Source organism: Scomber japonicus, chromosome 13, assembly GCF_027409825.1.
Source record: "Scomber japonicus isolate fScoJap1 chromosome 13, fScoJap1.pri, whole genome shotgun sequence".
In the NCBI taxonomy this organism is placed as follows: domain Eukaryota; kingdom Metazoa; phylum Chordata; class Actinopteri; order Scombriformes; family Scombridae; genus Scomber; species Scomber japonicus.
In genome coordinates, this window is record NC_070590.1 from 27,575,308 (window position 1) to 27,707,261 (window position 131,954).

The 131,954-nt window shown below is 39.9% G+C and overlaps 3 protein-coding genes across 3 annotated transcripts in view; 1 reads left to right on the plus strand and 2 right to left on the minus strand.

The window, feature by feature from the left end:
- The window catches only part of fez1 (fasciculation and elongation protein zeta 1 (zygin I)), a 13,606-nt gene extending 13,299 nt beyond the window's left edge, over positions 1–307 (plus strand). The window contains exon 9 of the mRNA XM_053331578.1: positions 56–307. Within this exon, the coding sequence (XP_053187553.1) occupies positions 56–72 (17 nt within the window). The 3' untranslated portion in view covers positions 73–307. The remainder of the gene's footprint in view (positions 1–55) is intronic.
- A 32,943-nt stretch (positions 308–33,250) lies between these two features.
- On the minus strand, positions 33,251–92,118 carry esama (endothelial cell adhesion molecule a). The gene is made up of 7 exons (XM_053331577.1): positions 91,719–92,118; positions 38,719–38,864; positions 36,134–36,335; positions 35,873–36,028; positions 35,200–35,322; positions 34,976–35,108; positions 33,251–33,782 (listed from the first exon to the last, which is right to left on the minus strand). The coding sequence occupies exons 1-7, from the start codon at positions 91,783–91,785 to the stop codon at positions 33,251–33,253; spliced, it is 1,359 nt and encodes a 452-aa protein (XP_053187552.1). The 5' UTR covers positions 91,786–92,118.
- Positions 92,119–98,620: 6,502 nt separating this feature from the next.
- LOC128370959 (myb/SANT-like DNA-binding domain-containing protein 2) lies at positions 98,621–102,719 on the minus strand. Its single transcript, XM_053331143.1, has 4 exons — positions 102,288–102,719; positions 100,826–101,081; positions 100,673–100,736; positions 98,621–99,524 (listed from the first exon to the last, which is right to left on the minus strand). The coding sequence occupies exons 1-4, from the start codon at positions 102,717–102,719 to the stop codon at positions 98,621–98,623; spliced, it is 1,656 nt and encodes a 551-aa protein (XP_053187118.1).
- Between the last annotated feature and the right edge of the window lie 29,235 nt (positions 102,720–131,954).

The window sequence follows — 131,954 nt, forward strand, 5'->3', positions numbered from 1 at the left end:
CTATGACATCCTGTAGAAATGTAACATTATTATCCCTTATCTTTCCCTTCTCTAGTCCTGTGTCCTACCTAAAGCACCGCCAGGCCAGGGGCCACAGCGTGACGGAGACTTCTTCCTCCCCCGGGGGCTTTTTTTTCCAACCCTCCTCGCCTCTGGCCCGAGCTGCATGCCCCTCCTCTCTTTTACCATTATCAACCATGGATACTCACCATTACCATCGGCATTATCGTATTCACCTCAACTATGACAACTGCCTTCCGCTGAGCTCACCTTCTCCTCCTCCTCTCCTGCACATTAAGCTCAGGCCAGACCCCCCTCCCCTCCCCAAAATAAATGGCCACCATCTGAATACTTAAACAAGCGGGACAAGCCAAACCCGCTTTTAAAGGACTTCACTAATGGAGCATGACATGCTATTAACATTCACAACAGCACTTCAGTACAGGGATAAAATGTTATCACAGCTTTCTTTTCCTTCATTTCTTTACTGTTTTTATCCTTTTTTAAAAATGTTCTCTAAAAAAGAATTGAAATGTTGCCAAGTTCTGACTTTTCTTCCTAAACTGACATCTAATCACAGTGTTCTGTTGACTGTTCATTGGTTCATGAGGACTAGACTGTAAGCTAAATGACACACCATACTACATCCACATGTGATCATCTCCCTGTATTGTTTCAGATGAAAAAAGGAATTCATTTGAATACAAAAGCCATGCACCTTTTTTCTGCCAACTCAGTACTGTAGCTCCATGTTAATGAAGATTAAAACACACAACTATTACGGGTGCAGTGCAGTGCATTACACAGCTTTTATTTAGTTTCTTTTCTTTTTTTTCTTTTGTTCTGTTATACCTTCAGAATATCCAGTGCTCTTCTGACTTTTTTGTAATTTCTTTTCATTTGTATCTAAATATTTGATATAAAACTGTGTTGCAGATTTTTCTACTTTGATTTACTGTGTCTTCAGAATGACAAAGGCTACTGTATCACTGACTTCTTCCTTGGATATCATCCCCCTGAAGAGATGAGCTCATTTCAGTAAAGGCGTGCATATTTGCATTTTAGCATATTTATGACTTCTTTTGCGCCATGTAGGTGAATGTTACATCGCTAATCGCAAATTCTAATAAACATTCTACCCTAATGCTGTGTGTGGGTTTACTTTTCTGCCTCGTGAGCAGGTCACATGATTAGACCTGTCATGATAACTACTTTGTTTGGACAATATATTGTCTCAGAAATAATCCCAATCTATATAATATTGTCATTTGAAGATCATTTTATAGCATTGATATGATGATAATATAATAGCATAATAAAGGGAGTGGGGGGTGGGATTGGAGAGTGGGTGTTCCATAAAAACACACTTCTTTAGATAATGTATCAAAAACACTTTAAAAGTATCATTAATGGCAAATATGGGTCATTCTTTTCATTTCTTTTTAAAAGAAACAGGAAAAGATCAGAAGTACTGGATCAGGTTCAGTGAGTAAAAAATAAAAATGTACATCATATTTCATCTCCATCACTGAGCATGGTGCATATTGCCATCATATAAACCCAACTGAATATCATAGCCTTGATGGAAAATCACAGTTTGGGAAAAACATAATAAAATATGCATTTAAATATAAATCAACTATGCTTCTTTAGAGATTCATTCACATTCTTGTATTCATTTTTCCAAAATGCTAATCTATCTCATGTATTCTTTTCTGGCTCTGCCTCCTAAGAGAGAGAGAGAGAGAGAGAGAGAGAGAGAGAGAGAGAGAGAGAGAGAGAGAGAGAGAGAGACTTCCTACCAGAAAATACAGCAGTGTGTCATTTGATTAATCAGAAACATCATATCAGAATAAGTTGAAATGAAATAGCAGGGTGAGGGTCTTACTGTTGCCTCAGGGTGACAGATTGCAGTAGAGGTTATATTGGACATGAGGACTGTTTCTCTGCCATACTTTGCTGCCCTCTAGTGGTTGACTATAAATCTCAGCTGACCTCTGGGAGTGTGTGACATCATTCCATGCCATCATCTTGCTGTGCATTTCTCACTCTTGTGGTCCAGTTCTTTATCACTTCCAATTTTGCAACTTAATATTTCAGTATTCTACAACTTCTGTGGTTGTATATTTAAAAATTATAACTGCAATATATTATTTGCTTTGTTTGTTCTTAAAATGTGGAATGGAGCATGGCCTGCTGGGAAAGGGAGAAAGGGGCTCATCCAATGAATGAACAAAATTGGGTCAAGTCCACTTCACAAATGTAAACACATTTCTGGTGATTTTCAAGTCGCAGTTCAACATCTACTGCAGCGAATATGTTTTTCTGGAAGTGAGCACTTTATAACTGCGACTTAAAAACCTCCAGTAATATGCTGTGTATATTTGTGAATTTGTGACGAATCAGCTGACGCCACACCGGGGTGGGCCGGGTGAAAAAATTCCCGGTGGAATTATATACAGTCTATGGGTGGACCATACAGTCTATGGGGTGGACCATGGCAGCGGTATCTGCAAGTACGTGTCACGTGACGGTCCGTTGACTCAAGCATTATTGTCTCGGCGGCTATTTTCACTTCGCAATGAAACGAAAAAAAATCCCGAGGACAGCTACAATGGTAGCTACGGCCATGATAGTGAGCTTCAGATAAACAATTTAAATTTAAATGAATTTAACATGATTCGATCGTGTTCTATAAAGTAGAAAATAAATGTGGATAAATGTCACAAATGATTTATGAAGTCATGAATATGAATGGATTTCTTTTTAAATTAGATTTCTCCCCTTTACTGTCTCATTATGGCCAGTGGATTAAAGCTGCAGTTGGTTAGTCTTATAAACGTAACTTTTTGTCATATTTGCTAAGACTGTCACTATGTAAAGACAGCATTACATGAAACTAGTAATCTGTATAATAATAAAAAAAACAGGCTCATTTAGCCCAACCTACTGCTCCTACTGCAAATTGCCAGAATCCACAGTGACCGGAAAAAAGACCCAATCAGAGCCAGGATTGTGTCTGATGGAGTGTCTGACAGCTGTCAATCTGTCAATTATGTTGGATCAATTGATCCAATATTTGGAAACTCTTAATTTAGAGCAGCATGTTATCCAGTATATATAATATGATGTTTGTTTAATTCAGCTGAAAAGATCAAGGTGTGGTGATTTCCAAAACAAAAATAAAATCATCACATATTTTCTCCACACAGTTGTTACAATCCAACTGTATATGAAAGTTTAACATTGCACATTACTGTAGCCATCACGCCACAGTCTTCTCAGTTATCCAGTAACAATGGCATAAGACTGATAATGAGTCTGTATTTATTCTTTTTAACCTCTTAACACACGCCCCTATTTTTATGCTGTTAGCCTAAACGACATGCCCAAGTTGTGAGCAGCACAGATCCCACATAGTTTGAGACTCAGATATGTGTCTGGTATCATTGGAAAGGAAACACTCTCAGGATTCTTGTAAAAGTGTCTGTGTGATTCTGTGACTTACTGACAAAGAGTGGCAGAGGTTACAATGATGGGGTTGTTTACTCGCCCATAGGTTTGCCTTTACAATGACATGTGTACAGACATTCAGGGACCTCTCAGCAGGATATAGACACAATGAGGCTACAGCCACAGGTCTTGGCTTCATGCAGTCCAAATTTGGAGTCAAAAGACCAAAAGAGGTATGTCCATGCGTTGTCCTTAGGTCCTTTTTGGAGACTCCAAATGGACACTTGGTTACCAAAGCTGTATAACCACAATCAAACACCTATAACTTCACATCCCCTTTGCCTACAATCAAAATCTTGGTCTCTAATGAAAGCTGACACCATATTATTATTATTATTATTATATATTATATTATTATATATAACCATATTTTTTTTGTTTGGTCATATCTATCTATCTATCTATCTATCTATCTGACTGACTGACTATCTGACTAACTAAATAACTAACTAACTGTCTATCTATCTATCTATCTATCTATCTGTTTATTTTGGTATAAGTCATATGTCAAGTCGAAGAAGAACCAACCGTGTACCAAAATGCCGAGTGCGTAATGATATATGGTTCAACTCTTTTACGCACAGGGCGCACGCCGGTTACGCTTGGAGTTTGTTTATGGACAGCCAAACTTAATAGCTTAGTGTCATACACCGTTGGAAACCTCAGACTATTGGCTAAAAGCTTATCAACTTCATTTCACCGAATATTTCCATAGGCTGGAACGGCTGTCAATCAAAGCCATGTCGTCATTGTCGTCGGTCACATGTCCTCATTGGCTTTGGAGTCATGTACTGCCTAACCCTGAGCACTGATTGGCTGGTGTGTGGTGTCGTCAGAAGCAGAAGAGGCTCACGGTTGTAAACATCTACGTGTACATGTCACGTGTACTCTGAGATAGACGTGCAGGTCAGGAAATGACGTAAACGGACCGTATATGGTTTGTTATTTGTGTTATTACGTTACGTGTTGGACTAAATACATGTTGACATATTGAGGAAAATATTTCGGTTTTATGGAAACGGATTTCATATTTCATAAGAATGGATACTTGGCGAGCTGTACAGAAAGTCCTGAGTCATAAGATGATCGTTGTGGATAAAGGGAAGACTTTGAAGGTATGTAGCATTATAGCTGTTAGCTTACTTTAGCTGAGTGGCTAGCCGAGCTAACCGCTAATACTATTACGGCTGTGAGCAACCATATAAGTCGTGAGTGGTCTTGAATGAATCAGGAGAATCTAAACTTTCCAACCATGTACATGAATATATATGTTTAAGGGTTGGTGTTTAAACATTCAGAAGAACGTGTGGCTACCTCCTAACATCCGTCCCGTCCCTTAGGCGGAACAGCGTGCGTTAAGAGTTAAAGGCATCCCAGACACAGAGGTGATGTAAGCTCCACCTCCCAGCCTCTCATCCTGTAGCCCAGCTCCTCACAGCAGTTACCTGGCCCCAGCTCGTCTTCAGCCTTTTCCCCAGTTCAATATCCCATTTCTGTTCCCCTCAGTCGTGCCTCCTCTCCTCTCTGTGTCACATCCTTAGTAACTATCTTCAACTAACAACTGAGTATCGCATTATGTAAGACTTTCTACAATTTACAAATATGTTTGTGTACATTTTTCTTATTTCTACTGATATTGTGATTGTTCTGTTTCATTCTGATAATACATAGATTATATAATTGTACTCTGCAAAGATAAATTGAAAAATGTTATTACAAACACCCATGAGTTATTTTCCATATTTATTTAAAATGTTCAGCAAACAATGAGAACAAAAAAAAACAACCTACAAAGTGAATAAGAAACACTTATAAAATTAGGGAAATACAGTCTGGGTGAGAGATTTCCACACTCAGCAGCTTGGTATCACTACTCTTCTGTCTCTAAGTGCTTCATGTTGGAGGGAATCTACATCTCTGGCAGAAACACCAGGCTGGCTGACCCTGGACAGGGTGAGGTGATGCTGTAGGTCTTCAGGTGATGAGGACAGGGTGAGGTGATGCTGTAGGGTCTCCAGGTGATGAGGACAGGGTGAGATGATGCTGTAGGGTCTCCAGGTGATGAGGACAGGGTGAGGTGATGCTGTAGGGACTCCAGTTGATGAAGACAGGGTGAGATGATGCTGTAGGTCTTCAGGTGATGAAGACAGGGTGAGGTGATGCTGTAGGTCTCCAGGTGATGAAGACAGGGTGAGGTGATGCTGTAGGTCTCCAGTTGATGAAGACAGGGTGAGATGATGCTGTAGGGTCTCCAGGTGATGAGGACAGGGTGAGGTGATGCTGTAGGTCTCCAGGTGATGAAGACAGGGTGAGGTGATGCTGTAGGTCTCCAGGTGATGAGGACAGGGTAAGGTGATGCTGTAGGTCTCCAGGTGATGAAGACAGGCTGAGGTGATGCTGTAGGGTCTCCAGGTGATGAAGACAGGCTGAGGTGATGCTGTATGTCTCCAGGTGATGAAGACAGGCTGAGGTGATGCTGTATGTCTCCAGGTGATGAAGACAGGCTGAGGTGATGCTGTATGTCTCCAGGTGATGAAGACAGGGTGAGGTGATGCTGTAGGTCTTCAGGTGATGAAGACAGGCTGAGGTGATGCTATAGGTCTCCAGGTGATGAAGACAGGCTGAGGTGATGCTGTAGGGTGTCCAGGTGATGAAGACAGGCTGAGGTGATGCTGTATGTCTCCAGGTGATGAAGACAGGCTGAGGTGATGCTGTATGTCTCCAGGTGATGAAGACAGGGTGAGGTGATGCTGTATGTCTCCAGGTGATGAAGACAGGGTGAGGTGATGCTGTAGGTCGTCAGGTGATGAAGACAGGGTGAGGTGATGCTGTAGGTCTCCAGGTGATGAAGACAGGGTGAGGTGATGCTGTAGGTCTTCAGGTGATGAAGACAGGGTGAGGTGATGCTGTAGGTCTCCAGGTGATGAAGACAGGGTGAGGTGATGCTGTAGGTCTCCAGGTGATGAAGACAGGGTGAGGTGATGCTGTAGGTCTCCAGGTGATGAAGACAGGGTGAGGTGATGCTGTAGGTCTCCAGGTGATGAAGACAGGGTGAGGTGATGCTGTAGGTCCCCAGGTGATGAAGACAGGGTGAGGTGATGCTGTAGGGTGTCCAGGTGATGAAGACAGTAGGTTGAACATCATGCTTGGGTCTCTCATCAGACAGTGCAGCAGCTGATGAGACTGCTCAAGGTCCTGGTCCTGAATTATCTCCTGAAATGAGAAAATTGTTAACATTTCATTAACGTTCATAAGTCAGATTTTATTATGACCAGATGCAGTTTTCACATTATATGTAGAGCCGGTATCAGTTCAGAAGTAATACTGTTACACTGAAAAAAGCAAAACAAAATAAAATATAAAAATCAAAATGCCAAATTTTAAAGATTAAGATACAATGATACAGAAAGATCTAAAACTATAATACGTCCAGGACACTTCTTGGCTGTTGTTCAGTATTGGGAATACTCCTTGCTCTCTAGTCCTATGAAAGTGTATACGTAGTTTATTTGTTTTATTCATATGGATGTAATGTAGAGTACCAGTCAACGGTTTGGACACACTGCTCAATTCAAGACTAGTGGGCTCATGACACCTGAAAGGAAAAAGCTTACAGCACCTGGTATTCCCAGGCGGTCTCCCATCCAAGTACTAACCAGGCCCGACCCTGCTTAGCTTCTGAGATCAGACAAGATCGGGTGTTGTCTTTTATTATGAAAATATATATATATTTTTTTTTAAATATATTTTTGGTTACAAGATACATTCAAACCTAGTTATCATTCATATCAATACATCAAAAACAACCACCATACAAATTTTTTTTTGATTTTTTCAGAGAGAATAGATGGAAGCATGAAAAAATAAAAACATTTTTGCTGTAGTGTTGTCACTGTGCTCTAACAAGCCTGTGAGCATATGCAGCCAAAGATTTTTTGTCAAAGAAGGAAAACCACTCTGTGATCACAAGCGTTTTTTTACCCTTACATAGTATTCAGGTCAGATTTCACCCGTTTTGATATTAGACAGCTGTGAAAACACCCCAAATATCTTTTACCCTGAAATGTGATGACTTTTCCTAGGACATGATATTGTGTGATAGTAGCTGTTCTTCCTCCAAAAATGAGTGGTGTAAAACCCAAAAAATACACTTTTTTTCCAGCTGCTTGAGGAGAACATTATCACTTTTGTGAAGAATGAGCTAAAGGGGCTCAAGAGGGTTCTGAGTCCAGATGATCCAGAATGTTCAGAGAAGAAGAGGGAGGATGAGAATGTGATCGATGGTCAGGAGAAAGAGCACATAAGGAGCAGCAGAGAGGCTGTTCTGAAGATCTCACTGAACTTCCTGAGGAGAATGAAACAGGATCAGCTGGCTGACTCTCTGCAGAGCAGTAAGATGCTTTGTACAGTTTTTACATTTGTCCAAAGAGAAAACTGTCCATTACATTTACAAAATGACTGTAAATGTTTCTGTATAATGACATGCCATACCCAGGTAGGGTTGGGGTTAGCACTCTACTAACAAATCTGCTTATCAAACCTTTTTTTTTTATCTTCAAAGAAGAGAGAGGGCTGTATTAGGACAGGATGTTCTGCTTCGTCCATCTGAGTGTTCAAGAGTTCCTCGCTGCTCTTTATGTCCATCTGACATTCATCAACTCTGGTGTCAACCTCCTGGCAGAAGAGCAGTCAAACTTCCAGACATCTGATCTGTTGAGTAACAAATTCCAACTCTTCTATCAGAGTGCTGTGGACAAGGCTTTCCAGAGTCCACCATGACTTGTTCCTGCGATTCCTTCTGGGCCTTTCCCTTGACACCAACCAAATTCTTCTACATGGCCTCCTGACACAGACAGGAAGTAACTCACAGAGCAACCAGGAAACAGCTGAGTATGTCAAGAAGAAAATTCAGCAGCATCTGCTCCATTCTCTAGTGGAGGAGATCCAAGAGCAGCTGAATTCAGGAGGTCTCTCTACAGAAGAACTATCTCCCGCTCAGTGGTCTTTATCTTACTGTCCTCTGAGGAAGACCTGGATGTTTGACCTGAAGAAATAGTCTACTTCCAAAGAAGCTATTCTGAGATTCCTGCCAGTGGTCAAAGACTCCAAAAACTCTGTATCATGTAGACCCCTACCTTCATAAATCACTGCAGATATAATTTAAAATTCTATTTTTCAAAAGAGGTTTAGGTTTTATCATGCTGTCTTAAAGGTAGAATATGTAGAATGAGCAGAACAACGCCATCTAATGTCTCGAGATCGTAGTCGCAACAACCAAAAAGTAAATCTAGCAGTCGGGTTGCCAGGTCCGGTGCCGGATTTTATTTTAGCTCTAACTCTGTAAATATACCACTTTATCCACATGTCTAACCTTTTTAGGCGAGAAAGTAGCCCTTTAGATCCACAATGTGATGCTAATTTGTCCAAATAACATCTGCTTAAAGTTTTGTTCCTGCGAATTCGGAGCCACTCAAGTTAGCCGTAGCGAGTAATATACTTCCGGTCATTTTCACAAAATAAAACACCCGTTGCCTTTTATTATTAAGAAAACCATAACGATAGAGTTGGTGATTTTATTTTGAAAACAGGAAGCGAACATACCCTCGCTGTAACTGACTTGAAACCACCGAGGTACATTACATAGTAACACGCCAGTGGGAGAAGCAGCAATGTCTCTGCATGTACTGCCTAATCCTAAACACCGATTGGCTTGTGTGTGGTGTCGTCAGAAGCAGAAGAGGCTCACGGTCGTAAACATCTAGTCACGTGTACTCTGAGATGGACGCGCAGGTCAGGAAATGACGTAAACAGACCGTATATGGTTTGTTATTTGTGTTATTACGTTACGTGTTGGACTAAATACATGGACATATTGAGGAAAATATTCCGGTTTTATGGAAACGGATTTCATATTTCACAAGAATGGATACTTGGCGAGCTGTACAGAAAGTCCTGTGTCATAAGATGATCGTTGTGGATAAAGGGAAGACTTTGAAGGTATGTAGGCATTATAGCTTTTCTCACTTAGCTGAGGGGCTAGCCAAGCTAATCGCTAATACTATTACGGCTGTGAGCAACCATATAAGTCGTGAGTGGTCTTGAATGAATCAGAACAATCTAAGATTTCCAACAATGTACGGCATGAGTATATATGTTTAAGGGTTGGTGTTTAAAACATTCAGAAGAACGTGTGGCTACCTCCTAACATCCGTCCCGGACCGTGAACGGAACAGCGTGCGTTAAGAGGTTAATGATCAAATATCAAAATCCGAATAGCGTCAGAAAGTCAACCCACTCTCCACATTTCCATTGCTACCGTTTTGATACTTCATGGTACACAAACAAATAGCATCTCATATGAAAGCTAAGACCCTGGCGAGTTCAACAGTACCACTATTATTGCGCTAAAAACTCAGTGAACCAGCAGCATACAAAGGTAAACAACCACTTATTTACAGCGACTAACAGATATTCTGTCTTACCTTCGAAGTTTTGTGATGAAAAGTTGTACTTGAGAGCAAAAAACGCTGGTTTTAGTAAGTCCAACACGGCTCTGCTTGTTTACAACTCCATTTCACCCAGTGCCAGCCTACAGTAGCTGCACCGGAACAACAGACAACCCTGGCAACCCGCAATTCCGGCCGTTAAATGGCTGGTACAATGTACACAGAACGTGTCAGAACGTCATTGTCGAACCCGTCAAAAAAATTTAAAAATATTAATTCAGACTAAATATTTTTTTTTTATGGAAAAGCAATACTTTCATTCTGTACCCCTCAAAACGCCCCGTGGCTGTATTATTTAAAAAAAAAATATAGCTTTTAATAAATATTCTACATATTCAACCTTTAATACAGTACTGACATGTTCAGTAAGTATGTGGAAATGGGCAGTGTTAGCCAGTAACATTGCTACAAGTAGAGGTACTAGTCTCCTCAGTAGTGTGGTAGTGGAATAGCTGTTAAATGTAATCCAGCTGGGCTTCTTATTATGAAAAAAGAGAGAAAAACTAGGTTTTTAGGTGGTAGGTGTGCGATGCAAAGAGGAAGTTGCTCTCAACTTGGAAAAGACAAATGAAATAAATACCAATAAGAGAGAAGAGATTGGGGTAAAGAGGAAATGTTACTTATACTTTGTACCACCAGTATGGTGGTGAGTCAAAATTATTTGTTTGAAATGTATGTAGATATAGTAGGAATTCTTACAGTGATTCAATACCCATTTCCACATACATATACAGTACCAGTCAAAACTTTGGACACACCTTCCCATTCACTTGAATGAGAAAGTGTGTCCAAACTTTTGACTGGTACTGTATATACATAATGGCAAATCTGTATTGTATTAAGACAGACAAATAAAACCTGCACCTATCCTTTAATGTATTTTTGCACTTTCTTATGTTCTCAGATTGAGTGGCTGCAACCTATCAGAGAGAAACTGTGAAGCTCTGGCAACAGTCCTCAGCTCGAAGTCCTCCAGTCTGACAGAGCTGGACCTGAGTAACAATGACCTGCAGGATTCAGGGGTGAAGCTGCTCTCTGCTGGACTAGAGAGTCCAAACTGTAGACTGGAGACTCTCTGGTCAGGATTCAATCTGTTCATCAGATAACCCTCTAAATCTTTATTTAAATTTAGAACATTATCACTGAACAAAGGACCAACCTTTATAGTATTTTCTGTGACTGGTTCTGTCGCCAATCTTTGGCATAGCTTTTGGCAATCATGTACTATTGTGACATCATGAGGATATTTAGTTATATTATCTAATCACTGCATCACTGCTGTTAAATCCTAACAGGGTAAATACATTTCAGTTTAAGACACATTTTCCCATTAATTTGTTAATTAATTAATTAATTAATCTTGATTTCTGCTTGCAGGCTGTCAGGCTGTCAGATCACAGACAAAGGATGTGTATCTTTGGCCTCAGCTCTGAGGTCCAACCCTTCCCATCTGAGAGGACTGGACCTGAGCTACAATCACACTGGAAACTTGACACTCTCAGGTATGGAGAGAACCTCCCATCATACTGTCAACCTGTGTCATATAACTTAATATCACATGGGATGGAAGGTAGTCATGTGAAAGGCTTTTCACACAGGCCTTTTGTTACAAACTGCAAGTAAAGAGACAGCGGAAAAGACAGAGTTACTAGTGTAATTGTAGCCAGACAGCTGTTGAGGTACATGGTTGCAGTTGTAACAACCTTGGTCATGGGGACGCCCCAAGAGCTGTGCAACTTTTGTTCACACTTGTGCTTTGTGGACTTGTGATGGCTTATTGCCTTGTCCCTGGTGTATCTTGTAGGGCATACTGCAGGAGTATGTAGTATGGAGCTGTTATTATGAGCTATTTGGCCCTTTCAAACCACAGTGAGAGCTATGTCCATATTCTGTGCTAGAAGTTCATCTTTAATTAGACTTTATTTGTGTTGCACTTTTCATACAGATACAATGACACAAAGTGCTTTACCTGCTTTGCTTTAAGTCCATTATAAAGTCTGTTAATAAATCTAAGTCTGTTGTCTGTGGGGATTGGGCTCTACCAGGTTTTTGCCATTTCATCAACATCACAAACAAGTCTGTTGTGTGTCAGCAGTAATGTTGTACCAAACTGGACTGCTTGTAGTAAAGGAGCAGGGCCTAAAGGCTCATGATTTACTGATCAACCTGTTTTAAGCTTCAATCTATGGTTAAAAGCTTTGGTAAATGACCAAAATAAAGAATATATATATAGATCAAGAATATATGTGGTAAAAATGGTTTCCTTCATAGGGTGGTTAGATTCACCCTCAATGTTAAAATAAAGAACTGTGTGAAGAGCTCAGAGAAGCACCATTGCACCTGTCTATTGAAATGATGAAGTGTATTTTCTTGTTTCAGGGTTGACCATGGAGAGTGATGTTTGACACCAGGCTTAAGAAAGTGTAAGTTAAGTTTTTTGCTGGATTCCTAAAATCAAAGCTTTCGTTTACATCATTCTATGGAGAATGCATGAAACGCAGACTTGTAGACTGTCATAAGAATGGCTTCTCAAATTCTAATCTTTAGTTTCCACTCAACATTAGAGGCACATAAAACTGAAGTTTGAGCTTGGTGATTTTTGTGTGTTACCAAAATGTTATTTTAAGTCATGTTGACGCTGTATTCCTTAGGTTTTAAATGTTTATCTTCAAGCACGGTTGGCCAGTCACATGACACTGTCTGTGCAAACACTCAAGATGTTTGCTTTCATGGCATCGGATGTCCAAAATAACACATCTCACTTTTCAGCTCTATCTCTCATTCTGTTACTGTCTGTGCTGTATTGAGTTTTCTTCTGTCCATCGGATGCCTGTGAACTCACACTAGACCCAAACACAGCAAACAAAAATGTCCTCCTCTCTGTGGTGAAAGAGTTGCAGCCATATCCTCCTCACCCAGACAGATATGACTTCTGGTTTGTGGTGATGTGTGTTAATGGTCTTACTGGTAGATGTTACTGGGAGGTTGAGAGGGAGGGATGATTCTCTCTAGGAGTAGCTTACAGAGGAATTGGACAGAAAGGGACTGATAATGACTGCAGGCTGGGAAGGAATGACAAGTCTTGGGCTCTGTTTGCTTCTGATGGTCTTTTCTCTGCTTGGCACAATGACAAAGCAAAGACTGTCAACATCCCACCCTCTGTCCAGACTAACAGAATAGGAGTATATCTGGACTGTCATGTTGGCATCCATCCTTTCTTTCCATAGAGTCTCCTCTGACACATTGATCCACCTCCACACCTTCCACAACACATTCACTGAACCGCGCTGAGTTTGGGTTCAGGGATGGATCTGCAGTGTCTTTGTATAAGCTGTCAGAGGGAGAGCAGTCTGGGAACATGACTGGGTAATGGCATAGACTGTATATAAGAAATGGACGTAACATCCGTGACGTCACCCATTGGTTTGTGGACTGTTGCTCGGAAGGCAATAGTATCGAATCTAGGCAGCACCATCTTGAAAATTTCAGGTGCATGCTGGGAAAAAAAGAACACGGATTCTACTTATATGGGCATGAGGCGGAGGCATGGAGAGATGTATGGGCGGGGCCAACGGTGGAGCGGGGAGGCTGCAATTGGTTGCGAGGGCTGGATCTGAATGACATTGGTCAATCAACCTGTCAATCACAACGTAGCCACGTAGCCTGCTTTATCGTCAAATATAAAATCAGGGAGGCCAAAGTTTCACAAATGAACACCAGACTGCATTGAAGAAGGCTTTAAACTAGCGATTGAGACCATAAACACATTTTGAAAACGTTTACTGAGGTTAGAAATCAAGTGAGAAATTGGTCAATTCTCCATTGACTTGTATAGAGACGGACGTCTTTTTGAACACAAAACGGTCGCCCCCTGGTGGCCTTTTGATAGAATGCAGCTCTAAGTTACTTCCGCATTGGCTTCTTTTCAGAGGACAGGAACTCCCCGCCTGGGTAATGGCAGAGGTTGACGATTAACAAAATGAGGAAAAAGCACAATAAGCTTGGGTGGTGGTTGATGACTGTCATAATTCTAATATTGTGTGTTAATGGGATTTCTTTCTGATCAAGTGTTGTAATTACAGTTAAGTGTCAAAATGTTAGTCATAAATCAGTTCAGGCCTTTTGCATTTTTGTGTTATTAACCAACAAACAGGTTGGTGTTTAAAGATGTATCACTTTTCATGATAGATAGGACAAATGTTATTGTTTAGGTTTCATTCTTTGGTCAAATTGAGCAAATTTTCCAACAAATTCCACAAAGGAGGTCCAAACCAATAATGAATGAATGCATTTGTATGTAGCCTGCCATATAGCCACCATTGGTCAAACACTGAATGCTCCCTCAGCTCAGTAGATCTTGAATGCAACCCCAGGCTTGGCCCCGCCTCTAATCAGGGCAAGGTTATTTAAGACACCTGTGTACCTTTGTTCTTCCTTTTCTGCTACCATGTGTTCTGGATGGAGGTTGGGAGGTTGGTAGGCTGAGATTTAACTGAGATTTAACTGCCAGAAGTTCTTGTTTCTGAGTGCTAACTTTGTTTTTTATGCTAAGCCTCTCTGTTGGTGTCTCCAGCTCGTAGACCCTTTTCCCTACTATGGTGGAAAGTGGTGCCTGGACAGTTTTATTCTATTGTGTATGCAGGTGGCTAACTAACTCTGCGTCTCTTTTTGTAGGATGCCATGTGCTGCTGCCTTTTGCCTGTCCTTTTTATTACAGCCTTATACATGTTGGAGATTAGGACCAACTATTTTTGTTTAACCTCTTTAGTTTGTAGTTTTGTTTGATTTAGTGGAGTTGTGGGCCAGTCTGCTGGGATAGGTTTGTCCCTCTGGTTGAGGTCCCTTCACAAGTGAGTATATGTTAGCACACCTAGAGATCTGCTAGCCCCAGTCTCTTGTTTTCTTTTTCTAACTATTTGTAGTATGTTCAGATTTTGATTTTTAAACTGAATTTGTAATAAAATACTTTTACATTTTAACTCTATTGTCTTAATCATTTGTCAGCTTATTCTTTAAGAATGTATCAGAACTCTATTTTGGAATCACTGACTTTTCATGTACCATAATTCATTCAAGTGGTGCATCACATCTAGTCACTTTCAAACTCATCACTGCTGTGTACAGCAGTTAACTTTGGATACAGTCCTGCTGGAAATAGTCCAAATGCACCATTTCCTTATGAGAAACAAGTAACTTTAAACTGAGGTGTTTATTTACATCTTCAGTGTGTAGTTAGTAAAATTGATTAGACAGAACCAACCAGAGCCTGACTGTAATTTCTGGCTAATTCACCTCTAATGTATTGAAAAGAGGTATAAACCTCTTGCTGAGCCAGAAATTGCACAGTCTGTTGAATACACTGATAGTGTAGTCAAATCTGGAAAAATAACCTAATATATAAACCACCAAACAGCTGCTGCAGATTTTTTATTCAATCACATTTCAGTAAAGTTTAGATTGTATCTTCAAACTCAGGCTGAGCAGAAGTGCCTGGTCACATCCCAGCAGGTAGACTCCAGTTCTCCACACCAGTCAAGCAACACTAAAAAAACCCACAAAAAACATTACTAGAGAGCACTTGTTTTTACACAAATTTCAATTCACATGTTGGCTTAATAGAATCTCACAAGGAGCATGTTTCAGGTCTTGAGTCAGATTCTGGTAAATAGTTACTTGAATCTGTGCCAAAGTCCTGATGTTTCTCTCCCAATACTAAGATTCCACAGCAGATAGGGAAGTCTCTGCCATGGCAGTACAGGATTGGGGTTACTATTCTTCTATAGTACATGCAGGATGCATACTGTTACATACCTAACAGTCTTGGTTCCTGGCTGTGTACTGCTCCACACACTGTAGAGAAAATAGTCAGTTAAAGCAGGAACAATACTGCTCACAGCCAGCTGCTATGCTCAGGGTTTGATAATCACAGTATTTTGAGTTATATTTTAATCATCACAGCATTAAGTGCTTTAATATAAATATTACTGGTTTTGCAGTGCTCATCAGTAGCTCTGCCTGCAACAGTCAAGGAAAATTTACATCACTCAAGTTCATTCACATCACAAATGTCAAGTCATATGGCTACTTTGATTGAAAACTGCTATTTTCTACCACCACCTACGAAAGTTTAACTTCAAAGCTTCCTTATAGGAGTAAGTCTGAAGTGTGCAGCCTTGTACTAGGCCTGTCCTGGATCAGGACGGGCCGCGCTAGTTTCATCCCATGGCAGAGGCTCTGTCACGTCTGTTCACCAGCTTCTCTGAAACACAACATAAAGGTCACAACATGCTGCAATGGCTAGTGTCACAGAAATTGATGGGCAGGCAGTGCAATGAGCAAAACAATTGACTTGATAATTACTGGTTTATATATTTATAGTCAGGTAATCCATGTGACGTAAGATATGTGCACATAAATGCTCAAGTTAAGCAGCGTGGTTGAACACTTTCAGTAACGTTAGACGGCAGCACTTCAGTAACTTGTCCAGGTCACGCAGCCTCACGCAGGTGTTATGTGCAAGTCTGTTCCCCCGTCGATATGTGTCCCCGCTTCTTCAAAATAACCCAAACCAGTCCTATTCTGATATGCTTAACCTTAACCCAAGTTTACCTTAACCCCAACCAGCTAAAGTAACCATAACTTAAGTTTACTAGGAGGGGAACGATATTCGAAGGTGAACCGACTTCAACATAACACCGGCCCCAACTCCTAAAAAATGATTCATAACCCTAACCCTTTCTTATATACAGTCTATGCTTATAAGCGCCATTTTATAAAAGTAACATTAGAGGTTGATTCACTTTAACTTTCTCACGAATTTAGTACAATAATACATCTCTTTAAAAAAGCTGAAATTCTTACCACGTTTAAGCAGATATCAGAGCCACCTCCCTCACACATTTTTCTTCTATCTAGACTGACAGGCAGAGTGGAAGGCACGCTGATATTTATAACATACGGCTGTTGCAGTGCATTATGGGAAAATAAGCCCTCCCAAAGATCGTCTCTTAAACAGAAGGACCACTAGTTTATTTCCCCCTGGACGATAAAACATACAGTATAGGTTGACTGCTCACCAGCCACACTCAACACAAAATGTTTTGAAAATATTATAGCCTATTTGTTAAACTTATTCATGTAAATATATTATTACTGTGATAAATTAATGTAAACATTGTCACTACAGTTCAATAAGATAGCTAACTGTAATTCACAGTTGCACCAACAGAATATATAGTGGCTTTATATGAGAATGTTGCAAACTGATTATATAATTAATTCCATCATTTTAAGTCTTCCACTGGGAGATGTTTTCAGGACATCCCTCATACCCTTGCAGTGTTAGTATGAAGTAAGAGAGCTTTCTTGTAGAATTTTAAATCAGTATAGACTGGATAGGCTATCACGAATATTATTTCATATATTTTTAATCAGGTGATCTCATCAGGATCAAAATATATTTCGCAAAAGAGTGCAGAAATACACACTTGGTCTACAGCAGTGGTCTCCAACCCTGCTCCTGGAGAGCTACTGCCCTGCATGTTTTATACACACCTGATTGTAATTATTAGTTGAAGCTCGTTAAGGGGTTTGATAACGTGCTAATAATTAGAATCAGGTGTGTTAGAGTGGGGAGATACCTAAGGGCAGTAGCTCTCCAGGAGCAGGGTTGGAGACCACTGGTCTACAGCATCTGAGACAAATCAGAAACTATTGAATAAACTCAAGGTTAAAAGACGGCCAGTGGGATGAGAAACTGTGAATTAAATAAAATATTTGTGATGTGTTCTTTCAGATTATATTTCATATTTGATATTTCACTTACACAAATATATTAGTGCATTTGGAGAAAAACTGAAACTGAGCAAATGGTCCAGTTACATGATAGCAGACAAGTTTATTTAAAAAAATGTACATTTATGGTCAGATCTACCATACTGGCAATCTGGGTAAGTAAGTGCCCAGGGGTCCTTGAGCAGAAAGGGACCCTTTTTGCTCAGGCTCTACAGAAATGTTGATAATTATGGTCACAGTAGTATGTCCAAAACCACACATGGAGTTACAAGGTTTCCACATGACAGCAGCAAAGGTCCCTTCCCAGATTTGAACCAGGGACTCTGCCATTAGGTGGCATGCGCTTTATCCACTCAACTATCCAAGCACCCCAACTCATGTGTGTTTAATAGTATTTGGCAACAATGGAGGTCTACAGCAAAGAGGAATAAGATATATCAGACTTTGGAAACACACACAATAGTTGTTACAGGGTGTATACAGGTATAAACAAGTTAAATTTAAGACTTTTTAAGACCTTTTAATACCACTTCTAAATGAAATTTAAGACCAAACGTACGATGGAAATACAGTAATATTTCCAAGTAAACACACTGACAGTATGGTAAAATGACAAATGACGGTTGAGTTTAAGAACATCGGCTAAATGTGTCATGCGAAAAGATCACAAAAATGTCATCACTGTCCTAAATTAAATTACTGCGGCTGTACTAAGTGGTGGTGGTGTGACTCCTCATGTATGTTAATGGAGTGGACAAAATATTAGGAACACCTTTCAATATAATGCACCCTAATCTCTCAATAATGAACATAAAGCTGAATTTTCACCTTCTTGTCAAAAAATGTATAAACTTCATAAATGTAGAATTTATAGCAGAGCTGCTGTATTGGATTAAATTAAATTGGAAGCCAGTGAGTCTATTTTATGTAGTTAACTTATTCTCTGAACTATATTTTATAGTAATTACAAGTTATCTAGTATTATACAGTTAAGTAGCTATATTCAGCTTCAGTAGCGTCATGTTTTTTGTTGAATGCCTCACTCTCTCTCTTAAGGTCTGTTGAATGAGAAACATCTGAGTGACTTAAAATTGATGTTGTGTAACATCAGCTGATAAAACGCGCAGCACCACAGCATAGTGTATAGTAACGTCACAGTTACCTGACTGAGGATTAACGTTGTTAATGTTGACATCACATGGAGCTGTTTTCATTAGTTTTGCGGGCTCCGCTGTTTTTTTCTGAGCAGGTTCTTCCTCAGATGATGTAGATTTATGTTTTAACCAGCGGTCTGTGTTTGTTCTTTAAACTTAATATCACTGTTAGCTTGTCTGTGTTATGCTAGCGGGAGGTGCAGAGAGCTACAGGTGTGTTCAGGGTCGCAGTCAGACAGTCGGACACAGCGGTTCCGGCCCGCTGCAGACGTTGGTTGAACATTAATACATCGCTGTAAATGTGTGCGGGAATTTCCCGCATTATAAGTGTTGGATTTGCGGGAATCAATTAAATTGTGCGCAATACCCGCAATCCCACGCTGAAATTCAGGCCCTGTGACTACACACTGCCAGGCACCGATCGTAACCAAGAGTATTCACTCCTGTCTAGCCATTTGTACGGTGGCCCTGAAGGGCAAACGACACCAACAAAAAGGAAAACACAACGACATTAACAAAAACACAACGACAAAAAGGAAAACACAACGACATTAACAAAAACACAACGACAAAAACGAAAGCACAACGACATTAACAAAAACACAACGACAAAAAGGAAAACACAACGACATTAACAAAAACACAACGACAAAAAGGAAAACACAACGACAAAAAGGAAAACACAACGACATTAACAAAAACACAACGACATTAACGAAAACACAACGACATTAACAAAAACACAACGACATTAACAAAAACACAACGACAAAAAGGAAAACACAACGACATTAACAAAAACACAACGACAAAAAGGAAAACACAACGACATTAACAAAAACACAACGACAAAAAGGAAAACACAACGACATTAACAAAAACACAACGACATTAACAAAAACACAACGACAAGAAGAAAAACACAACGACATTAACTCCTAACGGAAAGGGTAGGTACCTGCTATGACAAGGATAATTGCTGATTGGACAAAAGCACGTCCGTCTTTTTAACAGGTGGGAAAGGCTGCTTTACGCCATACCAGGTAGTTTAGTGAATGCACGTCCATATATATATATATGATGATCTCCACCTGCTTAATCCAAGCATGATGCCTCATGTTGTGAAGTACAATTGTGGGATCCGAAATACTGGACACCATATTCTGTATACATGTTCAAATAAAAATAAATAAATAAAAAGTCACCCGACACGGGATTTGAACCAACTGCACAAAATTCCCAGCCTAATGATTTATCATTAGGCCACATAGCTATACAACAAGTACTTGTCATAAAGTGATATAATTACTGTTGAATTAAAAATCACGTTTGCATAGCCACGACTGTCAACACACTATGGCCAAATTAACTTGTGACCACTGTTATTGCAATGATAACACTCTAACACCTTACAGGTCCAGCTTGTTGCACCTCTGAAAAACATTTCACGATGATCAAAGATCACGTCTGGTAAAGATGGTCTAGGAAAATCACGCATTTGATGTTTTAGACACGTTTATGTCCATCAGTCCGTGTGTTGTAAATCATGTTGGAGCAACAGTGTGTAAAATAAAACAATTTGAAGTCGAGCGGAGTAACGTGTGGCATATAGGATATCCACACATATTGGCATACTCAGTTATAAAATCATTCATCACATCACTTGTTGATATGAAGAAGTTTAGACTGAATGGATAGTGGGTAGTGGAGCGAGGAAAGCAATATGACCAAATATGAAATTGATTACCTGGTATGGCGTAAAGCAGCCTTTCCCACCTGTTAAAAAGACGGACGTGCTTTTGTCCAATCAGCAATTATCCTTGTCATAGCAGGTACCTACCCTTTCCGTTAGGAGTTAATGTCGTTGTGTTTTTCTTCTTGTCGTTGTGTTTTCCTTTTTGTCGTTGTGTTTTCCTTTTTGTCGTTGTGTTTTTGTTAATGTCGTTGTGTTTTTCTTCTTGTCGTTGTGTTTTTGTTAATGTCGTTGTGTTTTCCTTTTTGTCGTTGTGTTTTCCTTTTTGTCGTTGTGTTTTCCTTTTTGTCGTTGTGTTTTTGTTAATGTCGTTGTGTTTTCCTTCTTGTCGTTGTGTTTTTGTTAATGTCGTTGTGTTTTTATTAATGTCGTTGTGTTTTTGTTAATGTCATTGTGTTTTTCTTTTTGTCGTTGTGTTTTCGTTAATGTCGTTGTGTTTTTGTTAATGTCGTTGTGTTTTTGTTAATGTCGTTGTGTTTTTCTTCTTGTCGTTGTGTTTTTGTTAATGTCGTTGTGTTTTTGTTAATGTCGTTGTGTTTTTCTTCTTGTCGTTGTGTTTTCGTTAATGTCGTTGTGTTTTTGTTAATGTCGTTGTGTTTTTCTTCTTGTCGTTGTGTTTTTGTTAATGTCGTTGTGTTTTCCTTTTTGTCGTTGTGTTTTCCTTCTTGTCGTTGTGTTTTCCTTTTTGTCGTTGTGTTTTTGTTAATGTCATTGTGTTTTTCTTTTTGTCGTTGTGTTTTCGTTAATGTCGTTGTGTTTTTGTTAATGTCGTTGTGTTTTTCTTTTTGTCGTTGTGTTTTTGTTAATGTCGTTGTGTTTTTGTTAATGTCGTTGTGTTTTCCTTTTTGTTGGTGTCGTTTGCCCTTCAGGGCCACCGTACATTTGTGATTGAACTTGCATTTCCCCATGTTTAAGTCGAGTGGCTATCAGTGCTGAATTAGGCCCACCTGTAGATGCTTTACCAGCTGCGCAATACGAGCTGCGCAGTAGACTACGCTCTGACCTAACCATAGACAACGCAGCACAACGCAGCACCGGAGAAAAAATATTCGACCTAACAAAACAGATTGCCCGCATTTTCGCGGCGACGAGACTCAAATATTTAAGACCCAAGCAATCTGAATTTAAGACAATTTAATACTTTTTAAGGCCTTATTTTCATGAAAATTGATTTACGACTTTTTAAGACTTTTTAAGGACCCGCGGCCACCCTGTGTTAGTAGATCAGTTCACTATTGGTTTGGCTCTGTGTCAAAAGAATAATATAGATAATTGCCAGCCTGATCCTCTATGGACTTATTACCCTGTTACTTGTTCCTGATTGATAGAACTCACTGGAAGCTAATGACCCAATTACAAGCCAGAGATAATGAGCAGAGGCCTGCTTCCCACAGAGTGACTCAGTTATAGAATGTGGTGTTACCCTACCAGTGGAATATTTAATGTGTTCAGCATTTAATGTCTTTCCTGAGAGGATTAATCCTGCAAAATATGAGTGCGTGACCAAAAAGTAAGTGACCTATTTCTGCTGCATTTAGTGTCAGCTACAGTCTCTGTGAGAACCATTCATTTGTACTTCTCTGTGTTGCTTTACTGTGTGTGTGTACTCCCAATATGAAACATTAGAGTACACCCCTAAATATGTTGAGCTGCATGAATGTAGTCATCCTTCATTTGTCCTAATGAGGCCCAGTTCAGTTGCTGTTAAAACCCTTGCCAGCAGAGGGCACTGTCAACACTACTCTGCACAGCCAATAGCAAAGCCAGTCTTTAGCATTTGCAATGGACATGATGGCGCCTGTATCGCTGTCTCCTGGTGTAAACAGGTATATTATGATATCCAATTTCACCTTGTCTCAAGCTAATATATAATATGCAAGTTTAAATTAGCTGGTTTTGCTTTAGACTGAAATATCTTCTATTTCTCCTCTCCTGTTTTTTCCAGACCATATTTGGAGGACCCTGGAGTGAATACAACTGCATGAAAACATCTAGTTCTTTTCAACAATCTGTCGTATACACATACTGTTAAAGTCTGTGTAAAGTAAGAATAAATATGTGTTCTGAGTTTGACATCCCACAGAAAAGTGTGTTGTTAACCACTCTGCCAAATTTGAATGATTAAAAAAATCGCCAAAACTCTTTCTCTGCTGCCAAACGCTGTGGGAATGCCCGCTGAAACCCCGCCCCCTACCAAGTGTCACCTGTCAATCAAAGTCACCACCTCTACCCGAAACATGGACACTACGTCTGAGAGCTTTCTCCTGCTAACTCAGCTAACTGTAGACTGTAGTAGTAGTAGTGTGTGCTGAATGTATTTCTACCTCTACAGCAGCAGGGGCGGGTTTATGCTAATCACTAAATCCTGAACACAGAAATGTTGAAACACAGTTTGTGAAGCCTAGTTCCACAATTCAAATCTAAATGGTTGAAATGCTTTTTACACATTTTTTAGAAATACATTTATGACCTATTTAATGTGTTTCGAAGACAATATCTGAATTCACTTTACACAGTCTTTAATGAAGAGTCATATTTCCTTCCATAACAAAACATCTTGTTACAGAGCTGAAGACTAAAGGAACTCAACTTTATTTGAGCTCTCATGTGTTACTATACATGTGACATCCTGAATATTATACAAAGATACGCAATAAAGAGAAAAGGATTCAGAGAAGCAAAAAGGGAAAACATTGACAAATGAATCCACTGTTGAAAACTGAATCATCAGGTGGTAAAACAGACACAGTAACATAACTTATACAGAAGAAAAGAAAGAAACATGTGTGGTGTGGTATGGGTAATGTAGTCAGAAGGTCATCACAGCTGGGACGGTTGAAGTGTAGATTACAGAACTTACACACCTGAAACAACAAGACAGAACAAGTTAGAAGATTAATTGAAAAAAACAACCCAAAAACCTCTTGTTCTTGAAAACAAGGTAACTTTAATTACAGCTCTCTTCACTATGAGGTATAGCTGAAATAAAATATATCACATTTTGCATGCATTAAACTCATATTTTGTAAATGTCAAAGCTAATTCAAAGTCAGTATTTTTTCAACACTGATAAAGCAAATACTTACTTGTGTATGACAAACTGAAGTCAGACCTGTGGAACTTGTAGGATAATGCCTGATCTCAACTTAGACTATCTGTTACTTGTTAAAGCTGCTCTAATCAATATATAATAGAGACTTATCACCAACTCTGCATCTCTATGAAGCATGTTTAATTACTTAATAGGCAATTGCTGACAAGTTACCATCAACTTGAAAGGTAATGTGAGTGTTTTATATAGTTTAGTTCTGCTCACCCAGTTTTTTATTACTTCAGATATACATTGTTTCCTGTAAAAAACAAAACAAAACATATAGTACTTTACATTAGCATACAATACATTTGAAGAAGAATAGGTTTCTCTTTCCATTAGGTTTCAATATTTGACCATGACACACTCCTTGAGGCCTGATTTAGTATAAAGCACACTCACCACGACAAGGTACAGGGCAGGCCACGAGTGGGATGTTAGAAAGACAGGACAAAGACTGTTAGTAAAAACAGATTAACACAGCAGAGGCATACACATGGAAACAAGACACAGATATATAAAGGAGGTAGGGGGACATTATTGGAGCCATTTTTGCATATTTTGTTTGATTATTATTTTCCTTAACAATATTAAACTGAAGAGTAGCTGTTTAGATATTATTTAATTAGACTGGGAGGAGGGAGACAGGTGGCTCGGATGAGACAGGGGAGAGCCATAATGTTTTTAGACCGCTCTCTTTATTCGTTTAGTTTTTTGTCCTTTCTTTAAGTATATATTCATGACTCTGAAATTGTGTATGGACACTCAAACCAACACAAATAAAACGCTGCTCATGATTGAAGAGAGGCAGTGATTGTTTTTTATTGGAGCGCGTCTCGACCACAGCAAACCCCTGAACAAAGGAAGGCGGCTGGAAGCTGGTTAAAATGCCGCCACAGACATCAAACATCGACATACTGCCTCTAAGGAGATGGGTGAGGGGATAGAATGGATAGTGGTAGAGGGGCATCTGTCTGAAAGCAAAAAAACAGCTGGCTATCTAGAAACACATCACATCACAATACAACAGATCTAGCTACATCTAATTCATTAGTTACAGAAAATACAGTTATTAATAGTAAAGTACTAAACATACTGGCATCTAAGCAGGCTGTAAAAAAGTGTAGGAGAAGCAAGAGTTAATGTCAGACTAACTTATTAGATACGGTTTGCTAGTATATTCTCCTGGTTTCATCTGAACTGGGTTGGAAAAAACAATAGAAGCATATAAATAATCAATATTAATATTTTCTTACATTGTTATCAAAAGATATCATCATTCATTAAAACTCAGACCTGATACTGGAAAAAATGTCATTTTCAGAAGGAAATGTATTTCTTACTTTCGACCCCATGTTAACAATTTACTTTGCTTTTTCTTGACACTCCTTTGTCTGCATGTCACTAGCATTTTTAGCTCAATATCGTCTAGGTCATGTGATCAATTGACTCAAAACCAGTGTTAGAACATATTGATGCGTCTCTTTTTATTGCCTTTAAACACGGTATCTCTGCTTTAAATAGCACACATTTTTATTTTGAAAACAGGAAGTCGGTACATGCTGTAGCCGTCTTCTGTCGCCGTGCGTTTACTGTAAAGTCTGCAATACAGGTGCACTTGAAATGTTGGAGTGGCTGGCCCGGAGTCGCACTGGGTGGTAGCCTACCATCCCATGGGCGCTACAAAAAAGGTTTACTCTGCGCGAATGTCTTGGTATTTGTTGCATCTTCACAAAAAGAATTAAATGTCCACTCCTTAGACATACGTTCATTTCCTTTTAATGAACCACTTACAGCATACAATAATAAACTCTGTAACTTCTACATGACTCCCGGCATATTCTTCTTCTACCTATTTAACATAGACCTTGACCTCTATATCAGACTCAACACACCCTCTGCTGGACTCTCAGGTACTACAGCACAAGATACGTAATATATCAACCAGTCTATTCTGTATACAGTTAAATGAGCCAGGGACATTAACCAAAATGCATATAGCCTGCAAATAAGGAGTGTAAATATATAAACAATGATAAGCTGCGATACCACAGTATCAATGTTATTTACTACAGGAGACATATATCACGTTCACTGACGTCTCCGCATTTGGGGCCAGTGGGGCCTGGCCCCACCAGATGGTGCTGTTGAGCACTATGCAGGCTCAAAATAATTGTGAATAGAATTGGTCTTCTTTATAGAGTAATAATCTATAAATAATATTTGATCAAGAATAATAATATTCAATAAATACCAATTATGTTACTGAATTTAACATTTATGCATAATCCAAAGGCTTTGCCAAAGCCAAGATCAATGGCCTAATTTCTCGAAATGGGACTGAAATAGGGCCGGCCCATGAGCATTTGTTTAAGTGATGAGCCACTAAAATCATAGTGCGCATGTCCAAAACTGCTCTCAGTAGACGGCCTTGGGGCACAGTTATTGTGGCCCCAAGGCCGAAATCATCCAATTAAAATATTGGAATCACATACGTCAAGACGTAAACACGTCAACAGTTCAGTTTTGGCAGATGACAGTATGCAGCAGCAAGCTAGGTTTTCATCGGGAGCAAAACGAAAATAAAAGCAAACCAACAATATGAATAATGTAGATTCTTTGATAAAGGGTAAATTTAGCACTTTGCCACTTGAGCAAAAATTAGAAATTAAACGTCTGGGACCACATCAGCTGGTGGATTTTAACATTGTTCAAGCGGGAAAGAACAAAACCCGCTCCTTCAACCCTGAATGGTTCAAAAGGAAAACATGGCTAACTGCCTGTGTGACCAGAAAATCCCTCTTTTGCTTTCCTTGCCTGCTGTTCGGAGGAGATACTACATGGACTACAGTCGGATTCAAAGATTTGAAGCATCTTTCTGAACATCTGGCCAACTCACATGTTCACATGTTGAGAATTCCCTGAAACTGGGTTTGCTTGGCACTGCTAACATCGCTGTACAGTTGGATTCCACTCATAAACGAGCCATTGAACTGCACAATCAACACACGGAGGAAAACCGGTATGTGCTTGGAAGAATTATTACATGCCTTAAACTCTGTGGTAAATGCGAAATCGCCTTACGGGGGCGTGATGAATCAGCTGCTTCAGTGAACCCGGGCATTTTCCGTAGCATTTTTGAGACGATGTGTGAGGGTGATTCCAGACTCAAAAGACATTATGAATCACAGCCGTACTTCAAAGGGACCTCAGCGACTATTCAAAATGAACTACTGCAGTGTATGTTTAATGTATATCAGGAAGAAGTTGTAAAGCAGGTGTCTGATACTCCCTTTGTGGCTGTGCAAGCAGACGAAACAACAGATGTCTCATGTAAATCGCAGGTAGTGGTTGTACTGCGTTACATGACTGGAACAACAGTGAAAGAGAGGTTTTGGAGATTCATTGAAGTGAGGGACAAAACGGCACCAGGTCTTGCTAGTGCAATACAAGAAGCCATCGAGCCATTGAGTTTAAGAGAAAAATTAATTGCACAAACATGCGACGGTGCAGCAGTCATGAGTGGGCACATCCGTGGCGTTCAGACACTGATCAGAGAGAAGTACACAAACGCGCAATTCGTGCATTGCTACGCACACCAGCTAAATCTGACCTTGCAGCAGGTGTGCGCAACAAGAATTTCCGATCTAAAAGTATTCTTTGCTGATTTGTCCGCCTTTGCTACATTTTTTTCTAACTCGCCAAAAAGAACCGCTGCTCTCTCTGACACATCTGCTCGGCGCATCCCGAGGCCAGCAGCCACACGGTGGAATTTCAAGAGCAGAACAGTGAATGCTGTTTGGTAGAACCGTGCAGATATCAAGAAGTGCCTGGATAATATCCGCACAGAACCTGGATGGGACAGCGTTACCATTCGTGAAGCATATGGTCTTGCCATGTACCTGGAGGATGAGACATTTTTACAGTTTTTGCAGTTTTTCTATCAGCTTATGCCAGAAGTGGACATTCTGTACAACACACTGCAAAAACGAAGTGTCGATGCGACCACAGTCAACCGTGCTATGGACAGCTTCAAAGACAGTGTGAGTCGACTGAGAGAAAAAGTGGACGACATCGCTCAAGAGAGAGAGGCAGCGCCGAAGAAACGGAGGAAAAAAAACACTGCAGCAGTTATGAAGGAAGCTTGTGATACCGTGGTTGCTCAAGTGGAGGAGAGATTTTGCACGAGTGATCACCTTATAGCAGCACAGCTTGTGGACAGCACACTTTTCAGTAAGTTCAGCAAATCATTTCCATGTGCTGAATTTGAAGCAGCAAGTAAAATCTGGCCAATTGGAAATAAAGTTAAGCTAGAAACTGAGCTGAAGTCCCTGTACAGTCACTCAGAGTTGCATGCTGGCAATACTCTGTCTCTGCTGCAGTTGATTTATAACAACAACCTACAGGATGCATTATCTGAAACTGTGTCACTGATCAAAATCATCACAACACCAATGACCACAGCTGAGTCAGAGAGAAACTTTTCAACACTGAAAAGGATCAAGACCTTTACAAGAAACACAATGGGGCAGCAGAGATTAAATGCACTGGCTATGTTGTCCATTGAAAATGAATTCATTCATGGATTAATGGACTTTGACAGACGGGTTATTGACAAGTTTGCCCAGATGAAAGATCGACGTGCATCCTTTCTATTCAAGAAATGGACACTGGTGAGTGGCATTTTTATTTTGAACCATTCAGAGGTTCTTCTGTACTCTCATGCTGTGTTTCCTTTTGTGTGTTTCCTTTTATTCTTACATTATTTGCCCTGTGCCCAGGAGTGTCCTTGATCGCCTGCACCCTGCTCGTGCCAGCTGGACCTGCTCCTGGCCTGCCTCCTCGCCGCCCAGCCTTGCCCCTTCGGCCCCCCATCCTGCCTCTCTCGTCCCCTGGCTCCCCTCATAGCTCCCCGCACAGCTGACCTCCCCTGGCCTCAGTCTTCTCCGGCTTCACCCCTCCACCCTGAGCCTCCAGTATATATAGTTCAATAAAGCACTGTGATCTGGTCCTTATCTCCTGTGTCTTTGGGTCCCTCTCTCAGTTGTCATTTACAACAATTGTGGTCTTGAATTGAATTAGAATTTATTGTGTAGGCTTTGCTGCTTGTGGATGTAAAGTGCCCACTCTTGTGCCCCACTCAACTTTTCATGCCAGAGACGCAGACGCCACTGATCACGTTATTTCCCTCTAAATAACACGCCACTGTGTTTAGCAACTCTTCCTGTCTGTCTGCTCTTTTCTCTTCTCACGTCATAACAGGATGAAACTAACTGATATTAATAATCTTAATAATATCAGAGTAGGCTGCTGTATGAAGTTTTCTTCCCAGATCTTTTAATATTCAGTAAACCGCATCACTAACATGACATGTATCACTGGTGTTAGAATAGAGGTAAGTACCGTGAAGCTAGTAGCGTTAGCAACAATGCTAAAGTAATTAATGAGCTACTCCTCCGCTTTGACTTTGGCTTTAATCATATTTGGTCTCAACACCTTGTTAAATACTGCCAGGCTTATTATCATACTAACTACTAAAACACATGCTACTGTACTATCAGAGAAATAAATGCTGCTATTAAACTGAAGTTAACTTACCGTCCCACAGGATACGCTTCAGACACCGCCATGTTGGTCAGGTTGCACAGTGGATACGTCCATATACGCATACGTCCACTATGACAATGCCCGTCCATGAACTTCAAAACTTTGTTTTGGTTTTCACTCAAATATCAACAACTTTTCTCCTCGTTGCCTCAAAATTTAGAAAACCAACATGGCCACCACCGCCAGGCTGAAATCTATTTTTCAGTGCATCTTTTTGACTAAACAAGGTAAAACATGAATTAAATGTGCTTTTGTAGGTTTTCCTATATGAGCAATCCGATGGCATATTCAGATTTGAGATGTAATGTGAAGAAACTGCTTACATATTGCAAAAATAGTTTTTTAGTGAATAACTCGTACTCAGCTATTCTTTTTATTATTAAAATGTGTTATTATCAGGCTTACTTTGTATTTTAATTTAAGGTCAAATGTGCTATAATGGAACCTTGGTCATGCGCTCAAACTGAAAATCTACGCTCTTGAATAAAGATAGGATAATTCTTCCATAGATGCAAGGATTATTGTCTCAGCGGCTATTTTCACTTCACAATGAAACAAAACTTCAAGAAAAAAATTCCGAGGACATGACCTCGGTGTCCTCAATGGTAGCTACGGCCATGATAGTGAGCTTCAGATAAACAGTTTAAATGAATTTAACATGATTCGATCATGCTCTATAAAGTAGAAAATAAATGTGGATAAATGTCACAAATTATTTATGAAGTCATGAATATGAATGGATTTCTCTTTAAATTAGATTTCTCCCCTTTACTGTCTCATTATGGCTAGTGGATTAATGTAGAGATAATTCCTGATTAAGGCACCCAGAGGTCTCCTAATCTGGAATTACAGTGACTTTTAAAATCTTTATCCTTACAAGATTTGTTGATGGAGTGTGACAAATCTTTATCATAAATCATTAATCATATCAGGCACAAGTTATTGTTTAAAGCAGAGTATTTTATATATCTGAAAACATGTCTGTGAGGATCTTTAACTTATTTCTATTGATTATCATCCTGTTACATTACAGTTAAATTTCATTTTCTAAAGGCAAGTGTCTTGTTTCACTTTTAACATGACATTTAATCATACGTCTGAATACATTTTTAAGGTGAACACTTTTAACAAAACACTCACACTCACACCTGTTCATTTGTATTTTAATTGAAAATATCATACAAAGCTTTTTTTTTTTTCTCCATGAACATAAATATGGAAGATACAAGTGCACACTGCACATTAATATGAACAATTCAGGCCTTCTGTATAAATAAGTTTGGCCACAGTTTGTACACAGTAGTTCTACAATCCATCCATGTTCATAACTGACTGACAATGAGCACTTCTTCAGGTCATGAAACATTAACTATTTATAAACTCTGCTCATGTGCTCTTATACACTACTGTATAAAAATAAAGGCTCGTCTTGAATACATTTTAATGTTCATAATGTACACATTTTAAATGACCCATTCACGAATGAAAACTGGATGTTTATTAACTGCGGCTGTACTTTAAAACTCTTCCTCGCCACTGTTTCACAATGACTTTTCCTTTTTTCTCTGATGTATTAAAAACAACAGAAACCTCAGCAAGACCATCACACTACCACATTTCACTGTTACTGTCTTACTAAACTGATTCAGAATGGGCCTGTTCAAAAAAAAAGTTTCCTTCAACATTATCAAGTTTGATATTCTGACCTTCTGTGCACAATAAAAAAAAGAAAAAAGCAAAGCAACAAATAAATGCTCCAGTGTAAATGACATTACAGCAGAACAGATAGTACGATCACTATCATTATACATATTTCCATTTTCAGACTCATGATATTTAAATAGGCCTTTATGTGAGTTCAAAGTGACCAGAACACTATATTACATTAAGTCTATAGCAATTTGGATACATTCTGACTCTGTAATAAACTCTACTGTATATTACTTTAATAAAGGTGTTTTGAATGTAAAAACTAAATCAACACAGAATAATGTCTTTGTCATTTACTGTGTGTATCATGAGCTACAGCTGTTTTTATACATCAACTCTTTTTGTTTTATTTTTGTTGGAAACTGTTTGTGGTTTGATTTTTATTCAATTTAGCTCAGTAATATAAAGTGAAGAAGAATCTCATCTCTATAGGTTGCTTTAACCCTTACATACTGTTTAGAGGCAAGTTTGACCTATTTTTACACTTAGAGCTGTATAAACACCCTATACACACTTTCTTCCTAATGTGACCCAAAAAAAAGCATCATATTTTTATATTCGTGCAGCTGATACACATTTTTGTAGATGCAAATGTGTAAATTTGACCTGTGTCCATTTTTTATTTAAAAAAAAAACAGCATTCAAACATGTTGTATTCTTCATATTCTATAAAATATTCTCCTGGACCATAAAATAATGTTTGTTAATGTCTTTTCTCTATAAGATTAACACTTTGTTCACTCTCTTATAGCTTCATTAAGGAATAATCAAACATTGATTAATGACTGATGGTGAATTTATGAATGTGAATTGGTGTAGAGACTACTTATGAGTCGGAATATGAACAGTATGTAAGGGTTAAATTAGCAAATGTACTCCATGACTAGGCACCTTCATGAGTATTCAGAGCAAATTACATCAGCTTCCTGTTCCAATGTCTGGGTAATGTTTCTGTCAATCAAATAGAAAGTAAAGACTGTAGCTTATGGCAGGGAATCAATACACTTTCCTACTAACCTACACTAGAAGCAACATGTCTAGAGAGCATGTTGGCATAAATGAAGCGATACATACTTTATATCTTTGGTTCAGCATCCAGTGTTACAGGCAAAACATATTACTTGTATCATATACTTTAAGTACAGGCTGCGGGGCCGACAATATACTATGCTGTCTGTCACACGTTGAACAGAAAAAAATAAATAGCATATTATTTACAATTCCACTGCTGCAGGCAACTTTTAAATTATTACAACTCAAGTGTGGCCTTGTGCATTAGCAAAAGTCACCATACTGCAATCCTTAACAGTGCTCGATATTCTAAGAAGCTTTCGGTAATCGTGTGTTTAAAGTCCAGGAGCATTTTATAAGCTGAACCACTGATAGAAGTAAAGCCAAAAAAATAAAATGATTAGGATACCTTGCATTAATATACTTTATCATATATAGTATATAATGTTATCTTTCTCTGCTGCAGAAATATACTCAGTTATACAACTATCTTTATACATTACACCCACTAACTTCACTTTGAGCAACATTCTCTCCTCTGAGTAAAACTGATATAATATATAATATAACCTATTTTGGTCTTGATGAGTCCTCCTTTAGTTTTAATGTAAAGATGACACATAAGCTGAAATACAGCAGACCTGCATCTGTATATTCATCTGTAAGTCTGGAATACAGATAAATGCCCCAGGTTGTTTCATTCTTGCTGTTCACTTTGTGACATTACTATGGCAGGAGGAAGAAAAAAAAGGACAACATGGAAAACTAAATTTCAAAAGAAAGATAAAACAAACAAACTTTAGAAATGCTTCGATAAAGTAGAAAAAGACGATACTAGACAAATGTATGAAAATCATATCTATACATAGTTTGGAGAATATAAAAGAGACTTATGTATACTTAAAGCAAGTCAACAGTCTGTGTCTGAAAGTCTCGCCATGAAATGAAAGCTTCCTGGCACAAAAGTAAGTGAATTTGACTTTTTCATCTACTGTAATTCTTTGCTAAATAGTAGTTAAAGCGTTCCCTTAAAAAAAAAAAAGAAAAGAAAAATCAGCTGTTGCCCCTTTTGGACGGTATAAAGGGACAGCATTCCACTGTTTAGCCAGTGTTACACCAGAGATCCGGCTTGGTTCTGCGCAGGCACCATAATAGGCACCCCTCCCATCCTGGTGATGTTGGAGGTTGTGACTCCAGATGTGGGCGGCGGTGGAGGGGAGGGAGCCGGCTGGAGCTGCATCTGAGACTGACCGTAGGTCTGCGGGAGCGCCTGGGCCTGGGGCAGCTGGGCGTAGCGCTCCGGTCTGGGTAGAGAGCCCCCATTGGTGCTGGCCCCTGAGGATCCATGGTGTCCACGCGGCAGGTTGTTGTTGAAGCTGTAGTGGGTAGGGGTGGAGGCTCCGTGGTGGCGGGACGGTCGGTAGCCGGCTGTGCTGCCCGTGGCTGTGATGATGGAGGCGGTGTCGGACGGGGGGCGCTGGGGGTACTGCTGCAGGTGGTGGTGGTTGCTGCTGCCGTGGAGCGAGGGCTCTTTGTGATGTGGGCTAGAGGCGATGGAGGACAGGGTGCCGTTCTTGGAGATGATATCAGAACCCATGCCGCTCTTAGCCCAGGACACACGCTTAGGAGCCTGAGCATCCTCCCTGAGGGTGGAGAAGACACAGCTGTGTAAAACTGATGCTCTGTATGTGTTCATATTTGTATCTGTATTCAGATTTGACTAAAAATGAGTGAGGCCTATCTTACTTAGAATATAGAATATAGAGGCACCTCTTTTTTATAAAATCTGGCTATACAGATACTATGACGGCTATATGTCCTGATGCTTCACTATTATCCTCTGGGGGTCCTATTTATATCTTTTGTACATATATATATATATGTACAAATAGAGAAATAGACAGATAGTTGTAAATTATATATGTATATATATACTGTATATAATTTACAACTATCTATCTATTTCTCAAATACTCACAAAAACAAAAAAATAAATATGGATTATAATACTACCATTTAGCATTTATGTACATGGAGTTCTTTTTAATTTTAACAAATAAAGTGTTTTGAATTTAATTGAATTTAAGATGGAAACTATCTAGTTGATTTTTCGGCACCTGCTTAATTCTTCTTTCTGGGTGTGTGTGTCCACCACAAAACTTCTCTGAGGCCTATTGTTAGAAATCATCTAGCTTTATATTTTGAGTTTAATTGTTCAGCACTTTATATATTCCTCATATGTATATTGATCAGCTAATAGCAGCTCCTGTTCACACTGTACAAATAGCCACCTGGATTCATTCTGATCAGAAGTGTCCAAACATTTAATGTTCATGTTGCTGCAGGTTTTCATTCCAACCAATCAACTGATCTCAGTCTACAGACGATTGATTGATCGAATCGTGTGTGCGCTTGATTGGTTGGAACAAAAATGGAATAGCTTTGCTTTTGATACAGATGAAAAAGTCTGTCGTTAAGAGGAAAGACTGTTTTACATTATGCCTAAATTGATGTATGTTTCATCCTTGATGGAGCTCTTTTCATGGCTGTCATGAAAAGTCCTACAAAAAGTCAGATGTTGTTTACTGTACATCTGTTCAGAGTCCATTAACATCTAATTATGTCATTCTGACTGAGCAGCGGCTTCTTCATTAAGTTATAACATTTTCTTGGTGATTTAACAATTCTGCCATTAGAGAAAAAAAAAGCTTCATTTAATCATCTCATATAAACCAAATATGATTCTTTCTGTAAACAGCTGTTTGAGAACAATTGATTGCAGGAAATGTATTTCTTAATGATGAAATGTTCTGTAAATGCAGCCACAGGAACTCACTTGATATCGTTAGCCATGTCGTCCTCACTCTCTCTCCGCCTCTTCATCACGAAAACCAGGCAGACGAGGAGGAGGAAGATGAAGCCGATGACCGAGCCCACGGTGGCGCCGACAATCATCCCAACATTAGTGGCTGTGGGAGCAATCAAGGGACATGCAGTGATTACACCAAAGCACATAAACAAAGAACTCACTAAAACAACTAAAAGTCTGATTCTACATACAGGAAATGATCTCCAGGTTGATGAAGCAGGTCTCGAATCCGGCCGAGTTGCTGGCTGTGCACACGTACTTCCCCGACATGTTACTGCTCAGGTTGCTCAGCTTCAGGGTGCCGGCCTTATCATCTAAAAACAACATGGAGGACTACGGTCAAGCGTGCATGTATATAGACATACACGCACACACATGACAACAGAAAATCAGACTGGAGATGCAACCACTTCTTCTTCATAGTAGACTTTGGACATTGTGAACAAGTTTATTATAAAACATGATAAATCACCTACTGTGTGTTGGAGTCTATTGCAATGGACTTGACTAATTCAACAATCAAAAACTGGGCAGTAAGCTTCCAGAAACCTGACTATAAAATCCATTGCCACGACAACATCCAAGCTATTCTGGGAGATGGAAGTGTGAGAGAAGGAGCACCAGCAGCAGAAAGAAACTCTCAAGGACTGCCGAAATAGGTATGGCTGTAGATCAAGAGAAAGGACACACTTGACCATCCCACAGAGTCCTGGCAGCATTCCTCAAATGTGCAACTAAGGGATACAGACATCTAGTCCTACACCATAGCTCTCCTTGTTCAGAAGCTCCATCAACACAAACATGCCCATACAGCTTCAATCTTCAATGGATATGAAGTGGGTATAGTTAATTAGCACCACTCACTGAGCATGGGTGAGAAGAAGACCTCAGAGGTGGGGCTGGTTTTCTGCCACTTGTACATAGGAATGGGTTTCCCACTGCTGGACTTGCAGCTCAGAGTCACGTTTCCTTTTAGCACCGGCTTCCCTGATAGAGAGCACTTAGGAACAGCAGGAGGGACTGAGAGGAGAGGATTACAAAATCATCATTTTGTTAGATTATGGAAACACACCGTTCGGAAGTCAGTCTTTCTTCATCAAGTGAAGTACAAGCGTGGCGTCTTACCCTTCACATCCAGAGTGATCTCACCAGTGAGGCCGTCTCTGTCCGGCATGATGACCTGACAGGTGTAGCGTCCTGAGTCGGACTCCTGGGTGTTGTTGATGTACAGTGTCACGTCCCGTGTGGGCATCTCTTCTCTGAAACCAACCCGGCCCTTGAACTGGGACTTGCCAAATCTCACGGAGCCCTTGGTGTAGGTGATGATCTGGACAAGAGAACAGAGAGACAGGGAATAAAAAAGAGGCTTGAAATGATTGTGGTGCACTGAAGCAATCACATCTCCATTTAAGAACCCTGCAGGACAAACAGTGTCACTGACCATGTGGATATGTTTGTGTTTGAGGGTTCACCTGAATCAAAAGAATCAAAGAAATTTTTAATCCCCAATAATTGTTATTGTTTGGCATAACTTGAACGTTTGGCGGAATGCATTACAGTAGTATTAGAGTAGGACAGCCAAGTATGTGTACTACACATTTATGCTCCATTTTAGAAGATGTGACGTGACAATTGCAGAAAATAAATAAAAACTGGTTGGATGTTCTTCTTCTGATTTTAAAGATGTAATATATAATACAACCAACACATATAACATACATCATCAGAAAAACAAGAACAAACATTGAAGTCAGGAACAGGTAAAAACCAGGATTGCATTATTAAAATGTTTTTATATTTTTCTTATTCTCAACAAATCTAATGTGAAGACCAAAACGTACAAATAATTGATCCTACAATCAACTATTCTCTAATACCTGATATTTGTTACTCCTCTGTGCTGTAGAGCTCCTGTTATCCACAAACTATTTAATTATTCACCACACCAGGTGTACCAGGTGACATATTCCTTCCTTACTATGAACACACACACTGTAGTTTATTTTGATTCAATCCCACACACACTGTCCTGCTGCAATACTCACTAGTACCAAATGTGGATTCATCCACGGCAGAAAATAGTCCCAAAAATTGGATTATTTCTTCCTTTTGAAGACAGTTTGCTAAGAGTTTGAGTTATTCCCACCTGGCTGTTGATTCAAGGGCCCAAGGGTGAGCAGGACATATATAAGAAGTTGTTTATCCCTTATGCCATACACACACTGAATGTGAAATGAATGCACTACGAACTCAAGTATTTTTAGACACCTTTTAACAGGTTATAACTTATTACAATGGTTGCTGCTGTTTTCCTGCTCCTTTGCACAATTGTCAGTTGAGTGTTTTTTATGCTGAGTAGTGTTAGTGTAGACTATGTTTTAAGAAGAGCTGAGGATCACAGCTTTAATCAGAGAACAGTAGAGAACATCCCATGCCTTACTGTTTACAGTGAATCTTGAAAGCAATAATGAGAAGATGACAGTAAATACTGTCTATACTAAATACTATTAAGTATTACTGACAAAGTTTTGCTCCAGCATTCTGAGTGAGTTAATGATGGGATAGTGAAGCTTGCATGATACACATAAAGTGTTGCAGCCATTGAGGCAAATGGCTATAAATGGATAGAGGACTTTCTGCAGGTCAGCAATTCAAAGTTGATTAAAGCTGGATTTAACAACCTGATTTCCTTATAATCAAACTTCACTGCTTGTTGACTCAAGTCCAGTGTATGGAGGCCTATGTTGTGTGATGTGAGACCAATATGAGCTCTTTATAGAGCAATAAAGACCCTGACTGGTGCAGGTGCAGGCAAACATATGGAAAAAGTCTAAATCCATATTGCTTTGTGACAAGATACTGTAAAATAGACTTCACTTTTATTTTGAAAAAACAAGACTAGACTGTTAATTGGACATATTTCCAACATTCCATTCTCAATTTATGAGTTTATTTGTCAGAAGAGATGACCTCATATTAGTTGCAGGACTGCATACCATTACTGATCTGGCAGTGCATCAGTGTAACATACACACAGCTCTGCAGAGAGAGTGGATCTGGGTTTGGCCTGGAGGATGTGACAGTTTGTTCTTTTTATTCATCTCTTTGGCAACAAATAAGAGGGAAGCAGAGTGAGACACTGCATGGCTGTCCAGGTGTATGGAAAAAAAAAGCTTCACTTTTAATCAACTGTGTCTTTTCCAGCTCTATGAGTTCTCTTTTCCTCTGTTTTCTTTTTGATTGTGATCCTCTTTTGGGTAGTCCATCTGTACAGCCCAATAATCTGACCCGGGCAGATACGTAAGCCGAGCCATGGCCAGGTCCCCAGATAATGTGTAAAAGAAACAATACAGGATTGAGGAGTGGGGATGGGGGCAGGGGGGGGGGGGGGTAGTCCAGCTGGACTTTTGACGCAGTACTCCTCTGCTTCATTTAATCTTTTACCGCTACAATGATTTCATAAAAGTCTGATGTAGAAAACATTTATCATAACACAGAAAAACAAACTTTATGGTGTATATAGTAATACAGGACTTATATGAAAGCTTTAAGCCTTTTTTGTCTTGGATTAATTTCTAAGGGTTTACAAAAGAAGAGCTTTGCCAGATTAATAGTATAAGAACAAGCGGACATCTTTCATAACTGTAATCCCACATATTATAGCCACAGATGGCAAAGATAGTGGATAGTGTACTCAGTTGCTTCCTTACCAGTTGGGTGTTGTTGGAAAAAAAGTTCCAGAGGATGGTGTTAGTGCTCGGGTCACCGCCCGAGCTATATGAGGCCTTCAGCTCCACCGACTGACCCTTGACCACACTCATCACCACTTCGGGCAGCTGCATCTGGGCCCATATGCCTGGATGAAAGGAGGAGGAGAGAAAAGACAAAAGTTAGTACCATCATCAAGGTTTGGTCCATACACATCATCAAGGTGCTACAATCCTGCATTGATGAAAGTAAACTACAACAATCAGCAACTATTTACATAATTAAATAATCATTTGAGCCATTTTTCAAAGCAAAATTGCACAAAAAATGCTGTTTTCAACTTTTTAAATGTGATGATTTGATGCTTTGCTGATTCATCTTTAGGTTTTGGCCTGTTGGTACCAACAGAATATGACATTTAAAGGCATCACTGACTCTGTTTTCAGTATTTTCTGACATTTCATAGATCACATGATCGATGACGGTTCATTATTTAAAGAAAATAATTGGCAGATTCATAGATAATGGAAATAATCATTGGTTGTAGCCCCAGATAAAAGCAATGAAAATCACTCTTAACCTGCAAAACCAGACAGTCTATACATGCCATTTAAAATTGTCTGATTGTACATGTAGAGATTTATAAAAGCAACAAAAAATCAACGATTTAGAGATTTGACACATCAACTATAATAACAGCATCCATATCCAGCCGAGACTGACATGCAGTAAAAACATAAAAATATATAGTAAAAAATGCTGAAAAAACATCACTGGTTCAGGTTTGCAGCAGTTTTCTTTATAAAGAATATATAAAAACAGCCAAACTTTCCAAAGCCCATTTATCTTAATAGAAGTTATGGCCAAAAGCTGGTTCCTACCAACTACAGTTTGTAGGATCTCCATCCAGGTGAGCACTTGAGGTAAAGTCGTCAGAAATCTAACTCTTCTGAGATGAAGCTTGTCTTCAAGCAGAAACACAGTCCAGGACATCACTCTCAGCTCCTGTCAGTCCTCAGTGTCCACACACTTTATATATTCTACAGTGACACACATTCACTTTTATGCAGTTCAATAAATAGATGCAGCCTTCCTTTTTTTCTCTCTCTCTTTTTTTCTCTTTAGAAGATTTGGTCTAATGGTATTATATGTGACGTTGATATGAGAGCACAAAAAAGGTCATATGGGGATTAAAGGTGTAGTGCATAATTTAAAAATGCAAAGACACACTGAACCATAGATCTGTGGTGGTGTTACTGATATTAACTTATCCTTATGTGCTATATGTAATCCTCTGGCAATGATGCTCTTTAACTTACAATATCAAAATATTCACCTCTGCATTGATGTATGTCACTACAGGTACAGTATACATTTCATTTAAAATGGGTTGCACACATTTCTGAGACAGTATGATAGCACAACATGTTATTATCTGCACTCCTCTACATTCATTACATAGTGTTTGATCTTAGAGGAAATCATGAGTTGTACTTGGATTCCTCATTTCAAAGTAAAAGTATTTCTTATTATTTGTAGATTCAGTTACTATCTTACTATGAGTTAAATTAACAACAATAAATGAATAACAGACTTTTTCAATCCAGATGAGGCCATATAGAGACTAAGAAACTGGCATTGTAAAAATGTACTGTGTGTTTCTGGCCAGAGAGAGGCAGCAGTGAGTCAAACCAGAGCTGCTACACACAGGATTAAATGTGAAATGCATGTTTTACGTTATGAATGCCTTAATATTATGTTCTTAAAAAGTATCAAGGAAATGGCTTTCAGTGCCATTCATTCAAGTACACTGAAACTGTGTGAACTGTGCTTCAGTGACTCAGCATGCTTAATTTATATTTACTGTAATTAAAGATTTTCTCACATGAATGCCATTCACTCCTTAGAGGCATGTAGATGCTTTGAATCATGTTGTTAGTCAACAGAGAGAGTATCTGCCTTTCACTTATCTACTTATCTGTCCATCCTAGCAATGATGATGACAGAAAGCAACAGAGATAATGTACAAGCAGATGAATATAACAGAAAGGTGGCACACACACACACACACACACACACACACACACACACACACACACATATATATATACCCCCCCCCCCCACACACACACACCATGTTCTCTTCCTCTCTCATCTTTAACCTTTCCACCTCTCCTCTAGACAGCATTTCTCCTTGTCTTCCAGTGTCATCCTCTTCAATGATATTGCTTTTCCAAAACCCAAGTCATTTTGGATCAGTCTCACATGGCTGCCAGCACTAAGTGTGTGTCTGTGTGTGTTTAAGTGTGTGTGCGTGTGTTCCTCAGACAACATGCAACGTAGAAATATGGCAGGTGAATGCACATTTTAAAAAATGAATGGGATTTTTGTATGTATGTATGTGTGTGTGTGTGTGTGTGTGTGTGTGTGTGTGTGTGTGTATATGTATGTGTGTATGTATGTATGTATGTATGTATGTATATGTGTGTGTGTGTGTGTGTTGTGTGCGTGTGCATAACTGGTGTGATTGACATGACCCTTCATGTGAATACTAATGCAAGCAATAGAAATCTAGTTAATGACACACACTTACATGCACAAACACTCTTCACGCACTACACTGCACTCTAAAATAGTGATTTTAAAGCTGCACTAGCCAAGATTTTTACACTTACTTACACACACGCGCACACACACACACACACACACACACACACACACAGCATACTGTTATAGCCTGCATTACTGTACTGAAAGCTGTGCATTCCAACTAATTAGTATCAGTCGCACCAGTGTTTTGGTGCCACAAAATGTCACTAATAAGAATATTTCCTCATGCACAGGAAGTGATGCAATCAAATGTAACCTAAGTGCAAAGTCCGATCCAGAAGTGTTTCCTCAAGTGAGTAAATGTTCTGTTAGGGGAAACTGGACAGCTGAACCTCCTCACCACCTCTGCATCAGCTAGACACTATAAAGAGGAAATCTGGCCTGCTGTCATGCTACATGACTAGCGGGTATTGAAGACCTCAGTATTCAATCAAACTGCTGCCTCAGGCTTGCTGCCGTTCATGGCCACCAACCGACTTACAAAGCTTCCTCATCATACTGAAACTGCACTTTAGAGGTGTCTCGCTTACTTTATCTGTGTTTCTCATTAAAAAAAAAGATTATGAAGCTGGTAATATTAAAAATGGTGAACAAGCAGGATATAAGCCGAAGAGAGAAAGCCAGATTGATGTGGTGTGGTGTGCTTGTTGAAAAATGTAGTTAAAAAAATGAGTTTTTACTTATTTACTAGTGTTTCTTACTTTATACTTCCACTTTACATCTCAGAGGGACATATTGTACTTTCTACTCCACTACATTTATTTAACAGCTTTAGTTACTTTTCAGATGCAGATTTGACACAATGGATAATATAACAAGCTTTTAAAATACAACACATTGTTAAAGATGAAACCAGTGGTTTCCAACCTTTTTGTCCTTTGACGTCTTACAAAAAGCAGTGTAGTCGGCTCACATTTCAGTCTATCACCAAATAGTGATTGTTCCTCTAAACTTCTCACATACTTTAATTTCAATAAATGTTCAAATGATCCAATATTTCAGCAAAAATCAAAAATTAGAGAAAAAGTCCAAAAACTGAAAACACATTTGTGTATCAGAACTTTGTTTTTTCTTTTTTCCTCTCCCATTAATCATCTCACCAGCCTCACCACCACAGACTAAACTGGCTAAGTGTAAAGTGCCTCAGACCATATGCTGCTTGCACACTGCTGCTTATTAATCTAATTATATGCACACTGTTAGCCTTTGCTGTTATTTTATTGATTTATTTATTTTACAGTTAAATATAATACAATCCCTGATGAACCTACCATAAAACATCTCTGCATAGCATTGTGGGTGATTAATGATTATTTATTTATATGGTGATTTCTTCACAAGTAGAGTAGCTTCAGTCTTTTTTGTGACCATGATACTGAGTGCATGTTCCTGCCTCTTCTTGTAAATCACAAATATATAAGTGTATTGTAGTTTAAGTGCAGTGCTGCAGTAAGTCCACTAACAAACAAAATGTTAGAAGCAACTTTCACTTCATCAAATGTGTTAGTGCTGTGCCTAGCTAGCAGTTGATTTAAACATGTAAATAACCCCTGTGGCTGTGAATGTGATGCTTAACAGGGTTCAGCTCTCAGGTCTTAATTCATGTATAATTAATACTTCTTTTATGAAATGTAACTGTTCACACTAAAATATTATTATATTCAATACAGTAATTCTCCAATATTATTTGTGCTTTAAAACACAATCACAGAATCATACTCCAAAACACAATTACAGTATTCCAAATATACTATTATAAACATATATAGTATCATACTTTAAAGTACAGTACAGTTACAATACAATACTGCCAAATGCTGTTTTACTGTAAAGGTTACTGTTAAAATATAATAAAATATCTAACAGTTAATTTATCAGTCACAAAGCACTACTTTTATTTGTGATGGAGTATTTTTACATCACTGCTTTAATACTTTTACTTCAGTAAGGATCTCAATACTTCTTCCACCACTGTGTCTGCCACAGTATTAGCATATATTAGTCATTTTTCATGTCATTCCAATTTTAACCAGACATCTTTTATGATCTTAGATCCAGGTGATTTTTTAATATACAGTAAGATGATATGGATGACCTAGTTTAAAGCTTTAATTAGATTGAATATAAAATGAAGGCCTGATGCTTGTTCCTTGACGTGAGTGAAATGAGACCTGCAACAATGCACCATGTAAAGAGATCTGTACAGAGAGTAGGTGTAGGTGTCAGATTCACTGTCACTGTGGAGACGGATGGAGCAGATAATTGACAGTGGAGAGAGAGAGAGAAAGAGAGAGAGAGAGAGAGAGAGAGAGAGAGAGAGAGAGAGAGAGAGAGAGAGAGAGAGAGAGAGAGAGAGACAGAGCATGTGTAGGCTACGCTCCTTTGGCAATATTGTTTCTAATTAAGAGACGCTATGCTAATGAAGTCATTACAATACAGACGGCGTCGAGGAAGGAGATGGATCTTTGCAGATACGGAAGAAGGAAAGGTGGTGAAAAAAGCAAATTGCTCTTTAGACTCTAAGAAGATTTGCTGTAGACCTCTTCTCTGGAGAGGTGCTGACTGATGGATGGATGGTTGGATCAGTGGACATGTAGAGATGACAGAAAGAAGCTTAAACATAAATGCAATGAGTCAGTGTGGAGCTCCGCGCTAATGATTGCAGTAAGCCTGTAACAGACTCGGCTGAGAGGCTGTTGTACATTGAAGCAGGATGGATGAATAACAATGTCATCGTCCTGTAGCTGGAAGGGCTTCTTTAAACAGCGAGAGGCGTTTGAATGTTTGGACATGGTGAACTAATGCAATACCACATTGTGCCATTGTTGTTTATGAACAAAGTTGTGTTATTTCATTCTTAAATTGGAATTGGTGACCTCTACTGTGCATATGAGACTTCCTATTAGGGATCACCAAGACACCAACAATTCATTTTGGGGAAAATTGGGCCAAATGTTCAGCTCCTCATTAGCGTGGATGGGGCCGCTCTTTGTGATTTAGTCTGATCGCTTTATTTATTTATTAGATTCCCCCCCCCCCCCCCCCCCGTCATAAAAATACTTGCCAAGTGTTCTCGCTTTAAGAAGATTTCCTGACAGAAATCCTCCCCTCATTCCGATGAGAGAACGCGCCCCACCGGAGCAAAAAAAAAAAAAAGATGAATGAATGTATGGGGAGAAAATAGAGGGATAAATAGGAGGAAGGAACAAGGCCATGGGGATCACATTCATAACATTCAGTCTTCACTCTTAATTTGGTCAGCGAGGCTTAATCTCTTCCCACTGTGGCAGGTCTGAAATCCACTCTGCAGGCTTCGTGACGATTGGCTTTAAATATTCCATGGTGACTGATGGCGGGGCAGATGGGAAGGAGTTGGCTCCGTGTGAAGAGAATGAAGGGAGTAATGAGGTCTGGATGGGTCTCACTGGAGGTAATGGAGGGAATTTCACTAAGTCTGATTTAACAAGGTGTTTCACGGTTAGGTGGACAAGCTTTTAGGAATCTTTCTGCCTTCGTACATACAGTAGATTCTATGAAGGGACAACATTTTGGGAGGTGGACATTTGGACACATGATTTTTATGGAATACAGTGTTTAGCTTTGGCTTTTGTTGCATGTGAGATACAATAATAATAAAGATGGATTAGAGTTAAAAATGTAAAACAATGGGGAGAACATTCAGAGTAAATACTAACTGACTGTAGAATCCAGTTTCTTCAGTTCACCACTAACATCCATCAGACTACATACAAACATTTACCTACACCTGCTGACAGAAACATGACAGTAACACTGTTAATGTTCCATTTCATTAAAGGCCTTGAAAGCATTAACATAAACACTATATTCCTCTGTGTTTCTCTAAAGTTAGAACAGTTATGCTTGTTTTTCACAGTGCTGTTCTCACTGGTTTGAAGTGGATGGAGCTCACATGGGATAAGGTGATGTCACACACTTCTAAGCACCAAAATTTTAATTGAATCATTGGATTCTAATCTGATCAAGCACACCCACACAGACCTGTGGAGCATATTATATTAGCAGTTTGACTATTAAACTCTTATTTCTTACTATTACTTTTTTTTCTCTATTTGTTATATATACGCAGAATATATATGGTTTTGTACATTGTATACATATAAACAGTTTTTAGTGCTTTTGTCAATAAAAAAAAAAACTTTTCAAATGTTTAAATAAAGGTTTAAAAAAAACGGTTCATTTTTGGGTCAGTTTTTTTTTCTTACTCTTACGCTTTATGCTTATTTAGTGCTTATGAAAATGTACTATTAACAATAAATAATTGAGATGTCAAACAAACTTCAGTTGCTTTAAGCAGTTTATTTAACCAATTCCAATCTTCTACGTGTAAGAATAAACTTTTAAAAGCCAACTTGTTCTTTCTCTTATGTCTAATATGTGTCATGAAGGCAGCAGGAAATGTGTCATTCACTGGGACTGCATACAAAAGGAAAGCAGCAGAAGGTGGAGTACTGAATTTTATGTTTTCAAAAATATTCCTAAAGTAACTTCCTGTCCTGAGTCTCTCTAGATGAGGACAACCGCACCCTGTCTGGCTGTATGTTTATTGGCTGTTATTGCCAGTGTACTGCTGTGGAGCTGGCAGCTTGTGAGTAAAACTATTCAATACAATAAATAAGAATCATTTCCTGCTATTGATAGATGACACAATATGGCAAATGTGTGCAATATGACTTCAAGTTCAATGTGATGCTAATTTTCATAAAGCTGCATCAACAACTTTGTTTTAATAGGGCAGGACACACACGCACATACGTACACACACACACACACTTCCGCTGTACCTCATCTAATGTAAAGTTGTCTAATTAAATGACATCCTGGTAGCAGAACAATAAGACTGACTCAAACAATGTTACTGAGAGCAACAGTAAAATGAAGCTCTCTCTTTGGAAAACAACCAAAGAGGACATCAGCCACACATTATTCATGCATCATTGTGTGTTGAAGTACAACATATTGTTCTTTCCCTTGATGAAAATAGTTTGCACTCAGTCTATGTATGTGTGTGTGTGTGTGTGTGTGTGTGTGTGTGTGTGTGTGTGTGTGTGTGTGTGTGCGTGTGTGTGTGTGTGTTTGTGTGTTTCTATATGTGCAAACCTCCTAATTACAGGAAACACTTCAATTTGAGCCTGTTTACTTCTGGAGGTCTCCACTGTAGATAAAGCATAAGCCAAAGCAGCCTTTGATGAGAGTGACCTTAACTTGCATCTTTCATGCTAAAAAAGATGGGTGGAGTGGGTCGGTCGCTTCCTCTGAGAGCGTTATCAGCCGCTTTGAGTAAACTGCTTAAAAAAAGAGCGAACGACCCGGAGATCGAAAATGAGACACGCCATAGGTGAGCCGTTGTGAGGTTTTTGTATCTACCTTCTAAATTTCAATATCTACTCATACTGACTGATGTGAAGAAATAAATCTAACTTAACGACCTCATTAAACAACAGAGAAAGCATAACAGAAGTCACGAGGATGTCGGGATGGAAAAAGAAGAGCGATAAAAGACAAGAGAAGAGGAAGAGATGATATGATCTGTATGATCAGCAGTGAGAACTAGTTCAGTGTTGCCAAGATGTCCCCATGGTCAACCGTGTCCTCTCTCTGGGGGCGGGGTGGAGATGTGATAACATGCTCTCTCAGGGAGATAAACAACCAAAGACAACTCATGGGACGGCTTATCCCAGTTTCACCAGATCTGACTGGACCGGTGGTTCTTTTGTCATCAAAGTAGTGGGAAATGAATGCGAGGAGCTATCAGAAGATAGATCAAATGACAGAAGCATGGCATGATGTTAATATAATAGGCCAACGTCAGAAATAAGCCGTTTCATTCCGTGTATGTGTTGAGAAGCTGACAGTCTGAGATGTTATAGAAGCTTTCTAGCAGATGCAGAACAAGGAGACTTCTGGTATCATACCTACAAATAAAGGATGATAATTACAAACATAGTTGATAAGATTGAGGTATGTGCAGAGAAGCAGCAGAAGAAGCAGCAGTCTTAACTATTTTTTATGCCATTTGCATTGCCAATCATCATCTAACTAAACAGGAAGGAGTGTGTTCAACAAGGGGATTCTGAAACCAGGACAGAAAGAAATGTTGCCGATTGCTCTAAAATCTTGAATGTACTCAACATATAAAAAGAGAAGCGTCCTATATTTTGCAATGTGGTGTCACATACACATGGGCTGGTTTCAGAGGTGGGGGGGGGGAGGGGGGGGTGAGGTTGGAGTGTGGTTGTCAAATGCTGTTCAACCATCCGACACACATGCTAAAGCACACTGATGCCTTCTCTCTCTGTCACAGACACACAGACATGTTAGCAGGGATGGGCACAAAAACATTAAAATGTATTTCCAAACTTCCACCTCCAAACTGTTGCTATGGTGTTTTTGGGGTGATGTGCAGTGCCATTTGACCTCCAAACATGGTGTGTATTCTGGCATCCAAAGAGTTCAGTTTTGGTCTCATATAACCAGACTATATTCTCCCAGTATTTCACAGGCTTGTCTAAATGCTTTTTCTTCAGCAGTTGAGTGTTGCGTGGTGAGCGTGCATACAGGCCATGGTGGATGAGTGCATTACTTAGATACTTTCTGTGCAGACACAGAAGATACTTCCAATCTTAAGATAGAGCCCTGTGGGACACCATAGGGTCATCCATGGCCACAAAGAATTGTCCATAAGTTGAGTAAGACCTGAATATATAATATTAAATGCAGAACAGAGATGTAACAGGACAAGCAACTTTAACTGGACTATACTGGGCCCTGAAACTAGACTGGAATTAAGATCAAAATCTTACTCAGAAAAGGCCGGTTAGAGATTTGGCTGTGGTTAGAGATCATGTATCATGTATCATACCATGTACAATAATGCTTTTATGTACTGTGCATAAGTTAAAGAATTCACATTTAAAGGAATCTCTTGAATTATTTAGCCACACACACATTTAGTGCTGAAACACATGCAGGAAATGTTTCACCCTTAACCTCAACGTGTAAAAACATGCTTTGACAGTGAATGAATATTTGATAGCTCACATTTAGAACAGACAAAGCAACGAGTACTGCTTATAGTAAACACCATTTAATGGAATTACAGTAGAAAAATGAGATCCTATGTCAGAAAGTCATTAAATTAAGTAACAGTATTTCTTTTGGAACAAATCTGATTTAATTGAATGCAAATGAACCCATTAACTGTGATATTCTGCCTGTGTTTGAGATGCTGACTCAGAAACAATGAGAGTTTTACACCGAATTGTGGTGGCGGTTTGTTCCGCTGCGATCGAGGGTATTTTCGTCAAGTGCAACATTAGCAACACATTTACACACACAGACACAACAAAAGCATTTCATCATGAATAATAGATTAGAGAAAAATGAGAGGAGTGAAAAGACACACTCCAGAAACAAAGTCCAAACATCCACCTTAAAATGCTTCGGAGCAACCAGTTCCTGAACTTGCATTACATACAGAAGAGAAGATATATCTCTGCCTGAAGGTTATCTACATACTAAATATTTGTACACACACCATGACTGGATTGACCCACTGTGAGCCCTTAGGTGAAAATAAACTGTGTTTCCTGTCAGTGACCCACCTTTCTTCCACAAACCACTCTACTCACTCCTGACAAACACACACCAATAATCCAGAGTGAATCACATTATGGAGCAAATAAAAAGATGTGTTTTTTTTAAACTATTTCTATTGTTGCAAGGACATTTCATGGTACTCAAAAAGATACAGCTAAAAGATAAACACACACACACATACACACTCAGCTTTTCATTCACACAGAAGACTCTGAACTAGAGACCGCGGCAGAGCTCATCATCTGATAACTTTGCGATTGCCGTTCCTCCCAGTATAATTAAAGGAGAGGCACAGCGGTGGGACTAGTAGAAAGAAGAATGTGTCGTCTCTATCCTCGAGCTGCTAAACTACCAGCCAGTCATCAAGCGGTTACACAGAGAGAGAGAGAGAGAGAGAGAGAGAGAGAGAGAGAGACTAGAAGAGGAGGCAAAGCATCTGTTTAATTGGGAGAACAGAGATAGCATGAGGCCAGCGGGGTTAGCAGTGATTGTGTGTGTGAGTGTGTGAGTGTGTGTGTGTGTGTTTGGGGCAGTGGGAATCTGTATGTGTGTGTGTTCATGTGAGTTTATGTTTATGTATATGCCTTTCCATCTACTTTTGATAGATATCTCCAGCGCTGGACTCTTACCACCTCTCTCACCAACTGCACATGTGTCTTGGGATGCATACTGAATGCTTTACTGTCTGAATTCATTGTGTATACTGACTGCTAAATATGCAGGGTGATATGTAGAGTCCATAGTCCTCTGCTTGGGGTGGACATTGTGAGACAGTATGCATGGTATTTATCTATGTCACTAAGACTATGTTTACATACACATAACAACATAAGTAACCTTCATTAATGTACATGTGGCATATACAACTTATCATAATATCTTTAACCTTAGACTGAAGCTGTGTTTAACTTAAAATAAAAATGACATCTTTTGTGTGTTCAAAGTCACCAGAATCTACTGATTTCTTGAAGAGCCGTGTGATTGGGCAACCGTCTTCTTGCTTCATAAGTAGGGGTGTGTCCAAAAAAATCGATTCATCAATTAATATCCATTTTCTATTTAAAAATTCGATATCGATTCAAAATTCTGTGAATCGATTTTTTCGAACTGAACTGACATGCTTATCCATAATCTTTATGTGCATTTTTTGAAAATCATTGGTTACATGATGACATCATAATTCAAAGTGATTTAAAATGCCACTGGTCTTAAGGGTAAATACACATAGATGCTATCATGCTAGATCCCAGTGTTGGATCAGACTCATGATTTAACTTTACTCTTGAAGAATTTGGTGTCCACACATGATTGCATGTTAAAAATATTGTCTGACTTACAAAACAGAAACTCTGGGAACATAAAAGTGAATCGATATTGAATCGAATCGAAGCGAGAATCGGATCGGATTGAATCGAATCGGGACCCTGTGAATTGGAATTGAATCGATTCAGGAAATCATTGACAATACCCAGCCCTAGTCATAAGCAATATGTCTCCTTAGCAAATGTGCTTATGAGGCCTTACTATAATGCTGTCATACGTTTTATACTTTTATGAGTTTATCTTTTATACACTAACATTTTAAGATTTATATTTTGATTACTTTACCTTTTATATGATAACACATGAGTATATTAAGATCACTCTGTTCAATACTATATTATATTATATAATATTAAAAAAAAATGTACACTTCCATCACCTGTATTTTTAGTACAGTAAACTAAGATGGTCAGCATGACAATTTTTATACCTACTTATCATCTGCTTGCCAGCATTGTCATTATGAACTAAGATACCATCTTAACATTTGCATTTCATAATTGTTTTGCATATGTTTAAATGACTTCTATCAACACCAGCTCATTTACTATTACTACTAGAAACACAATACAGTAGTAGCTTAAACACCACTATCAAATAGAGCATATATAGTATTTATATAGTAACATACTTTTATAATCTTAACTTAATCCAGGTATACTGAGGTAACATATCATAGAAATTCCCCACTTTATTCACTTTCCATCATGTCTTCCTCTTGCTGTGATGTAATGGTCTAAGAGTGGACAGAACATCAATTTTCAAACATATCTGACCCATATGAGTGAAATATATGGACTATTTGTCTGTATCTCCCAGGCATACACATACTAGAAGCAGAAGCTGGAAAAACAGTAACATCCATTGTTATGGTGAAGGCTATGCTCTAACACATGCCAATAAGTTGTTTTCTCCAGTGTATTAAGGCTTCCTAGTTCATTTTAGCTTTATTACCTCCTCACTCTCCCCTAAGAGCGTACTGTCATTAAAGGCAATAACTACACAACAAAAACACACATAATTAAGCTGTTAAACATAATTAAACAATCTAAAAATGTAATCTGAGAATTTGTACCACACACAAAACAGCACAACACATCAATACACCATTTGCACTACACATGCATGGTCATGTGATAATACCTAATTAAACAAGACTCATTATTGCAGAGAAATATGATACTATAGCTCCAGAAAGACACAAACTCTTGCACACTTTTTATGTACAATGAGTGACACAATTTCCATTCTCATATCTCTGTTCTCATATTCTTATGTCACAGTGTGCATGTGTCAGTGTGATGTACAGGTTTCTGATAACAGCTGAGCCTTCAGCAAGAACAGAGAGAGCTTTGGTTAATTGAAGCTGGCTTCCATCTGATCAAGACATCATGGGAACTTGCTGGAGAGAAGAAATGACTGGAAATGTGTCAATTGATGGAGCTTAAGGCTCTTATTAAACATATACTGTAGATAAAAACCCAGGCCTGTCCATCCGACTTGATCAGTCTTATCAGGTGACAGAAACAATGGCACCTCAATTCCAATCCAGCATTAAGACAATATGAGAATTCTTATGCCCACAGCCACACCACTAACGTCACAGCAAAAGCCTAAATCTGTTCTGCTCTTGTTGATTAGAAGGGGAAAAGAGAGTTCATAAAATCTGGAAAAAAAACTCAAAGACAGCCTCACACGCACACGCACACGCACACACACACACACTTCCTTTGTATTGTGTGGATGGTGGCAGAGAGGAAAAAGCTGGGCCTCATGATAGCGCTGTGATGAAGCTTGATTCCAGGATTAGCGTGTTTGTCTTAGTAGGTAGTGTTAAAGTGTTCAGTAGTCAGGGTCAGACAGGACGTAGCCTCCACTGAGACACCAACAGCCTTTAACACACTGTATGTTGGTTGACTACGCTCACATTTAAATACTGGCACATTGACCTTCACTTAGCCTACTGGTGCTAATGTTTGCAGCTAACATTTTACAGTGGGTGAAAAGTCTCTCTCTCTCTCTCTCTCTCTCGCTCTCTCTCTCTCTCTCTCTCTCTCACCAGTGACCCATGGTCAGGTCAACATGTTACACATACAGAGTCATATCAGTGGAGAGCAGTTACGTGTGCTACAAGCTGTCATCAACTCAAGCTATCTTTTAACTAATTTGTACAACTATTTGGGAATGTCACAGGGTGTAATCAATATCCCTGCCAACTTTAAGTTCGCTGTGTGTGTGAAGTGTGTGTATGCATGCGTCATACTTGTATCTTCCTCTACTCAGACCTTTGTGGATCAGAGAGATAATTTTCTCTCGCGATTCTGCTCTGCTCATGTGTGGAACTTTTACAGTGCATGTAAAATGTGTTTTCAAAATTGTAAGCCTGATAAATAATCCCCATTTTTACTAAATGTACCTGTAATCAGATTATATCTTTTTTTTACTGTAACTGTAGTGGAATATAGTTGCCTTATTTTTGTATCCTAATTACATAACACCATTACATGCATTCTGTTACTCCCCAAGCCTGACTACATCTTACTTGGCCTTTTCACACACACACACACACACACACACACACACACACACACACACACACACACACACACACACACACACACACACACACACACACACACACACACACACACACACACACACACACACACACACACACACAGTTGACAAGGGGTTAAGCTAGGCCTACACAGAGCTACTGTATATGATACACACTACACTTCTATTACACTACTAATGTTTATATTCTACAATGACTATTAGTGCGACTACTCCACTGTTTATGTGAGCCCTGTTTCACACTGCTAGTTCTGTGTTTAGTCATTTTTCAGGCGATAACCCCACAAACTCGGGGCTAACCCTGCTCCGGGACAGAGCCAGCAAGCATTAGGCTAAAGTTAGGTTTAGCCCACTTTGGAGTGTGCCAGGACTTTGGATGTCTTGTATGGAAAGTGACTCCTAAGGAACAGTTGTAGGATGACGAGTGAAATGTCTACCCCAAGTTTAGACCAGTTCAGCTCCCAAAGCCTCCTCATTAAAATCAATGGAGGGGTGGGGGACACATCTGGTCATTTGGACTGTACCAGGCAAGGTGCTGACTTTGAACTGTCACGATAACTACTTTTGTTGGATGATGTATAATAATAGTCGTGATAAATGATAATATAATAGCATAGTAAAGCAAGGGGGGGGGGGGGGCGAAAATGATCAAGGTCATGTCCATGTGTCCATATATAGACATGATGATGTTGATAATTATATTATATTTACAATAAGTCGATAATATTAGTAGTAAATTTTTACATTACTAGCTGTAAAACGTGTAAATAAGTGATAATAAACAAGACATTTCTACTATACAGTACAGCACAATATTTGAGGGCTGTCAAGATGCTCCATGGATACTTTTTGGAATCCGTGTGGTACATAACAATGTGAGAATTAACACCTCATCCCAGACAAAAGCTGCCATCTGGACCAATCAGTGATAAATATGCCACCTTGGTTCGACCTGTGACTGCAGGGCCTCTGTGGGTTAATCAGTGTCATTCTGAAAAACACAGGAGCGTGAGGCAACATTTCCAACATTTATTCAGAATGTGAGCAGCGGGACATGCAACTCCCATCGTCATTATCATACAGTACCACAGACACAGACATGGACACACACATACACACATGGACACAGATACAGAAAAGTCACTGACAGCTGTGGTTATCAATTTGGACAATATGGAGAGATGACAGGTGACATGCTCTGCTCAGCACAGCATTGGATCATGGTTCAGAGCTATTCTACCGCACTCTTCTTATTCTCCTGTGAGCATGACAACAACACAAGAGAGAGAGTGTGTGTGTGTGAGTGTGTGTGTGTGTGTGTGTGTGTGTGTGTGTAATACATTTTATTTAAAGGCACCTTTCTTGGTTAGTGAAATTAAAAACACATTAAAAAGAAACAACAATACAAATAAAATACAAAAATAAAGAGAATATAAAAGTGACAGAGCAATTGACATCAAATGGAATGGGCAGTTTTAAACAGATCTGTTTTGAGTTGTGATTTGAAAAGGGGGAATGAATCGATGTTTCTAAGTTGAGGTGGTAATGAATTCCAGAGCGGCTGAATGCTCTGCTCCCCTTAGTGGTGAGACGGATGGAGAGGACAGACAGGTGTATGGAGGAAGAGGATCTGAGGGAGCGGGAGGGAGTAGGAACATGGAGAAGATCGGACAGATATGGGGGGGGTTGACAGAAGTGTTAACAGAAGAACTTTGAATTGAATACAGAACTGAACCGGGAGCCAGTGTGTGTGTGTGTGTGTGTGTGTGTGTGTGTGTGTGTGTGTGTGTGTGTGTGTGCGTGCATGCGTGTGTGAGAGAGAAATAGAAAGAGTATGATGAAACAGAAAACCACCAAGCTTCAGTCTGGGAATTGGAAATCATTTCTCCACTTTAATCAAAAGATAGGAAACATTATGGTGTGATGCGACTCTGTTGTGTCAAGGAAGATGGAAGGAGATGTGCTGTCACCAGTGGCTGATTGTGTGTGTGTGTGTGTGTGTGTGTGTCAGTGGATGCCATTAGAGAGATGCGGCAGCGTGGTTGGAGGTTGACGTACGATTAAGTGAAAACAGGAGAAATGGGATTCTGCTGGAGATGAGTGAAGTAAGGACAGCTATACGGTGACTGTGTGCAACAGCTGCATAAATCGATGACTAGTAAACAGCCATGTGCTATCTCCTGTTGAGTATGTGTGTGTATGTGTGTGTATGTGTGTGTGTGTGTGTGTGTGTGTGTGTGTGTGTGTGTGTGTGTGTGTGTGTGTGTGTGTGTGTGTGTGTGTGCGCGCGTTATCCAGACATCCCACTTGATCCTGAATGCATTTGTGCTGCTGCCAGCTGAGGGCAGAGCTCTGAGCCAGCACAAAGCCAGCTTGAGGACAATGATTAGATATGGTGATCCACAACATAAACTTTCATTTTAACCGATTCTCTTGACAAAACACTTTCATCACGCAAACCTAACAGAGGCGCAGGAATTCAAGCGATCCTTTGGGAGCAGCGGGCTGGAGAGCAGAACGCTTTTAAGACAAGAGTGGAAGAAGGGTTCAGTTTTTGGGGGAGATGAAAGCAGTTTTTTTGGGGAGATGAAGGAGCGGACATGGTCCATAATGACGCCATTTGGTCTTCCCATGGTGCAATGCACACTCTGCGCTTGGTCCGCCTCCTCTCTCTCAGAACTAGAAGGCGCAGATGTTGATGTTTGAGTTGGTAGCTCAGCATGTGTGTGTGTGACAAATCCCCCTGCCTTATTAGAGAGAAAAACCTCAGGTGTACAGTACATACAGTAAAAAGGACAAGTTTCTCATCATGCTCCGACTCTCTTACCATCATGATTGGCTTCTTTTCTAAGCTCATTTAATTTCCCGAAGGATCTTGAGATTTTGACAGTTTCCTCTTATTAGGATTTATAGCTTACGTCTCATTTTAAGTGCTTTATTAAGCGTTACACGTCTTTTAAGATGTAACTCTTTGTTGTTGAAAATGGGTTTCTCCGTAATTAAGAGCCTGGTCTTGCACACCCAAGAAAAAAAAAAGAAAAAAGGGATGAAGGAGAGAGGAGGACGATGCTCGGAATCAAAGATAAGGGCTCTGCAGTGAGCGAGGGAGAGGCATTCATCTTGTTTTGACAGAAAGACTGATAACGTGGAGGGTTGAGAGGAGGGGGGGGGCAGCTGAAGAGAGGGGATGAGCTTGTCTAGCGTGTAGCGACGCTAATTGAAGATGTCGGACAACATGCTAATTTGACCTGAAATGCAAATGATGAAAGAAAGAGTCTGAAACTTTCTGTTCTCTGCTGAAACGTGATCATATGTTGCTATTATATGTAGCGGCCCTTTTCTCAATGACAGTGTACTTTCTGGATTACATCTTTACAGGTTGTGCTTTTACTCTTGAGCACAATAGTAGATGGAGGAAATTATATTGAGCCCATAAATACACGTGAGATAGGTTTGCACGGGTTGTAAAATGAGAATACCACAACAGAGAGCGTGAGACAGGCCTTACATGAGGGGCCGGATTATATTACAGTCTCAGAGAATTTCCCACACCGTGTCACAACATTTTAGTGACGCTTTTAGTAAACATATTGCCCCGGCCTCCTAACCACTACCACACACACACACACACACACACACACACACACACACACACACACACACACACACACACACAGAGACAGAGTCACACACACACACACAAATGTAGAATCTTTACAGAAGGATCAAGCCTCTTAAAGAAGATTACAAGTGAATTCTAGAGTGCAAATACAGTTTCCGTAAGGATCTTGTAATAATTAGGTTAGAAACTGAATGTGAATCTGTGATGTGTTATGGTGCAGCTCAAGTCAAGGTCAGTAGAAGAAGGAGAAGTCGTGATTAGTTCAGAGGCAATAGGAGCTTCAAAGGAATGGTTTGACATTTTGAGACGAGAGAATAAGCTGAGAGGACAGATACCACTCTCATGTCTGTACGTTAAATATGAAGTTAAAGCCAGGAGACAGTTAGTTTAGCTTAGCTTAGCATAAGGACTAGAAGTACTGTAGGAGAAGCAGGAGGAAACTCTGTCCAAACATAAAAGAATCCAGCTAACAACGCCTTTAAAGCGCTCTAATTAACAGGTTGTATCTTGTTATTTGAATTTGTATGTGACAAGCTGTGGTTTTAAGATAAGGTTGATGTGTGGGACTCTTGGTGGGGAGCAGTGACTTCCTATCAAGTTAGCTGTTAAGTCCTATAGCCTTACCTCTGACTCTTGGTAATAAAGCAAATAATTGTATTTCCCGAGTCCCAAAACGTCAAATGTCTTTAATATACTGTTCAATCAGATATAAAAACTAGTGTATTTCTAATATGAAGGGTTCCAAAAATACAAAACCCACACATTTCTATTTAAAAATCAACTCATTTTATTAGCTAAACAAAGAGAAAGTAGTTAAGACTTAAATTTACCACAGAAACATAACTTCTGCTTGTATAGTCAGTGCAGTACCACCGAGGTGTGACATAAGACCCTGACTCTTTTTGTCTGTGGGAGGTGTAAACAGGACAATCTCAGGCCAAGAAGAAACTAAGAGGAGCTCCATGTGGTGATTTAGCTTTGTGACAAACACAGAGGGTGACGAGCTAACAGATAAACACTCAGTCTGTTGTTAAACTGGACTTCCATCACGTCACCACACCATATTAGGGCACCCTCAGTATCTTCTGATAACATCCTGTCTTTCCTTCTTACAGAAGACGTTGCATATCCTAATTAGGGAGCTCACGATCCCAGAGAGAGCATGTGGGGGTGGGGGGGGGGGGCATCAAAAACAAACAAAAGACCTCTCCGAGGCGGGAAGTGACAAGCAAAGTTCACTGTCCCCAGAGGAAATGGTTATTTTGCTGTTTGGCGTCTGATATCCCTTCCAGCCTGAGTGCAATGGAATGTTTTTTTCCACGGTGGGCCCAACTGAGTTTGAGACTGATCCTAAAAAAAACAAAAAACAAAAACACCTGAAGATTGAACCAATTCATCAGTGTGGCTAGGATATTTGCTTGGTATAATCCTCAAGAGACAGTGAAAGAGCTGAGGAGTCCCTTGTGTTTCGTAACAAGCTATCAAAGAGCTATTTGTGAATGAATTATTCAGAAGGACATCCATCTCTGATGAAGCTTAATCTCTCAAACATGAGGAATTGTTTATGGAAAAATACCAGTTTGCCCAGTGTCAGCTCTCTGTGGGCAGAGGGACAGGAATGACCAAAAACAGAAATGTCAGCCCGTCTATAAAGGAAGATAAAGCTCTTTATATTACAGCTTGGTTACGGGCTGAAGATGGTTTGCTCTTGTTAGATTCTTATGAGAGTCATAAGAGCAAAGCAAGTTGTTGTTGAAGTTCAAACATAACTGGATTTTGAAGATCATTTTCTTACAGCGAGGACTTGTCAGTGTTTTCTACCCTGCCTACTTCCTAAAACAGCCTTTAAACTGGTATAAAAACTGCTATTTGTTGTGCAGATCTGCCAAAACTCCCATTTTCCTGGGTTTTCCCCATATTTCAAGTCCATCTCCCAGTTTTGCTTTGATGTTTCTCCCGGAAAATCCCATAATTGGCATGAACCTCAAGCTTGATTATGAATAATCATCATTCATAAGTTTTCCATGTCTGTCTGATGTTACCCAAGTTGCCTGATTGTCTATTAAACACAATCTACACACACAATCCACACACTACATACAATCCCAACCCATGTGTCACCACAACACGATTCAAGGGGCTAACTTGATTAACAGCTGTTGTTGAAATGTCAGGGCAGGACAGCGTTCCATGTAAAAAATCCACAAACACACAATCCAATATACACACATACAACAACAACAACACATATAAACTCAGAAGCTAATGCATGGACACACAAACTGACATGTGTTTCATAGCCCAGTGTTTCTGTCATAAATTGACGTTGACATTTTGTCATCTTATAAATGTAAATAAATCTGGTTATTTATTTACTATCCACGAACCATGACCCTCACCGCGCTGACTAAAAGAAATCCTCCTCTGCTAAATCCTAAATGTTGGCATGTATGGTTGAGACCTTTGAAGTGACATTTAAGAGCTAAATGAGAAGTCTTTAGTCTTGGAGCTGATGCATCAAGTGCTCAAAAGTAAAACATGACTTCACATGTCCCACATTAAGTGGTACAGTGTAGTTTCACCTCACCCCATTGTAAATACACTATTGACTACAATGCAGGGTTCATGGCCAGTATTTGTTATCAGCAGCTGAAAAGGAAATTAATACTATAGACAGACCTAGTGGACAATTCCAAAATGACATATTTCATAATAACCTGACACTAAATCACACTCATATCTAAAAGAAACCCCATTAAAGTGAATACTGTGGCTCTGTCTACAGTGTGATATAATCACTGTGTACGGTGGATTTTGTGGTTGTCACGAATACTTTTAATAATAAACATGAAGATTAACTTTGTGACTGTATTATGTTTGAAGTCAAGAGTCAAAGCAGTGTTTGTCCTCCAGTGACTGAGGCTCATAACGGGTTCAAGAACGAGGTGTGGCCCATACACTCTATCATAATGAACGTCTGTGGCACAATTTATGAAAAATGTATTATAATAATAGCAATTGTGCTACGTAATTATATGCTTGCGTGTAATTGGTGTGGCCTGCAGGGGGTCAGCTTAGCTATAACAGGTGTTTGTGGATACAGTATAGAATGAACTCCTGGGGAGAGAACCTGTAATTACTGTTGTTGTAGAGAGATTTTAATGACCCTATCAGAGACATGAAGCCAGACATTACCACGCTAATGTCAGCATAGACAATAGTGTCACTGATCACACAAGAGTCTCAACACTGACTGTATTCTGCTGTAGCCCTCATTGAATGCTCCCACTATCAATACAACACTGACAGCTATCTAATGTTATGTCAGTGTGCAGACAGGAGCAGCAGAAAGAGTGACTGACGTGTATGAAACTTTGATTCACAACCTCACAACTCATATTTTTGGAGCGATTTCCCTCAAACCACCAAACACTAAGTAGAGCTGTAAATCTTTATGAATCCATTATGACCCGAGTCATTAGAGCTCATTTTTAAATGTCAAGATTATGGCAACATTTAATGACGTTTGCTGCCAAAATTCATAAAAACTGCTTGTTGATGACTTTGCTGGAAATAACTTGAGTTATCAATGAGCAATAACTTTGAATGAAAAGCCATTTTTACAGTGTCATAAATCATGAGGTTACAAAGCTGTCTTTTTGATTCCAGTTTATGCCCAGACATAAACTCGACTAAATACCTGACACTTAGTATTCATCATTAATCGCAAAGCAGCTCACATATACTACTGCTGATTTATCAATAGTGTAAAATTAATTTCAGGCACAGCCCTGCTTTTTCCTGAATGTATATACATATGTATACTTATTGTGATTCCTATAAAAACATTTGTATCGCCAATGTATACAGTTTTAATAGTACTAAAATGATTGACTGATATTTCTAGCAAGTTTATAGATGAGTGCTTTTCTTTGCAACAACAGTTATACTTGATCTACTATCAAGTTATGATTAAATAATAAAGATTTAAAAACAATTCCATAGACAATCTCAATACACTGTAGACAAAATAAACGTCACTGATATGTCAAAAGGCACATTTATCATCTGTAACTGAGCAAACTCATTTAGGTCTATGAATCTTCATATCATCATATAATGTATCCAAAAATCATGCCAATGCACACAGCAGTCACTAGGGTTGCAAAATTCCGGGAATTTTCAAACTTGGAAACTTTCCATGGGAATTAACGGGAATTAACGGGAATTAATGGGAATTAACGGGAATTAACGGGAATAAACCGGGAATTTACTAAACTGAAGGTAGGTTCTTATTAGGGAACTTAAATATAGTTGTGTAAAATAATATTTTAGTATAATCCTGACTAACACAACCAGATATCATGCAGTACAGTTGAATATCTATGCTATCTGAGACCACGCCCCCTACATGCACTGTGCATTCCTCCATCACATGCACAGATGATTTCTACAGTTCTGGACCACCCTTTTGAGCCCAGAGCACACAACAACTTGAAGCCAGACTTTTGAGCCTGAGAATATATTTAGGGATATTTTTATGTGTAAGTGCTATATTTAGCCTTATGGTGGAAAAAATAAAACTGGTCAAAACCAAATAAACCACAATTTATACAGTAAATATCACTTTAACAGACAGGAGTGGAACTTTGATGTTACTAGTTATATCATTTGCACCTTAGTAAATAACAATAACTAATAGTTTTAAAAATGTCTTGTATATTTTGGATTTTATGAGTTGTATCTGCACCAGGACACATTGGACACACCCCTGTCAGGGATGTACAGCTTCACAGACACATTGTTGTATTTTTTCAGAGTTGTGTGTGAAACCATTAAGAATAATAACATTTAGTTGCTTTTTTAATATATATTTTTAATATTAAATTATAAATAATTTTATAATTTAATATAACTTCAACAGCTCAGGGACATCAAGCGACATTGTGCACCTTTTTTCATCGTCAACTTAAAATAATGTTTTGTTTTTTAATGAAGGGGTGGACTTTTTTTATCCAATTAATCAATCAAATGATGATACCTTTCCACTAAATTACCCTCAGTTGCCATAAATTCCCATAAATTCCCATTTAATTCCCATAAATTCCCATAATTCCCTTAATTCCCATGGAAAGTTTCCAATTTGGAATATTTCCAAAATTCCCCAGCTTAACTTCCCATGGAAATTTACCGGAAACTTTCCGGAAATTTACCGGAAATTTTCCACCCCTTTGCAACCCTAGCAGTCACACACATTTTCTTTAGGAGATGCTTTTCCAGTTTCCAGATTAGTACCTTTTTGTGTATAAAATAGAGCACAGATATGCAGATGAATGACGTCTGCTACCTTTGCTCTGTTATCTGAACCGTAGCCAGTGCAGGCTGATAGAGGTTTCTGTTGTACAAACCTACTTTAGCCATGTACGTCACGTTTTTTCCTAAACAAACGTACCCTTCACTTCCAGGGTCATGACTAAGAGATTTCCACGCTGTTGGCACCAATGCAGTTTCCAAATTAAAATACAGATATCACAGGATGTTTGATTTCCTGTTACACCTGTTCAGTATTAGACAAGATGTGTGATTTTAAAACAACATTATGATCACTTACAAGTCATTTTCTGGGCTTCAGACTATATATACCTTATAATTTCCAAAGCAATTATACTATCCTGATCCAACACATCAAACACTGAATGCTGTCTTATTATGATTATGGTTATTATGGATGCCATTTCTATATATATCACTTAATTGACGGATTACAGTTTTTTGGCCTTGGCACCGTCGATCCAACCTATGTTCATATAAATTACAGTTTACACACAGTAGGGTATGTCTCGCTTTAGTCTATATGAAGCAAAAACATGATTATATTTGACTTCAATAGAGGGAAAACATCCAGATGTTGTGCCCTGAGCATACTGAGTGTGAATGCATACCATATTTTGTGTGATAAAACATAAAAGCGTGTGGACAGAGGTGTTGGCATGGTAGCTCTACTTCTCATCTCTGCTGCACTCAGACTTGATTGGGTTAGATGGCGAAGCGGCGAGGACTCTGTGCTAAGCCTCAACACTCCTAATCCTATCAGCGTTCAAAGGCAGTGCTAAAGGTAAGGCTCCCCAAAGAGACAAGCACATCTGGTGCTGGAGTTGGAGGGCTGGTAGCAGACGGACTGGGAGTCAGACACATATACATATACATACAGCATCAGTGTACTGCACACACAGACATCCACCTGCCAGCACATTTTAGTTTGCTCACTGCGATAAATAAAAGCGACTGACGGTAAACATGTCTCTGATTGAAATCAAACTCCCAGTGAAAAAATACTAACAGCCACCGCCACAGTGAAGACCAACAGCATATGTCAACTGATGTCAGACGTTATCAATCGTCAAGCTAGCTGTCAACCTGTCATCGGAAGACGTACTTTTAATCAGATAGAATGAGATGACATGAGCTGGATGAATGTTGGGGGTTTTTTCTGGAAATAGAAACCAGGATTCAAAAGGAAAAGGAAGATAAAAAAGGATCAGAGCAATTGGTAAGTATTATTATCAATACACAGGACAATGTGTTAAACTGTGTATTGATATTGCGTCTGTGTTATGATCAATCAAAGCTACACAGATGATTCAAATGCAGAAAAACTGGAATCATACCAGTTTTAATGACAAAATATCAAATCCATTGCAACTAATCTTTTGTCGAGTTTTTCCTGATTTATCAAAGTTCTCCTCAGTGACTGACTCTCATGTTACTGACATCATGTGACTTCTGTGTGCTACAGGGCTACAAACCTCAAAGAGATACAGAATTGGTGTCACCACCGTTCACAAGTGCAGGTTTAAATAGTAACAAGATTAAGAGTTCACAGCCATGCGTAAAGCTCTATGAAGCTGTATTTGCAGTGGTGCTTTGAGCTAAATGCTAACTTCTGAGCTAAATGCTGTTGCTAACATTTGATAATTAGCATTAAACACAACATACAGCTGAGGAAATAGGAACAATTAGCAATTTGGGACAAATATACATTTTGACTTGAGGTGAATAGTCCTTAATGGTACATGGATTGTATTTTTCTAGTATTTTTGACCACTCAAATTGCTTTTACAATACATGCCACATCGACATGTGCATTGGAGGAGTCGGGATTCGGACCACCGACCTGCCGATTGGTGGCAGACGTGCTCTATTTCCTAAACCACAGCTGCCACAGACTGGTTAACCCTGTAGGAACCATTAATGTGGGCTTGTCACAGGATTCATTCTTTGAGAACCCTACAGCTGAGTGTCAGGCACTGTTTGCAATGTGTGATTTTAGGTACAGAGAAGTCCTCTACTTATACCCATTCAGCTTATCTCTACAGCCAGTCCATGCTAACCAGGAATATTTAATCATGACTTTTGAAGCAGAATTCATTTGGACAAAGTTAAAGAGGCATCAAAGAGAATTGATAGCTGATGCGGTAATGAAGTTAGATCTAAGCTTTATATTTTGCTCATCTTGGCAGACACTTCCTGTCTGATCCTACACATCAGTCAAAAAATCTTAAGGGTTTTTTTTACAGCGTATTTCGAAGGTTAAAGTTAAAACACACTTCAGAATCACAGGACGTAAACAAAAAATGAAGGTCAGTGACAAATATCTCTAACAAACAGCTGTTAGAGTACTAGACAACACAGACAGGAAAAACATCAAACCCACAACACACAAAAAAGGACCCTGACATATTCTGGTAAAGGTCTCATGATGTAATATAAAACAATAAATAGATTTGTCTTGCAGGGAACCTTTCTACTGGGGTAAATAACCAAGGTCTAGCTTGGCACAAAAGGTTAAGAGGTGAGAGAGAAAAACCCAAGCTTTAAAATAATAAAATCATCTGTGAGACTAACAGGTAACCCATGAGGTTATGTGAGAACAGGTGTGATGTGATCTCTTCTGTCAGCATGAGCAGACGGCCTGGCTGCTGTATCCTGAACTCACAGACGACGACATCGGCTGAGGCAATAGAGAGCAGCGAGAGGAAAAATGTGATTTGTGACATTAAATTCATCATTATGTATGATGTAATGTTGTCTTTTTTTAATTTAACGTCGGTTTTAATATATTTGTCAAACTTCAACTTTCTCTACTTTTTCTTCTTCTTCTTTTTCTTCACAAGAATCTAATTACTGCCCTAATCTGGTTTGAAAACATCCATTTCTGGCTCTATTACAAACTCCTCCACACCATCTGCGAAGTGAATAATGAAGGAGAGAAAAATGCCAAATTCAAAGTTAAATGTCAGGCAAGTATTTTCATGGCTTGAAATTTTTGTCAGACATACAGGTAATGAGCAAAGAGAACTGGACACCCAGCACTCCAACCCCCCCCCTACTCCCCAGCCACCCTCCCTCCCTCCACATGGATTTCAGTAGACTGCTTGGATAATGATCATCTTCTCTTCTTTAAAAAAAAGAAAAATAGAAGAGAGGCTGCTTCTCCACACAGTCACACTCTCTTTTACTCCTCAGTTCACTGAGAAATTTAGACTCATCCTCCGTTTGATCCAGTGCTGGAACAGGAGTAAAGACTTCAATACTTTTTCAGGTGAGGGCCTCCGCTTTCTAAATCGAGCCATTGTATGCACCGCTACCCAGAATCCCCATGGGACAATGCACAATGGGGTCCGACTCCAGTTACCACGCACCTGTAACACTCGTTGTGCCTAAGCAGAAACGGGAGACAGAAAGTCACACACACACACACACATACACACACACACACACAATCCCTATGTGTCCAGAGCCCCCTCCCTCTGCCTTCTTTACTGGCTTCCATAGCAGGGATCCAGTTGCAGGAAGGATGGGCGTGGTGCCGGCTACACACTGGCTAAATTGACGCTCCCTGCTGCCCTTTTTTCCTTGATTGAAGACTAGCTCAGTTTCAGTGCAGCACATCAATACATCCATCACCCACAAAAGGTTGGGAAATATCGATCGGCGCCTGCTGAGCAGCTGAGGTCTACCTCTTCGACGTGATACGAGCAGCGCGCGCCGCAGTCGTTAAATCCATTCGTCATTCTCCACCGCCGAATCCACAGCGCGCGTTGTTTATTTACCCCCCCCGCTACAAAAGAAGCTGTTATTCCCCAGCAGACCTTTTGTGTTGAGATGTAGAAAAGACTGAATGTATTTATTTATTTTGGTGACTAACAGTTATCGGCGGGATTGATCGCCGCGGGATGGAATTGGTGCTGGATGGAGGGGAGAGCGACGACAGGAAGGAGGAATGTACTGGAGGCCTTATCTGGGAGCTCCAGGCCGTTGTGACGGGAAGTGGAATGTCAGGAGGGGGAAAGAGGAAGTAGACTAGGATGTAATGCACAAACACACACATGTATAGGCGAGCGTGCACGAATACACACACACACGTCGATGTACACGAGCACATAGCCTTTCCTGTCTAATCGGCAACACTAGCGAGATAGACAACTCCCATCTTTATCCTGTGCCTGTGTTTTCAGTTTCATATCCTCTATCTTACAATTTGTTTGGTTTTTTTCTCTCTCTCTTTCTCTATTCCTGTATGTCTTTATCAGTTCATTTTAAACAGAATAAATTGAATTGACGGGACAAATAGGGAAATTGTAGTATTACAATTCTCAAGGTCTTGTCAAAAGCAAAAGAAAAGAGGCTGCTTTGATCGTTAGGGTTCATGCAGGTAGATCTTAGTGTGTTCTAATGTCCAAATCAGGCATTTATTATACCTATTAAACCATATTTCAAATGTTTTTGTTTTTAAATTTCCATTTCTTCAACAAACAGACATGCAGTCATAATCTGCAAAGATATAACTGCAGCGTCTAATAATGGAGTAGGAAGTGCAACATTCCCATCTGAAATATAATGGATTAAATGGTAAAAGTAAATGGACTGTACTTAAATAGCTCTTTTCTAGTCTTTTACACTACATGTTACATTCACCCATTCACACACATTCATACACTGATGACAGGTGCTGCTACACAGGGTACCAACCTGCTCATCAGGAGGAGACTCCAAATTGTATTCAAACACAGTACCTAAATATACTTAGTAACTTTGCACCACTGCCTTTAAAAGCATAACCTTTTCATTTCCTGTCACGTTTAATATATGTTCTGTTGTTTTGCAAGTGGACTGAGTGGATCTACTTCACCTTCATTAACCTACAATGCTGAGATATTATAAGATAAAACACTCTGCCCTCTAGAATACACACATCCCAAGTGACTGAAAATAACTACACACATAATTAGTTGAAAATGTTGTAAACAATAAGTAATTAAAAAGCATCAAATGAGGCTCTGTAGGTGAAGGAACCCAACTAAAACTAATGACAAAGCAGAGTGATGAGTGAACTGAACCACTAATGATGTAAAAGAATGAGCTGTTTTCATCTCACTGAATGTTTTCTTTCAACCAGGCTCCAACATCTCCATTTTGTCCTCAATTAAAATGTCAATTGAGAGCAGCCACAACCTAATGATGCATCTTTTTCTCATTTGAACTGAATTGAGTTACTCTTCCAGGTGATAGGCTTTTACAGAGCGATGCAGGAACTGATTGCTCAGAGTATCATGGTCATTCATGGAGCGCTTTGAACAAATAGGTTTGCTGTAAAATGCTCCTCAGAGAAAACGAAGGAACAAGGAGAATCTAGAAGCAGCAGAGTGCACTACAAGTTTGCGAATCTGAGCAACTACTGTCTAACCCGGCTGCAATCAAAAACCTCGTCACTTGAAGCTAGTGTCATGTTTTCCAGTCATCTACAGCTATCTCTCCTTATAGCTAAACCTAGTTAAAGAGCAATCTGAGACCTTTTTGTGACACAGTACTCATCTTCTCCCAGACACAGCCTCAACAGGCTTCTTCTAATGACTTCACTAAATCCTGTCCAGTCTAGTAATCTGGGTTATTTGGCTGTGAAGGATGCTGTATGCTGTGGGCTTTCACAATAACACACACACACACACACACACACACACACACACACACACACACACACACCTCTTGCTGACACCCCGGCGTCTGTTGGCATTTGTGCCTGTGTGCTGGGCTGTCACTTGCTGTGTGAAATAATGCATGGGCTACAGAGGCAGGCCCACTTTCTCTCACTCAGTCTACTGAGTGGCCTGACAGCGAGGGGGGCCAGCTTTGTCACAACAACCAGCTCAACTCAAAGCCCCCCCACTCCCCCTTTGAATCAGGATCCACACCACTTTGGAGACAGGAGCAGTTAATGGAAGCCACTAACTCCATTTCTAGTGAGATAAAGTACAAAGGAGTAAAGAGTAAAAAAAAGAGAGAGAGCAGAAGGGGGGGGGGGGGGGTTAAAGTAGACATCAAATCTGCAATTTGTGCTGACAGGGCAGGAATGACAATGTGATGAAAATAACAACCACCATGCATAATGCAAGACGCTTTCCTTCCACTGTACCCGAGCACTTTGGACTCTCTCTTTGGACGCTGCTGTCCCCTCCTAAAAAGCCATTCGCCGCTTGGGGAATTAGAGCTTGTGTGCCCCCCTGCCCCCCGTCATCTCCATCATCTCCGTTGGGAGAAGGGGGTCATAATTATGCGATAGGCAATGGTGATAACGATATCCTGCTCTAGCCTCAGAAGTAAGCTGTTGGCTCTAGATCTGCCCAGAGGGTCCCAAGGGTGGCAGGAATTACCCTGTCATGTTTTCTAACTGTTAAACAAACAAATCAGTAATGAAGACAGACAGGAGGTAGACGTTTGGCCGTCACAGCCAAGTGAGGGCCATGTGCTGCTTTGAAAGTATGTGCTCTATGTTAGCTGATTATACACTGTGATAATAAAAATGCATTTTTTCAACTAATCTTGTGTCCTTTGGGAATTGTTTAATTATGTCTTGGGTTCTGTCAAACACAGAATATGAATCAAAATCCATCTCCAATCTCTTCCTGTAAAATAAGAAGTGGGTCAGTCTATACTTACTTTACTAATTACGTTAGCGACTTATCGTACAATAATATAATTATCAACATCATCATATATACGGACTTATCATATGATACATGGACATGAACTTGATCATTTTTTGACCTCAGTATTTCCACACTTCACATTAGCAGCTAAGAGGCTATTCATGTCACATTAGCTAAACAAGTAGTGTCCTCCATTCCTCACTGTGTACGTCCTGAGTGGAGACTGTAGAAGAATTAAAGGGAAATAACTCACCCCCTCCTCCCTTCCATTATTATACTAGTATATTATCATTATATAAGTGGTGTAAAATAATCTCCAAATGACAATAATATTGTTTATCGCGATTATTTCTGAGACGATATATCATCCAACAAAAGTAGTTATAGTGACAGGTCTAATACTTCCACTACTTTCAATCCAATCAAACAGCAATATTTCATGTGAATCTCTATTGCAACTTCACCACTCCCACGTATTCTGTTTCACTTAGTCACATTGCAGAGGATAAAGACACTCTACTTCTGTGTTACTGTGACTTTAAAAGATGTGTTTGGATTTTTGTCACGTCTATAGAACATACAACATGTACCTGCCTGGAGGGATTTATAAGCCATCATTCCTTTGTAACACATCTACACTGTACAGTAGCTATGAAGGGATCCCTTCATGGTCAGTGTGGAGAGGAGGAATGATTGCAGTGACTAGTAACTCTATAGCGTGTTAGCATTGGAGACCTGCTAAAATGCATATAGCTAAATGTAATCAGATCCAATTTGTGCTTTACAATATGTGTCATGCCAGATTTATAGGTAGTGGACTGGGATTGTATATTAAACTATATTTACTATTAGTATTCAAGACAAAACCTCAGTCACATCATCAGTCAAATATTTAATACACTGGCCTTTCAATAAACTGTGAATGAACATAACCAAAAGCTGCTTTCCAAAAATATTTCAGTCAATTCCCAGCTCGCCACAGAAGAAGAAAAAATGGGTTAGAAGAGCAGCAAACAAACACAACCACTTGTCTAGCTGTGAATAAGTTGCACTGGCATGGTCTTGGGAAAAAAAAACAACTACCCATGAGCCCCGTGGTGGAGTGTGTGTGGTGTGGCGTGTGCAAATATGAGACGATGTCTGCAGCCTTTTAGCGAGTCCTGCCGAGCGCCGGGCGGGAAGCGAACGCGCCGGTTCCTCGTGTACGGACTGTGATTCAAATGGACGTGAGGCAGCCACGACTCCAGGGGGCTGCGAGGGGGACTCGAGTGTAGCAAAAAGCAGCAGGGGAGAGAGAGAAGTCCAAGGTGCTACAGCAGGCTGGAAATGAGCTCTTATGTAAGCAACTTCATCCTGTCCTCTATAATCCCCATCCCCCCTTCTACACACACACACACACACACACACACACACATCTTTGAAGCATTAATAAGTCATAACTCAGATGTCTTGCTCTACTACACCCCATCTATCCTCATTACAGAGGTGCAGTCAGTTAGGCTGAGGTTGAGACGACTTTTCCTCTTCCCTCACCAATAAACCTGATACAGTTTACAGTGCATGTGTGTGTGTGTGTGTGTGTGTGTGTTTATTGTGTGACAAACTCAGGTGTGAGTCTGTGTGAGATCCTGCGCATGTGGCATGTCAATGCTGATTACAGAGCGTATGGAGGACTCACTGGACTGTTTCTTCCCTCATGGGTGCCTGACCTACCTGCTCTGATCAGGTTTCATCGGGGCCGGACTGCTCACAGGACCGCGACTACTCACTTCAATTCAGATCTTTACTGGATGGTAATTCCTGCTGTCCCACTGCATTTACAGTTCAGTGGTTACCCAAAGATTTCTTTTTAGGAGTGAAATTCTTCCAGAAATTTGAAAATCTAAGAGACAAAGTTCAGAGTGAGGTGAAAATATGTATAAAATGAACTCAAAGGGAAAATGAGGCAGTATCAACACTGGACTACTGATCCATAATGGATTTCTACAGGTGTATGTCACATCTATTTTCCTGTATATAATGAGATAAAAAATAAAATAAAATACTGGTAACACCAATTGACACTGGGTTGCATCACGTCATGTATGGAATTCTCTATGTTCCTTATGTGTGTAACATCTTTAATTTTATAATTTCACTATATTCCTTTTAATTTATATGTCAACAGGTCTGTGGATGATGCAATACACTTCTACTTCATCCTCCTGCACCTGGACTTTAAATAAACCTGCACCAGGATCCTGTTTGTGGATTTCATCTCCGCCTTTAACTCTGCAGGTCTCGCTCTCCAAGCTGCACATGCCTGACTCTACTTGAAGGTGGATCACCAATTTCCTGTCTGACAGGAAGCAGCATGTCGCTGATTTCCTGACCATCATCACCATTTCCCCTCACTGCTGCATCCTTTCTCCACTTCTCTTCACCCGTTTGCACCAACAGCTGCACCTCCACTCATCAGTCCATTAAGCTCCTGTAGCTGGCGGATGACATCACCCTCACTGGGCTTGGTGGGAATGAAACTGCCTACAGGTGGGAAGCCATCTGGTAACTTAGTGAGGACAAAAAACTTGAGGCTCAATGCTCGAAAAACAGTGGAGATTTCAGATGGAACGCAGCTCCACCTGCCCCCCCCCATCACCCTGTGGGAACCTCTAGTGGTAGCAAAACATCAGCTCCCTCACCAAGAAGGCTCAGCCGAGGATGTACTTCCTGCAACAGCTGAAAAAGATCAACCTGGCAAATCAATGGTGGTCAATCTTTGAGTTTGTCCTCTCCTCCTTCTACACCATCTGTTACACTGCTGCCACTGGCAAGGATAAGCAGTCTACAGCCTATCATAGCACTGAAGGTGATCGCCTGCAATTTGCTGTCCCTCCAGCATCTGCACACCTCCAGGACACTGAGGCAAGAAGGTAAGATCATGACTGACCCCTCCAAAACATGTACATGGACATAAACATGTTGAAAAGCCAACCTCCAGCAAGACAATGAGGTCTGTCTTGACCACAACCTCACTGTACAACAATTTCTTCCTATCAGCATCCATCCTCAGTAACAAAGCCCTGGACCCCCACTAACACAGACTCCACCCCCCACATGGACACTACATATTATATTAACGCAGAGGTGTCCAAACTATTCCATAAAGAGTTCATGTGGCTGCAGGTTTTTATTCCAACCAAGCAGAAGGCTTGACACCAGGCTTGACTCATTAAATCAGCTGATCTAAGTCTTGAGACAGTTGATTGGTTGGAACAAAAACCTGCAGGCACACAGAGCCTTTATGGAGCAGTTTGGACATGTCTGTATTAATTTAACAGCCCATGAGCTCATCTGTGATCTCTGATATAACATGGCACTTTACATTAACGCAACTAGCTTTAATATTAGTGTGATAATGAATGACATACTGCATTCACTGTATTTATTGTACAATTAATCTCTTCTTTTTAATATTTAAACCAGTAGCAGCTGTTCTCACTTTGAATATATTTTACATATTTTTTTATTGTAAATTCTTTTCTTTTTTATAGCATTTAGGATTACTTCATTTTGTGTATATTTTTGACTGTTACACACCACAACACCAAGGCAGATTCCTACTATGTGCAAACTTGGTAATAAACCTGATTCTAATGTATTGTAATGCAGAGTCAGTGTAAAAACAGGAGCCAAAATGTATAAAAAAGAAGATTTCATTAGTAAATCTCTTTTGTATTGGTTCAAAAGACATAATAAGATTTATTATGATGCTGTTGTTCTCACACAGGGAGGGAGAGCTGGATGTTGATGTGGGCACATGCCCTCACACTGTACGTTTCAACACAAACCATAAACAATGTCACGTTTTTACTTACTCATAACACATACACACACACACACAGACAGACAGGCGCACACACAGACACACACACACACACATATATGCATACACATACACACATATTGGTCAAGTACTTTGGCTTTGTCCGCCTCTTAGATTAAAGCTACCGGGCTAATTTGCTGCTATGTCACAATTCCTACATAATCCGGCTCTAATCCTCACCGACTCGATTAAACAGGCAAATCTCCAGCTCAGTATCTGGCTCTATCTGGCACACTCTTCATTTGTACTTGCTCCTCCACTTTCTCCCTTCACTCTCCTTCTCTCCTTTCTCTTTTTCCATGCCCTACCCCCCCTCCACCTCTTGACTCTTAACAAAATCTTTATCTTCTTTGCCTTCTTCTGTTTCAGTCTCAGCTGTCTTTTCTAACTCTCCCTCATCTTCACTCAACTTCCCCTGAGATGCTTCTGTCGCATCGTTTTCCTGGCTTAAATAAAACCTGAACTGCGTTTCTCCCCCAACAGTTCGGCAAACTAGGTCCAAAACTCTCAATGAACCAAAGCTGATATACGTCTCAGGTAGAGCAGTTATAACTTCAAAGCGGTCCGATATGTTGTCCTGTGTTGGAAGTTGTGAAGAACTGAGCGGGAAGCAGATTTTCACATCCTTTGTGTTTTCAAAAATCTTCTTGGAAATTAAAAAAAAAAAAAAAAAAAATCCTACCGCACAGGTTTCGAAGCTTAGGCTTTCAGTGAGTTTATAGTGAGTCACGTCTGTCAAAATATTAAAAAATGTTAGCCATTCAGAGTTTCTTCATCACAGCTGGGTGGTGGGAGTAATCATTTAATCACTCAAACTGTAACTCCAGCCTGGTGCTTCAGTTCTATACAAGTACAATGTGTATTTTTGGCAACGGTCACATCTGCACCTGAAAAACAGCTGCAAAAAGATGTCTGCAAAATGAACAACTGGAGTCAGACATCAGCTGTATGTGAACACCAGACTCAAACCTGTCACATGGACCAGGAGTCAGCAGATGGGGGCCGGAGACAGATCAAGGACGACGTTTGCATCCGACACCACGGGCCATCTTTATACTGAGTCAATGCTTAGGTCACATGAAAACAACTAGACCATGAGGTGCAATTAAAAAAAAGCCTGGAGTCAGATATTCAACAATTACAGTAAGAGTTTCATAGAAGCCCTTAACCTTGAGTTGGGTTTGTGGATAACTTCAGTTGTCAATATGCAACTTGTTAGAGTTTATGCATGACCAATTATAGCTACAGGCTAGCGGTGAAACTGTTTCTGAAGTGTAGCACACAGCATTAAAAACCCATATCACCCAACAAGGTGAGCCACTTGTACACCCACATACAGTACTGGATCAAGACACCCACAATTGAACTGCTCACTGTTTCTAGCCTATTCGCTTGTCCTCCAATCACAATCATGCTGTAATATTAATAAACCCACAGCTCTGCATCACATCACCAGGCTTCCTTCTTCTTCTTCTCTCTGTGGGGTTTTATGATTTATTGAAAAGCATTGGATGGTGTCACGCACCACATGAGTGGGCACAACCTTGAGATGACATCATCACCCCACTGAGCTCAAGTTAAACTAGTCTGGGACATGGCAGCCTCAGTGCAGTTAGTGTCACTCCACACTCATGTAGTCAGCTGTTAATGAGAAGATGGACCACAGGAAGTAGCTAACAGGGAGTTCTTTTTTTACTCATTTGAAAGTCCAGCTCATGTAAAAAACAATAGATTGCATAGATACATAACATGTGCATTGTTTATCCAATTATATGTTTAAAAAGTGTTAAATTTCATGTCATATTTATAGCAAATTGGTCAATTTAATTCAGTGGATCTTGACCCTGATAACACTCATCCTGAGCAAACATCCTGGTGAATTTGTGCAATTTCTTTCTCTAATGCTTAACCTTTATCTTTCTCCAACCCCCGATTAGAGACAGCAGTAAGAATACACTTTGTGGACTTGGTTCACAAGGTTCATCTTTTCATTATTACTGAACTAAAGGAATAAACTTCACCTGTTATTAAAAGCTAAAATTGTTTTTGATACATTCTTGAGAATATTTGCAGATTGGAATAAAGAGAAATAGTATAAAACAGTCAAGTGTTGTAATGCAATGTCTTCTGTTTAAACTTTAAACTCAAAGCCATGTTAAATTCAAGTAATGGCATCATTCTGGACATGAACTGTTTACATCATCTATTCATCAGATACTGACAGGAATGAGCCATTCATTAATGATAACAATCAAAGATTAAATTCAGTTTGCATCTGTGCATTACTGGTACACTGAGGTTTGAAGTCCACAAGTACGGACATGTCTCCAGTCTTTTGTCACGCAGTAACTGATTGCATAACTCCTGTTCTAAACTTTGAAGGAGCAACATAAACAGAAGTTAGAGGAAGGACAACAATCTGATCACCATCTACTGTATCCTCATTAAAGCAGCGGACATGCCGTCCTCACTTTGATTCTCAGCTTTGTATTCTAGAGGAGCTGTACATGTACCACAGCTTGGGTCAGTACATTCTGTAAAGGGAAGTGAAGAGAATCAATATATGTGCATCCACTTCTATGTCATGCACTGTAGTACTGAGCTCATATTTATTTAAAAACACCACATCCTGTCAGCAGTACAGCTATAGCATATGATTTTTTTCATTATTAATACATCTTAAATCTTAAAATAAAAAAAGAATTCAATCAGATGAATCGATTAATATTTTTGTCTATTAAATCTCAGAACTTTGAAAAAAAAATCATTTCTACACCTTAAGTGACATCATCAAATGCAGGGGTGTTAAACTCAATTTATTACAAGGTCAACATACAAACCAATTTGATCTCAAGTGGGCTGGACCAGTAAAACCATTGCATAATAACCTATAAATAAGATATGATATGCATATATTATGACTTTTTACAAAACAGATGAACAGCCTGATATGCCTTATGAAAAATGAGTGCAATTTCAACATATTATGCCAATTTTCATACTTTATAAAGTTATCCAGTTGGCCAGATTGGACCCTTCGATGGGCTGGTTCTTGAGTGTGGGCCGTATGTTTGACACCCTTGATCAAATGTCTAGATTTGACCAACAATCCACAAAGTAAAGATATTCTATTCACTATAATGTAAGATAAGGACATCAAGGAGCAGCTCATTTTAGAACATGGAGCTATGTTGTTTCATGTATTTTGATTGAAAAATGATAAATTACGATTATCTATTAATCATGACAGATGATGATCGACTAATTGTTGCAGCTCTAGTCAGCACCATCAAGCTTTTCCTTTTTTTGACAAGTTCCAGCTCTGGGAAATAAAATCATCTCCACAACTTTCCCTGAAGGACCAGAGCACTCACTGACTTCCCTGAAGCTTTTGTAGCCGCCTCCTGTTGCCTTAAAGACTTAGCTTAAAGCTGACACTTTAAACTGCTGCTTTTATAATTGTGACTTACTTCATATTTAAAGCACTTTTTTTCATCTTGTTTTGTGCACGTTCTTAACCAGCCCACACATTAGCAGTGATTGACATGCAGAGACACAGGAGAAAACTTGATATTGATGAGCTGTGGTGCACAATGACCAAGAAACTGCTGCAGCCAGCGAATTACAGTATGAATAACTGAAGAAAGTGAGAAAGTAAGAAAAAAGAAAGAAAGAAAGAAAAGAAAGGAAAAAAAGGTTTGCACTTGACAGCTCGGGTCTATTTTTAACATGGGGAGGAGGTAAAAGACAGATGAGCGACAAGTTTGGGTGGGTAAGGGGAGTTCTGATGGTTTCTCCTGTGCCTCGCCGTGTGATGTCTTGCTCGTTGACAGGTAGTGTCAGGAGGGGAGATGAGACACAAACTAGCATTCCTCTGTGGTTTCCCGCGTGCGTGCCGATGCCGTTATTAAACGGGATCTGTAAAGTTATTTTCTTGATGATTGTGATTGCGGAGGAGGCGCTGGGTGGCGAGGAGGAGGAGGAGGAGGCGGGGGTGAAACTCGAGAGAGCGATTACGGATCAGACGAGGCCTGCCTTTCGTTGCTCCCATGGGATGTGTGGTAAAATGAGTGAGTGTGTGTCTGTGTGTGTGTGTGTGTATGAGGATAGAGGGGGTGGGGATACATGGATCTGCCATCGTGATTAAAGTGTTCCCATCGTGGAGTGTAGTGGAAGCAGTACGGGGGTGTACGGCAAGCGTGAAGGGACTGTGGCGCAGGGCCTCCACGAGGGACAAAAACATGTTGTATATAAATGAGGATTTTCATTTCATATGACAGTGTGATGAAGACATTTAATAAGGCTTTTGTGTGCATGCATGTACAGTATCAGTATATATATTTAAGTATATATGGATGTGATTGTGGCCTTGCCCCCAGCCCTGACACAAACAGACACAGATGCCTCATCCTCCCCCGCCCCTCTTTTCAGAGCATCACAGCAAACAGGAATGAAAGTTTCTGGGGAATACAGAGATAGAGGAGCAAACGGTCAATTGCCTACCTAATGTAGATTGCCAATTGCCTTCAGGATGTCAAGCATACATCCACATAAACAATCTGCAGTGTGAAAATAACATAGCACAACAAAAAAAAAAAGAAAAAAGAAAAAAGGGAGCACTTACTTTGCCTAATTACTCTTAATGTCTGGGGTTAATGGGCTCTTACGGATGGCTGGCCTTAGGAAATCAGTGAACGTAATGATCAGTCACTAATGAATGCTCCAAACATCAATGATGATACTCGACTAAAAGGTTTCTTTCTGTTGCGAGTAAAAAAAAAACACACACACACAAAAAAAGGTCAAAGAGCGTCTGAGCCGCACTCTGCCTGAGACATGAGAGAAATCTGTCGCTTTGTGTTTCAAGTGGCAAACATTATTCCAAACTCCCACTTCTGAAACAGAGTCAGCAATAAGCTAAACTGCCTCAAAACCGCGGACTTAATCCTGATAGATCCTGTTTAGCATTCAGTTGAGAGACTTCTACCTCTTCAAACACATATGCAAGGGGAGATTATAGGGGCTTTCTGTGCCTCTGCTGTACGGTACTGTGCCTCAGAGCACGTGGACGGCGGTGCTGCTGCACAGACACATCAGAACAGAGATGAATGAAGGAGGAGTAATGTGATTTTTGTGTGTGTGTGTGTGTGTTGTTGATGGCAGGAGAGGACACGGAAAGGCAACAGAGACATTAAGGAAGCCGGCAATCAACTCAGCACATAGCATTCTGTCAAAGTTAGTATTTCCTGTAGCAGCAGCATGTCGTGAACTTTCCTGTCTTGTAGTTACACATAAGTTTATATGGCATTGTTCATGGCTGGAGGATCAGAAAATAGAGTTGACGTCAGACGCTTTCTGCGAGGAAGCTGTGATGGAGCCCTGCGGTGGGCCACAGATCCTTGGAGAGTTTCACAATTAACAATAGATGCATGTGAGGGACAACTGGACATGAGCAGTGGACACTGATGCCCGGAGAGGGGATTTACCACAAGTGTAGACGCAAGGACATTCTGTATGTGTGCACACTTTTTAAAAAAAGGCTGCTGAAATTACTGTACGTGTGTGTGAGTATTTGTTAAAAGCACTTAATCTGATGATGGAAAACATCTTTTCTCTGAGGGCTGTTGTCACTTGGACTGAAAATGAAAAAAATAAATCCAATTATGACTATTGGCGGAGATACACCCCCCTCCCCACCCCCCATCTTCTCTGTATATTGAAAAAAGGAGCATATTAGCAGCACATTAAAACACATCCACTCTTATGACTGTCTGTGAGAGAGGGTGCATTAGCCAAAAAAGAGAGAGCACCGGGGAGGGCGGCAATGTGGGAGAGATATTTTCAATAAATAGCAATTATACTGTATATGGTGGAGCGTGGTGAAGCTGAGGGGACTGCACCTCTGAGCCATTATCGGAGATAATGACATCAACTGAGCTCTCTCCGGAGTGTAGTTGTGTGTGACAGAAAAATAGATAAGAGCTTATAATTACATACACCACCCAGGGAGGAAAGGACCTATGAAGAGAGAGAAGGATGGAGGGAAAGATGGAGGGAGAAATGATTTGAAAGAATGAAGAGTAAACACATAAAAGCCTGGGGCTGAGGAGGGAAGATGAAGAAGTGAGCACACACACACGTACGCACGCACACGCACACACACACACACACACACACACACACACACACACACACACACACACACACACACACACACACACACACACACACACACACTCACACACTCAAATACACGTGTGTGAAATGAAATGTACACTAACACACAAATGCATCCTCAAAAACACATGAAACACAAAGTGAAGGGGAGGATGAGGGACTGAAGCCACATATAAAAAAGTGCCATATCAATACACACACACGAACACACACGAACACACACACACACACACCAGTGTAAAGCCCCTCTTTTACTCTAACCCTCTCAGCTGACCCGAGACACTGATGCTGATGAGATGCTGGAGCTGCAGCTCTCTGGAGGGATGGGATGAAGGAAAAGAGGAGGAGGAGGAGGAAGAGGAGGAGGATGGTTAGATGACAAGATGAAGAGAAAAAGGAGAGGGCAAGGAGAAAGAGGAGGGGGCGGTAGGGATGTAATAATGTTGATAAAAGACATGAAGGTGTTTGTGTGGAAAAGAAAAAGAGTACATGAATAAAAAAGAGATACATTCTGAACGGATCATTTAGCCTGTCAATAAACAATGATATGAAATGTTATTAATGGGGTGTTATTAATAGGCTTGGGGTGCAGGAGCGAACATGTAATGCAGTGAGTGCTGAGATGACAGGAGGTCTTGCCCTCTGGAACATCACAGACACAAGCTTTTGAAATAATGTGATCGATAGAGCGGCTACTTTTCCATGCTGGTAGGCATAGAACTTTAAAGATTGAGACTGCAGGAAACCCTGGCTTAGCCTAGTCCTTCATGAAAGGCTCTGAATGCATTCATATCTCATATCACGTAGGTGAGCCAAGCTCTGGAGATGCTGAGATCAGCTGCAGTTTGTGGTGTGTCAGTCTGACTCTGTGCTTCTCTTGCAGAAGTAATTCACCTTGGACTAACTACCTCAAAATGGTGCTTTTAAAATGAGCTGGATCAATGCCGCAATCACTTATCATTCCGGTTTGAATGATAAATGAAACAGATGGTGAATGACACCTCTGTTTGCATGGGGGCACAATGACAGAGCTAATGGAAGCAGCTCTACTTCCTTCACTTAACAATGCATGGCACACAGACTGAGCACTCAGGGTGAGGAGAGTCATTCTATGATCATAAGTGTGCTGGAAAATATTGTCAGTTGAGCTTTACTCATGACCAATTAAACCACCTGTCTTCTCTTTCAAGGCTAGTGTGTTCTAGAAATTTGGTGACGTAAAAGAACAAACCAGAATAGTTCCACTACAAGTCTGTCTCCCAAGGGGAAACAGTCGTCCTTGTGCAGGAGGGGTAGATGTGTTACAAATGGGGATTAAAAGATTTAAGCACAAATCTGTGAGTGTCTTTAAATAAATGACAATCCAGTTTTTATGCTCCATGTTTCACAATAGCTTTTGGCTGGTGTCTCAACATTGAAATACAGTATATCTATTGTAACATAGTCTGTTATATTCATATAATGTAAATATGCTTTCTTTGCTTGGATTGCACCACTGAACTAGAAGACTCCATTTGTCCATTACACACACCTGCTTGTGTTTTATAGCAGTTTACTGGATGCCTGTTGATTGTGTTAGTCAAGAATGAGAGGATAGATGTATTTGTCAGTTTTTACACTTTTTGTACATATTTAAAAAGGTGCTGACAAACATTCTTTTTAACATTTGGACAGAACAGTACAAGCTGTCATCCCCTGCTTCCAGTCTTGAGGCTAAGTCAAGCTATGCCAGCTGTGGCTTCATAATTAGCATCAAACTAATGAGTGATATCGATCTCATCTAACTCTCGGCACGAATGCAAATGAGGGTATTTCCAAAAAATGTGTCTGACTTCACCTAAAAGGTTTCCATAGACCTGATAGACTCTTTCTAAAAGTGTATTTTACAAACAAGTATAGTGTTAGTGTGATCTTTATGCTTGAAAACCCCAAAAAATAGATGTGAATTTGACTACTCCTTGATCTGTATGCCTTTGGCCTTTTCTGAGTGGGAGGGCAAATCTCAGTAATCCCTGACACCAAATTGGACTGTACTGCTTAATCATTATACTGACATCTCCCTTTAACCCTGTGAGCCCTGGGCTATTTTCAGGGTAATTTCACCGTCTTTACTTTAAAGCTCTTATCTCGGTCATTATACACTCATGCTTCAGACTGGGCTATCCAGATGTTCCATCATTTGATATGATAGCACATACAGATTTTTTTTATATGCTTTATTTAAATGTTACCAAGTAAAATAAAGATTGTTGTCTTTTTTGCATGTATCTCACCATAAAATGCTGGCAGTAGAGAAATGGTTTCATAGTTGTATAGGGGAGATTTTGGCAATATCACAGCCATGATAATATGATACTCTATGACTTGTACAGGTCTTCTGGCCACAACATTTGAATTCATCATGTTATTTGGTGTTTATTTTTCATACAAAGTGGTATGTAACATCATCCCTATATTGGAGAAAATGCAGAAATTTGCTGTTATTTTCAAAACCGGATTATTTGAGAAGAAACAACTTTGTGACCTATTTAATTGAGAAGCAGGAGTGTGAAAACACTAAAAAGAAAGAAATTAGTAAAGACATCGCTTTGTAGACGTTTGATCTGTCTCCATAACTTTGGTATGTACAATATGTGAGTAGCATCATTTAAAAGCTCTGTGTCCTCCCTGCCTTATATGTAATTAGTTCATAAGTAATTCAGAGTGATGGATGCAAATTAAGTTTGATGTAAATTCAAACTAATTTCCCTCGCCAACACCTCGTTGCATTAAAGAGCAACTAACATCATTTAAAAAGCTCAAGTTGTGCCATTTTATTTGATATGTGCTCCACATCGCTGCGATGACGACTTCATGAGCAATTCAACTGAGTAGAAAGGATGTGATTTTGGATGCAAATTGCATCAGTTGGCCTCTGTGGGTTAATGCACCCTCGCCTCCACTTTCAACACAGTTCACGATTTAAGAAAGTACAAAAACAAGCATAGATGTGTGCCTGCCTGAGGAACATGCCATTAAACTGACAGAAAGCACCATCATGTGTGAATGCATAAGACCTGCAGTCTCACCAGAAGCTCTCTCTCTTGTTCAGTCAGCAGTCACACATTAAACTGGCATCAAGCTAATTACATGAATCGCAAAAAGTTCACAAACATTTCCTGGGAGTTGATGCGTGGAATTCTGGGATATGTAGGAAATCACTAACTAGATGAGAGAGTATTAAGAAAAGCTGACCATCATGCAGACGTATGATATTTAGCAGTGACTTTTTTTCCTCTAGCAGTGTCTGAAGTAGCTGAGTGCTAGCCACAGTCTTTACTTGTGCCTCCTACTGTCTTCCCAACAGCACTTCTTCCCTCGTTCTGCCTCAGTGAGAACACCAATACGGCTCTGATGCCCTACAGGCCTCGGCTTAATAGTGTGACTATAATGACTTTTTCCACATAGCTGCCTGCTGCCAGTGTCACCTCATACACAATTACTCCATCTGGGTTTCATTGGGCTGCTGTAATTATACTTGTCCTAATGCCATTTTTATTTCTTCTATGCACACAGGTGTCTAAGCGTCTAATGAAAAAAAGAACGACAGATGTACAGATTTATGTGTACATGCAAGTAACCTGATACACTATAATTACCACAAGTCGTGCTCATTGTGACGCATCACAAGCAATATAAAATGACTATTATATTAATATGATAAGCTATGATGGATACTTTAAATTAAGTCCTTCAGTAGAATATAGATACATTCCACTCCACAAATAAGAACCTCAACGTTTGCTGGTAGATGCATACATATGTCTGCCTTTGTAAAGCACTTAGGTTCAAAGTTTGTTTTCTTTATATAAATAAAGTAAACTTGAAAACTTAACTTGATGATGATTACATTTACACACTGATGAAGACATGAGATGTATCAGGATGTATCTAAGTCAGTCTTATGACAGGTGACTGATTGAACACATTCTATATTTGTTTTGCAGTAATTCATCACAGCTGCATACTGCTTAGCTGGGAAAGAATTAGTAGTGTGAAGATTAAGTGATAAGATACTGACACACAAAAAACTGATCCAAACCAAACTCTGCATAAAATTAGGAAAAAAATCAATATGGCTTTTCAAATAGCGTCTCTCTGCAGTGCTGAGCCTGTAGCCTGTGTGTGTGTGTGTGTGTGTGTCTGTGTGTCTGTGTGTCTGTGTGTGTGAAATCTTACATTTGTAGTCTTTAAAACATGTGAACATTTACAGGGATATACATGTACAATGCTACTTAAAATACCCGATATATATAACAAATATCCACTACATGCCAATATCACAAATCACTTGTCTTTTACTGTTAGAAATGCACCTCTATTCAACCATATAAGAGCAGGAAGGGAACATAATGTAAGCTTTCACTGATGGACAATGGCAATAAAGCTATTACTGTAACTGCACTGGATGAAGATATAAATAGGTGTCAAGCACAAAAGGTCAAATGAAGTGGCTATTCTCTACAGTTTAAAATATATGGCAGATAGGTAGCCAGAACAGGAAAGACACAAAGGAGGAGGAAATGGAACCGAAACAATACAACGGCTCAAAAAATGGATATTTTATCGGCATGGTGTGATTACGCTGGCCCAAACATTTCAAGAAGAAAACCGGGATTATGTCAATGTCCCTGAAGTCATAAGTGCATCAGGGCTCTATCCTACCCCTCCCACCTCCCACCCCCCACCCCCACCTAAGTACCTCAAGTAAGAATAATTTAACACGGACTATCTTGTCTAAGCCCATGCCCTCAATTCCCTTCTGTCTACAGCTTTATTAACTTCTTTTTTTTTTTTTTTTTTGATGGACAGGTCAGAAGGATATGTGGTAGCAGTTGTTGACTTCTGGTTGTAACATCTGTCAGAGGAAATGGAAGCAAAGCTGAGTTTGCCCACAGCAGTGACATGGTCTTGGCTAACCGCAGGGGAAAGACAACCTGGTAGCTTTTAGTGATATCAGAGCTCCTGTTATACTGGTTTTGGTGACTGTGGTCTGTTGTAGGTTTGAAAACAATATCCTGTGTTATTTTAAAGGTTGACATTTTGGAATTAGATGGCGGTATTCTACCTCTTCTTGTTCTCCTGAGGCTGCAGAAATAATTATATATATATAGAGAGAGTTCTGTAATACAAAAATGTTTTATTTCATAACATGGACACTGAACTGAAGCAGATCTTTAAAGGTACCTGTTTTAAGGAGCACAGTTTCTGCTTGAGTGGCATAATGAAGAGGAACACATATAAGCTGCCTTGTTCAAACATCTCTACTAAACTAATGTAAATGAAAAACCCCTGCACATTCATTGAGTCATCTCAGTGTAGTGTTATTTAGGTAAACTTATGAAGAGGACATCAAACATTCCTGAAAAATGTTGAGAATTAAGATTTTGCTTTTGTTTTAAAATGTAGTAACTATGATGGCGTATTAGGGCAATATATGTAAAAAAAGAACACTGACCTGACGGGGGTGTGAGATTAAAGGGGGTGTGAGATTAAAGAGGCAAATTTGTGAGAAAAAAACAACTCACAAATTTACGCAATCACATAACCTGACTTTGCTACACTGGAGAGACGTTGCTTGTCATGCATTATGCCTGCAGTGGAAGAACTGATCAGACTGTACTTCAGTTTAGCAACAAGGAGATACTTGTTATCTTAGCCCAGAATCAACGTATCATCCTAAGCATCTGGATTTATATGGCCTAATAAGCCTTCCTATAGTAACAGACTGTGATTGCAAACTTTTTTTCATAAAGAGCTTTAAGTTTAAACTGTTGTGACTTGTGACAGACAGATCCCAAATGAAGGGTCAACATTGAAGCAGCAGATGTTGACATTAAAGGTTGACTGATACATCGGCCGGCCGATATATCGGGCCGATATTTGCGTTTTTTACTGATATCGGCAACGGCCGATGCGCGGGCGCGGGCGCGTTCGCCGATGTATATATATATATATTTATTTTTTTTTACCCGGCCGGATTTACGGACAGGCGCATTTACCGGCAGGCCTGTGTTGTTGGAGGTGCTGGAGAGCACTGAAGGTCACGCCCCTCCCTCACTGGCAGCGTGCAGCTGGTAGACTGCCAACAACAACAACAACAACAATAACAACTCCCGTGAGACATCGATAAGTTTTCACAGTTTAAAGTATTTTTAACCATCTAACCTACTGTGTTATTGCCTTACACTTTGAAAGTGAAAACACGAATGCCAAATGCATGTGTTTGTCTCTCTCTCACTCTGACTGAGAGGAGGACGTAGCAGACATCACAGTGGTGTGTGTGTGTTTGTCTCTCTGTCTCTCCGACTGAGAGCGGGACCCTTGCACACTACTGTTACCCTCATGCACCCAAATGATCTGCACATAATATTTGGGTGATATAATGAATTTAAGATGAAAGCACTAGATAACAATATACTGAATTTGTGTTATTGTTTCTTCTTTTTAAAGAAATGGCTGATAAGAAATTGAACCCTGCAGAGCGTCTCTGTTTCCTGCATTACAACCTGCAGCTCTTAAACTGGGAGTACTAAGAACTTTTAGTGAGGGGGGGGGGGGGGGGGGGGGTAAAGAATACTCAGGTACTTGATGTGGGTTAATGTTAATGCAGATTATGCACATTTCTTTCTAAATTGTTGTTGTTATTTTGTATTTCTGGTTACATATTTTCCTTACACTCTTGTGTCATTACAACATTACCTTGTGCACTTTACTTAAAAAGATTATGGTGCTTGTTGCTAGTGTGTGCAATATTGTAATTATTTTATTTATGCTTACATATTTATGTTATTATTTTTATTTATTTATGTTCTGCAATACAATTGTTAATTTGTTAATTTTGTAAATAAATGTTTCTTTTTTTGGTTAAATTGAGACTTGTGTAACATTTGTTATCATTATGACATTTTTATCATGTAAATGGAGAAAAAGCAATATCGGCTTCAAATATCGGCTCAAAAAAATCGGCAGCACATATCGGCCATCGGCTAAAGACTTTTAACTTAGTATGTGTCAGGCTCCATAAACACGATCATAGCATCTTTTAAATAATCTCTTCTTGCCTTGTAAATACCCACATCTTCCAAACTATACTTAAAAAAGAAAGATATGGGCCCAATCCCCTAATACCAGATACAGTAAATACAACTGACCCTGATGACATCAGAGTTATCATTCGGATGACCTTTTATGTGTTAAATTGATGGATTTCAGTGTAGTAACACCTGTGCTAAGCAATATATCAGTGATTTATTAGTTATCAGTAGAGGTTACTGCTATTCTCAGCCAGTCCAGAGGCAGACAGAGAAAAAGGTTTGTGACATCAGCAGTCTGGTGGGACGTGTGAGGCTGAGAGAGACAAGCAGGAGAATACCCAGCAAAGCAAAGCAGTCAGACTGGCCTTATGAGCCACCTGATAAGCCCCCTGTTGCTCCCTTGGCTGTAAATAGTCATTAGCCAGTGTATACTGTCAAAGCCTGGCTACAGTCATGTCACAGGCAACCATAAATTAGGAGCTGGGTATGAGGCTGACACTGCAGTCTTGTATTGTGTATGCAATTCAGCAGCACATGCCATTATCCTGACCTGGAGCCAAACCCTACAGAAATGATGATAATATTTCCATAAATATACTATATATCTTGTGTTTATTTACATTCTTCAGAATAAAACATAAAGCCCCATTGAGGGAAACTATTATTGTCAGTAAAATGCCAGAGGCAGACATCAGCTGGGAATAACTGTGTTTATGTAGCCCATATGCAAAACAATACACAAAAGCATGTTTTACTGTCCACAAGAGAATTCTGTCTGAATATACAGGCATCAATCATACAAAGGAAAAACAAAATATCAACACCATTATCCAGCCACTCTGCTCATGTGTGCAGGCTGAAGTTGACCTCTTCCTTTTCAAGAGAGAGGATGACAGCAAGGGACAGAAAGAGACACAGAAGGAAGAGGAAGACGAAGTATGGAAGCATGTGTGCCTTTAAGAGCGTCCCCAGGCCAGAGCCCAGTGTTGGGAAAGTCGCCCAGTGCCTTTCTCATGACCCCTGTGAGGAGGCCTTCTTCCTTCTGGATCCATGGATGGAGATGAGACGTCACAGAAAGCTAAGGAAAGCCAATCAACACATCCACACTCACTGTGTGTGTGTAGTGTCTCTGTCTGTGTGTTTACCTGCAATCAGCTGCTCTCACTTTCACTATGAGAGGAATCCCCATTTTTTAAGCATTTACAAGCACAACACCCACGCATCTAAGTGACATGTATACACAACTACTCTAACTGCTTTCCCACAACTCATCCAGAGTAGAGACTAAAAATATGAATGCTTGTAGACTAAAAGAAAAAGTAGTGAGTGAGTGAATGTGGGGCAGGAGTTGCAACTTGTCAAACCTCTGATGGTTAAGCTGAACATGGTCTGTAGAGGTCAGATCGGCCTTTTAAAAAATGCAGCTAATACTGCAGTGCTCCATAATCTTTAATCACAGCATTAATCCTTTGAATGTGACTTTAATTAAGGTAATATAATTAGATTAAGGTGTTTACATGACCCCGGGCTTAATTGCAGTATTTTTAGACCCATAGTAAGATTGAAGTGTCGGTGTGTTGTACACGTGTGTATAGAGCTGATGAAAAGACTTGGGCCCCTGAGGATTAATGGCTATAATTGGTATATGATTAGAGGCCAATAATATATTGGCAAAATGTGGAGGTTTGACAGGAAAGAGAGGGAAAAAAGATGAACATTTAGAAGCACTGCTTAGATTTTTCAATAAGTAAAGATGTCTCTCACCCATCACTGTGAGGTTGAACCTGCGTTAATCTCCCCGCAGGTTCTTGTCCTCCAGGGCCTTGTACAGAGTGCCGGTGGGTGTAAATACATATAGGATTACAAGAGGTGCTGGCACGCTTGCATGGATGGACTGACAATTGAACAGCAAAAACTGCCTCGCCGAGAAGGAAAAAAGTGCACCGTTGTATTTCTGTGTCATTACGTATGTAGCGATAAATCCCTCAATCTCCTTCCTCAAATCAAAATTGCACCAGTTGCTGGGGACACATACATGAGGACTGCGGGCTTCAAACTGCTGTAATCCTGGCTCAAAGTGGAAAGGGGCTTTGCCGCACATCCATTTGGTATTATTCTAAGAAATAGGCAATTAGAGATAAGGCCAGAGTTGTAAGTTGGACAAACTGTATTCCATGTCCTCTCCTTAGCCAGCCTTAGGGGACATAAAATATATTTTAGGATGACGTGTTGTCAGGGTAACAATAAGGGAGTGGAACAGGAAACAAACCAATGTTGTCATACATAGAGTATGCCAGTGTGTCAAGCTTTAATACATGTTATGTATGTACAATGGGGCTAGGATCAGTGCCCTATAAGTGGCCCTGTGTTATAATAATACATGGAGCTAAAAATAATGCCTGCGATCCACTCACTCACTACTCTAAATCACTGAGTAGCCACAGAAAATCAGCAGTGGCAGTGCAGCTTTGCTCCCTCTCCCCCCTGCACAACCCCACGATCCCAACAGAGCCTTTGAAGCTTGTATGGATTGACCTTGTTAAATAAGTAAAGTCCATTGTGAGACCCACCTGGAAAATAAATGAAGATGTTTTGCCAGATGGCGTGTCCAGAATAGAAGAGTAATTGTACGAGGGTTTTTGCTGGGAGATAAGGCAGAGCTTATACATCGCCGTGTCACCAACAACTGGCCTTTGATAAGGAACGCCTTCGCTTAAAGATTACCGCATGTGCTCATGTAAATGTATTCACTTCTCACACACACAAACACACGCACACACACACACACACACACACACACACACACACTACTAATGCCAGGACTAAAACAGCTTTTTATTGCACACTTGTGTTGGTTTAGTGGGAACATTTAAAAATAGTACAAATTGGTTATGTCCAGATTTCCGCTCTGGGGGGACGGAGCGTCAATTCAGTCATGCATACCAGTCCATTATTGTCCAGACAAACATACACACACCACACTGAGAAGTTCAATTTTTATCAATTTGAGTCAGCAGAACCTACAGTAATGTATCATACTGCTTCAAGTAGTCCAGTGACTCAATATTTGTGTATTTCTACCAGACTGTCCAGATACTCAGTTCTAACAATAAATCCCTAAATATAGAGGACAAGGGCATCTTACTCACATTGACTGGCAAGAGTGGATACCAAAGAAAGCATTAAATAGTCCCTCAATGTGATTCCTGAGAATTGAGGGGGAGTAGTTTAAACAAATAAATTAATTTAAGTAATTAGAATACAGTTAATAATTAGGCACACCGCCTATTGAACCTAGGCTAATGTAATCAAATTAGCTGATTGGAACATGACTTTATACTGAGACAATCTTAATGAGTTCACGTGATTGAGAAGCACCGTGAACGATAATACAGGAACATTTAACAAGAAGAAAACTGCAACTGCTGAGTGAAAGAGCAAAGAAGAAGTTAAGTGCCACATTCAATTAAGAAAAGGAAGAATGATGTTCAGCCTCACTGATCAGAAAGATCTGTAAACTTACATTTGTACACCAGATGTGACCTGACAGTGTTTTGTGTATTTTCAATTTCTCTTGCTTAAACCTGTGTGTGTGTGTGTGTGTGTGTGTGTGTGTGTGTGTGTGTGTGTGTAGCAAGTTTTCACCTGAACATAATGTTTCATGTCTTGATTTTTATAAAGTAAGTGTATGTCAGAGTGTAAATGACAGTATTATCCCAGGTTTATCTAAATACATACAGTAAAATACACTATATATATTATAAGAGCTGCAACTAATTATTATTTATAGTTGATTCATCTCAGGATTAATTGTCTGATCTGTAAAACATCAAAAAACAGTAAAAAAAAAACAAAAAAAACCTGTCACTAGTTCTAGAGCATATGGTGGCATCATTAAATGTCATTTTTTGTCCAACCAACACAACACAACCTCCAAATATTCAATATGCTATAAAATAAGACAAAGAAAGGCTTCAAATTACCCCATTTAAAAACCTAGAATGATCAAATCTGTGGCATTTCCCTCTTAAACCTAACCTAAATGATCAATCAATATAGCTCCCTACTAAATGTATCATCATAATCGATCATTAGATTGCAGGTCTACTACAGATAAGGGATGACTTTGCAGACGTCTAAACACTCTGTCAAGTACAGAGTATGCAGACAAAGACGTCAACCAATCAAAATCCAGCTGAGCTTTAAATTTGAAATTAGATGGATGTTTTTATTCAAACTGAAAACGTTCGCCTTTCCTTCTTCTGACGTCAACACTCTGATAACATTCCCCAATCCTTACCGCTCAGATCTTTTGACTCAAACACCAAATGAGGTCTTTATCTTGTTTGTCTGCGGACGTTTTGCTCTCTTCCTGCTCTAACACACACTGGGCTACATCAGGGACTCAAGGAGCGCTCGGCTTTCCTGTTGCTGCCAGCTCCTATTCATGAACGTTTCCTCCCTGTGTCTTGACTGCTCGGTGTTTTCAGGACACACCTGCGGGGCGATTGATGGTGAGTCAAACGCCGAGGTCAAGGTTGACTACTGTGGTTGTATTGTCCACGTTACACTGTGACACTGAATCACAGCCCGCTGTTAAAACTCCAGATTAGTCCCTGGGAGACATTGGAAATGACGCCTTGAAAATTCCTCAAAGGTGTCTTAACCCATAATGTCATCATAGGGGTCTGGGGTGATGAAACGGTAGCATTTTTCAGGTTGTACCTCTCCCTGAGGGCGTAACAAGCAGGCCTGAGATTGCCTGTGTCAGCGCATGTGATTGTTTTGGCAACAGCGCTGAAAAGCACACGCAGGCTTTGTGCAGCCAAGAGCAAATTCAGGCAAAATGTGAGGCTCTGCTTTGCTTTCATGTCTCACAGGCGGAATGAAAGTCACCAGCCTTGTCTGTTGGAACTAATACGCACTCACCTGAAGCAGATGGAGCTCCCCTAACTTAAATGGATATCTCTTGTTATTCCATACGAGAGTAGGGCGGTTTGGGGCGGAAACGTCTCCGGCCGAGTCAAAACGGAACGTTAAGAGGCATTAAAATCTGCCATCTACAAAAATGTAGCTACTGTTGATGCTGGGAGTTGAGATAAGATGATAAAATAATGATTTAGAGTTCATAACCAAATATGAACACTGAGCAAACCCTTGGTGCTATTTAAGGAGGATGAATTTCAGCTGAATCAGAAACTGGTTCCCTGATATGAAGGAGTCAAGAAAACAGTGGAACCTATCCTCAGAAACATCATCAATCACACATATTTCTTAAGTAGAAAATGATGCTCCTCTCTTCATAACGCTGTTCAAATTTTTACCTGAATTAATTATTTAGAACTTCTCATTCCTTAAAACATTTGCAAAATACTCGCGCAGCTGTACCATGCCCCAATTTCTAAATCGAAAAGATGGCAGTGAAAGGGGGGGGGGGGGGGGGGGGGGGGGGGTAAAAGTAGGCTGAGTGTACTGTACAGCTATCAGTGAAAGTAGGAGTTTTAATACATTGCTAGAGAGAGTGACGGCTCAGCCAATGTTGCAGCAGCTATAAAGGGATTATTCTTCCCTGGAAGACATAATCATGTGTAACACACTTGTTTCAAATCCTGTGAAAAACAAACAGGTGTTTCAAGCTTTTTAAATCCATCCCTTCATCCTGTGGCACACATACAAGAGAGGGAGAGAGAGAGAGAGAACCCCCCAGGAGCAAATATGGTTCCTCGCACCTTCTCTGTCATTTCCTTGTTAATTTATGAGGTTATGATGACTGAGGTCAGCACCAATCATCCAAGAAATACACATAACATATTAAAGAATGGAATGTGTGGAGATATTTTTGAAAGTGTGCTTAACATGGGCAAAATTTGTACTTTAACATGACTATTTCTGTCATTTACTGAAAAATGAGTGTCTGAATGTCACCTTGGGACACATTAATCCAATTTTAAATCCAATTTTTCCTCATTTCAAACACATCTGAAATATATAGTTAGGCTATTAAGTGTTTTGTTTTGGGTTGTTGTTTTTTTTTTTTTTTTTGCTCAATGAAAACAATACTGATGCTGAAACTACTGAAACATACTAATAAATACATCAAGTGTTTAAAAAGAAGCTCATTACTGACCTGAGAGTCCCAACAGAAAGGTGAAGGAGAGCAAAGCAAGTTTCCTCGAAGTAGTATAGACCTCCATGCTTCACATGCACACACAGGTTCCACTTCTCAGCGTGTCAGTGTCCTTCACTCAGCTTTATATATATCAACTGTTTGGCCTCAGGCAAAAGAAAAAAAGAAGTCTGTCAAGTGCTTTTTCTTCTTCCAGTCTCCCAGTAGAGACGCTCTCTGGTCCAGGTAACGTAAGGGACACTTCAGGTGAGGAAACGCTGGACGCCGTCTGATCAACTCCTCGGTTTTTTTCCCTGACTTCGCAGTGAGATGTTGTTAAAGTGTAAACTGGATCACCACCTTCTACACCCAAGCTCTACCGCGACTCTTCTCCTCCTCTTAACGCTCGGCTGCATCTGCGACTCCTTCCTTATCCACCGCGCTGCGAGTCCAACTCTGCAAGTTGTCATCCTGTGTCCTTTCCAGAGAGAGAGAGAGAGACAGAGAGAGAGAGAGAGAGAGAGAGAGAGAGAGAGAGAGAGAGAGAGAGAAACACACACACACACAAACACACACACACACACATACAGTACACTATATAATTAATAGGCTTATGTATAATCTTAATGTTTCAGTCCTTTATTGTTTAATTGATTCATGATGCTTTGGTAATAATATTTCTAAGCACATTTTAATTTGAATATGAATTTTACAGAGAGAGAGAGAGGGAGAGAGAGAGAGAGAGAGAGAGAGAGAGAGGGATGTGTGATTTTTATTTGCATATTGTGTATTGATTTCTAATTATCAGTCAATGTAAGTAGCTTAATCACTTATATTGCTTTGGAAATAAAGCTTTTCTGAATCTGAAATTAGAATTTGAGATGTGCCATCTCTGCGAGCTGATGTTTCAGGTTTACCTCGGTATCAATACCGGATATGGGCTTCAAATAACATGTTCATTGAATCATTTGCGCGACCGCGACTACCTCTTTTATTTTGAAATGAAAGCCGATTAACATCCTGTTTTTCTCTACTTATATTTCATAGCTTGACGTGGGAACACCTGTCCGCTTTTGTGCAGGTGCAAAAGCTACTTTTCATTTCAATGATAGTCTACTTTTATTAAAATAAAAAAAATAAAAGAAGGTGACACATCTACGTCACAAAAACATATTAAAATGATTGTAAACCATGAAAAATATGATTACATGGCTTTAAATGATTTGTTTGTTGCTTTGTTTTAATATATTTGACAAAAACGAATAAGCTAACAAGGTAACACAGCTGGACTAATGCTGAGTCATCACATTTATTCATGAACTGAAGGTTTGAATGGAAATTATATATGAAGCAAAACATTTCTCTAAAATAGTCGTAGTACACAACAAAAAGTAAAATAATGAATGATTAAATAATGTCCTCAGTTGAAATGGAATTAACTTGCCTAAAGGACACAGGAGAAAAAAGGGATGAGGGATGAGGCTGCCACACTGTACTTCTACATGCACAATTTGCCACATCTAGACACCCTGGCTCAAGCTTTTTTTTAAAAAAAATAAAATAAGCCTATTTCCAAACCCACAGACATAAAGCTCCATTCTTTACCCTATCCTCCCCCCGAAACACGTCGACTCCTGTTCTATCATGTGTGAAGAGGTGAGGATCTGAAAGCAGCAGAAAGACTGGACTCAGCTTGATGTGAATTCCCAAGGTGAGCTCACCCCCCTGATGTAAAAATATGGACTGACCTGTGTTCTCTGAGGTGGTCAGACCCCTTTATTTCATTTTCTAAGGTTGCCTAGTTGCCTCAGCAACAAGGGTGAGGCTAATGCAGGACGACTGCTCAATTATGAGAGGTGAACAAGGGTTATCCCCTGTGATTAAATCCAAGGAAGCAGGGTCCGATCCTTATGTGGAGGAGATTTTGTTGTGTTGTTGTAAATTGCATCTGTGCTTCCAGCTGAAATCTACAGCATTCAGGGAAAAGCTGTCAAAACAGGCCTATTTTTATTTTGGTACAAATATCATTTGAGCAGAGAGGCTAATACTGGACTCTGGACTAATCCAAACAGACAAAACAAAGTCCAGTCAAAAGATGAACAAACATGACACCTGCAGGCCAAACATACTGTCTCCTTCCAATTGATTAGCTCAGAATTAGCTGAAAGATAGATTAATTTCTTTCTAGTCTCAGTTTTTAATTAACTGAAAATGTGTTATAGTGATAATCCTTGCCATTACTTAAAGTCCATACACTGCTTATCAAACCAATATAATACAAATACCTGTACATTACATAAGTATTGAGTACATTACTCATGCTAAGAACACAACATGTATCTACAACTATAATACTGCAGATCTATCTTATACATGTACAGTATATGTATGGTCGGATCTAGCATGCAGGAAATCTGGCCAAGTGCCTAGGGACCCTTAAGCAGAAAGGGATCCTCAGTGATGGGAGAAAAAAAATGTGTTTTAAATTTGTCAGGCTCCACAAAAATTCAACATGAGGTTTGACTCATCCTCTTTATGTTATAGTCACTGTCAGAAACACTGTCCAAAACAAAATATGGAGTTTCCATTTTTAAACATTTAAGATGTTTTCTGAAAGTCTAGAAACAGGTTGAATACTTTTCTTCTAACCTGTGTTGATAATATCTACATCCTCAACTATAGCCAATTTATTACAATAATCATTTGGAGCTAATTTATTATATCCATGGAAAAGTACAGCATTCATATCTATAAAGAAGATATTACCTGGGTCTGAAGTACAGTGCAAGAAACCAGGAATGTACACTTGATATGTTAGTGCTGTTCATGAGAATCAAGACTGACACTAACATAACTGAAACAGGTCTTTCCACATGCTCTTTTAATTGCTTTGTAATAGTCTATAAGCTATTTTATTGTAAATGTTTGCAGTTTATGCGTCACCTGCATCACTCCACATCCTGGACTTTGGACATCAGTTTACCTTTTATTGTGTATTTGTAGCTGCCTGCATACACAAATAATTCAGAGTTCAAATAGAGCATGAGAACCACAGTCTATTGTTTTTCTGATGAGATTATCTCAGATTATACTCTATATGGTAGACGCGTGAAATTTGCATGAACCTGCATTGGTATTGTTTTTACGGGGGTCATCATCACTGTCCTAGATACTGTAGATTTGGTTTAAAGACCTGCAAACTGGTCAAAGACGTCCTAAATGTATTGTATTTACACAGAATGCTGTAGCAGGTGTTTTGTTTCATTTGGCTTCGGGTCATGTTCATAATATTTCACTTAGGGACTTGTGAAGTGATGTTCATAGTTATAGAGTCATTTCCAGAAGAGTTTTCCTTATTTATGTTTAATTTAATGCTCTAATGCTCCAGCAGAAGTAACATGGTGTAAATTTGACCTATAAATGCTTTAATGACAAAACAATAATGTACATTTGGCAAAAATCTCCCTTTGTTTTTCTACAGAAACACTGCATGAAAAGCTTTTACACATTACACAATGCAAAAGCAAACAGCCCTATCAAATATACAACAGCAGTGCACATGAAATATTGATTTACATGATGTATGTGTAATTTCTTCCATTGAGTCAGAAGTGTTGCACCTACAATGTAAATTAAACAGCGAATAGCAAAATGTATAATTAATTATTGACTAACTGACTGAGAGACACAATTTATTCATAGAAAAAAAGGCTGAATACAGTTCATGCCTTTCTATTGTTTTTGTAGTCTTTGTACACAAATAGTGTGAAAGAAAATAGCTTCACTGATTCTGTTTACTTGTGTTTTATACTGTGTTTGATTGAGTCTGAGGAAATGTTCAGTTATTGGTTCCAAAGGCTAGTATCCAAAAGGTCAGCAGTGCTGTCTCTGCACATACATCACAGCCTCACGATGTGTCAGTGGTGGGTTCACCTTTAAATTATTAGTCGGCCTCTGCACATCTGTCATCCTGTTTTTATTATTGGTTTATATGATCCTTTTTAAATCACATATTAAAGCCTTTCTAAGCAGGCTTCAATAGATTTCATTTTGCAATGACCAGAAATTACAGTTGGGTCATTCCTACACTAACATTTGGGGATTTTCAACAGCTTTACATCACCATCTAATGGCCAAAAGTGTGAATTACATCTTCCAAAATCACATTCATTCAACTACTGCAATTACACCCACTTAAATCTTATGTTACATAGTGGTTTGCACATTTAACGTGTTAACATTTTTTTCTACTGAGCACTAAACACAAAGTACAGCTAAGGGTTGTGGAAATGTTCAGAGTTTAGCAGGGATTTAATTATAAATAATTAAAGTTATTGGACACATAATTAGTCTGGAATTGGTGATGATGACGCTATAGGTAAATGACCACAAGTCATCCTGAGAGGAATATCTGAACCAAATTTAATGACAAACCTTCCAATAATTGTTGAAACATTTCACTCAAAAGCACAAAAAATCTACCTCACGGTGGCAGAGGAGAGGTCAGGGGATCATCAAAGTCAGCAAGATTGGTTGTCTGGGAAACATGAATGTCTGTTCAAAATGTCAAGGAAATCCATTTCAGTTGTAGAGTTAATTCAATGTGGACAAAAGCGTTCTCTCAACAAATTTTGTTTAGGACTTTTTAAAGCTGTGAAACAATGTCTCGGACGAGTGGTTGACATTTAAAAAATGAGAGGATGGTGCAAATAAAGCATTATATATGGGGTCTTCGAGAGGATATGATACATTGTTTTGTCTTGAGGGTGTAGTTCACATGGAAGGCTTATGTGTGTGGATGAGCATGCTTGTGTTTTCCATTTAATGGATGCACATAGTATAGTCTTACCCATTCATTTCCTATGGTGGTCATTTTTGACCAGGAACACTACAGGTGTGAAAATGTTTACTGAACCACTCATGGTGGTGATGAGCTATTTTATATGTTCAAATGCCTAGTGTGTAGGAAATCCTGATGCTTTGAGACAACCAGATGAAAAACACAATGTTTATGATGTATGGAAAATGTAAATCGATCAGACTTGACCTAAATACTGGAAGGTTAAAAACAGAAAAATAATCACTTTGATCGTGTTGATTCACTGGGGTGTCAGCAGGAGAATTATCAGTCTATTAATCGTAAATAAAATCCACCTAAAATCATTTTATTCTTTTGTTGTTTTTGACCTTTAAATTTCCTTGCTCTGTTCTGTGGAAATGTTTTTCTGGACTTATGCAGTTGTTCAACTTGGTGAACCTGGACATGCCTAATGCAGCACAACACATCATTTTTAGGACACTTTTTAGATTAGTTTTTGTTTATTATAATGTTAACACTGTTGAGGACAGATCATAGCACGATTCATCTGTAGCCATTTCTGCTTTTCTAAAAAGGCACATACAACGTTAAATAGTATCAAACTACAACCTATTGAACAAAACAATACACAGACTCATTAACACTGTGGCAAATGACAGTGAGTGCCCCATTTATTGGTTTTCAGACATGTAAACATACAAGACGGTGACCTCAAAACAATCACACACAAGACGTGGTGTCAACCAATAAAATAGAAAATATCATATTTGTCTGTCATATACTGTATACCCAAACAAATGAACATTGCAAGTTTGCAAAAGCCGGAATGCTCAAGAACATCAATATTCTTAAATATATATATATTATAGATATATAAGGTAGATTCAATATATATAGATTCAATATGGATTTATCCATTGTTTGATTCTTCTCTACACAGTCCTTTCCTGGCACATTGCACATAACCTCAGGAACCCTGTTCATAAAGGATTCAGTTTGATTACTGGTCTACGGGCGAGTTAACATTTGCAGCTTATAGTAGAACTCCCAGATCAGTGCTCTTAGGTCTTATACCTGTAAGCAAGCAGATTATCAAGACCGCTGGCATGATCACGTTATCTGCAAGACTAGAGTGTTTCCAATACCAGTGTGCGGGACGTACTGGTAACTTGTCCATCTACCACAAATCCACAGCTGCAGCTACAGATGCTCCGAACTACTGGCCACCAATACAAACTGGCTCACTGTATACCATGGCACCCCCAATCAAAAAAACAAACAAACAAACAAACAAACAAACAAACAAACAACCCCCCCCCCCCCCCCCTCCAAAAATAAAATAAATAATGTCCTTACTGGTGTGGCAGTATTTCTGAATATCTAGCAAAGACTACATTAATGCCAAGTTCAGTTTGCGAACAACAGATGTAACTTGTGCAAGAGCAAAACTCTGACCACCCCCAACCTTGTCAGGCATTTAAATGTGCAACTAAAGTACCATTAGCATAGCATTGGCCAGCTTTTGTCCCTAATTTGCACCGAAGCATCCCTAGCTGCAGCCCAGAGACACGTGCAATACATAAGGCATAAATCAGCCGTTTCGATACTTCGTGAATTCCGGTCAGGACCCCCAACAGTCAAAGTAAAGGCAGTTTTTTTGAATAAATACACGCTATGGTCCCCTTGTTGGCTGCCTTGTTTGCTACATCCTACTGAGGTAGACAAATGCATACTGCAGTAGTCACCTTGCCAACCCCTCCACACTCCCTGATGAGGCAATATTTATCTACACTAAACAAGCAGCAGAACCTTTGTAGTGCACATTAGACTAAAATAAGTATATACTTCTTGGATGTTGCAGCTCTGTAACACTGTTCCCATATTCCTACGTAATACATTTGCCATATTGTGCATCCTCAATTTTTTTTTTGTTTCGATTGATCCAATCACAAATCAGTTCAAGAGAGCTGAAAAAAAGGGTTGTTGCACACATCCATGCTTCGTAACAGACAGAATTCGTCAACTTTCATTTTGCTTCTGCTGGCTGTAACGCTCGCTCTTACTATCTTCAGTCATTACACGTCCAAAAAACACTGAGTGGTAGTTAGCACGTTTCTTTGTTGTTATATTTTAAGGGATAACCCACAGCAGTTTCGAGGCACTCCACCAGGGAGCCTGCTGAGAGGAAGTCCAGCTCCACCTCTATGAATTTCATGTAAATGGCCAAACGTTGAGTCGAGCCTTCGCCTCCATCGCCGTCCTCGTCGTACGTGACACCAACGCGGCAGTTCTCCTGCAGGAAGCGCGTCACGGCTGAGGGTTCGCTGTGGACGTAGTGCTTGCTCGAACCCTGAAAGTGCTGGAAGAGACACTGCTGTATGGTCCTGTCCTCAGCTATGCCTAGGAAGCAGTAAGTGACTTTAGCTCCGGTCCTGTCACTCTTCCCTGCTGCTTCATAGCTTTGCGCCCCGTTCTCCGACTCGCACTGAGGTAAGCTATGGTCTTGACTATCGCTGTGGGGGGAGTTCTGAGCAGACGACACCACCTCATAGCCGATAGCATAGAGTCCGTAGGCCTTGGGGATGTCACCAGGAAGGAGGTAGTGGGATGTGCCTGTGCTGCAGCCTGCTGCTCTGGACTGGGAGACAGGGGTCCAGTCCACCTCCATGTGCAGCTCCAGACAGCGCGCCTCACTGATGGTAATGTCCAGGAACTTGTAGTAAACATTCTTCCAGTTCATCTTCTGAACTTTGGTCATGATGATTCGGCCCTCTGGTTTCTCCGGATTAAAGTACTCACGGAGCCTTTTGCCCAGCGGCACCTGCGAGCTGATTTCAGCGTAGTGGTAGCGCACATCGTCGCGCCAGCGCGTGTTGTACCCTACGCCGAAGATGGCCAGCTTGTTGGAGAGGTGCAGCCGCGAGAACTCTGTCCACGTCTGGAAGTGCTCCCATTTCAGCTGCACTGACTCGAGGATACGCATCACAGTCTGCATCATGTCCCTTTTTCTGCGGAAAAATAAAGATACATGATGATGACAAAGTAACACAATGAAAAAAAGTAGCATCTTGTTAGATTGACACCTAATATGGCTTATAAAGCTTGAGTGTGCTCCAGGCAGCTGTATTAGTTTTGGAAGATTCAGATCAGGATTTCCCTGACCTCTACAGATGATTAACTCATATCTGAGTGGTCTTAAAGACTAGAAAAGCGCTATGTAAGTACAGTCCATTTACCATATCTGTTTGTGTAAAAAATATAAACTCAAACTATGTGTTCTTTTAAGTATTTTTTTGGGTGTGATGCCTTCGATGTTTAGGGGCTAAACCACAACTTTAAAACAAAAGAGCATCCAAAGGAGACAGGTGAAGAGATTCCTTAGAGATTAGAAATATGAATACTGGCACCTAGTGGTGATATCAGAAAATGACACCCTCGCAGACAGCAATGCACACAGATTTGAGAATCACTTAATTCAAACCATTAACTTATGCAACTCTACCGTCCAATCCTACAAAGACTTTAATATTGTGATTATTTACATTCTGCTGTAGTCTGTAGCATCATATTTAGCTGCTTTACAGGATTAAATGATGCTCTTCATCTGTGTACTACTGAGAAAACTATCCACAAACTATCATTGTAGGTGTTTTTAGAACTGTGACTGTAGTAAGTACAGAGTATGTTCTTTGAAAATTGATTAAATAATCTGTTCCCCTGCAGAAAAAAAAACTTTATTCCTAATTTCCAGCAACCTTTCTGAACCCAGAATTAAAATTTAGAAGAACATTTCATTTCAATACAGAGAATATCTTGGGTATTATAGCCCGACTGATACAGGATTTTTTAAAACTAAGATGTACATTTGTGGGCTGAGATCGTATTTAGCTCAAGATGTTATTGGAAGATAACGCTCTGATCAGTTTCCACTCTCAGATACTGTTTCAGATTTAGAATAAATTGGGGAAAGACAACAGCAACACCATTTTTGCTAAGTGCATCCCTCTCAGAGTAATGTCAAACAAATGAAAGTTGGTCTTTTTAACAGTCATTTGCAATGATCTGGCTAATTCACATCTTACAACTCAAAGCTTTATTTCAAACATTCAGGTTACAAAGACAAAGTGAGGTCGGCCTTTGTTCTAAGTTGACTTACTGAGTTTGTTCTGACAGCTCTGCTTGAATCTGTAGAGCTCTGTGTTTAGGCACCTGGATTTCTTCTAGGGAAAAAGAAGCACATGCATTAGTCCCAACTCGCTATTCCTGTGTAGTTCAGTGCTATCTATCCACAGCTCACTAACACACTCACCAGTCTCCATATCTCCCTCCTGGAAAGCAGAGTCCAGCACCTGGTTGCACCAGTCCTCCTGGGAGAAGTCCTCCAGGGTGCTGCCATCAGACTCCATCTCCTGATACAAGCCACTGCTGTTGATGAGCACAGGGGCACAGCTCTGGGAGTCCCAGCCTCCCTGACCGAACACCTTCTCCAGCTGTTCTATAGTGTAGCTGCTCTTCCTCTTGCCGATGCCGTGCTCCTTCACACGGCTGTAGCATCGCCGCAGCGTCTGTGTGTGACAGAGGAGAAATCAGCAATGTGTTGACTTGTCAGCTGTTATATGTGTACATAATGGTTCACATCAGAGAGGCTCACATAGAAAACTTAAAGCTTTCATGTAATACACGAAAAGGACATGATTGATGTTGTGCAGACTGCAGAGTATTATATCCAGTGGAAAGGGAACTAAATTGAACTTTAACCCTGAACACACTGACCTCCAGAACACACATCCAATGGGATTCTGACTTTAGTGGCAGCTGGGAGTTATGATGACATCCTTTATGATTTTACGGTTGAGATGAATGATGGAACATTTTATATTGTGCATCTCTAGAATTCCACAACTTATGCAACTCTAATGTCCAATCCTACAAAGACTTTAACATTATGATTATTTACATTCTGCTATAGTCTGTATCCTATTTAGCTGCTTTACAGGATTAAATGATGCTCTACATTCTGTGCACTACTTAGAACGCTATCCTTGTAGGAGTTTTTGGAACTCCATAAGTACAGAGTATGTTCTTTGAAAATTGAATAAATAACCTAGTCTAATGCAGAAAATCTGTATTTCTCACTTCCAGCAACCATCTCTGATGGTGAGTGATACATTTGAACTACCAACTAGATGAGAGAATAAATGAATGAATGACTGAAAGCTTTCAATATGTTGATTTCACCTTAGTAGATCCAACAGTGTGTGGGCTTTGAGATGATGTGGTTGTGCATAAAACACGGTAAACTCATTATGATGATGATCATTGTGGAAATAACTACATTTCATGTATTTCATTTGCAGAGACCTGACTTCATATTTCTTACAATATGTGCTCACTGTTTACTATGATGTGTATATCAAGGTGTGTAAACTGTGTGTAGATGGGTTTACTGTGCGGTGTGTTAAACAGTTTGTACACTATGATAAAATGAGAGAAATCTTGACATTTTGAATTAAACATTCATTTGTTTTCCTCAGACAGTCATTGTGTGTTTACCAGGAGACTGATCTCTACATGCTGTGATCAGCTGCATGACAGCTCAACATCTGGACAACAACTGGACAATTCAAATGTGACAGTCTTGTTGTGATCTTCTCCTCCTCCTCATCATCATCATCACCATCACAGCTCCATCAGCTGCAGGGACAGACTGATGATGGATGAAACAACATGTTACCGTTAAAACCTCTGTTGTGTCTCTGATCTCATATTACCTTCATCCTCTCCCTGCACTGGGACGGGGTCCTCTCGTAGCCCAGCTCCGACAAGGCTCTGGACACCCGCTCGTACATGGCGGGACCGGGGGCCTTACCGGAGAACACGGTGCCTGCCACCTCCAGCTGCTGCATCCTAGCCTCTGTCAGTCTCTCGTTGCCCCACACCGCGATCAGGGCGTTAGTCTCGGATGGGGTCCACGACATCCCCCGGCAAGCCGTGAAGCTGTTGGAGGAAGACGAGGCCGCCGTCCGGCCCGGGCCCCCTGAGCCCACGTTCAAAGGAGAAAATCGGTTAGGCGTGGAGGGATCGGAGTGGTATTGATTACTGTCACTCAAATCCTCAGACTCAGGGGATGGCACCTCGGTCTTGGGTATCTTCAACGGTCTGGATATCTCTGGAGAATGCTCAGCGTTGCTGGACGCCGCCATGTTGCCTCTGTTGCTAAGGGGAGGGGGAGGGAAGCTGACGTCACGTTTCAGGCTGGAAGGTGTGGAGCAAAATGCGGTGTGGATTGAAGAAGGGCTAAGAAGGATGCTGGGAGCAGGGCCGATTTTACACAATACATTTCATCTCAGCACCCCTCAAAATAAAATCAATTATTATTGTATTTTTTCATAAGAATTATTTTACACAACTTTTACACTATTTTGCAAGTCTATCTGTTAGAGATGGGACACACACTTATCCTACAGGTTCAAATGGTTTTATTTTAACAGGTTTAATGGACTCTGGATAGTTCTGTCATTAATTCTGAACCATTATTATTATATATTATAGTAGACCACTCAACTATGTATTATTTGTTGTTGTAATTTACATTATCCAGTGAAATGATTCATTAGCAGAGGGTTTGAACACTTGCAGGACATTGTAGGCCTATGTCAACTTCTCATTAGGAGCTGAGCCCCTCTAAAAGGTCTGATCCTAGAATCGCTCCTGGCTGGGAGAGTCCGTCTAATAAACAAATAACATACAAAGTTGTACTATGCCCACTCATGGATGTGTCATAAGAGGTCTTATTGGGAACCAGTCACATCTCTATAATCCCCACATTGAAAAACATTTTTATTTCACACTTCTCAGTTGGTTAGGATTTTAATAAATTTAGGATGAAAGCTGGAAGCTAAAATTGTTCTGATCAGTGGGTTCACTCATCACCCATATAACCAAGACATTTTCTGAAATACAATCCAAAGTGAATTTCAAGCCTTTTAACATCTGAACAAAACTCTCCCCTCACATCCTCAAGGCTAACATTTGATAGATATTTAAGTCTTACCATATGGGTTGTGTGCATTGGTTGTGAACAGCCTCGCTTGTGTTTTGTCTCTCTGTGTAATCAAGGACTGATTGACACTTGGGCTGCCAGGTGAGGAACTGCAATCAGTAGCTGCTCAGGAGTCGTCAGGGTCAGGAAGGATGTTCCCACTGCAATGTGGTGTGCAACTTTTATCATGTAGTTTAGTACAGTGGTTCTACATCATTTCTGCTTCCTATCATGTATGTCATATTTTTGGATGACCTTTGATGAGACAAATGAAAAGATGGCTGAAGGTATGATCTTAGATTTGAATACTCTGAATAATGAGTTTATATAGTCTAATCTAAACCAATACTATAAAATATTTTTGTGAACAAACTAAAGCCAAAAAATCGTCTGTCTGTTCCATTGTCAACAAAATCTGGACATTATAATGTTCAGAAAAAAATCAAAATCAATAGTCTAATTTGTGTACAGCATAATAATGAAACATAAAGAGCATTTAACTCAAAATGACAGCTACCCAATACATGTCTGATTTCTAGTTTGTCCATATTATTGATAAAGCCATTATGACACTTACACAAGAAAAAAATGGAAGCAGCTTTTAATTAAAGGTGTTGATGACTTCACTGCCATGCACAATTTGTCAGTTTCTGCCTTGTATCAAATTAAGGTATGTGAATGAATCAATGCACTCAACCACCAAGGACTTGACCGTAATGCAGTGAGTGACTGTTGTGGACACACTCACATGCACACACTCACCTTTGCGAGAGAGTTTATATGTATACTAATAACATGATGAGTAAAGAAGCTGACTGCTGATGTTTGACAAAGATAATATGCAACTCAAACATTAGCAGAGCATGTAATATGATTCCTTAGATCTGCCAACCTCACTTCATTAACTTATCAGAGCAGATAGGTTCCAGTTAGATGAAGCTGAGAAGTCCACTGGTGTGTAGAAGGAGGATCTGTGGTAGCTTGCTGTGAGGCTGCAGGACTCCCTATTTCATGTACTCCTGTCTACCAACCTGCTTCTTCAACAACATCCCTCTTTAAAGTTATCCAGTCAATCAGAATCAGAAGCTCAATCCAAATCTGTTTTAACAATGAGTCTCCCACAAATGCAACACAGAATATTAAAATGAATAATGAAATGAACATAATCATTTTATTTTTTGTAATAGAGAAGAATGACATGCACAAAAATGTCCCTTTCCCAGGTTCGAACCAGGGACGCTGCAATTACGCAGCATGCATGGTAACCACTTGGCTACCAACGTGTTCCAATTTTTTAATGTTAAAACTATTCACAGAATACAATCATTATGGCTGTGGGATTTACATTTTATATACAAGTGTATGTTCTGCTGCAACATGTGCTATATATTTATTTGTAACTACTGTAATTACCTCCTGCTAACAGTTATGCTCTTTGATTGATGATTTTTTTAGACTCATGCATTACTATACTGTATTGTCAACAGGGAAATTTGGTCTTTGTCATATTTGTTTTGAAAGATACGTGTGTGTGTGTGTGTGTGTGTGTGTGTGTGTGTGTGTGTGTGTGTGTGTGTGTGTGTGTGTGTGTGTGTGTGTGTCTGTGTGTGTGAGCCTAAAAAACTCCCCTTGTTCAACTACTGTCCTGCATATACTGTATCTAACTTAATCACAATATAAAGCTGCTCTCACACATTAACAATACTAAACAGAATTTGCAGTTTTGAGTTTATTTAACTAGAATCCAGAAGTCTGAGCTCAGCTATCCGCCACTAAAACTGTTGTTCTCCATTACTGCACCAAGGGGGCAAAGTCCAACAGGACAGTGTCATCACAGGGCAGTCAGCAACACCTTTTTATTGGATTGTCAGTATATAATTGGTCATTTTGATGGCCCAATTGATGGATTGTGTCATTGTTTACTTCATCTTTTTCTGTGACATGTGTCTGATTGACTGCCTTTAGGGACTACAAGCAATTCCAGCCTGCTCTGCCATCTGTCCAGTGTTTGGTTATATGTGTGTATGTGTGGTCAGAGGGGTCCTGACCTGGCCAAAGGGACAGTAAGATCCTTTTTGGATCAAGTCTATACACTGGCTGTCCAATAAAGGTCAAAGACAGGAAACATTGGACAGTCTAACCTTTACATGTCAAAACTGCAGCTGTCAATGAGCTGTCAGGAAGAGATGAAATGTGTCTGAAATAGCTTCTACCACTTCCGACTGGATTTGCATTAAAACTGGATAGACTTTCTGAAAGTGTGGCTCATATTGATCCAATCAAATGACCAAAACCACAGATGTCTTGATCTACTAACAATATCGTGTGTCCAAAGCCTGATATATGTTATTCCTCTGTGTTATAGAGCTCCACTGTTGCCTACAAATGATTACAAACACATCAGTGAAGCACACTTTTGCACTGGCTGGTGTTCTTTTATTACCATGAACAAACACATGTAGTAAATTTTGATTCAATCACACACACATCATCCTACTACCTGAAATACTCACTTGATCACCAAGTGTAGATTCATCTACTGCTGAAAAGTCCCCAAATCACACTACCTACACCTTTGAATGGATGGACATATTGGTCTGTCTGTTGGTCGCCACTTTGGTCCAGACTGATAAGCTGAAGCTAAATAAGCCTCAATGCATTCTCAGTCCACAATTACCTATTCAAAGTGGCATATTGGCTACAATGACTTCATACTGGTATTATCTGGGATCTCCTGGAGATGTGAAAAAAAATGTGTCTCACCCTAATTTTCAACTTGGCACAGTCACATCAGTGAAGTCAAGTCTTCAGTGGCCTCATTTGTATTTTAATATTCCTGAAAGCACATCTGAACAAAACAGTGAGGATCTGCGTTAATCTATGTGTCATCAAGAGACAGCTATTATATTCTGGGGACATACAGATTTAAAATTAATCAAATGGGCACATGCACAGGACGCCGGCTTCACCTTTCAGTGCCACCAGCCTTTTGAACGTCTTATGAATTTGAAGTTTGAGAAAGGCTTTTTTTTGTAATTACAGAATGGTTGTGATCCTAATCTCCTGAGCTTATCATCAGAGGGCTGATTTTTCCTTTTTCAAACTATAATAGATTGCTAAGAGATTGCTTTTGACAGAGATGGAGGGAGGGTATCAGTGTGAATGCCCCAAAGTTATTTGGCTGAATGCTGAGTTTCTCTTTGTGTCGCTTAATTTCATACAGGAAGTTGTTTTGATTGTCAGCGGCCGCACATTTGAAATTGCAGTTTTCCACATCACTGCGTTGCCACTGACCTGAGAGAGCCTGGCTGTGACTGTCTTAATGGAAAATTCAGTTTAAAAAAAATAACCTGATGTATTTCCCATATATGCTCTCTCCAGCTCTGTTATAGAGAGTCACAAAAAGACGTTTCATGCACAAAAAGACAAACATTTGGGCAAGCTGCTCAACCTCCTAAAGCTTTCCAAATAAACATGATTTTCACATGTTTGTTTCTGAGTTTGAATGAAAATAAACACAGAAACTAGCCGGCTGTGGAAGTTATTATAGCAGCCATGACCTCATAGAGACCACATATTCATCCACACATGTTGGTTTGTTTACACGTATGAGGCTGAAGGTGTAATTGAGTGTGAGGGAGGACGATCATGAGTCACTTCACTTTGAATGGCATCTGTATTTATTGGAGCTGGAGGCAATAAAACAAACTAAATAAAAAAACTAAAGAATGGCAACAGGTGCATCAGGAAAATCAACATACTGTAAAGTTAATGCAGAGAACCTGCTGGTGTCCCTGCAGTCTCCAAGAGTAATGAGAAAAAACCTACAATTGTCTATGGATGAGATCCCAGCTGTGTGTAACTACTACAAATGGATTTACAGCGTTTTTTACCATCGTCCTGGAGATTGTTTCACCTCCATAAAAATCAACTGGAGAAAAAGAGTGAGACCCTGGATCAAACGTTAAGCTCCACATGGTGATTTCAACACATGACGGTGTGAGAAATTGTAGTATGTAAGTCTCTATCATCCAGCGGTAGTCTGTGAACACTGCTCTTATCATTTACCCTTGTATGCTCTCCTCTGTAGTTTTATTTCTCATCCTTTCAATCCTTGCTGCCCCTACCTGTAAGTTTTAGAATTGATTTGAAGATTTTACTGCTGGTTTTTAAAGTACTGAACGGTCAGGCTCCAGCTTATATTTGTGAGCTGCTAACACCTTATGAGCCTGATCGCTGCCTGATATCCTCCAGCAGGGCCCTGTTGATGCTTCCAAAATCACAGCATGTTACTAGAGGGGACCAGGCCTCACTTTTATTATTTTCTTAACTGTTGATATTTGTTATGTTATTACTTTATTGTATAATGTCAGTGCTTTTACTTTGGATAGTTTACCTGTAAAGGACTTTGTAACTTTGTTTTGAAAGGTGCCATATAAATAAAGTTATTATTATTCTGATCCCATCTAACCAATAGCACAGTGACACACCTTCATTGTCAGCCTATAATATTACAGCCTGCTTTTTTAATAGTCTCCCTATCTGCTTTAGTGCTTTCTTGATCAATCAATCTCAATCAATCTTTATTTGTATGATCCTGTTTAGCATACCTCTCCATCACCACCCAGTCTTCAGATCCATCAGTGCATCCCTTCATCATCCTCATCAGCCTTATAAATCTCAGCAGAAGTCACTATACACCACCACCACCAGTGTCTGGACTGCATGCTGCTGCTCAGGCCTGAAGTCCTTCAATTCAAAATCTCCCTGTAGAGTCTGAGCACCGACTTTTGGCAGTAACATATCATTAATATCAATACTCTGCACCACACTGCCTTGTTATCTACCTACCTACCTACCTACCTACAATTCAGCGAGACCTGAGTGTTGTAGTTGTATTTTGTTCTTTCATGTACCTCCATGGCTTAATGACAGGTAAAATCCTTGAATAATATACACTCTTTTGGCTTCATTCATACAGCTCTCTCCTGATTGAACTAATGTACTACTTCTCTAGTAGGAACAGACACAGAACTATCCACAGTTTCAAATGCAAACACCCTTAGGTATCCATAATGGCTACTGCAGGTGGCCAGTTCCTGTGTTTATTTCCATTGAGACCAAGAAACAAACTTTTAAAGTAATTAGTGTAACAAATCGTGTTTATTTGGAAAGATGTAGGAGGCTCAGCAGCTTGTTAGTCATTTAGTACAATAAATGTCTTTCTGTGAATTCCCTAAATCTTTATAACAGAGCTGGAGAGAGTAAAGCTTAGCTTGCAGATTTAAAAAAAAAAAACTAAACATTTTTAGAAGTTGGAATCTAACTCATGACAAAAGAGGCTTACAAATCCAACTTTGTGGTGCTGACGGCTGCAAGATAAATTTTCCCCTTCATTTGGGTGATGGATTTATTTTTGTCTTCATGCTCATCTTTGATTGGGCCACATCTGTTACCCATGAGCCCCAGTATTAATGACAGTGCGAGAAATGCCCTCAAGTGTTTTCGCTTGAGCGTATCTGAGCGCCGTCCCACTCGCGGCTCCAAACTCATTACCTCGCTCGTGCAAAGTGACACAATGATTATGAAGTTAAAGTGCGACGTGTCAGCTCAAATTTGATGCTGTTTTTTCGCTCATCATCCAGCACCTGCAGGTTTTTTTTGTTGGGGGGTGGGGGGGGGGGGTACATTTTAAGGACAGACACTTTTAAAATAACGTTTGATGCAGTGGCTTATTCTCATGCATAGTCAAAAGTCTTAATGTGGAATAATACCTGGACTGCAGCTGCCCAACATGACCCTATTAGTGTTCTACATATTCAAGAGCTCGGGATGGATAAACATCTGCAGATTCATTCATCTGCTGTTCTTGTCAGCCTTTTTGCATTTCAATGTGTCTCTCTCTATAAAGATTTATTCCAAGCTGCCCTAAATTGAACCAGATTGAAATGTAAGTGCGTATGTGCTGCTTTTAAACTGCACATTGATTCCCTAATGGATACTGTTCCTCTTATACATCATGCTATAGATATTAGATACTTACTTAATTGTTAGTTAAATGGATAACGTAGTTTGATTTATTGATTAACTGATTAATAGATAATTAATTCCACTCAATTCATCCCAACATAATCTATAAACTTTCTTGGCATTGCAGCTCTTGTGCTCTTGCATAATTATATAAAAGTTGATCCAACACCAACAAAAAAAGGTGCTAAAAGCAGTAAAATAACATAATTGCTCATTCATATTCAGTCTTTTCCACCCCCCACCCCCGCCCCTCACCACTCTCTCACACACACACACACACACACACACACACACACACACTGTTTTGCCATCTGTTTTAGAGAAGGCCTTTCTTTCACATCCTCACTTCCTCCATCAATTCCGTGGTGTCATCTCATTCCCATCAACTCAGGACTCTGATTGGATCATTACCAGATAGGTGTGAGATGACTGTAACGTGGACTGCTTTGCTGATACTGATTGCAGTCTTAAGTACACCACGCTGAAAAAGAGCAGTAAGAGAGTGGAAATCATGTCTCACCTTGTGTCTTTTCAGCAGAGGAGGAAATCACCCCTTTGAGATTTCACAAAGGAGAGAATGCAGTTGAAGTAGTGGAGCACTTGGTTCTTTGAACTTTGCTCTTTTGTTGCAAACTGTAACTTTATCATAAAAGGCTAAGAAAACTAGGAAATCTAGGAAACAGTATATAAAACGCACCTTTGATACAGTTTTTTTTCATTTTAAAGTGGGGTGCATCTTACACACCAGTAAAATACAGAGAGGGATTGGATCTGGATTTGGTTATATGTCTGTAAAGAGTCATCCACACTAAGAGCGATAACTATAACTATAACTTTAAAGATAACTGTGAGCATCCACACATATAAACTATAATGTCCTGTAAACAGCGGTGCCAAGCACATGCTCCAGCTGTATCTGCAGCTAATGAAATGGATATTGATGACACCACTGCTGTATGTTGTATGGAGAACTTAAAAGAAAACCAGTGTAACAGCAACTTGGGTGCAATATTTGCACACAGTGACAGCTCTGATGAAGAGTTTTGGGGCTTAAGTAAGCACACAGGTACACACTGTATTAAATATGTTCAGTTACTGTTCTTTTAAAAGGATGAATTGAAACTCAGGCTAATTTAATGGTCCAGATCTGTTAAGCAAATCATTACCGGACCATTAACCATTAACCAGACACACACTGTTTCAGGTGTAATATGTGTATTTTGAATGTGTTTCAAATAAAAATAAATCGAAAACATTTTGGAATAACTTGTATAAACATATGAACTTACACACACACCCCCAAAATAGACTGCATCTTAAATTATGCACTGGTGCAACTTATCTACTGGTTCTTAAGGTACTTGGTGTGCCCTATTGCTTAACTGACCATGAACCCTCCCATCCATGGCTTGAGTCTTATCAAGGACCTTTGTTACATACCATTCAAAGTCTCACTCTCTACCCTCAGTTCCTCATGACTCTAATAAAGGCACAAAATACCCCTTGAAATACTTTTTTATAACTTATTTTTACTGATTTGCTAATCTAAATATGAATTGTATTGTTTCAACTCTGGTTTCTATCATCAGTACTTTTTAGCACATGTGAAGTATAGACACTACACAGTATAAGCATATGTATTTGTTGTCTGTTTACTTGCCCTTACTTTACATCTCAGAAATCTTCCTCTGACTCTCCGGTTTTCTATTCCTAAACATTCCCATCACCAAATGAACACACTCACCTAGACTCTGGCATTTTCCACAGGACATTGATGTTGGATTCTCTCACAAGTCCTTAAACAAAAGAACCCTCATGTCCCCTGTGGACTCTCCTGATGCTAAAACCCAAACGATTCTCTCATCCAAACCACCCCAATCAGCATTTAGCTCTTTAACTTCCTCCAGCTGGGCCCAGCCTCAAGCGCCCCCCCCCCTCCCTTAACCCACCCCTTAGCCCTAGTGGATTCCCCTACCCTGAGCTAACCTCCCTCGAGCGACAAGGGGGCCCAGGTGCCATCACTGAACGAGACGTCGAGGTAATTTGGCTCGACGCCTCCTAACACACACACACCCTCCTTACATCTTTGGCAGGGAGGGTCTCTGGACATTAAACACTGTCTCATTAGGTTTGTTTGGATGAGGCGATCGACCTAATGAGAGCTGGTGTAATGACCAAAAACATCTGATCTCCACCCGCTCCAAACAAAACATCCAGGTAGGACCCAGGGTCAGGGCCAAAGTCATGTCACGCCTCTGTGCCTCTGAAGGAAGGGACAGGCGGAGGGGGGTTGGGGGGGGGGGAGTGAGGGAATCCAAGTTCAAGCACTTCTAAAGAAGAATGGGGAGTGACAGCCTTGCATTTTGGAGTGAAGAGCTGCTCTTTGTCTTCTGGGTGCTTCAAAGCTGATGCATTGAGACTTTTTTTAGGTAGGTCTTACTTGAAATGGGTGTAAATGAATAGTTAGTCCTCCTTGTTTGTGACTTACCACATGATTTATACTTCTTGATTAGTGTTAATCAAAAAAGTACCACACATAATCTCTACGAACTCTTTCAAAATCAGCCTTTCGGGCAGATGTCGCCTCATTTGGGAAGCAATTTTTAAAAAGGAAATGAAAATGGTGTTCTAACCAGTGGGGCTGAAAGTTTGTGTGCCACCCAAAAATGGCCAGCAGCTGGGTAACATTACCCAATTAAATCTAAATATCACAGACAGCTTTTTGAATTAGGGATATTTCTCAGCTCATTAACATCTCATGAATGTGAAATCAAGACGCAAGTAATTGGTGGGTGATGATATAGTTTACAATGTCACCACAAAGGAAATTCATAAATCACAATCAAAAATTTGGCGCTTTTGTTTTAGTCGTCTGATTTTTATTGCGACACAAGCACATTGTGATATTTTATGCTAAGTTATCATGGAAAACAGATGTACCGGATTTCACAAAGAGCTTTTATTATGCACTTTCTCATTAGGCGTTTCAGCCAGAAACAGCATCGACTGTGTTGTTGTGTAATTCCCCAAATGACAGGCGTCAGTGAAAAGACAAAAGAAAACAGTTGACATAAATGAATGAAGGACTGCAAATGGTCAGCATTGACTCTTCAATGCAGCCCCCCACCCACCCACTACTGTTTGGGGAGGGGTTGATCCATGAGGTGTCAGAGGTTATAGAGAGATTGAGGGATGAATGTACCTCTTCATCTTGGAGTGCCAAGTGTCAAGATCCACCACCCATCCACCCATGCTCAGTCCCCTTCCCCACCTTATCTCCCTTGGATCCCAGGTGTGGAGCAGCTGAACCACCTAGGCCTCTTGACCCACAGCCTGTCCACAGCTCAATACACCATTAGCCTCTGCAGCTGACCTAGCCACTGTGGCCACGTCTCACTGTCTATTGTCCACAATGGACGATGAGATAATTGGGGTCTACTGTAAACTTGTCAATGCAGTGCATCAATGGTTCATGTATTGCTATTGAAAGTGTTGATTTTTAATATGACTGCAGCTTTGTCTTGGTGTTAACCAATTGTATTTCTTTTCTCGGGGCAGCTGTGGCTCAGGAGGTAGAGCGGGTCGTCCACTAATCGGAAGATCAGCACTTCGATTCCCAGCTCCTCCAGTCCACATGTAGATGTGTCCTTGGGCAAAATACTTAAAGGTAGAATATGTAGAATGAGCAGAACAACGCCATCTAATGTCTCGAGATCGTAGTCGCAACAACCAAAAAGTAATTCCAGCAGTCGGGTTGCCAGGTCCGGTGCCGGATTTTATTTTAGCTCTAACTCTGTAAATATACCACTTTATCCACATGTCTAACCTTTTTAGGCGAGAAAGTAGCCCTTTAGATCCACAATGTGATGCTAATTTGTCCAAATAACATCTGCTTAAAGTTTTGTTCCTGCGAATTCGGAGCCACTCAAGTTAGCCGTAGCGAGTAACGCACTTCCGGTCATTTTCACAAAATAAAACACCCGTTGCCTTTTATTAAGAAAACCATAACGATAGAGTTGGCGCTTTTATTTTGAAAACAGGAAGCGAACATACCCTCGCTGTAACTGACTTGAAACCACCGAGGTACATTACATTGTAACGCCAGTGGGAGTAGCAGTTAAACCTGGGGAGCGTACCTATGTTCCCCGGGTCCTATGTTCCCTGATCGCGGCTAACTCGGGTGCTAGCTCGGCGGCTAACTCGGCTGCTAATTCAGCTGCTAGCTTGGCGGCTAACTCATCTGCTAACTCGGCGAATAACTCAGCTAACTGGTTAACTGTAGACGGGATCATCCCTATGTTCCCCGGTCACATACAAAGCGGGGAACTTAGGACCCGGCGAACATAGGGATGATCCCCTAATTATGTAGCAATACAGTCATACTGCACATCAAATTAAATAGGAGAAACTCCGCTACAAGCACGTCATTTTTACACACACCAAACACAACTCAAACACCAAGCATATTAATGATCAAATATCAAAATCCGAATAGCGTCAGAAAGTCAACCCACTCTCCACATTTCCATTGCTACCGTTTTGATACTTCATGGTACACAAACAAATAGCATCTCATATGAAAGCTAAGACCCTAGCGAGTTCAACAGTACCACTATTATTGCGCTAAAAACTCAGTGAACCAGCAGCCAAAGAATACAAAGGTAAACAACCACTTATTTACAGCGACTAACAGATATTCTGTCTTACCTTTGAAGTTTTGTGATGAAAAGTTGTACTTGAGAGCAAAAAACGCTGGTTTTAGTGAGTCCAACACGGCTCTGCTTGTTTACAACTCCATTTCACCCAGTGCCAGCCTACAGTAGCTGCGCCGGAACAGACAACCCTGGCAACCCGCAATTCCGGCCGCTAAATGGCTGGTGCAGTGTACACAGAACGTGTCAGAACGGCATTGTCGAACCCGTCAAAAAAATTTTAAATGATTAATTCAGACTAATTTTTTTTTTTTATGGAAAAGCAATACTTTCATTCTGTACCCCTCAAAACGACCCGTGGCTGTATTATTTAAAAAAAAATATAGCTTTTAATAAATATTCTACATATTCAACCTTTAACTCCAAATTGCTCCTGATGGCTACGCCAACAATGTATGAATGTGTGTTAATGTTAGTCATCTGATGAGCAGGTTGGCACCCTGTGTAGTTGCCCTTGTCAACGGTGTGTGAATGGGTGAATGTGATATGTAGTGTAAAAGCGGTTTGAGTGGTCAAAACGTACAGTCCATTTACCATATTACACATTTTGTATTTAAATAATCTAAATTCTGATAGCAAACAACATGATGTTTTCTATCAGTATTTAAAGTTTAATAATTCTAATAGCTTTTCAAATACAATTCAAACTTCAAAATCTCGGTTATACCCAGTAAAATAATTCTAGTGTTAACGACAAAAGTAATTTTTAAGTCTTGTTAGCTCAATTAACTTAAACACAAAGGTTTGGACTGACAATCCATATCTTGGATTCTGCTCAGTATACACTGTCAAATTGTTTTAACAGCCTCAGAGAGAATAACTCTAACAATGTAACTGATCATAGCGAGTCATGCCAGAGAAAGAATGATAATTAAATTAGAAATGAACAACTTTCAGATCTGTAAGGGTTTGCAAGTGAAATACAATGCTAGGAAACAGACCAAAGCCACCAAAAGCTCTATTCAAAGTCCCCCTCCTGGCAAAAATGTGTTTTGCTTATTGTTTTATTATCACTTGGATGTTTGAGCTTCACCGTGCAGAACAATGTTTGTGTCGTGTTTGTTTTTCACATTCATCTGCTGAAGGGAGGGAAAGTTTCTCTGTGCACTCATCAAAAAGTCCTGAGTTCAAAGCGCCTATCTTCCAGCGTGATTTCTAACATCACAACTAGTTTGGAGTCAGTCGTGGTCAAAACTCAAAGGCTCCAATGCACAAACACTGAGAATGAACATCTCAGTGAAGCATGCAGGAGACATCTTCCATCCAGCCGTTAAATCTTTGATATAAAGAAAATATTGAAATGTTGATACATCTCCAAACTAGTCCATAGTGGTTGCAAGAATACATTATAGTCAGTAGCCATCTTCTCTTCCTTTCTTTCCTTTGGTTTCATACAAAAATCATTCAAACTGAGGTAAGCCTTTTGTTTAAAGCTGGAAAAGTACAGAGGAAGGACAAGAAAATCCTCTCATTATATAAATGCCAAAAAATCAATATATTAGCATGCCTCAACAGATCAGAGACTAATCTGCACCACCCACTGGCACTGTGCTTAAGTACAGAGGTGCAATCACTGAGTAATTGGCATGGCCTTGACGGATGCTAATTTCTTTCTAAATGTATAATTACGCAGATGAGTGGAAGTTATATGATATACTTTTCTTCTTTCCCATACATCCTCCTATAGACTGTTTTAGACTGCTGCTTCAGGTGAAAGAAGAGTTCCGATGATATCCTGCAAATTCACACTAAATCCCTCTTCAATGTGACTAAAATGAAATGTATTATTTTTGACCTTCATCTATAAAACCCCCCATTCCTCCTTTTCCTGCATGGTAATTCACTGTCAGCACTTCTCAACTAATATGAGTTTATATGAAGTGTGCAGCTGGCATGCTAACATCACACCACCACTCTAATTTATCACCATCCCAAACTCAAACCAACAGAAAGCCCTCATGTTTGTGGTCATTCCAACATTTTCCTGCCAAATTTAATGTTTCCACCCATCAAGAGTTTTTTAAGGGTCTCTTGTATCACAGTGACTTTTGGTGTCATGACATTTCCCTGCAAGGTTAAAGGTCATGCACCAAATGTCAGCCACCGAAGGAGTCCAGGCAGATGGTGAGCTGTGTTTCAACGCCTATTTAAAAAAAAAAAAATTGATCATGTCAATACATCTAATGAGCTTAGACACTAAAACTTATGCTTGAAACTATGCAGCTGTCATATTTTGCTTCAGGCAAAGGAGAATGTATGGTTTCATTCATATTAAGCATTACAGATCTAAAACTTCCAGCTCTGTTTTGGATATTTGAGTTTGAAATAATAAATAATTCATGCTGATGTGAGTCAAGATTTAATAATGAATTATTTTACAAACACATAAATCAGAACTTTCCATACATTTTATTTATCCAATCCAACCCAACTTTATTTGTTAAGCACTTTAAAATAACCACAGTGGACCAAAGTGCTGTACAGAAGAATAAATAAAAGACATAATAAATAAAAGACATAACAACTCACATAAGGCATACAATGTACATAAAATAAATAAAAATAATTAAAAGACATGAACCATGAGTAAAAGGAATAACCATATAATAAAATAAAAACAATCAAATCAAATAAATAAAGTCAATGTCTTACAATGTGTCAAAGGCCAAGGAGAAGAGATGGGTTTTAAGAAGAGATTTAAAGACAGATATATAAAATAAAAAAGTATGCAGTGAACTCAAGGTTCTGTGCAAATAAAACCAAATAAAAACATCATATTGCCACATAGAGCTGATAAACTGAAGAAATACTCATGTCACTTCTCCACTTTGTTCTCTGCAATTCAATTAAAACGATATAAAAAAACATATGCAAATAGTAAGATAGTTTGCAAGGTAATTGGATGCTCCTGGAAAATATATGACACCTATAATCCCTTTGTTAGACAAAACTCTCATGGCATAACAAGATTACTCAAAAGAAAAGGCTGACAGAAGATCAGAAAACAATCTTTTGCTCCCTTGATAACTGCTGGGACAACACACATCCAAACCTCCACGATGAAGATGACGCATACTCTGGAATAATGAAGCAGAAAAAGGTATGTGACTGTTGTTTTATATGAGTACGTGCATGTGTATGCATCTGTGTGTGACTGATGAGCGGCGTGTGTGTCAGTGCGGTGTCCCTGCTGTGAGCCTAATTAAAAGGCGCTGGGTGCAGAGGGGGCTGCTTTGGCGCCCAACCGAGTCCCTTTATATCCCTCCTATCCTCCCCTCTCTATCCTCTGCCTTTGATTACCATGGAGCACTAATGCCCAGTCCTCAAAACACAGCCGCACATGTGACCCCCTCTGCGGTTGAGAAGGGTAAAGGAAACTGACGGAGAGCACCTCCACCCCCCCACCCCCCTCAGGCTTTATTCTGACCACTCAGGTGTGGAAAGTTCCACTTTACTCTTTTACTCCAATATCCACCAAAACACTCAAAGCTTAATTTGACTCAGCTAGATAAAAAACATCGTTACATGCTTCAGGGCTGATTCATTTGTGTTCATTTACCTCCAGGCTACCACATTTCATCTCATCAAAATCCAGACAGTGAATGACCATTGTCACATTTGTCATTAAACCTCCTTTTTTTCATGTACCCTCCAAAAAAACACTCCTATATTGTGTCTATCAATTTGTTTGCCATGCAACCCATTATGAATAACACTTAGACTAGAGCTCTTAACATCCCTGATCATTTCTACTGGAACCAAAAAGAGCCTCTGACTATCTTATCATAACTTGAGATGGATCTGATCAATCAATCAATGACCCAGCAAAGTGTTTAAAACACACTACTAATTACTGATCCATTGATTTCTTGGTCTTTAATGTATTGCCTTCTTCTTTACATATAGTAGAGTGCTGGTTTGTTTGCTAGAGTGTTAGTTTATTAAATTCCACCCCAGAATTATAGACAATTATAATTAATTATACACAAAGTGGCTCCTAACAGATGGCTGCAATTAAAAGTTCTGTTTACTTTAGCTTTTCACAGTTATTCTGTCATTTATCTCTTGGGACTGTAGCATTTTCTTTATTACACTATCTGCTTAATAAATACTATCATAGTTGGTCTATCAATCATTTCTACCAGCACACAATAGGATTCAACTATTTGGGAGTTGTAAGTTTTGCATCTTGCAGTTTAAAATCTCATATGCTGTTTCATTCTCTAACTGTGAACTGACACACATACTGTTACATGAGATTGCATGAAACATGTATACGAACCGGTTTCACAACCTATCTTCAGTCATATCGGACGGGTTGATCTGCAGTTCGTGATTCGTGGTGAGTTGGCTCTTTGAGTAGTAATCGTAGCGTTTGTTCAAGTTGTGTTAATGCAATTACGATCTGTTTCTGGGATAACCATGAAAGCTTTACTGAGACTGTCTGAACGTTAAACTTGAATACGAGAGCGACAGAGGGGGAAGAGAGTTAAGTTTGTTTATATAGGAGCCGGAAGGGCCGGGGTGTAATTGGGATGTGTTCCCGCTCCTGAGACTGCGCTTTGGAAGTAGTATAGTAGGATGATATGGTAGGATAGAATGTGTACTATGGTGGTAGTGCAAAAAGTAAGGACATTACCAGTTCTATTACTGTATCTAATACCTCTGCAAGCCAATACTTGGATTAAGACATGAAAACAAAGGTTAAAAATAGGACAATAGACAGTCAATGTCCAAAAAAAAAGAAAAGAAAAAGAAGAAAAGCTCTTAATTGAGTGCCATCATCATTTGCAAATGTCACTACACTGCCATTTTCCTCAGCTGTACTTTAAGTGCTAGTAACAATTGTTAATGTGTTAATGAACTAAACTAACGAGGTAAATTGTAGCATGTTAGCATGGTGATATTAGCATTTAGCTCAAAGCACAGTTGTGGCTCACATTTCGGCTAGCATGCTGTCTCTTAGTCTTGTATCATATTGTGCATATATCTACATCTGTATTTCTATTACACTGAAATAATAATAAAAACAAATAGATTTGATATATTTCGTAAAATAGTCTACTTCAGTCTTTCATTTCAGCAATGACACCACTCAGTGGGGTGAAGCTTGTGTTATTCTGCCTTTCAGAAGTAATACAACACTTCCTCTCTGACTGTATCAAAGCTATGTGAAGTCACATCTAATAAACATCAGAACTGACCTTACTATAACCGCACAGAGCAGGATAACAAAGTATTTTTGGCAACAACAGATTTTCATGATCTCTGAACTATGTTACTATGTATATTTGCCAGGCTGCTCCAGTCCAAACAGGATGCCAGGCCTGCATAAAACAGCCTCAAAACAGAGACCCTCGAGGGGGGAGCAGCTGCCAATAAAAATCCTTTCCACTTCTACATGCACAAAAAACATACACTTAAACACACACTGTGGCCAATTTGTGTTTATCCTAGTGCGGAGTAAGGGACATAATCCCCTGGTGTAATTGCATTCTGGAGGTTTCTGAGAGGCTTGATATACCGCTGAAACCACTTTAGCACTGAAAGATGTGTCTCAGGTCTCTCCAAGGTCGGTGCTTGACAGCATATGTCTCTCCATTCCCTAATCTCTCTATTCCTAAATAAGATGGCTAAAATACATGCATCAGGGATGGTAATTAGTCAGCCTCTGTGATGCACCTCTTGATTTGACATCATTTGAAATGAGCAGCTGAGTCGTGGACCACTGGTAGAAAAGTGACTCAAGGGGGAGAGAGAGAGAGAGAGAGAGAGAGAGAGAGAGAGAGAAGGGAAGTGAGAGACAGACAGTTGTGGAGTGAAATGTGTTCATTTTCCACTCTGACTTTTAATTAGAACAGCTTTCAAAGAGGTGTAGGGATGGAATTGGAAGAGATCAAGTCTGTCCTTGGTAGGAATTATGTCTGCAGTTAGATGGGTTCACCCTTCTCTAACTTTGGTACAAGAGGCAAGAGTGACTTTGACAGGAATTACTACATCTTTTTGAAGGAATGATCAAATTATCACAGTGTGTTCTTCTGTCATCATTTGTTCATAATTCTACAGATAAAGATTTTGCAGTACTTTTTCACAGTATGTGTATTAAAGTTGTGAGCTGAGGGCGGAGGTTCTTCACTAACAGGAAGCTGTCAGTAGGCATCAAACCGTGGTCCAGGGAAAAAAACTCAAGATTTTTTATAAATACCCTAATCGTATCCAAACCCTTTTCATCACCGTTGTTCCTCACCTCCCATTTTCTGGTACTACATTGCCACGTCCTCTTCATTAAGTCCTACGGAACTCGCAACCCCTTTTGTCTCGATGTGAGGGACCCCAGATGATGCCCTACCCTGGTCGTCCATCATTGCTGTCACGTGTCTCCCCGCACCCCCATCTACTCCACAGCCCGCAACCCAGCATGCATATTCACAGGAGCTGGTGTCCCGTCTGAGGAAACCAAATTGCCCCACTCTGTGTATCTCTTTACTTAGTCAATATTAAAATGGGCTAATAAAGAGGGGCAAGATTCCCCAGTGGTAATGGCTCCCCAGAGATCCCTAGCTAATTAAAGGCCTGCCCCTTCCACTGAACTGTAATCACTCACTGCTTTGGGTAGACATGAGCTTTCTATGGATGAACAAACATGGGATGCTGATGTGTGTTGTTAAGAGTTTAAAGAGATAACACGCTCTTTGCTTTGAGGTTGACGAGATCTGTCCTTTCACCCAGACTGACTTTTTGATGTTGTCGTTCTGTCTGAGGACATTTACTGATGTGTAACCCAGGTAGAAGCCATCATCCTTAAAGTTATAATTGTAAGATTTTTATACACAACACAATTTTTGATATTATTTATAGTCACCTTTTTTTCAGAAACAGCCATTCAATGTAGTAATCTGTGTATTAGTGTCATTATTAGTCACATTAGTTAGAATATGCCAGCACTGTGCTATCCATACACAGGAAACAATACAGCATGTTATTCAGCATTTCTATTTTTTTAAGTTTTACCTCACTGACATCACCCCCATTGTTTAAACTGCAGCTATACTCCATTAGAACTGCTTGTTGGATGGTCAAATAGCTTTGGAAGTCCTCCTCCCCTGACACCTTACCAATGCTGAATTACTGTCCATTTCTGTAACTTTCCGTAATCAGGGAGACGACATTCATAACCACTTTGACTGCAGTGTGACTGGCCATGCGTGGGGAGGTTATAAAGGAGCAAGACTTTTAACTTCTCTCTCTCTTGAGTTCTCGTTTCCCACTCTAAGCACAGTGTCACTGTCACTGTTCATTTGAACAACTGAGAGCAACACTTTCAATTTCTTCAAGGGGAGATTGTCTGAAAATGTGCACTGTGGTATTCCCTTATTTAAACAATACTGCTTCTCTCTATGACGCCTTTCATTCTTCTTTCGATTCATTCCGCCAATGCAGCACCTTGCTGGTTGACTTCATGTTGCAGTGAAGTGAATTAGTAGTTTTTTGGTGTGTTTTTTTGTATTTTTTCACACAATGCAAACCCAACATTTGCTCCCCACTAAAGGAGGGTTTGCTAAACCACACTCACTGTTACCACCAGTATTCAAAGGCATCTCCAGGACTGAAATCTTAAGGATTACAACTTTAAATGTAAAAAGGAAAATGTAGAAACAGAGAAGTAAAAGGGTTTGAGAGAGATTTTTAACTTCTGGCACAGTTGGGGCGTGTGTGTAAAAGCCAAAGTCTAGAATCAATAGTTTGTGCGTTAAGTGAACATTTAGCACAAGAGCCTATATTTAGATGTTTTAAAAGTTGATTAAAGCTTATATACTCCAAACTGACAACACTCTAATCATTTGTCTTCAGCTTTTAGCATTACCAACAATGGAAACTCTGTTGCTCAAGAAAACACAAACATGAACAATTTAATATATTTATCCATTGGGATTCTCAAATATCAGCAAGAGGAAACAAAACTACAACATTAATAGTATGTGTAGTGTTTTGTACATAAGTATGCAGCTTTATTAGCAGTGGGTATTGGACCAAACTGAGCTTTCCCATAAAATCTCACCCAAATGCCAACATTGCTCAAATCATTATAACAACGGGGTGCAATACAAATCATCTGCTGACTTCCTCAGGAAAACAAATAACAATATTTAAATGTGCGGTTCTCACTGATGAGTCATGCTGAATCAATATGTGATTTTTGTTTGTTTGGGTTGGACTGGCTGTGATTGGATGAAGAAAATGTACTTATTACAGTGATGTTTGTGTTCTCACTGATGTCTTTTGCATGTTAAAAAGGATGAATAATGGAATAAAAGCAGAACTTCTAATGGCATGTATAGCACTTCAAAGCAAATAACCACTCATGATTCTTCACTATGATACTACGCCATTAAGCTCAAGTTTACTTTGTGATCTTGAACAAATCAAGGCAGAATTATAATCAGTCAAAAATACTTGGCTCCCCCATATTCTTGTAGAGCTTTGTAGAGGTCCTGTTGTACATTGCTACTTAGTGTATCTGTATGCTAGAAGGTTGATGCTGCCAGACTGTGGCCTCGACAGCTGATCGAGCATCAAATCTTAACAAGACTCTTGTAATGATCTCAATGAAATGCTCAGTGACTTAATTAGATGATGTGCTGTGCACGGTGCCAGATAGAGTTAGGCGCCTGTGTCGATGTGTGTGTGCAGGGGAGCTGAGGGGATGAAGGGTGGGTGGGGTGATTTTCTTTGTGTTCTAATAAGTGTAGCTAATGCCTTTAGTTATATGTGCTTTTTATACATGTGTGTATCTTGAATCTGAACTAAAATGTAATACTGAAGTGATATAAAGAAGAATGTGGTGCAAATCTTGTAGCTTACTTTTGTTAAGTGGTCAGTTTCTGTAATAATCTAAAATCTCAATTTAGTGGCCCCTAGAGGCCATTCTGCTCCTCCACACTCAGGGATGACATCACCATAGAGAAGAGGTCAATAATAGGCAGACCGTGGTCCGCATCCAGACCCAGACCTGTAACTGATGAAATATTAAGGATTGTTACATTTTGTCCGAGTGTCTCTATTTTAATGGGTGCATTCAGACATGGAAAGACTTGACGATCAGTGAGATACACACAGAGAAAAGAGGAGAGATGTTTTCTTATTAAGTTATTAGATGTGAAATTAAGTTTATGGTTTAAGTTTAAAAGTAAAAGGGGATTCTTTTTCTTTCTCAAACTAAACACTTTATTTAAGAAGCTCTTTGATATAAGAAAAGAAAATCTATTTATCTTATTCTTTTTAAATTCTTATCATCTATTATTCATTTGAATCCCACAAGTTGAGTGTACTAATAAAATTATTCTACTGTATTTATTTGACAGTCACAATCTAGCCACTTGATATTGATGGAACTACAATGCTACTTCAAGCTACTGTAAAATAACTCATTATAATGTTCTGGACCTTTACATGAGGACATTTTCACAAATTGGACCTTATTGAAGTTTAATTGAATACCCCTGATATTATATCCATAAAGACTCCTTAATGGAATGGTGGTCACATACTGATAGAAGATAACACAATTAATAATTGCTTCAATATCTGTCGCAATACATATATTACAAGCCTTAATGAAGGATTTTTTTTATTTTTGGTCCAGTTGGAACTTTAAAGATTGGACTGTTATGTTAACTGAGAGCACTTTTACATATCAGCTATATTTGAAGCAGTCTATTTGATGTCTTTAGAAAAGTTTGAAGTCTCTTAGAGGACAGTGCCATTCAAATGCAATTGCTGCCTAAACTAAAGCGGTTACACACTCCTCACCCAATTGAACATTCAGATACACACAAAAGCATACATGCACCAAAACTAAAAAACAGTATGAAACTACATAAAAGTTTCCTTCAGTAGTTGAATCTAAACTGTACCAGTACCATCTATAATAATGTCTTTTAAACCTATTAAAACAAGATCAAACTTTATTAGCACAAACACACAACGACAACATCCCAAAATGTCCCAGTAAAATAGTGTAAGTCTGTGTCTGCTGTGACCTGAACACCTCTGGTCATTGTAAACCAACTGTTTCTGATCTCTGGAGCCTCTGAATGACGGCATCACCATTAGCACCTCTGTCATTTCCTGAGAGGACAACAATTAGTCCTCGCCGGCGGGTCGGCCGTGCTAATGGCTTCAGTGTGAAAGATGTGAGAGCGTCGGTACCCGTGGCGGAGGAAGGCCAGTGGGTGCCTGGAAAAGAGCCACTGATCTCTCTGCCCTAATTGCCATGAAAACTCCATCTAGTTGGGTTTATAGAGAGGCAGGAGGGGACTGGTGCCCTTTGAGAGATTTTGTTAAGCCTGGCCCTGGTTCCTCTTGCTCCTCGCTCCCCCCTCAGGGGCCTGATGAGGTGGGCTGCAAAATGGACACCAGATGGAGAAACCATAACATAAAGAGGAGGGGGCTGAGCATGGAGCATTGAGCATTGGTGGGCAACTTTGCTGGTTGCATGAGCCATCATGTAAGTTGCATGAGTATATGTCAAAGAACTGTCTGACTGGATGGTGAAGCATTAAGATGTGTTCGAAGACTTCTGCTGATTGTAAAGTTACAGGCAAAACTATTCTACCCCTACCCCCCCCCCCAAAAAAAGGCAGAGATATCCCATAATAGAAAGTTCTCTATGTAAACAGAAACAATTACAAACCTCTTGAGTTTGGCACACACCCGCTGTGTTATTCCAACTAATTTTCTGCAGTGTGACCAGCAGCAGCACACTTAACCAAGCAAGGCCTGTGCATTTGCATCACAGAGACAGTGGTAGAAAATAAATGGATGGGGACTAAATTGCTAAATTGAGAGGGAAAGGTTGACAATGGGTCCATCTTGTTGTGCTGCCTGTTAATCATTTCCTAAAGCCCCTCTGGCTTCAATAAGGGAGAATAAAAGAATATAAAAGAACAATTTGGGCTGCCCCAGCTGTGAATAACCAACCCATCACCGTACACAATAGCCCAGTCACGCTTGCTATAATTCAGCTTGTGATCTCAGACACGCCCACTCTCTCTCTCTCTTTGCCACATCTTTGTTAAAGTCATCCGTCAGGCATATCATTTCCCCTGTCTTCACCCCTCCTGCACGGCCAGATGGTTAAAATCCATAATTCACCATCAAAAAAAAAAGACCCCCACGTCCTCACATGACATTACTCTCACTATGGTTCATTATTGGTCAGTGGTAGTCTGCCCACCCCTCCCTTTGGCTAATTAAGCTCAGCTTTGTCGAGCCAGTGCGCAATAGCTTAGCGAGCAGGGAGGAGATCTCAGCACCTGGGGAGCCTACCTGTTACAGTGCTTGGCTCATCAGCCTCACAGAGAGGGGGGCGGGGGGTCTGAGGAGGGACCCAGCTGGCCGGCTGACTGGCTGGCTGGCTAGCCTGCACTGGCACTTAGGAGAGAGGCAGGGTGGCGGCCAACGGTGCATGATGCAGTTGTTTTAACATTAGAAGCCAAGATGCACCTCAGTGGGTATGCATGCAAAAGTACAAGTACATATTTTCAATCTCTGGCTGTGCCCACATGTGCTGTTTAACTTAACCCCTTCCAATACTGTTTAGGGTCTAATTTGACTCATTTTTTACATTTGAGAAAGAAAAAAACAAACATTAAAATTGTTTCTTTTTGCCAGAAATTTGCCGACTTATCTTCACGTGAGCCGGAATATACAAAACATAGAAATATTTTACAACTTTCTAAAAATGTTTTAATGCAGCTGATACATGACAGGACACACAAAATGACATATACATATATACATAGAGAGAGAGAGAGAGCGAGCCTAATTAAAAAAAGGGGATATTGAGAAAAGCCTGAATATGAACTGTATGTAAGGGGTTAAAACACGTTAGCCCCCCACAGGAAGAATAGATTGAAGAAAACCATCCAAAATAATGTGTCACCACTTTCCAATTTATTTAAATTTTTTTGGGGTAAGGGGGTGGGGGGGCAGGCAAGATGAATGATCAGCATGACAGGACATATTGGAAACACCCCACTCTAAATAAAACTCATTGTAGCACATAATACTGCATAAAATAAACATTAGAAACATGAGAATGAGATTAAATCAACTACTGTAGAGGAACATAAAGACTTTCATGCTTTTACTGTAGAGTTTATTTAGATTTTCTGAGCTGTGTACCATATTTATCACTTTCAACAGATGAAATTACACTTTCATGAGACCTTGGGGTTTATCAGATAACACATTGTGGAGAATGCATCAGGGATTGTTTAAATGTCTCCAGGTGAGTCTTGGTCAAAGCACTTATTAAACTGTGACTGGAGCTTTCTATTGATTTTTCTTCCCTTCTGAAACACGTGGCCTCTTTTGAAGTTTGCCGTCTACTGTCCTCGGCGCTACGGGAAAGCAATGAAGCTCAAAAGTTTTCCCCCTCCTTCAAAAATTCAGCCGGCTGACAAATAACTCATCTTTTTTGCAGCTCCCAATCAATACGAGGCAGACCTCTTCTTCGCTCTCCGCTGCAATATTTTCCCTCTCCCGCACTGATTGGAATGAACTCCAGTGTTTCGAAAGGTCCGCGCGGCGTTGATTGTGGAGAACGGGGAACCAATCTCGTGGAATGGGGGGGAGGGGGGGGGACCGGGTCGTTCTCCAGGCGAGTCACATCAAAGCCTCGGCTGAGGCGCGGTGCAGAGGTCAATCTTACGAGAAGCACTTGAAATGGCAGCACTGGTGGTGGCTCGATGTGGTGGTGTCTAACTCGAGGGAGGCAGACATGCTCAAGAGAGTGTGGGGGGGGGGGGGGTCTTACCAAAATTACCACCTACGATTTGAGAAGGTGGGGCCGATTATAATAATACTAATGCATATTTAAATGAATACTTTGCATTTATCTGCATTCATCTGAAATAAAATGGTATGAAAATAAGAGCAGGGTGAAATTGATAGGAAAAGGTGAGGGGTGGGTGGGTGGGGGGGAATTCATGAGATGCAAATATCCGGATATAGGATAAATGACAGGTCCATCTTTTCATACTTAATATCCGTGGGGTCGTGGCTAATTGCACTTTTGTTGTGCAATTACCCAGAGTTTGCTCAGGGTTTTAGATAGTCAGGGGTTGTAAGGGGTGCGGCTAGTGCCTTTGTTTAACTTCTTCCCCTCGTGGCCCCTGCGTGTAACTCGGGCCTCTGGAGATCAGATAATCCCCTGACTAAAGCATATTGGCTCTGTCACTCCCAGTTACGCAGCCAGCTATATACGACCGTCGATGAGAGGAAATAGATACGGCACGACACACGAGGATTTCTCTTTGCTCTTAAAGCGAGAGGGGGAACGGTCGTCTAGGTTTTTAGCTTGATAGCGGGGGCCGCTTTGAAGTTGGCTTTGAAGCTATGAGGCAATTGGAGGAAATGAGGAAATCAGCTGCAGGGGTTTTACGGCGAGCCAGTTTGTGAGAGGCGTGATTGGACACAGCGACCCAGTGGGGGGATGGGGGGGGGGGGCGGCCATTTTGCTCAGGGGGGCCTGTCCTTCTGGCCCTCAAGTTAAAAGTATAGGACAGAGGCACCAATTATGGCACTTTGGCATATGGGCAGTGGCGAGCACCCAGCTCTGATGATGGACGCTGCCAACTGCTCGCCCAGTCCAGGTCAGTGCCACATGATTATTGCCAAAAAAAACACCCCCAATTACTGCCACCTCCTTCCCTGATGGTAGTTGTTTATGTATCAGCACAGGAGGCAACAACTGAGGAGGGAGGGGTGAAGGGGGCTGGATACACCTGCAGCCTGGTTGGGATGGTGGATCTGGCTGCTTGCCCTCTGCTATCCAGCTGGGAGAAAGAGGCAGGGGAAGGGGAAGGGGCTGGGAATGCATCTGGCTGTCTTTGCCCCAGCTCAGAGGTTCCCAAGGGGGCAAACTGCAGCAGCTAGACCCCGAAAATGCACAGATGTTCCACCCCACGGTGCGACGTGGCATCTAGCGGGCGCATCTCCACCTCTTCGGATGGCCATCTCGCCGCAGGTGCTGGCAGCAATCACGTCTCGCCGCTCAGGACAAGTCAGACATTAAACACACTTCATCTCAGCTGACACTTATCCAGGGGAATAGGACTCACACCCTGTCATTACACTGACAGGCAAAGCAGCTGAGATGACAATGAGCTGCTGCTGCTGCTGCAATGAGGCCAGTGCTTTTCTTTGGACAATACAGGACAAATCTTCCAAAACACATACAGGCAATACATTCTGAACCAGTATCACAAGCCTTGCATATCTATTTTCACACTGAGAGGAAAAAATTAGCTTAATGCATCAACATGTTTTTAGCTTTTTGAGAGAAAATGTTCTTGTTAAAAATGTGCAAAAAATATTCGAGCGGGAGTCATGAAACATGCACGAGCTGTGGAGTTTGATCTAATTCAAGTTTAATGACTCTAAAATGGTCATAGCTGTAGTATGATATGATGCAGCTCCTTCATTAAAGATGCAGTGTCAAGGATTTAAGCAGGCTCTCAGCTAGAATATTAAATCCCTGTGTGATCAATACATTACAATGTGTCCTTTTATTATCAGCTGCTGATGGAGTGCCTCTGAATAAAGTGCTTATCCTTGAAACTGCACATATGTCCTTTTGTTTAATGGTTGAATAGACAGCTTCAAGGTATATTTATTAATAGAATTGAATGTATTGTGAAATAGTTTTAGTAAAATGAATGCAACTGCTGCAGACTTATAAGTGGGGCCACTCAGTTCTCTCACTCTTGTGGACCAAATCCATGAATCTCTGCAAGCCTGATGCTTCACTGGAATTATATAATTGTTCCATTAAGTCAGCTAGCAGGAAAAAATAGATAAGAAGAACTCAGTCTATTCAATACTCCTGTCTGGTAGCTTTTCACCATGCAATGTTCTGTCAATAGTCTGATTTCGGGCTGTGTGCATTTTGATAGAGACTGACTCACTGTCAGAAACACTATGGGAAAGGAAAAGTGACTAATGAGAGTTTGATTGGGATGACGTTATCAGAAGTGTTTCTCACCTATCAGAAACAGTCGGCCAATTTATCCACATTGACTTTGTGTGGTGTGTTCAGTTTCCCAGTGGTGGTTGTTCCTGTACTGGAAGGTAAAAGGGGGATAAAACAACATGCAGGATGATGGTGTGAAGGTGTAGGTGAACTCATTAAAGAGTACTCAGTCGATTTATCATTGCACATTGGACTCATTATGGACACAAAGGATCATAATTGATGCAGCAGCACTAGAGATACTGTTATTTATTCCATATTCTTCTTCCTTGTGTGGTAACTACATTACCCACAATGCAACTTTGGTATATGGGATTCACTGAATTATGTTAGTAGCAGCCAATGTAGTTTGAAGTAGCTGGCCTGAAGCATGGATGAGGAATGGGCTACCTCACTTCTTTCTAACTCCATACACCCAGATGTTTTTCAGTTTCTGCCCCAGCCGACACTGACTCAAGTCACATCACATGCACAGCTCCCTCTGCAGCGACAGAAGGCGTTATACTACTTTTTCACATATGCATTACTAGTAGGCTGCTCCCCAACACCTGGAACATGATGTGTTTAATTGGTTGTGTTCCCCTTTAAATCTCCTGAATGAGAAAATGGAAGACAAGTTGCTGCTCATGAGGTAAAGGCATAGTTAATTCTAATTAATTGGCATCAGTTCCCAAATACAAACTGGTACCCATATCTTTGCAGGTGTGCACCAACTGGTAGCCTATAGTGTGTGGTCTGTTAGAACACACTGCAATATCATAGCAGTAGTAATTATATCACTTAGATTTCTACTGGCTTATATCCATCACCACAACCACACAGTAATGTCAGACTCACTATTTCTCTCTGATTTGCTGTTAAAACCAAAAACGGTTTCTAAATGAATATGAGCATATATTACAAATACAGCAGTAAATAATTAGAAATAGTGACCTGTGTCTCTCTTCATTCGGGGTAAATGAAAGCTCTATTATTATGTAAGAGTGGTAGTAGTAGATTTATTCAGTCTAAACTTAATGTACTGCCAGCTAAGTAAAGCTGGGTGTCACAGCTGCTGACAAAAGATGTGTCAATAAAAATGTGCAAAGACATTTATATTGTGTTAATTATTCATAGTCCTTGTTGCACTTGTGTTATTTGAAGCCAGGGTGTTGCAGTCCTGTATCCAGTCTGGTGTAAATGCAAGTCAAAAATAGCCACAAGCATCGATTAAAGGATTCATGCTGATATGGAAGAATTTCAAATCATTGTTGCCTGTGTGGGAATGTTTAAAAGCGGTTTTGAACTCGAGCGAGACAAAGACATCTATCCAACAGGATGTTGACATTAATGACCCATCTGCATCCATCTCTGCATTAACATTTGTATGAAAGGCCAAACACTCAGTGGGCCACCATTCATCCCTCTGTTTGATGGATTTGCATGAAATTTGGTTTCATGTTTTGAACAGAGGTCCTCATGTCACTGACAAAAGCACCTCGTACTAAACAAAAGGTCACCATGCAGATACACATTATTCTACACTATGGTCACACCTAGTTAGAAAAACATGACTTATTACTTAAGAAGTAAGTTTACTACTTTAACTACAATTAAAGCAGGGACCCTTTTGGACAGATTGGGCAATGTATGTTGGGTTTATAAGGACTTCCTGTTTTATGGCAAAACCTTGAAATTGGTCACACCACCACGCCCGCCAGGTATAACGGAGGTGAAAGATTTTGATAACTTTTCATCTTCAAGGTGGAAAAAATTGGAAATTCAAATAAAGATGGTTGACTTCTTGTTAGAGTTAAGTTATGGGTCCAAGAGACTTTTTTGAATATCTTTACATGATACATATGCATACTGAATTTTGTTCATCTACATGGCACCGTTGAGCCATTTTTCCCATTTGTGAGCCACATTTTCACCAAATCTGATGCATGTGCAAATTTTCATGACTAGTTTTGAAAGAATAATGAAGAAGAATTCTTTCAGATGCAATATTGCCTTCACACTGCTACACCCTCACTTATTATTTTTTATTATATTGCAGCACACTAACACTCTGCCTATTGAGCTAATACCGAAGACACAGGTCAACAATACACTGGATGAAAATAACACATGCAAATACAAACAACTTCAGAACAATGTTGAATCTTTTTTTAAAAAAAAAGGCACCATGTTTACACAGCAGGAATGACATTGCTCATTCACCAAAAAACACGACCATCATGCTGGCATATTACATGGCCGAGGAGAATCATTACTGAGAATTATGAGTGGCTGAGGACAGCGTGCAATCACACACATATCTTTGTAGTGGCACTTTGCCGCTGCCTCATTATGGTTAGTTTATGACAGGAATAAAAAAAAAAGGCAATTCAGTGTTGAAGATAATTGCGACAACATTATCACCATGTGTGAGTTATGGCTCACTCTCTGTTTTTATCTCAACATATTTTTATCAGGTGTTGGCCGTGCAGTGAATATTATTTGTTTTACTATCAAAAAAAAAAGGAAACAGGAAATACAAAAATCAATCCAGCTGTTCTCGCTATGGGCTGAGAAACTAGAAACTCAAGGTTGTCCATCTATATTGACTTGTGTCTTCTCCATAATACACATAAAC

Bases quoted from the DNA above. Each gene is read 5' to 3' on its own strand.
- esama (XM_053331577.1), bottom strand. From the start codon at position 91,785: ATGGAGGTCTATACTACTTCGAGGAAACTTGCTTTGCTCTCCTTCACC. The intron at 35,109-35,199 runs GTATGTAGAATC...TTGCTCCCACAG, and splicing joins CAACCTGGAGATCATTTCCT to CCACTAATGTTGGGATGATT. The intron at 33,783-34,975 runs GTGAGTTCCTGT...CTCCACCCTCAG, and splicing joins GACATGGCTAACGATATCAA to GGAGGATGCTCAGGCTCCTA.
- LOC128370959 (XM_053331143.1), bottom strand. From the start codon at position 102,719: ATGGCGGCGTCCAGCAACGCTGAGCATTCTCCAGAGATATCCAGACCG. The intron at 101,082-102,287 runs GTAATATGAGAT...TGTCACACACAG, and splicing joins AGTGCAGGGAGAGGATGAAG to ACGCTGCGGCGATGCTACAG. The intron at 99,525-100,672 runs GTAAGTCAACTT...ATTTTTCCGCAG, and splicing joins GAGCTGTCAGAACAAACTCA to AAAAAGGGACATGATGCAGA.